The 105132-nt window shown below is 39.9% G+C and overlaps 1 protein-coding gene across 8 annotated transcripts; it reads right to left on the minus strand.

Moving 5' to 3' along the window:
- Positions 1-4924: 4924 nt before the first annotated feature.
- On the minus strand, positions 4925-77550 carry LOC112114756 (ELAV-like protein 2). 8 transcript variants are annotated; one of them, XM_026646370.1, is made up of 8 exons: positions 77465-77536; positions 74783-75026; positions 49686-49688; positions 42015-42118; positions 15249-15402; positions 12264-12489; positions 6829-6867; positions 4925-6329 (listed from the first exon to the last, which is right to left on the minus strand). In XM_026646370.1, exons 1-8 carry the CDS (start codon positions 77534-77536, stop codon positions 5999-6001), a joined length of 1173 nt encoding a protein of 390 aa, XP_026502155.1. In that variant the 3' UTR covers positions 4925-5998. The 8 variants fall into 8 exon arrangements, with proteins under 8 accessions (XP_026502155.1, XP_026502161.1, XP_026502158.1 ...); XM_026646376.1 differs by lacking the exon at positions 49686-49688 and having other exon boundaries at positions 4925-6326; positions 77440-77550; XM_026646373.1 differs by lacking the exon at positions 49686-49688 and having other exon boundaries at positions 4925-6326; positions 74783-75023.
- Between the last annotated feature and the right edge of the window lie 27582 nt (positions 77551-105132).

Consider the following 105132-nt stretch of genomic DNA (forward strand, 5'->3'; position numbering starts at 1 on the left):
ACAAATTGTCTTGGGAAAAAGCACAAGACCTCAGCAGATAAGTGATGTGCCTAAAGTTAAGCCTGTACTTATGTTTCATTAAAATAATTTAAACATAAGCATGTGCTTGTCTCAATGGGGGCTATATAATATTGTAATTGAAGTGGTAAAAAAAATCACTTCAGATTATAAACAGGCCAGACAAGCTAAATATAAATTTACGCATTCTTTTTAAGCCACACTGGTCTTGTCCTTGATAGAAACAAAACAAGTTTGGTCTTAATTCCCATCACAAACTGGAAAGTCAGTAAACTGTGATGCTGACTAAAGTTACATGAGACCACATCATTTATGTTCGGTTGTGAACTGATGTAATACAAATGAATTACAGAACTCCGTCGGGCCAGATTAAAATCAAATACAACTATAGAAAATTAATGAGTATCAGGGGGAAGGAGGGAAAGAGGACAGGAAGTCATGAAAAGTGGAAGTACCAGATACAAAAAAGGAAGTCAGTTACTTTCTATTCTCAGAGTAGTAGGCCACACTAACATAGAAGTTGTACTAATAGTTACCGGAAAAGCAGCAACAAGACCCCAGCAGGTTTGATAGTGTTAGACTAGACCTTAACAACGTTGTCAAAAATGAACGAATGCAAAAAGTTGCCATCTTGAAGTCATCAGTAATTTATATTTATTGGATTTTACACAGTTCCAACTCGTTACTGTTAGTAGTAATAAAATTCTAGTTATTTTTGGTAAACGCCATTCACTCTGAACGGAGAAAAAAAAAAATAGCACCTTACCATGTACTTTTAAGCACAAGTCCCAGGAAGGTGATGCCAGGAACAACTAAAATCTACGGAACAGAAGTAGAGTGGGAAACAGGACAAGTTATTCAGATTTGATTTATCCTAAGTGTAGGATTCATTCCATGCATTACCACAGTGCATCTGTCTACAGTGAACACTCCACATATGAAGCAGTGTGTTTTCATGATTAATCCTCTGTCAGCAGCCATGAAATATCACACTGGAAGCAGTCAGATGTCGTCTTGGTCATTCATTAAACAGACTGAAACAAACTATTATTTTTTCAAATGAGCTTAATAATGAGGAATTCAATGCAAAAATTAAGTTCTCTTGTAGTTCTGAGAGCTCTGTTTATTAGCAAGTTCCAGGTGATTTGTTTTATATTCTGGTATGGTTATTGGTCCAGCTACAAAGGTGCTACTATACAAGTCTGGCAAGGACAACAACTCAGACTGGAAATAAGTATACAATCTTAGCCCTGAAGGAGTTGGAACCTCATTTCTGGCAAGTGGCTTTAGTTCAGAACTTTATTTAGATTCTCTCTCATGATAGGCATAAAGTAAAACTGTAGCAATTTTATTGTTAAATGCCATTAGTCTATTGCTTTTCAACTCAACAGTGAAAGTGGTAACAAATGTTGTACATCAACTCACTATTTCTAAATATTCATAATCCATTTCAGAGCATAATCTAATATGAAAATCATGTCCCAAAAACACAGCTTAAAGATTCTGAACTTCTCCAGCACATTGGTGATAGAAGACAGCCTTCCATTCCTAGGTCATTTCAATCCCATAGCTGTTTGGCAGTCTATATGAAATGCATTTGTAGTCTCAATCCAGTTCCTAATAAACAGGCACCCACATTACAAGAAGTTACACTCAGTTAGCCATCTGAGAAAACAAATGCTTGCTTACCACTGGAAGCAGTTCTCTTCCAGACTAGAGCTTTGGCATAGAGATGGTAAGTTTGTCCCGCTGCTGGCAACTTGTGTTTCAAACATCTTCTATATAAGACTGCACATGTCAATCACCAGCACAGTTAATCTGCATTTCTTATAAGTACTAAATCCATTCTGTAAGTCTCCAAATGTTTTCCTGGATCTGACATTTTAATTGTAATTGTGATTTAATTTAAATTTTTCATATTGCAAATTAATGAACCAGGAAAGGATTTACCAGGTGTCTGCAACAGATAGTCTAGCATAAGGTGCTGAATATATACACAAACTATATTTGTCAGATATATTTAATAAATATTATACTTCAAAAGTTATTGCCCTCACAAAACAATTTTACCCACAAAACAATTTTTGCATCTCCCATCCTATTTCTCTTTTGAATACACAAAAGCTTACATCTGTTACAAAACCCATTTCTGTATAACCTCACATAGAACTTTTAAATTTGTTTAATCTAATTATTAACACCGCCAATCAGAAATACATTGCTGTGAACTTTTGAATCTGCGCTTCCCCAAACAAAACATTCTTCTGTAAAACTGCATTTATAACAACTGGCACAACTGGTTGTGTTCCCAATTGCAAACTTGCTTGTGTACATAGCCCTTTGAAATACAAGTATATAGTATTAAAACTGGTATTTGTGTAAATAGATTTCACATTATTTATGTATTAGTTTAACCTAAGCAATAGCTTCACTTAAAAATATTGGTTTGAGTGGAATATATAGAGAGTATTGAAGTTATCTTCCGATGAAAGCATGTAACTTGAAACCATAGGTTTTCCCTTTCCCCTAGTGTGAAGATTTGTCCCTGCTGGGACTTTAACTCAAAAAAGCAGCAACTCAACCACTTGAGGTTAAAAAAAAAAATTAAAAAAAAAAATCTTTATTTGCTGCCAGGCATAGAAGCTCTTGCATCCTTTTTTCAGGCCTCCAGCCACTAAAGGATGTGATTATTACATGAAAGTCAGTGTGTACACATTATTTTCGCTATAGCAGACTAAAGCTTTTTCTAGCACCATAGTTATGGATTAATGTACACAGACACCATCTATTAAGTACTAATATCTATATCTAACTCTTCCCCCCCCACACACACACACACTCAAGTAAACCCCACTTGAACACACAGAATATCAATCAAAGAAGCAGCACATTAAGAACTCACACCATATGGTTATGCATCTCAAACACAATGAGTGTAAGTGGAAAACCCAGGTGAAAGCAACTTCGGAATATAATATGAATAAGAACTGCAATGATAGGAAATTTCTGATGCTCTATTACAGATGTTGGATGTTCAGGGAATGGAAGTGAACAAAACCAGTGAGATTAGGAGAAACTCTTTATAAACAGACTAAGGGAAGAACTTTAATACTAATTGGGAACTGTCTCCACAACACATACACTAACAAGAAGAATGTTAGATTAATTAGAAATGTATAACCCTGGTTTTGGATACAGGGGACAAGAAGATTAATACTGTAAAATAAATCACTAAAATGACACTGCCTCTACATGATCAACTTAGTTTCTTTTCAGGGTTGCACTTATCCAATGTGTGCTTTTGAAATTACCTAGCTTAAATCTCTCAGCTTGCTACAAAAAAAAAAAAAAACCTCTATATATGGTTTTTACAGACTGGCTGAGTTCTGGCCTCATTTACACCAGCACAAGCTAAGAATAACTCCAGTAAAACCAATGGAGCGATTCTGGATTTACAGAGAGCAGTATTTGGCTCCACTGTTTTCACCCCTTGCTGAACAACCTGTCCACTAGAGGAAAACCTTTCACCCAATGAGAAAGCATAGCCATTAAAGCAGAGGAAAAAGTTAAAAAGATCTGCTCGTCAGACTGTCTTCCCTTCAACTTTGTTTATTGATGTACTGAACATGAAAAAGTACAAAGGATCCAAACACAAAAGAAAACATGTACAGCCTCTTAAATACTAAACAGAATATATTTTCTATTCCAACAGATGTGAAGTAATACTGTACAACTTCAAATAAATACCAGCCTTACATTTTATTAAGTGCTCTGATAAACACTGTAAAGTGAAGCCCAATTTACATGCCTTCTCATCAATGCCTTTGTTTGCTACAGTAGTATAGGAAAGAAGCATGTAGCTACTGTTTTCCCCATATTGGAAAGTTTTTATTTTCTAAAGTATATACAACTTTTAATGCAGAGGATTAGCTTCAACGATCTAAGTGCACCTAAGAATGAGAGAGTGCTCAGGAAGTCAATTGAGTTTTGAATAGCATTGAGTGGGTCAGCATGAAAACTCGCTTATTCACTTTAGCACGCGCTTCACAGTATATGTACTGTACTATACTGAAAAATTTATAACTACAGTCTAAAAGAAGAAGAACCAAAAGCAACTGCAAAGATAATGTACAACTATGTTATGCATAGCACATTGCTTGTTCTAAGGGGAAGCATATGAGCATCTCAGTTTATACAAAAAGCAGGACGTAACTATATAGTTGTCAGTGCATCCTGGTGAAGGCATTATAGCCCTCAGCTTTTTAAAAAATTTATTATAAGCTAGATGCTAATCAGAAAATATTTTGTATTTTTTCTTAAATTTCTTCAATACATGGTAAAGACTTTTATTTCCCCAAATAGTGATTTAAGCATCATACAAAGTTAAATTTAATAGTATACAGGTATTTATGATTTTTGTATGAAAAATGTAAGGAAATTTGTTCAAATCCTATGGTTATACTCATTTTTACCACAAACATATTTATAAACAAAAATGTAGCATCACCATAAACAGCTGAAGCTAGACTATCTACAGACAAAATTAGCAACAAATCTGATGCACTGTAAATTCAAGTCCTCAGGACAATGAAAATGAATAAGCAGACCTCAAGTAACAATGTTAATGCCATTTACAAAGGAAAAAACTCATACGAAAACATTCAAAATCTGAACATCACTTGGCAATGTAAGTCAAAAATAAACCAAAACCAAAATTAGCTGAAAGGTTCATAAACGCAAGGTCTTATTTACATTACACAAAGCTCAGGTGTTAGCCTTGAACGTAACTTTCAAAATACTTTCAATTATATCCAACTCAGACTGCTTTTGCTGATTTGCTGAAGTGCAAATCATGTGCAACGTCTTTTCTTAAGACAAAACAATTCTTCAAACAATACTGCAAGTACATCACTAAACACCATGAGCTCTATCTGAAGGGAATTCTTTAGGAAGAACAGATTTTTTTTTCCCCCATCTCTCGGTAATTTAAATTTCTTGCCTGCTCATATATTTTTTTTTTAAATTTTCATTTGTTTCAAAATCACAAATTAATGTGAGCCACCTATCACATAATAACCAGGATGATCAGAGATTTCACTGATGATTACAAAAATGAAACCAACAGTGTTTCCCATTGATTCTACTTCTTAATACAAAGGTCTCAAAAGTATTTCTACATCATAAATCTTTCTAAATTTTCCCCCAACCATTGCAAATTTCCTGGTAAGTTTTAAAAGCTCACTAGGTGTCATATGAAGAGATTTCTCAAAGTATTCAAGTCAAAATATTTGTTCCAGGACCAGTAAAAAGTTTCTCCAAATTTTTCTTTTTTATAAAAATAGATGCTTTTTTTAAACCCACATCAAAGAGGCTCTTATCTCTTTGGCAAGGTACTGCTTTACGAAAAGTTCTCCAGTATTCTTACAATAAGCTTTTATTATAATGTACCCCCCATCCCCAACCCAAATCATAATTACAAAATAAATACTGTTTATAACTTTATAAATAAAATGTAAACTTCAAAATACTTTTCTTGAACAGACAAAACAGCAATGCATTAAATGTAAATTAAACACAAAGCTAATCAGGAAAACACAACATAAAACAACCAAGTTAGGGATTACAACACAAAGCCTCAATATTTACTCACAGGTTCAAGGCAGTTATGTAAAAAGAAAAGAAACTTCTTCCCTTAGCTGAAACATTTTAAAAGGTCCACCTTCTTCAAAGAAGGCAATAGAATGCATTGTGACAGGTAAAAACCCTGTACCTCTTGTCCATATTCAAACATAAAAGATATTTAAGAAGTTTTAATTCAAATACTAGCAATAAAAAAATCTCACATATTCTTAGGATGCTAAGTAGTCATTTTATCCCCATTTCAACACTGACTTACAAAGACATTGACTAATGTATAAAGTTTCTCTTAACTTGCCTTTGTTGTATAGTTTTCATATATAAATGGATTGAGGATAACTCATTAGGCTTTGTGCGTTTTGTTTGTTTTAAAGGAGACCTGCAAGACTCTGTCCCCAAGACGGTATCCATTCAGGCTGGCTATTGCCATGGCTGCCTCATCATAGTTTGTCATAGTCACAAATCCAAAACCTTTGCACTTGTTTGTGTTAAAGTCACGGATGACCTTCACGTTGGTTACTGCTCCGAAGGGTCCAAACATTTGCCACAGAATGCTCTCATCTGCATCAGGTGCCAAATTGTACACAAAAATGCACCATCCTGTTCCTGCATGTCCAGGGATATTAATTCCGGCCAAACTGGTCATTCCATCAATGGTCATTGGTGAAAACCTACTAAACAATGTGGGAAACAAAGAATCAAGAATAAGAATAAAAGAGGGGCTGTTTACAGTCAGTTCCCCCCAAAGCTATTTTTTTAAGCAAACAGACTATTTACAGTTTGCATGAACATTCCAACCAAATTAAATTTAACATTGTAAATTACATTCAAAGTGTACAGAGATTATGCACAATACTGAATGGCACTACACAAGTGAGGAACAGTGTCTGGCTAGAAGAAATAAACATTTAAAAAAAGAAAAACCATGCCAAAAACTTATGAGGATTAATGATAAAAAAACTCAAGAGGAATTCCATGGAATAGATACAAGAGGTTTTCCCTTTAGTGAACGATGGACTGAAATGAAAACAGTTTCAGTTGAACATCTTGACATGCAAAAGGAACCCAACATAAACCTTAAGGGAAAAAATGGTATTTACAATACTCAAATACTTTCTCTAAAGAACTAGTTTGTTGGAAAGTTATTATCAACCTAATATGATTCTTTATTACCTCTTTACTCCATAAGCCATATTGAGCAGATTGTCCAACCTGCAAAACATTTAGCAAAGTATTCAGTCTCTGGATTTTTTCCTATTCTTCTAAGGAAACTCAGTATATTATTGCCAGTTTCCTTGAACTGTATTCCACAGAATGTGTCTGCGAAGTCTGAAAGCTGCTAAGAACTGTGACATACCTTACCATACATGACGGGGTTACTGCACACATGCTCACATTTCCATCAGGTAGTCATGTGTGGAAACAAGTTTCCAGTCTCCAGATTAGTATAAAAAGCAGTCACCAGTGACCACAAGCTCACTGGAGTTCTCCAGAAAAATCAGCTTTCATACAAGATTCAGCTCTTATTGAGTGACACTGATACTATGTTGATGGGGAGCATAGACGTACCCAGATCAGTGTATATTTCTCTATTATTGACAGTTAGGAGTAGACTTATCTCAAATTATAGAAATAAAAACATGAGACTATAGAACAATTTTAATTCCACTGTTCTTGTCTTACTGAAAATTTATTTCCAGCGTAGTAAGGCAGACTTGCCATTAGCTTTACAATTTTTCCCCAGAACTTGTTAAGTAGCGGTGTTAATTCCTTCTTGCCCAGCTGCAAATCTTTTGATAAGTGGAATGCAACAAAGGCGAGGATGCCAGAGCATCCTTGAAGATTTAAAACTTATGAATTAACATCTAACCATGTGTTTCTCAAACAGTGAGGCTCCATGGAGAGACTCCAACTTCCTTCTGGGAAAACTCATGCATGCCAAGGGGGGAAAAAAACCCAGAACATTCCCTCTCTTACTTTAGTGTTTAGGACTCTACAAAATATGAATTGCCTGTACATTCAGTAAAAAGGGAGTGGTTTATTTTATGCTGAGAGAGATGTTAAAAATCAGCCAAACGAGAAAAAAAAAAAAAAAAAAAGTACCTGTCCTAGTTCACATTAGGACATCCACCCACAGTGCTCTCTTTTTAATAAGACGACCAAAAGAGATGCTTATATTGGGAAGTGCCTGAATAATGCTTATACCTCAGGCAGAAAGGCAATAAAATGTTTTGTATCAACATCTCATTGAACACCTATTTAAAGGGAGGATGAAGGTAGGGAACTACCCTCAAAGGGCAAAATGGGATTTCCCCTCCCAATGTACATTCAATAATTTTTTTCTGAGACGGTCAATGAGCACCATTTATGAAGGTGTTTTGTGATGGGATCATATCGAATAGAACATGGACTGAGATCACCAAAGCTTGTCATGTCATGCTACTGAACAGTCAAATTGCAATGTTTCAGTGTCTACTCACTTGAGTTGACTGAACCTGTAATCTAAACGTGAAATCTCAATTAATCTAGAGTCATTTATTCCCGACACAGGGTATTGTATTTGAGCTGCCTTAAGAAAAAATGGGAGTCCCAAAGAAACCTACCCCATGAGTGCTGTTCCTGAATGGTAAGAAATCTGAAATACTGTCACGTATGTTATATAGTTTTCTGAAAACTTTAGAAAAATCAGTATACTCCAAGCTTCTTCACTGCAATACATGGAGCTATGATCTTCCTAGAATATATTAGTCAAACTACTTTTAAGAAAGATTATTACAGATGCAAAACTTTGTCCGTTTATTTTTATTTTTTTTTGGTAATAAAACCAACTTAATACAGCAGTTGAAGAGCAACAGCAGGCATCTCCTAGTAGGTATTATAATGGGAAAGAAAAGGAGGCTCGTTGCTTGCTGTAACTCAAAGCTAAGCTCAGAACTGAACAAATAAAACTAAATAATATTTTCTAACTATGAAGACTAGATCCAAGTTCCCTTCAAAATAATAAATTTCACTATTACGTCACCGCAGTTTGATTTCCTATTTCCAATTTTCAGTAACCCAGAAATTCTGATCATCAAACATTGCTATAATTTATATAGTTTTCTAAAGCACAAAATTAAACGAGTAGCATAATTAAAAAATTATTTTAATTTCAAACAAAGCTACAGCCACTTCTGGCGAGGATAGGCTTTTTAACATGCAATATGATAGAGAGTTTGTAGTTTTTTGCCCACTCAGTACTTACCCAAGAACCACTAGTCATGAACTAGCATTTTGTGATCATGCTTGCTTTAATTTATGACTGGTACACCAGTAAAACCAAAGGACACCACAATTAAGTACTTTATATTCATTAGTGTCCCTTCCCCACTTATATTTCCTGTACAATACACTTCTCCCACCCTTTTATCGTACTGTGAAGTGTTTTAAAATGAACTTACAAAACAACCAAGCCAAGTTTTCCAAACATGGGCACCTAAACAGTTTAAATTTCAGAAGCATTTGACACTCACCTCCTATGTATTTCTACTGAGAGCTGAAAGTGCTCAGCACATCTGAAACCCAGGCCAATTATTTGAGTGCCTTAAACTTAGGTACAAAAGTTTAAAAAACTGCTCTAAACCTTTAAAAAAAGTCAATATATTAAGGCCGAATTTTAAACTGATATTTAATGTTGATAGAATTTTTCTATGATAACTAAGTTAGGAACAAATTTAAGGTCAACCCTCAGTAGGCATCATCTCACTGAAGGAAAGAAATTTACCACATAAGGTCTGCTCTACATTAAGATGTTGTATTGGTATAACTACATAGGCTAAAAACATCACACCTTTTAGCCAATATATTGTTATAATTGTGTTCATACTAGGGGGCTGTATTATATGCATGAATAACCAGTATAAAGCTAGCTTATACCAGTGTAGCTTATTCTCCTTCCTGTGCAGGAATAAAGCCACACTGTTATAAGCACATTTATACCAGAATAACTGCATCCACCTGAGGGGGTTTGTCCCAGTATAGCTACACAGCTGTAGTTAGAGCAGTATTACTTGTTTGTGCAGACATGGCCGTAGTAAGAATTCATGCACTGGTGAGCTTGACTTAAACTGAGTTACAGGCTCTGGATTCTACAGTGCTCCAGACTGGAAATTCAGTGAGAGTTTCGGATTAAATTTAAAAACAAAGGGACAAGATTTTCAAGAGTGATTTTGGATGCCTTGTTTTCTGGGTACTCAACACAACAGTTCAGAAGGGCCTGATAAGACAATCAGTAGAACAGAATTTCCCTTGTGTTCTTCAATTTGAAAATTTAATTAAATTTTATGTTGGCCATACATTTTCAGGATACCACCAAATTATTTATCAAAACCCATGTAACTGCACAGCAGAAGCTATTTGAGGGAAGTTTGAGAGATATTGGGGATTATGGAACCAACATATTAGCTAGATGTTTCTCGTGAAGTAATCAACAAATGAAATAAGAAGAGCTTATATACTATAATTATGTCTGCTATACAAGCCATAAGATACATAGAATGGATGTAAAATTATGACAGTTTGAAAGTTAACACCCTATTGACAAGACAGCATGTTCAGGAGGAATGAGTCAGAAGGCCCCAAATTCTAACCCTGCCTCTGCCATTGATTCATTGTGTGGCCTTTAGCCAGTAATTTCACTTTTCTGCCTCACCTTCCCCACCTGTAAAAATGGGGAAGACCATACTTATCCAGCTAACTCAGAGCTTGTGAGATTCAATTAGTTAGTGTCTATAGAGTGTTTTGAACACAAAATATTACAAAAAATATTATGCCTTATTGTTGGGTTTGATAGGAATGAATATTTCCCTCACAGCAATTGTTTCAGGCTGCTTTCAGACACAAGCAGACATCACTGCATCTGTTTGCACTCTTTCTGCAACCATATCAACTAGGAAGAGTATTTTATATTAAACCTGCAAAATTATGTTCCAGGATATAAGAACAGGATAAATTCCATAGCTGTGGAACACATGGGGTCCTTTAGGGAATAGTAATAGCCGGCATTTCCCTATTATTCACATAACTAGATGAAAAGACTGGGACAGACACCATGATCACTATTCAAAAGCAAGGACTTACAGATACTACACGACTGGTATTAGAGATACTTCAGTTATAATGGCTATAATAAGAAAATAGACTTTTTAATGGAAACAACTATCTAAAATAGGAGTGACTTGGGACTTTGATGGCCAATCTTACCAGAAGGTGCTGAATGCCACAACAGAGGCCTGACAGAGGCCTTGACAGCAAGAGTTATTTACCTCTGTTTTCAGGTCCGCAAAACAACTCCCCCATGATCTTACTTCAGTACAGTGCATTCTGGGATGTGTCGTCTTAGCAGTGCAATTTCCACTCCTGCAGTCAGCACTGGAGCAGGCAGTCTGCATATGGAAAAAGGGCAAGTCTATTTTTATTCAATATTCAGCGGTTTTCTGCAGCTTAATAATCTTTTTATACCCTAGTTAAGGAAATCCACTGAATACTGAATTAAACCAGTTACCCTTTCCCCTAAGACAGACTGCCTGGTCAGCACTGGAGCATTACTGGGCAGGGGGGCACTTCATGTCACCAGCACTGAATGCCAAGAGGTTGTGGAGCTGTGTGACTGTAGTCGCTGGTGAGCTGCTTAGCAGAGATGTAAATAAACATTAAGAACGTCTGCCAAAAATGTGGTCTATGATGTTTGTTTGGGCATTCAGCCTTCTAGTGAGTGTGGCCAGCTTGCAGCTTTTGTAACTGTGTGCACACTTTTCAAGGAGATATCCGCTGATCCAGTTTTTACTTAGAGAGAACAGACTGTTTTTACTGTATATTTAAGCTTTTCAATGTTTAATGCATTCTAGTCACACACCCCAGGAAAATAAAAAAAGCAAAAATCACTGAAAGAAAAAAAAACCATCGGGTTTATGAATGTAGATAATACAGTATTTGTTTCACTCTTCTCACCATCTGTCCTTTTCGATACACTAAATATCACTGAGAAACATTTATGGCTGTAAACTCAAAAGCATGGGAAAAAAAGATGCACAAAAAAATACACACCACACAAGATATGTGGCAACATTAAGTGTAGGGTCAAACAAGGAGATATACGGCATGCAGAATTAAGATCTCTTAACTAGAAACAAAAAAGTAAGTGAAAGGTAGGATGGGGGGGTTGTGTTTTGGCTCTGGCACACCATATGGCCAAGGAGGAAGTTAAATTGTCTAAACCAACGTTAACTGAATTGACTTGCTTATGAAGTCAATAGTACTCTAAGAAATTAAAAGTAACTTTAAAAATCATGATTCTCTAGTGATGCCGGCTTGGGAAAAAAATATCCTGGCTTAACATTAAATGTTGCTAATTAAATAGTTTACTAGATATTTAGACTCTGGTCTGGTTAGATGACAGTGCTTTCTAAAACAAATTGTTCTGCACCATGCATTTGAAAGACTTTCAAAAATATGAAGTCTCTTATGAAGGGCGGGGAGGGAGCTCACTTCAGGAGGAAACTGAAATGGGTAGGCCCATGGGAATTCCAGAATTCAATGGTTCAGCCATAAACGTAACGTATTTGACTTACCTAAAGCGTTGAGCCTGCTGAGCTAGAGGTCCTGGATACCTTCTGTTTGGAGACTGATACAGCTGGGAAAGGATGGCCTGATTGGTTTTTTGGCTTGGATTGTTAGCAAACTTTACGGTGATTGGCTCTGTGGCACCTGGAGGCTTCTGCCCATTCAAACCTTTGATCGCTTCTTCTGCCTCAATCCGCTTGTCAAATCGGATGAATCCTACACCTCTTGATACCCCTGCATAGAGCAAAAGAAGCACACGTTGATTCATTAATTCAGGAGACTTGTAGAATGCCCAACATTAGGAAGATTAAATGTAAGTTTACAGGTTACTATAAACAAGGAACTTCCAGCAGCAGAGATTCAGTTCTGGTAACTAGTACAAAATGTGAGACTTTTCTAATCCTATCAATTACAAATACAACAGGCCACACAGTACATCTGAGGCCAGTTTGTATGCAAAGGAGATTGGGGAGGGGAAGGGAATTCTAGCTGTGACAGGATTCAAGCAGTTGGGGGGGGGGGGAATTCTGAAGTAATGTCAGTTGATTCCAGACCAGGGGTGGGAAAACTTTTTGGCCTGAGGGCCACATCGGGTTTCCAGAATTGTATGGAGGGCTGGTTAGGGGAGACTGTGCCTCCCCAAACAGCCAGGTGTGGCCTGGCCCCCGATCTAACCCCCCGCCCCGCTTCTCGCTCCCTGACAGCCCACCCCGGGACTCCTGCCCCATCCACCCCAACCCCCTGTTCCCTGTCCCCTGATCACCCCCGGAACCCCCACCCCACCCAATCCCCTCCCCTGGGACCCCTGCCTCATCCGACCACCCAGGGGTGCACTGGAGAAAGGATGCCTACAATAATTGTGCCATGTTCAAGACTGAAGTACAGATTCTGGGTTGCAACAATGGGAATTTCTGCTATTTTAATATTCAGTGTTCATGTTCCTATAAACTTGATGCATGATTTCAATATTTCACTGCACAGCATTTTATCTCCCTCAACAAAAGCCTATTTCCAGCTTTCCTTGTCTATAGATTATTTAAGATATATATTGGGGAAGGGAAGCGGCGAGATGGAAACATTTGGTGCGGGCAGGAAGCAAGGAGAGTACTAATAGTAAAAAGAGGGAAGGTCTAAGGAGCACATTAAACCTCAAACAAGTGGCTTAAAATGAATTTAGTTTACTTGGACAAATTAACGTGAATGGGAGGAAAACTGCAATTATTCATAGGCCTATTGCATTTTGTTTCATCAGTGAAAGGACAAGGAAAAGTTAGAAGTTTGCCCACAAGCTCTTTTTGAAATTATTTTTAAGGAAAAAAATATTCTATTAACAATGACAACTTAACATCAAAATGGCAAGGAACAAGAGTAAGGAAGTTTAAAGAGCTGAATGTCACAGGCTCAACTTTGCATTTCTTATCTGTCAGTTTGTGTCACAACATTATTATTTAGATCATTTTGAATCTAACTCTTCCCTTTACCTTTAGAATAGTGTGAAAAAAATACTTAAAAGGCTGCACAATACTTCTCTAGGATGAAAAACAGTTCTTACATTAATTCATATGAGAATGTGTATTTAGGGTCTTCTACCCACTGTATTTAGGGTGTACTACACACTATATATTTATAGATTTTACAAGTCTATTCACCTGTTTGTTTTGGTACCAGATCATACATGCTATTTGCACATGAATACTCATGAGAAATGTAATGAGTATTTAGTGGATTGTTTTTAGGGCTTGGGACTGGGAAACTGCATATTCTAATTCTGGCTCTACCACAAAATTGGTGTTTCACTTGGGCAGATTGCAACACGCAGTTTTTCCAGCTATAGAATACCTACATGCAATTGCTAACTAATTATCGATAAGTTTGCACAAACTATTAGACATAAAACATACTAAATTTGGTGTTAGAACTTTGTTGAAAGCATGAGTTTACTTTTCTTTTATAGCTAATTTTATATCCTGTTTAGAGAACAAATTAGAAAGGTCAAAAATGTTTCTTTCCCACAATTTTGTCAAACTACACTGACATTACAGTTGGAATTTCCATCCACCAAACTGACACTATGGGGGTCAATGGGATTAGAAAGGAAAAAAAAGACTTGAAATGGTCAGGGGAACGAAAGGGACTGAAAGGTTTTTGAGAGGAGAATCCTTCTCTATGCCCCAGCCCTTGTTGTACATTGTTTAAATACAGTCCGTGAAAACGTCTCCTTTTTTATTTGATATTCTGTGCCACCCTTTAAAGAACAACTTTGGTGTAGGCAGAAGATATACTACTTCCGAAATTCAAGTCAGCCAGTTGAACTGTCATGAGTATACAGAAAAATTACGCATACTATCCAAATCCGACTAGTAAAAAGATGCCATTGGACATTTTGTGCCATCCAGCCTGTATCGGAGGTACATGCTAAAAAAAGTATCTAACCTACCAGAGTTCCTAGTTTGCTTTTAGTCTGTGCTAGCACTGCTAAGGAGCTGATAAATTCTGTACGAAGGATCTCAAAGTTCATATTCTTCTTTGTGCCCACAGTAGACAATGCAACCTTGAAAACAGTCTTAACAGCAATTACCAGTTCGGGTCTTGTGTAATCCTAGCCTGAGAGAACTAGCTGTGCATTACTGCATAAAATTTTGCTTTTTATAAAAAGATTGTTTATTAGCATTTTATAAGGAGCATAGGGACCATTTTCACGCAGCAGCTTGGAAATGAAGATTATAGCAGCTGTAAATTTATTACAAGCCATGAAACAGGCTTCAAACCTGCACCTTCAGGGTAGAAATGACTCAGGCTGGCTCACTACACTCCACAATCTATTTTTGTCCATGCATATTTATGAACAATTCCAGCAGCAAATTGTATTTTCTGGCCCACATATACCTTTGATATGTTCTGGAGGCAAGTCTGCTGCCTTGGAAGGTGGAATATTTCACAACCTGCCAGTCTGAGAAAGTGAAAGAGGCAGTGCAGAGCAGCTGCCTACTTACCAGTGACTTGGTCAACTAGAATACGAGAAGTAATAATGCGTCCATATTGAGAAAAGAGCTGCTCCAGTTCCTTCTGGGTCATTGTTTTTGGAAGTCCACTGACGTACAAATTTGCATCTCTGATAGAAGCTGAACTTGGTCGCGCATAGGAAACCTTGGGAAAGGGAGGGTAATTTATTTTATTTTATTTTTAAAAAACTACTCAGACCATGACTGAAATGGGACAAAAAAAATTGCGCCTCCCACTTATTCAAGTGACTACAAGGTAATTACAAAAATACTGCTCAGTGAGCTAAAACTTATTTTCAAATGTTGCCTTAAGTGTCAAATAATCAAAAGAGCACCACAAGGCAAAGGAATAGGGTTTATTGAGTATCCCAGCCAGTTAAGTTGCAATTTAAAGCCGTATTCCAGAGTAAAGGAGAAGAGTTGTGTGTGTGAATAGACACTTAAGCCGGATGTTGGAATAAAAGTGCTCTTTTGACACTAGTTTAAGCCCTTTAGTGATAAGATTAAAACAGATAAATATCCTATCTATTTCTTTATCAGAAAAATCTGTTCTATTTTTATCCATTCAGTTCAATCTCCCTACACACTAAAAATGCAAGAATTAAAGTTGCTTTGAGTTCAATGCCATAGATGCCTTAAGAAAGGCAATCCAACACATTGGCAGCTTTGCTACTCCAGTATTGAAGGTGTTGCCCTGCTCCTCTTGCACATTTGTCTGACTCCCCCAAATAAAATACAATCATTCCTAAATGTCAGAACTAGATAAACAGGGCTAAAACTGCTAAATTTTATAACTCTATTTTTAAGAATAAGTAGCCAGGGTGGGCGTATACCATACTAGTTTTTTGCACATTTTGAAACAATGCTAGGGTCCCACAACCAAATCTGATAGTCTAAATTCTCCAGATTCTCTTGGACATCAGATATTGGGAAACTCTAGCCAGTTACTTTAAGAAGGGCTACTCAAGACACCTACTACAATGGGGATAAACATTTCTGCCAAGGTTTTCAGGACTATGGCCTAAAATCAGGCTCCTAAATCCTTAAGCCCTTAAAGAAGCAGCCTGATTTCCCAACATGCTAAGAATCCAGCACTCCCATTGAAATCAACATAGCTGAACTGTCACCTTTATTGCTAAAAATCACATTAAAATCAAAAGTCTGTACAAACAGGGCACGAGGGGCAGAATGTATCATTTGGCACCTTTCCATTTAGGGTGCCTAGAGAGGTTACATTTTATCAATCTGGATGTTCATTTCCTCCCCCCCACCCGTTATTTGACATTTATCCAATCCCCTCCCCCCCAAAAAACCAACTTTATTTCCATACAGCCCAGGATCTCTGTGACAAGACTACAAACACAGCTACTCATTAGGTATCATAAATCAATGATTTTTAAAGTGCCCACTAGGAGCTAGACTACAAGGGAGACTTTAAGTAACACTACCAGCACCTCAGTCAAGTGGAAGTAATTAAATAGTAGTCTCATTTTGGCATATAGAAAGCAGTCACATTTTGCCAGCTAGCTGGAACCAGCAGCAGTAAGCTTAACTTTTATTAAAATCAAAATAAAACATTTCACTGATACTTTGGTCAGTTACTATACCACCAAATGAAACAGTTTGTCCATTTGCATTGGTGAGGGCAAGCCTGCCAGCAGAAATTTAAAAGCAGATTTTGTTAAATTGTAGCATTAGCTTTCCATTCTTGTCACCCAATAACCTCCATAGTGATAAAAATCCCTATCGCAGTGGTTCTCAAACTTTTTTTCACGGTCCACTTGAAAACTGCGGAGGGTCTCGGCGGACCACTTAATGATCTTGCCAAATGTTTGTACCGCTAAGTATTGTAAAGCGCTTTGGATAAAAGCACTATATAAAAAAACTCCTTAATAATTAACTTTTTTTGTTCTACAAATAAAAGCACACAACTCATTTTAATATCAGTAGTCTACCTTTCGAATGCGATGGATGTGCCCTCTCCTCCCTGCCGCGACAGTCCCCAAGCTGGGGCTGGGAAGGAGGGCCGTCTCTCCACGGCAACCACAGCCCTGGAGCTGGGGAAAGTCACCTTTCTCTGGCCGCCGCAGCCCTGCATGTCCCAAATTCCCCCCACCCCCTCTTCTCACCCCACTGCCCCCTCCCACTTACCCCCTATTCTCCCCAAGGCCACCACATCACCTTACATGTGCGTCTTCTCCAGGCACCTAATTAGTGGAGCCACACCTGCATGGCTCTACTAATTAGGTGGGTGGCCCTTTATTTTCTCTTGTGCGGCTGCCCAGGCGTGCACCTTAGAGGGAACTATCCACGGACCACCTGAATGGAGCTCACGGATCACTGGTGGTCCATGGACCACAGTTTGAGAACCTCTGCCCTATCGTGTGTCCATGTAGGACTACTTTCAGGCATCTCCTACTGCACCGAGTATTTATTGCTAGACATTTCACATGGGGAAAATGTCTAGAATGTCTGTAGTCCTGTAACCTGTGCTAGTAAGCTAATCGAATGGCATCAAGGCTACAGTAGTAAAAATCGATTACGATCATGTCACAGTATTAGGTAAGGTAAGTTATCCACGGCATTGGTAGAAATTTTACCAAACCATTTTACAAATGTTTTAAACTAGACCAACACAAGAGCAGAGATGAGAAGGTAGGGTAACAGGCACTTCAAGCACAGGATGTTCATTTCACACATTGCAGAATTCTCGTTTCTTAACAGCCTCACATAGGGCAGATGAAAAATTTAAGAAGTTGCTATGGAAAGGCAAAATTTATTTCCTATCTGTAATTCTGTTCCCCTCCTATTGATTCACTAAGCAGTACAGGAGTCAACTTTATCCATTTTAGAGGAATGGAGGCATGTTTTTTATTTTGGGGTGAGAAGGACACGACTGAAGTATCGTATATACTCGATCATAAGCCGGTTAGTTTATAAGCCAATCCCCACCCCCTAAGATGGATAAGTAAAAATGGAAATTTTTTATAACCCATTCAGAAGCCAACCCTATAATTCAGGGGTCAGCAAACTATGGCTCCCCGGCCATTAAGATAAGCCACTGGTGATACAAGATGGTTTGTTTACCTTGAGTAGCCGCAGGCACGGAGGTAAACCTAAATAAACAAAGTGTCCTAGCGCCAGCTGCTAACCCTGACAGGCTGGGACAGCAACTGGTAGGGAAATTTGTTTGGGGGGAGAAGCTGGGAGTCAGGGGGAGTAACTCCTGTGACCACCCCCAACGTGACCCCACCACTAGCCCTGGACCCCCAAACTCTCCCCATCCCATCCCTTCCCACCTTATCTGGGGAGGGCCAAGGGAGGATGTCTCTGACCTGGCTGGAGCTGCTCCGGCAGGCTGGGCAGCGCAGCTGCAGCATGTTCCAGCGGGCTGGGCTGGGCGGCGCGGCCACAGCCTGCTCCAGCGCCCGGGCAGCACGGCCACAGCCTGCTCTGGGGAGGTAACACCGAGTGACCCAGGCATAAGCTACTACAGGGCTGACTTCTGGAGGCTGTAGAGAGGATGGAAGAATAGCTCATAGGGGACTCAACTGTTTCAATAATCTCAGGCCAGCAGGGAGCCAGGCAGATGGACCCCAAAGGAGTCCGAGCGGGAGTCCAGTTTACAGCCAAGGAGTAGGGGATTGAGTTGTCTAAGCTGGCCAGCCTGTAGAAGAGCACAATAGCCAAAGCTCAGAGAAGTAGGGGCAATGAATTGCTGAAGCTAGGTACAAGCTTCCTTTGCACATATTTGGGGGGTGAGAAAGAGGTGATGGCCTGGAACACATAATGGGATCCAAGACCCAGAGAGTGGGGACAGGCTGCCTGGAAAGCACTGCAAAAACAAAAAAATTGTGAGAAGCAAATCACTGTTGTAAACACACTGATGAATTTTACATCTATGAGAATTTTCAGCTGTGAATCCCAGCTCTGAGAACACATGGAGAGGGAGAATGGTAATGAAGGGCCTTTTGTGACTATAGAGTGAATTAACTTTGCTAAGGAATTCAGTCCCTTTGTGCTGAGGTGCACTCCTGGCCCCGAGTCAGTAATGGACTGACAAAAGGTACTATTAGCTGTGTTGCCTTATTGGGACACTTCAGCCCCAATTTGATGTTTCTCCTTTGTCACTAGATGAGGGAATCCCATGCTAAACTAAACATCTACAATACTAGGCATATACAGAGACGCTCTATCCAAAGTAGTGGCTCCATACCAAGTTTAAAATTACAGGTGAAAAACAAAGTTTTGCCTCTCGCCTGCATTGGATCCATTGCTCTAGACAGACACCAGCCCTCACAGGAAGTAGCAAGCAGTGACACATCCATACACAATGTAGGGAAAGAGTAATAAAATAGTCTAACACAAGATAAGTCACTACAAATAAAGGAAAGAGGTGACTATAGGTCAGATATCTCCCACCGAGAGGTTTCTACAAACCATAATTAGCCCAACATTTATAAATATGCTGTTAAGTCTATTCAATTAGCTTTGAATTCCAGATATTTCTACGTCTCTATAAATAGACATTCTTTAATTGTTTATCTACTGCCTGAACCATGGAGAATGACAACTCAATTTTGTACTGCTTAAAAAAATATATATATATGCATTGAAGACCAGGCAGCACTTTTGCACGTACAGTTAACAGCTGATATTTCTCCATCCAAGACACTGCACAGTGCCCCAATGTTTGTACTCAGATTTGTTTGTAGGATCTGGCGAAAAGCAGAATGGCATTATTGCTTCCAAAACAACAACAACAAAATCACTAATAGCAGCCCTAAGGCAATGGCCTCCCTGCTTGCGACCTCCTTGGTAATCCTGGGAGGGGATGTAACTTAGCGTCAGATGCTAGAACTGCCTTTGGCTGACACCCCTCTCTTCTCCCAACATCCTCAATTCACATTGTGCCATCAGGAGGCAACTAAGCTGCTGGCTACAGGAGTAGGTAGGGGGAGGAAAGGTAGGAATAAACACTGGGTGAATAGAAAGGGGGATTTCTAATGCTAACGGCATCTGTTTCAAGCCTACACTTCATGCTTTCCAAGTGTGAGCGAAAAAAATGGAGGTAAACTAGTTTAATAGGAGAAAGGAATCCCATACATACGGCTCAGAGAGAGGGAAGAGATCTGCTCTATGCCATGAAAGCAGACACACCAGGGAAGGTGTGGATATTTAGGCAACATGGCAGCAAGATGATTTTTCAATTAAAAAAATAAAACCAGGTCTGTCTCCATTCGACTGGATTGGGTAGAAATACACATTATTTCTGTGCAGCGCAGTGGTGCCAATTCAGAATAAGGTTCCTCCCCCATTCTTAAAGAAACAGGACCCTAGTTCTCTTTTCTCCTCCCTGCCAGCAAGGCAAAAACCACCACAAAGGAGTCATACACTATGACCCACAGGACAATATGCCCTGTTTGTTATGTATCTCAGATGCATTTTTTGTAACAAGAAAACCTATAGTTACATTTCTAAAAAGTACTTCCTCTTTCATTTATCCTTCCCTCATTCTCCTCACATTACAGTAGAAAACTACTAAGCATCTGCCAAAATATCTCTCTTTTTTTAAAACCAAACATTTAATAGTTTTCTTCTGTACCTTTTTGTCTGACAGAGGCCTGGTGTACTTTGTGGGGGACAGGAGGATCAATCTAAGTTAGGCAACTTCAGCTACGTGAATAACGTAGCTGAAGTCGACGTACTTAGATCTACTTACCGCGGTGTCTTCACCGCGGTAAGTCAACGGCTGATGCTCTTCCGTCGACTCCGCCTCTTCCCCTGGTGGAATACCGGAGTCGACGGGAGCGCGCTCAGCAGTCGATTTATCACGTCTAGTCTAGATGCGATAAATCAACCCCCGCTGGATCAATCGCTGCCCGTCGATCCAGCGGGCAATGTAGACAAACCCGGAGACTGACTGGTGAAAGCGTGTTCTTCCATGCTGAACTGGTGGACCAATACTTTTCTATTTGTGCTCTGTGGTTGAACCCTGGAGTACAGGTTTGGTTGGGGGGGGGGGGGGGAGGGGGGGGGGGAGGAAGGAGAGAGGGGGTGGACACAAATTTCAATCAAAACTCAAATTCACATAAACAAAACGGAAGTATCCTTTTCACTGGATTTAGCAGCACTAATGCAATCCCTTTCATATAAACTGGGAAAGAGTTGAATCGCATAGAGGTCTTGTTTTACCTGTAATTCTTACAAGTTGGCTTCACTGTAAAAGTGAAGAGCATTTGGGCCACAAACAGCTACCAAAACTAAAAAAACCAGAATGACATGCCCCCTTCATCTAACCACTTATTAACAGAAAGAAGCTACACAGGAGAGAGCAGCAGATAAATGCGATCCTATATCAGACTACTGACAGAAATAAGTGTTTAATGCTTCAAGTGTGCAACATTAGTTATCTATTCACAGAAGTCAAAGGAGTCATTTTAAGGGAAAAGAGAAAGAGTGTTAAAAAAAGGAAGGAAGGAAGGAACAGGAAGCTCAATTAGAATAGAAAATTCCTAGTAATATTATGTCGAACTGATAATATATGCTTAACAAAACTAGTGCTCCTAAAGAAAAATTCAAGACTGTCACAGAAAAAAGAAGGGACTGGTATCTACAGATAGTCCAACTCCATTGCAAGAGGCGCATTTGCTTACTTGGGATTGCTAATTAGTTTCTAAACCCTACTGACACACAAAATCCACTGAAATTGGTTGCTTACCTACAATATGGTAACTAAAGTACAGTGCCTCCTATTCCTTATTCCCACCCTGCATCTCTTCTCCAGGCTTTCGTTAGTACAGTAATTACTTAACTATGATTCTATATGCAGTCCATTCATGCAATCTATATGCATTGAATTAACAGCTAAAAAATTACTTTCACAGCTATTTCAACAGGTGAATATTTAATGGCTAAAGATCAAGGTTATGCAATGTCAAAACCACTCAGCATACAATCTAAGTTGAGAGGCAGCCAGAAAGCCTACAATTTTAATATTTAAAGATGATACACATAATACAACACTCAACACGCTGCTACTCTGGAGACACCAATTTAAAAACAGTTTTACTGGAATTTTCCATTATCCTACAAACTGCAGCGTAAACAGTGGCTCTTAGAAAAGCGGCTCTGAAACAGTGGCTAAGAAAAGACAGTGAAACTATGTATTTTTACCTACCTTTTTAAAATACTAACTATCTCCAAATCTCAGTGACCAATGAAGAGATTTATGCTTTTCTTAAAAATAATCCATTACTAGATTTTAGCTTTTTGTTCTCTTACTAACACAAATTACTGCTGAAAAAAGTGCGAAGAGAGAACATTGTCTTCACAAATAAAAAACTTCCATCAATTCCTTGGCACCAGTAATTAGTACAACATACATCTCAGTGCTGTGATAATCTATGACAAGTCCATATTTTTGGAGGGCGAGGGGGTGTAGGAAGAGTAGTTTATCACCTGAAGACACTTTTAGAAGTGTTTTTGAATCAACGGGGATTCCTTTTCACTTTTAAAACTTCCTTGCAATTTCACGTCTTTAAAATTGACACTCTTGGATATACATTTGTTATTTTAAATAAATTGCAACACCCCAGGATCCATCAGCCTGAAAACACAAATTGACTCCAAACTGAAATTTGTCATAGATGGTATCTGTTTAGGAATAATTGCCAATTGGCTTTGAAAATAGGGACAGGTACATGCTTTAGAGACTATGATGACAAGAAGCAGATTGTTCAAAACAGGGGTTGAGCATTTCTGCAAGCCACACAGATGTTTTATGAACTCCCCTTTCTATGCCAACGCAACAAAAGGCAAAGAAATATTCTTCAATATGGTTACACTGTGGTTTTCAAATGCTATTCTTATGACAGATTCTTTTGGTTCAGCTTAGGAGTACTTAACCGCTTGGATGCCAGGAGTCAAGAACTCTTCCTCTGGGACCTTACTACTAGTAATGAGATGCTGTAGCACTAAGCAGAGGAAATTCAAATCCCAATTGCCATTAGACAGTTTAATATTATCCTCAGAACCGGAAACGATGATGAAGTTTGCTGCAATTCCATTCTGAATGAGCAATTCTTCCCTGCCCCCGACCTGAACGTTGAAAGTTGCATTTTCCAGCATTCTATTTGCTTTAAGCCAGTGGTTTTCAACCTTTTTTCATTTGCAGACCCCTAAAAAAAAAAATTTTCAAATGGCGGTGCAGACCCCTTTGGAACTCTTAGTGTGCATACCCCCAGAAGTCCAGAACCACAGGTTGAAAACCACGGCTTTAAGCAGAAAATCTTCCACATATATGTATCAAGTTGCCTTGTTAAAACACATATTAACTTTGATGAATCTCAAGTCAGAAGAGCCAGTTCACGCTAGCATTTGTTTTAGCCAACAGTGCATAAACTGAAGACACAACAAATTAGATTTCCTTCTGTAAAGAGAGTTTAAACTCAACCTCTGCAAAACTAGTGTGTCATTTATTAAATGTTACTTAACACAGTTCCATCCTGGAGTGTAAATTAAATGAATACTAGACCCAAATCTACTATGTTCCAACACAGACCTTGCATTTACAGCCAGTGCTGCAGTGGATCATTTCCATCAAAATATGAACCAGAAGGATCTAGGACCAGTGCCATTTTTTAGGACTGTCTTGTTATTTTAGTTTGGTGCTCATTAAAGGTACCAGATTGACAAACACTGACAAATGGAGTGAAGGCTTCCCACACTTTCCCACCAATGTGTGGGTCAACTCTGACTTGACAAGGATCACCTCTGAGATTGAAGAGAACAGTTCTCATGTCCATTCAGTCTCAGCATAAAGACTTGGGCTGCAACTGTCAGCCAGCCATCAGATAGCAATGATTTGAACCAGATCAGGCTACACAGAGGTGAGCTGTCAACTATCCTTCCATCTGAGAAGAGACTATAGTATACATTGCTACCTGACTCTTTGGGGGTATTAGCCAAAAGCTCTAGGGTCAGGCTGAGACGGTGATTGCAAAATGTAGTGTATGTGGGTTATGTTGCAGTTGATATTTTGTTCAGTGCACCGTGTCACAAAAACAGGAATAACTTCGCCTAAACTGCTGTCTCTTGACACCTGGATCAGCAGCCATGTTACAAGGGTCACATGGGTCTTTGGTTCTCTTACCAAATTGTGCATGAGCAGGTCTAAGTGGAAAATTCAAGGTTGGTTGTGTTGCCAACCATAGCAGTTAGGAGAACCATGAGCTCTTAGACCAAGGCGGATATATTTGTACTACACTGGGCAAGTCCCTCTTCATTTTCTGTATTATACAGACCAGAAAAAAATTTGGATAAAGATGTGCCAGTTGTTCCTATCTCTGGTCTTTAAAGTGTTCCCAGCTGAAAACAGACCAATCAGTGTACAGTTTACAGAACACTGAGGTTATCCGGTGAAAGATCTAACAGCTAAAGGATCATTCCGCAGGGTGCAGAGTCTGTTTAACCCAACCGTCCTGAACACATGCAGCCTATTGCAACTCTAGATGAATGCCTACCCGCTGAAAGAGGTTTCCTGGTTTCTCCCTTTATTTAGTAACAGCATTGTAGCATCACTGCAGGAGATGTTTACACTGAAGAGGAAGCAAAGTTAGAGGCTGGCACTGATTTAAAAATCACTCTGTAGGCAGGATCTCAAGTGATACTCCTCTGAGGTCTCTGGTCACCCACTGGTAGAGGAAGTCCAGAACTACTCCTGGTATTAAGACTTTGTACTAAATCATGAAGTTTTCCATTGGCCATTTGGCGTGATTAATTTTTTTTTTTTTTTTTTTTTTTTAATATAAACGTTCCAGCATTATTCCAGAGACCCCAACTGAGAGCAGGCCTCATTCTCCTCCTAGGCAGGGTTCAGACAATCCCCACCTGAAGACCTCACAATCTAAAGGGACAAAGTGAGGAGAAAGCAAGTATTATCCCCATTTTACCAGTGGACAATTGAGGCTCAAAGGATTAAGTGACATGACTAAGGTCCAGCTGGAATTGTGGCAAAGCTGGAAAAGTACCCAGATTTCATGAGTCCCGGGTAGCTTAACTACAAGACCATTCTACATCTGTCCTGTATGGCATAATGGCAAGTGAAAGAAATGCTGTAATTCTCACATGCTAGTGTATCGGGGGGGGGGGGGGGGGGGGGGGGGGGGGGGGGGAGATTCAGACGCAGGTCAAAATCTCTAGAAATCTTAATGGAGTCTCAATTTTGGGATTGCTCTGTGAGCAAATCCTATGCATTGCGAAGGAAATCTGAACCTGCCTGGGGAAAGAAAAGGGTACCACATTGCAACATCTATGTATGGAAGAGAAAGATATAGATGAAAAGCAGCTGCTTCAAGGTAATCTTAGACAAGAGATGAGCCTAATGAGATGCACCTGCCAAGGACTAACCTCTCATCAAGCAAATCATCTCCATCCGGAAAGAAAACTACATCCCTCCCTACTGGATGTGAACAGACTACTGCAACTCATTCTACCTCTGGCTCAGATGGATACATGGAGGGGCTACAACCCACATAGAATGCAGTGATATCTCCTGGGAAGGACAGAGATGCAAGACATCACACCATTGCCACACACACACACGGCAGGCTGCTTAATTCCTTCCAGGAGTAAGTTAGCATCCTTCAATTGAATTCTAAGGATCTAACTTGACCATGGACTGTGCTATTTCAGTGACCCAACAAAAGAGCAGAGCTTGTCAGACAACTGTCAAGCCCTACAACATAGTGGTCAAGAAGTAGAGGTAGGTTCTATGCAGCAGAACCTCAACCAACATCTATAACGTCCTATTAGAGACTGAGTCAAAATCCCCAAAACCTATTGTGACAAAGCTTTGTCCTTGTCTCCGTGGGTCCTGCGTTTCCTGACGGATTTCACTAGCCTCAGAGGCTCACTGTGACCCTCCACTTTAGAGAGAGAGAGAGAGAAATCTCAGTCTACTGAGCCATTTTCATCATAAGCCAGCGAGCGAGGTGAGGAGAAGCTATTCTCCCTTGCACAGTCTCTGTCTCCCAGTCTCAGTGATTAATCAGGGGGCAAAGGGGGAGAGCCCGGGCCCGCCCTCTACTCCGGGCTCCAGCCCAGGGACCCTAATAGTATCAGCTATGGTAGCTGACCTTTTAGGAACAGGACAAGTACAATTCCCTGGGCTACTTCCCCACAGCAGCCCCCATTTCCTCAAGCTCCACTTCACCCTTGCCTCAGGGCCTCCTTCCTTGTGCTTAGTATGGTGTGTACAGCTCAGTCTCTCCAACAGCGCAACTTCTCACAGCTCCTGACATGCGCGCCCACCTGACTAACTGGGAGGCTTTTAACTAGTTTCAGCCAGCCCCTGATTGGCTTCAGGTGTCCCAATCAATCTAGCGTCCTCCCTGCCTTCTGGAAAGCTCTTAATTGGCCCCAAGTGTCTTTATTGACCTGGAGCCACTGCCATTTACTTATCCTGGTACCAGGGATTTGTTTAACCTGGGGCTAATACATCTATCTCCCATTACTTTTCTATAGCCATCTAGCCTTGCCCCATCACACAATCTGAAACAAAACAACTTTTGGTGCTGCATCTTCTACCATCACTACCACCACAAGAAAGCCAGTGCTTCCAGTTTCTCACAAGTAGTCCTCAACATCTATACCCGTATGTAACTGATGTCTGCTAAGCACCATGCCAGTTTCCTGCTCTTTGGAAGTCTGTGTCCTTCAGTTTCTATTTATGGTATCAATACAGTGGTGATTACAGTGCACGTCTAAATTCCTTGAAAGGAGGAATTATCCCTGCTTTCATCGTTCAGATAATTCTCCACCTGTGAGTAATTGTGAAGATCTCTGTTTCTTGTAACCAGAGAATGAATCCACATTCCCACATGACTTTCAGAGTTCTGAGGTTGCTAATGTCCTATGGCAATAGGTGTCCATGATGAGCACATAAAGAAGTTATAGGTAGGCTCCCAAAATACATACATACATACATACATGTAACTGACCAAGCAACCCTTGGTAACTCTTGGCATGTTCTTAAGAACCCAAATGGAAGGGCATTTTTTTGGGAAATTGCAGAAGATGCACCCTAGAAGCTGTCTGATGGAGATAGGCAGGTATGCTTAAGAGTTTGACACAAGTAAGTTCTTTGGATGAACGCGGACTAGAGTTGAGGTCAGCCTCTTCATAAAAAAAAAAAAATCTTGTAGTTTGATCTGTCAAGAACCTTTGAATCTAGTGCAACTTTGATCTCTCCAGTGGCTGGTCTGTGGACAACCTGGGATACAAGCCCAATATGACAACCCTATTTGTGTAAAAGTGGCTTCTTTGAAAAGGGAAGCCAATTTTCTTCTTGCTCCTGGAGGTAAAAAATGATTGGCTGTTCGGACTTTTAGTTTCACTTCCTTTATTTCTTCTGGTGGAGCATCCAATCCCAGGACCAGAATGACAGTCATGCTGCCACTGAAAAATGTCTCTTTCCAGGCAGTGTGCTGAGAGTTAACTGTTTCTGCAGTCATTGTTCCCCCTTCAAAGTGTGAGGACGAGTTGGAGAAATACACAGTGCACTTGCCTAGGGTTTTGATTTTCTTTTACTTCTTGAACTTTCTGGAGGATCTAGTGTCATTACCAGGCAGTTATTATAGGACAATAAGCTCTTTTAGGCACCTTCTGGGTCCCTTTTCCCAAGATTAACATTCCTTAATTTCTGCATTCACTAAAGTAATGGGAGTGGGCAATCTGACAAATATTGGCTGCTGCTTAAGTGAGCATGGTTGTGAAGGACAGAAGAGATGCCCATCTGCTTGTCAACTGTCAGTAACATTCAGGATAGAACCTCAGCGTGAACTTGTGGGAAAGGAGAATTTCTGGGCTTGAGTTCAGATGGTGGCAAGCGAAGGAGTTATCCTCTGTAAATTTGATTTAGGTTGAGCTTTCCTTTTCTGACTTGTTGTGATTTACTTACTCTAATCGGTAGTCAAAAGGCAGAGTTGACTACCTCTCCTGGGCAGTCCAGATCTACCAAGCTCAAGAAAGACAGGAAAATAAGGGTTCTTTCAAAAAGAGGACCCTACACAAAATACAAAATCAAATTAAATAGACACTTTCCTCTCTGAATGTGAACTAGTTTTTCCTCAATAAGTTGCTAAAATATTAGTTCAAAACCCTAGATATTTAGAGAACTCAACAAGTTAGTCAAGTTAATCTGATATATTTTTCAAGTTTCTTGGTACACTTTCTCTGTACAAACAAATATAAAGCTACTTTAGTTCCCCAGTGCTTTTAAATTTCATTTTTGTCTGAACGGAGGAGCCACCTCAAAACGCCCCTTCCAGAACGGTAGGTGAGGGCATGGTTACTTTTGAGAAGGGAGCAGAGATTAACCACCAACCCATTTATCCTGCCCCACTGATTCACCAAGTTTCTGGAATCAGTCTTTTCAGAAATAGGAAAGCTATTCTCTTCCTAGAACTAAACATTACAAGGAAAAATCCAAATAACCCAAAGAAAATGTACACTCACAGTGTTAAGGCTGAGAGAGAGAAAACCATGGGTGTGCTGACATGGGGGACAAGGAGGACAGAAGGGATACCATATATACTCCCAACATCTGACCACAAGACAACTTGCAGGAATGCGCCATACTTAAGCACATGCTCTATGCTTTTATTGTCACTGCAGCCATGCTAACATCATGTTTGAGCTGTTACCTGGTAGGATGTGAAATGTACTGAAGATAGTTCACCCCTCCCCCACTCGCCACCCTTTGAAAGAAACTTTTTTTTTTTTTTTTTTTTTAACTGAGTGGGGGGTTTCCTAACTGTTTTTAGATTAAAAGGTCTTAGAGATAAAGATGTGACAAGGTTCTGCTGAGGTTTGAAAAAATGTTACTAAGAAAAGCACTTCTCCTTATATATGAAATATCTATAGCCTCCTAAGAGCAAGAAAAAGTCATGGGCCTCTGCTCCACAGTAGACCAGGTCTGCCTAGAAACCTTACCCCAAAGGTTTCCTCACCCCAAAAGCATTTACCATATTAAAGCATCCATGACAGTCAAAATAACAGGGTCACCTTTACCAAATCCACTCTACGGAGTCAGTTTAGCTGTACTGGAGGTTTAGGGAGATGGCACTGAAGGCTCTACTGCTGGAATAATACGATAGTGTTGAATGGCCCCTGCTAAAATACACCACTACCTCGATATAACGTGACCCGATATAACATGAATTCGGATATAACACGGTAAAGCGGTGCTCCAGGGGGGCGGGGCTGCACACTCCGGTGGATCAAAGCACGTTCAATATAACGTGGTTTCACCTATAACACGGTAAGATTTTTTGGCTCCTGAGGACAGCATTATATCAAGGTAGAGGTATTATTAATATTGACTCAGTTGCGAGTTTTTTAAAAAAAGGGGTGCATCTGAATAAGCATGACTATTTCCTTTCTTTTTATGGAAGGACTATCATTTTTGTAGTAAGGAGTGACCAGATCAGTTGATTTCCTCTTGTATAATTTGGCTTGGCAGAATTTGATTTTCTTAAAATAATTTCAGCAAATAGCAATGTTTATTTTTAAGCATTTTTTTCTATTTACATTATCACACTTGCAGGAAATTATGGAGGAGCCAGACAATTATTCAATGACAGTAGATGGTGACAGTTTTAATTAACTTTTATAAAAGCTTTAACTTTGTATATTTTAACTTGTGATTTTGAAATTCAAAAAGTAAATATCCTTAAATCAAACTGTAGTAAGTTCTCAAGCCGCATTTTTCTTTGCTTATCTACAAATGTTGATCATCATCAGGGGAAATATTTTTTGTCTATGTGGTGAAATCAATGTTTAATAGAGGTAGTATTACTCACACTTTGGCATCGACTGAAATGGCTATGGTTGTATGGAAAAAATAAAGCAGTACTAATTAGACCTAGAGAAGGATAAAACAGCTTGGGATCAGGAAGAACAATTCCATCTAGGGAACAACCTTCCATTAAAAAAAAAAAAAAAACCTAATTTAATTGGCATTGAGAGAAACCAGAATGACCTGGTGTCCATCAGCTGAGGAGAAGACATCAATCTGGTAGTGTTTTGTTAAAGAATGTCCCGAGAATCAGCTTCCATCCTGCAAATTGTTACATGGTGTCCTGTCTTTTGACCCAGGAATTCAAGGTACTTCTCCCAAACCCTCAAGTCGACTGATATATTTCTTGGGGGGAAAGGGTGCCACCAGTTGAAGCAGACTCTTCAATTGGTAGTTTTAGGACACCTCTAGCATGGCAGTGAAATTCCACTCTTCCACCAGTTACTGTACTGTGGATCTTTGAAACAGTTTGAAGGGAACACACGGTGTATTTGTAAGGATGCAGTCAAGCTAGAATCAGAGAAATGAGGTCTGAATCTTAAACCCTTTTTGGAAGCCTTCAAACAAAAAGACAAAGATGTATTTAAGACACCAAATGGAAAGAATTAATGACACTGAAGACACACTTGTTAATCAGATTCTCAACTCTTTTGCATGTCCCAGTTTTTAAAACCAGAAAGCCATCAGGTCTTCAGAATAAGAATGCTGCTCTCAGCTCTTCCTCAGGTTTCAGGCAGTTAGATTACTTGTTGTCCAAGTGAAAGGACATCCTCTCCGTGCCTTTCCACCAAAGGAACTGGCATCAGTATTTAATTGAACAGTTAGAAGGTCTAGCAAACACTCAGGCCCATGAAGCAGTTTCTCCTCCCTTGGTGTTCACACCTCAACTGCTATCACAGCACCTCACCCTCCCTGATTGAACTAACCTCGTTATCTCCATATTGATTTATACCTGCCTCTGGAAATTTCCATTACTTGCATTTGATGAAGTGGGCATTCACCCACGAAAGCTTATGCTCCAATACTTCTGCTAGTCTTAAAGGTGCCACAGGACCCTCTGTTGCTTTTTACAGATTCAGACTAACACGGCTACCCCTCTGATACATATCAGGCCCATGAGAATTTCCTGTTTGGATGACCAGGTAAACTGATCAGAGACCAATGATTATGTGCAGAAAGAAGGACATGTCACAGACAAATTCCACATTTGAAGAAAAAAATCTGCAAATGGAAAAGATGCAAGCATAGCCCAGGAACAGCTGCCATACAAGTGACCATCATTCCTAGCAACAGAAGGCACAGAAAAGCAGATGCTGCAAGATATTGAGAGACCTCAATAAATATTGAGAGATCACCTCTGAGACTAAAGAGAAAGACTGAGAAAAAACTGTTAGTCTAGGAAATATTTCCCATGACATTATTCCCTAGGTTATCCTGAAGTGGGTTTTTGGATGTACTTTTTGTTATTCTAGAATAGAGCTTTTTCCACAGGATGATCATTTGATGACCTGTGCCACCTTGAGTGTGCATAAGATATTGAGTTTTCTGGACTGTGATGCCTTTCTTTAGTGGGCATTTTCTCTGGATACAGTCCAAGGATGTTTGGCCTTACACTTTCTTTTGGGAGAAGGAATCTCCAACAAAGGGAAAAAATAGATTTCCTTATTTATGCTCAATCACCTAGCTTAAGAGCTGCTAGAGAGATGCTGTCCCTGCTGTGAGGCAAGGTAGATTAATAGATTTTTAAAACCAGAAGGGACCATTATGATCATTTAACCTCCTTCACAATACTGGGCATACAAATTACCGGGTGAAATTCTACATCAATGCCAGCATTCTAACTCTGGATGAGCTAGAGAATATTCATTCAAAAAACATCTCAATTTAAAGACTTCAGTGATTAGGAATCCACCAATCCCCTGGTAATTTGTTCTGATGGTTAATTACCCTCACTTGAAATCTTGCATCTTATTTCCAGTCTGAATTTGTCTAGCTGCAGTTTCCAGCCACTGGATCTGGTTGTGCATTTTGCTGCTAGATAAAGGGCCCTCTACGTCATCTCCCCATGCAGGTACTCCTATGCCATGATCAAGTAACCTCTTGGGGGGGGGGGGGGGGGGGGGTTAAGCTTGGTGAAGTAGATTTCTAGGAGCAGCAGCAAACCCTGGCAATGAACTCAGGCTCACGCTCCAGCACTCTCTCTTAGATGGTCTGATACAAGGGGTTTGAGGGAGGGGCGGGCACTGGTACTACAACCCTCTTGTTTCCAGCCTGGGCTATTCCATAATTTGGGCAATTTACTCAAGAATTCTGATGGCAGCAGTCTTGATTGCCATGTAAACAAGCTGTGTAGGAAAACTGGAGATACTGCTGGGGGGAGCCAGCTCCATGAGGTCCTTCAGGAAGCACTCAGTATAGAACATTCTTCAGCCAAATAAGGAAGCTCACCAAGTTTCTTAAGTAAAGAGAGAGAAATTAAGTTTAGAAAATTAGGAGACAGAAGCGGTTCTCCCTGCTCAAAGCACTAAGCTGGGATCATGCACCACAGAAGTAAAGCAGGGGAACATTTAGAACAGGCAAGTACTGTAGAATGGCCAGCAGTTTGCACAGAATCCTATGCAAGGAGTTTGATAAATTACAAAACCCGGTGCACCCCAGAAAATATCAGTATGCAATTCAATTGCTGCAGGACAGTGGGACACTAGACCCCAGACTGGATGACTCCCTCCTCCCCGCCACCCAATCCAGACTGGAGCGGTACTGAAAAGAGGGAAACATTCCAGTTAAAGGCTGTGAACTCCCATCCTCTGAAGTCTTTCCCCACCCATGCCGCAAGGACCATGTCCCTGCTATTGTTGTCTTAATGTCTTGGTGCTGCTCTGAAAAGTGTTGAGCAAGTTTCCTTGGTGCTCTTAAAGCTGCAGAGAAAAAGAAAATGTCAAGATGCTTGCCCATTTCACACTGCGGTTACTGCCGCCAGTCGCTTACTAGATATGGATTTTTCCCCCCTTTTTACACAGTAGAACCTCAGAGTTCTGAATACCTTGAGAATGGAGGTTGTTAGTAACTCTGAAACATTTGTAACGCTGAACAAAACATTACGGTTGTTCTTTCAAAAGTTTACAACTGAATGTTAACTTAATACAGCTTTGAAACTTTACGCAGAAGAAAAAAATTCTGCTTCTAATCATCTTAATTTAAAAGAAACAAGAACAGAAACAGTTTCCTTACCTTGTCAATTTTTTTTAACCCCTTTATTTTCTTTGATAGTTTACGTTTACCACAATACCATGCTCTTTGCTTCCTCCCCCCCAGCCCTTCTTTTTTTGGGTCTCTGCTGTTGCCTGATTGCATACTTCCAGTTCCAAATGAGGTGTGTGGTTGACTGGTCAGTTCGTAACTCTGAGGTCTTGCCTATCTATCTCACTCAATACACTACTTCAGAGTCCTGCACAAGGCAAAACAGCATGTTCAATGTCAATTATATTTAACATTCCTCAGGAATGTTTTACAACTTATGAAAAGCATGCAATAAAAACCCTTATTGGGTTGATAAGAGATACCCAAAGTCAATATTTAATTAACATCCAAAAACTTGGACAGCCAGGAGTCCATTAAAGGTCAATCAACTTCACTCTCTTTCAAGAGTTTTACATTTTAAGAAGCACATCCATATTTTACTATAATAAAAAAGTTGAAACACCATCTCTTACGCAGAAAACAGAAATAATGGAGTTAAAGCTAATCTAGCCAAGTCCTCTTAGCCAAATCCAATTTAAGGATTTGTTTTTAGGGGGTAGGGAAGAGGAAGAGGGGTTGGTGTTATTGACACTATAGTAGTGAGGTTTTTGCTTTAAGTTGGTACAAGACTGCTGTGCAACATCAGGCATGTACAGAGGGTTTTTTTTTTAAATTAGTGATACTAGTCCACTTCATGACTGACTGGTTATTCATTCTATCATCTTGGTCTCCTGGTCAGAAAGGACTAACAGTTTTGCTGAGGTGGAGAGAGCTTCTCAGACAAGGAGAAACGTGCCCCTCAGTAATCCCCATAGGCTGTTAAGCAGCTGCACTGACTAGCTCCAAAGGGAATTCTACCTGGGAGGATAGAGACTGAGAAACAAAGGCTGTTAAATTGTGTATATTGCATATACAAGGACCTTTATAGTAAGAACTGTGGAACTGCCTAAGAAGAGTTTTTGCAAATTTTTAAAATTCAGTCTGACAAGCTGTTTTATTTTGCTCCAAGTGATTAGACATTGTGGAATAATCACATAGCTTTAGAAAAAAGCAAGCGTTTACAGAAAGCGACAAGATATGCATTCAAAACTAAGCCTTCCCTTCAAAATACTATAATACAATATGAAAAATGCCCAATTTAAGCTGGTTAAATAAAAAAAGTCACTCCTGACACTTAACACACAAGGTCTTCAGCTTAGAGCAAATTTTACCTGGGGATGAAAAAAAAGAGGAGGGGTTTAAAATGGAAATGCTGTCAAAGCTTTAACTATAGCATAGCAAAAAGACACTATAATTACCATTTATATAACTCCTGCAGAAATTTAAAGAAAAAAACACCTTTACCTTTGTTCCAAGATAAATTGTTCTACTGCTTCAGATCTGCAGAAGCACTTCACTTTATCTTGAGACTACAGTCCTGAGGTATTTAATTACCCTGTCAAGACCACTAAATGGTCTGGCACCATGCCCTTTCCCTCAATCTCTGTTGATTGATAGCATCAATAAAATTTACTTGCTTTAATTAAAGCTCCAAATAGGATCCCCTTTTGCCACTCGCTAGATCAATGTTCTTTAATACTGGAAGAACAAAATACAAAAGTGAGGAGGGTGTCTCTTCCTCACCTTCACAGTTCATTTGCCTCCAGTGTCCTAAAGGAGCTTTTACACAATAAATACATATCTCCCAGTTCTCTTGAGATGGTGGTTAATGGAAAAGATCACTATTAAAAGCTTATCTACCAAAGATTCCTTCCTGTTAATATACTTGCACAAAGATGAAAAAGTCAGACTCGCGAAGAGCAATGCGACTGGAAAATACCCCTCACTGCTACATACATTCAGCACTAGAAGTCAACCAAAGAAGTTAGTGGGTCTGTGTACTAGTCACATTCTTCATTGTATTAAATAAAATGCGTATCAACTGTGTTTAAAACATTGCCAGCAATGTTCTTGGGCAAGTAATAAATTATGGTACAACAGTTACTTTAAGATTATTACTGTTGCAAAACAGGATAATGGTTCACAACTAACCAAGTATTGCTACTGAATGAAATGAAGTGCACACCATTAAGTTACATAGCAAACTATTTCAAAAGGTGTGCATACCTGTAGTATGTTCTTCATCTCAAGTCTCTCTTTACTATAGAATATGTTATTTCTTGGCACTCAGATGAGAAAGTATTCTACAATGGTTTGCCCATTTTAGTTTCAATGTTGCATTACGTTATCATTCATTGTTGGACAGTTAGTAAGTGATAATACCAAAGGAAATCTTCACAACACAACACAAGCATGGCCAAGAAATTTGGAAAGTTAACTTTCTGCCAACTTCTGCATGAATGACACTCCATTTTAAGCCTGAGGATTTTTTTTAATATATGCAAGAGCTATGTAAGAGTGGGAAGAAAACCTACAGATTTAATACTTTTGATTAAATATTTCTTAAATCTATATTCCCCTGACAGGTGATAATTACTCTTGTAAACACTTTAATAGTCAATCAAAAAAACGTTTCTTGTAGGAATCATGTGAGAAAAGAAATGTTTAACCAGCCTTTGCCCAGGTAGAAATCAATTGCTAACTTGCAAAGAAGGGCAGAGGTCTGGAAGCTGTATTTGCTGACAAATGCTGTACACAAAGAAGCGCTTCAAACTGTTCTACTTGCTACTCACCTAGGATTAAGAAAATACATGTCTCAATGACAATGGTGACCTCAGAAAATACCACGCCTAGTCTTGCATTTAAGTGAACTCTGCCATCCAATCCATCTCACACTAAATGGTTAACCTTTCAATGGTATCTTGCATTTTAGCCCCAATTCCACCTGAATTGGCATGATGGGGAAAAAAACCAACTACTGGTCCCAGGGGTATTTCTGTGGGAAAGAGGTTCCCCCCGACAAGGACATCATCCAGGGATCAACTTTGCCCACCCCCACATCCAAGGGGTTCACCTCCTCCAAGCAGTGACAAGGTTAAGTTGGATTAGCAATTACAAGGGCAGAAGTGTTCTTTCCCCTTTCCCATCCATGACACCTTAAACTACAGCCAGTTTCATTTTTGGCATCAGGGAGGAACGTTGCCTGCTCTAGGCCGGAAACACAGCTCTGTGACAATTCACTAGGGTGAAAGAATTACGTTGTCTGCACCCTGCTTCATAGACAGGGCCTCTCCTCAGACTTTTTCACCCTAGACAGTTTACCTCAGGGATCTTGCAATTTGGTACGCTCTTCTAGGTAAACATGAAGATAAACTGTTCTTCAGCTTCTACCTTGGATCTAACAAACCCAGTAGAAGAAGCCACTGTTTCTTGATTTTTTTTTCCTGAAATGGAAATTCTGTTCCTGCAGACCAAATCAATCCAAGACATAACTTTCCCCATCTTTATTTTGCACCTGAACAAGTCTATCAGTTTTGGTCCATTAATACCTTCTACTGGCATCTTTTCAAAACTAATCAGCTTACATCCCTGGAAGGAGTAATCTTTCCCAACCAAAGAGTGAATACATATAAGCAAGTGGAACCAAGTGAAGGGCTGAGAACGAGAGGAGGGACTATACTGATCAGCTCAATCAAAGAAGTTAAAGATTTCCAGCTAGCTCATTTTCTATTCAAAGGCAATAACTCACGCAGCATTAAAAAGGTTCCAATAGCAGTGTCTCCCAAAACTGACTCAAAGATCACAAAACACCTTCAATAACACACCAAATTACAATTTAATGATCAAACTGTACTATTAGATTCATCTAAGACCTCAAGCTGTGATAAAAGTCCACGTACTTCGTAAGATCTACAACTGTCAACTATTTGAGGCAGGGATTATCTTTTTGTTCTGTGTGTAGTGCCTAGCAGAGTAGGTCTCTGATCCTGGATTGGGGCCTCTAAATGTTACCACAGTACAAATGTAGATTTTTCCTATTGCCAAAGGTCAAATGAGTAATTAAAAACGAGGGCAGCATAACACAAATTTATAAGCTGCTGTGATTACCAGACTAGGTCTGAAAACATGATTGGATGAATGAAAAAAAAAAAAACAATGCAAAATATTTTGCAAGTATTTTAATAAAATCATTCCTACATTTTTTTTTAATGTTAGAGAGTTAATTGCATTTGTAAAAGTGGCAGCCTGATTTTGCACATGTTGCAGTATGAGCAAATTTTCAAGCACATCTTCTGCTTTAAGAAAACAGTGTTGGTAGACTCTCCTAAAGATTACAGTATTAATGGCGGTTAGTGCTAGAAGTGGGAATGGAAACCACAAGTTGCAGATGCCCAATCCCGTGCTCAATCCATAGTACCATGTAGTAGGTACACTACTCTCCGAAATGGACTACTTTCACTTTCATGGTGAAAGTTGACAAGTGTTGATCATTTCACCAGACCTACCTCCAGGTAGACAATTTCAGACAAAAAAAAGGGGGGGGGGGAGCTTTTGCAAGTATTAAATATTCAGCAAAAAGAGCTGCTATTTCCATCTGTTTCGCAAATTCAAACTAGCCCATCGTGTCACAATAGTGTGTCCAGCTCTAATCGCAGCCTTATTTATGGGAGTCAAACAATGAGGGATAGCCCCATCCTTTCCCTTTGAAGGAAGTGTGTAAAAACTAAGAGCTATTTCCTAGCTGATGTGGAAACCAGCGATAGCTCGAAGGACCAGTTTGTCTGGGCTTGCTAATTTTAGCCAACTCAAAGGTGTTGATAGTAAGAGTACGATATACTAACAGGAATGGGATGAAGTCTTGATCTGCCACAAATAACTCTGGTATAAAACTTTACAGGACTGCTATGGTCCTAGCTTGGCCACTGCTTAGAGAGAACTGGTTTAAGATGACAAACCTCACCCACATGTGAATTCTGTACCAACACAAGCCTCTTTAAGACTAAACTCCATATCAATATGTACAGTAGATACGGAGCCTCGGCTGATCTAGTGACTCAGAAATCAAGACATAAGCTGCTTATCTTTGGTTGTCTGTTCTCAGCCGCGAATCTCATACAACAGCAGGTCCCTGACAAAAATCTTATGGGATACCTACCACTTTCAAGGAGAGTTAAGCAAATGTCCAATGTAGGCAAGTCTTGTTAGGAGATTGATCATTAAATATCCTTAGTTTTAGAAGTGACTCTGGAAAGAAATCAAATTTCCATGACTAATCATATTGGAGAGCCTGTAGCAATTCACTAATACCCTTCTCGGAACACCAAAGAGTAGGTCAGGGAAGAAAAGATTCTTTTCCCCCTCAAGCCCAGACATATAGCTATCACAGAACTTTGCTGTCTCCGAAGACAGCTCAAACCTTGCAAATCAGCATCTGAGCCGACCTAGGATGCAGGACTTCCAACAGATCCTTATGAACGTACAACACTCCTTTCTTGAGGCGAAATGCTGCCCCTGCTCCCCATTATGTGAAATTCCCACTGAAGTCAAGAAGAATAGAATTCAGCCCTTAATGGGAAAGATATGAGCAGCACTCAGACAGTTTGCAAAACTAAGGGGAAAAGGAAAAGTTAATTTCAGTGCAACAGAAAGTCTCAACATTTTGGCCTACTGAGTTGGACTGTGTTTATAAAAACACCTAGAGACGCGCCTTACAAATTTCAAAGAAAAGATCTCAAGCTTAATGATCAAGCCTAAATGTTTTTGTTTCTCTTAACTTCAGTATCCAGTTGTTGGCTACTTTTACTCAATGCTACCATTTGTTTAATCTAGCAGATAGATTGTATTGTATGAATGAGGGTGGGGGATGAGATACCAGTGTTCCATTTACTGCGTTTTTGCTCTTTCCCTCCTGGTGGTATCTCCTTTTCCATTGCTCTTCACTTGTTTGCCCAATGACTATCTGCAAGGTGAATGAGGATTCCATATACATTAGGGCTGTCAAGCGATTAACAAAATTAAAACGGCCATTAATCCCTATTAATCACAATATTAAATAATAATAGAATACCATTTATTTAAATTTTTTTGGATATTTCCTATATTTTCAAATACAGGCTTGGGGCCCAGAGCTCCGGGCTGGGGCTTCATGCCATTAATGTGTTAAAATTAATGCATTAATTTTGTTTTCAGTCACAGGTGTTAACTGTGATCGACAGCCCTAATATACATACATACTGAAGGAACTTACTGTTAACAACCTTGGGGGATCATTTTGATTTTGGATGTCTGGCTTGTGTCACCACATGTAACATCCCCTTCTGACTTGCAACCCAGCGAGGCAGTAGCAAGACAGACAACAGCATTCTATGCAGAACTGTTTCACTGGGGCAAGAGGTGTGCCACAAACCCCCAAAAAATGCACATTTAAAAAGTTCACAACATTGTCACACCACAAAAAAAGAAGTTCCTTTACTTCAGGGACACAATCCAGATTACCAAAAAGGAAAAGATCTTTAAAAATTTGCAAATTCCTTGAGAAATTAGTCCCTTCCTCCCCCCACCTGTCTTTTTGATCAGTTCAAGAAAAATCCTTTCAAGAGTCAAAACCTCTGCTAGAGGAACAAAGTTATGTCTTTCATGCTAAAGCATTCCTCAGACACAAATACATGTGTTTAACAGGATACAGAACAGCAGCATTCAATAAACATTTGCAGATCACTATTCATTTTAATAAATCTTATAGGTTAGAGAATACATACCCTGCCTTTTCCACCTTTTCCCAAGGAACAATCTCTTTGCCTCAAAAACCTTTTTAAATGTCCCAGATTCACTTTTACATTTAAGCCCTTTCACAAGCAAACTGTGTGTCCAAAGGAACAAGTCTGACCTCAGTAAAGGGCAGAACCGGCTACATTTGGTAACCGAGCTCTGAAGTCACTAACTAAAGCATCATGGTCTCTAACCTGAATGATAGTGAGCTGGATGACAGTTGCTTTTAGACACTATACAAAGACTAGAAGATAGTCAGCAAATACAAGGATGAACAATATTTTACTGACACAAAATATCCTTGAGAGATGAAACACTTCCTGACAACGGGGGGAGGGATAGCTCAGTGGTTTGAGCATTGGCCTGCTAAACCCAGGGTTGTGAGTTCAATCCTTGAGGGGGCCACTTAGGGATCTGGGGCAAAAATCAGTACTTGGTCCTGCTATTGAATGCAGGGGGCTGGACTCGATGACCTTTCAAGGTCCCTTCCAGTTCTAGGAGATAGGATATCTCCATATATTAAAATATTAACTTATCCTGTTTAACTTGTATTCCTTGGCTTCTAAAGCCCAAATACTCAGAAGATTAGCATCCTTCTGACTGAAATAATTCTATAGAGACTGAGCAAGTTAGGACAGAAGCTTAAAGGCCTAGAAAATATGACCGATGAGGAAAGACTGAAAAAACTAGGGTTGTTTAGTATGGAGAAGAGAAGGAGTAAGGGGGACCTGATAACAGTCTTCAAGTACATAAAAGGCTATTATAAAGAGAAGGGTGAAACTGTTCTCCTTATCCACTGAGGAGAGGATAAGAAGCAATGGGCTCAAATTGCAGCAAGAGAGACTTAGGTTAGACATTAAGAAAAACTACCCTTCGAAGTTAAGCACTGGAACAGGTCACATAAGGAGTTTGTGGAATCTCAGTAATTGGAGGTTTTTAAGAGCAGATTAGAAAAACACCTGTCAAGGATAAAAATAGGTAATTTAGTCCTGCCTCAGTGCAGGGCACTGGACTAGATAACCTACTGAGGTCCTTCCCGGCCTACATTTCTAAGATTCTATGAACATAAGTGCTCAAGAGGAGCCCTTGAACTTTAGGAATAAAAGGACAGCTAGCCTCATTCTTCTTCATTCTTGCCCCTAAGCTCTGAAGGCAGACAAGTGCCACTATAAACTGGTTTAGGTGATAACACTCTGGGAGGGGAAGATTGCTCCTCAAGATTACAATTTTACAGTTCTGTAAAGAACAGAAGTATTGTGGCTTGGCTTGCTTGATAGTATTTGGGGCAAAAACTGAATCCAAAACACAACTGGAGGCTGGCTATGAGTTGTTGGACTCTTAGGGTATGTCTACACTGCAGTTAAAACCCATGGCTGGCCCATGACAGCTGACTTGGGCTAATGGGGCCCGGGCAAAGAGGATGTTTAGTTGCAGTGTCAACATTCAGGCTCAGGCTGGAGCCCAGGCTCTGGGACCTCGCAAGCCTGAGTCAGGTGGCACGGGCCAGCCGCAGGTGTCTAATAGCAGTGATAGGGTTTTTCATACTCCTCTGGCCTTATTCATTTCAGCACATTTTATTTTAAACAGGTTTTCCCAGGGACACACCAGTGAGAAAGACTTCATAAGCAATATACATATTGCACAGAGGAAAAAACAGGGAAGTGGTACAATCTCTCCAAACAACAAAACCTTCCAGAAATACAGTATGCATATATTCTAATGAGGGAAACCTCAAAATCATGCCATTATGAGGATCCATTTCTTGGGTAAAATGTAAACAGGCATACATCTGTCATGGAAACAATTTGGCACACAGTCTAAGTAACTTCTGTTCATGTTAATGCACTAAGGGCACTAGTTTATAAATATTAAAAAAACCATTAGTTGTGTTGCCCGTATCAGAAAGCCTAAGCCACAGGTGGAAAGGTAAGAGAACATACTGTGGTGATTAATGTCACAAAACAGACTTCAATCTGTATTTTCCTCAAGCTAGAATTAGCACCACGTACTTTTATTGTTTTGGTTTGAAGCCTCAATCCGTTCAGCGTGTTGATAGCCTTTTCAGCATCCTTGGGGTCAATGTAGTTCACAAAGCCATAACCCAAGCTCTGTCCTGATTTGAGAGAGAAAAAGAGAAGAGAAAAAAAAAGAAAAACAAACAGTTAGTTCTGCAGTACTAGAATAACTGAACTAAGATATTTAAGACATACACCAATATACTGCACAAAAATACCCTGTATACGAGAAAGGGCTGCCTGACATACTGATTATTCAATAGCTTACTGCTCCTATCAGTGTTCTCAGACAGCATTAATGTTTATAACTGGCTCTCCTACCTTCCCACCGACTGCCCTAAGTTTAGTGCTGAAATCACAATACCCAGTTTAATTAAGAATTTGAAACATTCTTAGGAGAAATATGATCAGACTGAGAGGCAGGAGGAAATGTAGGAGCTGCTATAAGGTTAAAAGATAAATTAATACTGTGAATTTTGACATATCACCAACTTTCTCCTACGCTCAATTATGGAACAGTGATGAAATTCTTTGATAGCATTTAAAAGAATAAATGTTTCAAATGGATTAATAATTAGAAAATCCCAAATTCTGAACAAAAACCAAATGACTTGCAAAGTTATAAAAGCAACCTTTTTATAAAGCTAACCTCTTCTTCAGATATTTACTTAGTGTATGAGCTGTAGGTCTTTAAACTGGTATTGCACCACTTCAAGACTCATTTTAACCTATGTTCAAGCTACTCTACTGCATATAACTGAGCATAAGCTAAGGGTATCTTCATAAAAATGTGTGACAATTAGTTTTCTTTGGCATCTACGATGACTATTACACATGGGAAAGATGGGCTTTTCCTGAATTTTCAATAAGTTTTGGTTCACTGAACAGCCTAGTACTAACAATTGGATTGTATCCCATTATGTAGCTGTACAGGAGGAATTACAGATTACAAACTTTTTGAAACTTCAAATCCTACAATATACCACCATGAAAGTTAGTTGCCAGGACTGTAGCCTTTTTACTAAAGATTTTATCTATATGCATGCACACAAGTAACTATGAACAAGAAAAACCTTAACTAGCTTATTTTTAACAAAAATGTAACAAATAAGCATATTTTTCATCTTTAAAGAGCTTCACGAACCTAATTTTTCAACAAAGCTGTAAGGTAGCAGTTTCATTTTAGAGATAGGGAAATGAGGGTTAGACATCAAGGTAAAATATTTGACCTTTGGATCCCTAAAATTAGGCACCTGGACTTACATGTAGACACCTCGGTGGTGGTGCTGTCAAAAGGTGCTGGGTACCCAGAAGGCCCACTGACACAGGATTAGCCAAAAATACGAAAATAGCATTCCACTTTAAAATATTCTAAGATTTCACTTGATAGCAATATGAACACCTTAGAGATTAATATCATATTAGCGTACACGTGTCTGTATACAATTGACCAAAGAGCAGCAAAACATTCATGGTTCCTTACAAAAATCCTAATCATTTCAATGGGACAACCAAAGAATACCCACACAATTTTTAGTGACTTTTCTAAGAAAAATTCTCATTCTTCATAGTGCAGTTTAACAATGGTCCATCCAGTTAGCATTCTACCAATCTTTAGAAAGCCAGTCTTTTTGACAGACACAGAATATCTCTGAATACAGCACACTTAGCATTCTAATAGGCTCCTAAACATATAGGCTTAACAGCTGAAGAGCACTGTCTGTATTAATACAAAAGGTATTCCTGAAAACTAATTTCTTACCAAAGTGTTAGTCAGCCTCAACCAAAATAAATAAATAAAAATCCAGCTATTGATTGCATGCAGTGATTTGTTTATACATACACACAACCATCCTCAAAAGCAGTATTTTGTTATGGCCTCTGAGCAAATGCCAAGGCTAAATGTGAGACTTCATGTACATTATATGTGGATTTTATCAGGGGGTGGAAGGAGGGTTGAAAAGTTGAATTTCTTCTGTACTGATTGAGTGGAAAAAGCTGTTACAGGGTCCTTCCTCCCTCCCACCACAAACACTGTTTGTGAAAGTGTGTATATGAAACTGACATTCCTATTTGGAGGGCCCTACCAAATTCAGTCCATTCTGGTAAGTTTCACGGTCACAGGATTTTAAAAATCTGAAATTTGACACTAACTGCAGGTGTCCCAACCCAAAAGGGGGTCGTGGGCATGTGGGGAGCTTGCGGTATTGCCGCCATTACTTCTGCACTGCGGCTGGCCGCAGCACTGCCTTTAGAGCTAGGTGGCCGAAGAGCGGCAGCTGCTAGCCAGGCACCCAGGTCTGAAAGCAGCACCACCCCCAGCCGCAGCGCAGAAGTCAAGATATGATACTGCCATCCTGCTACCCTGCCTTCCACACTGCGGCTTGCGGTGGCGCTTCCTTCAGAACTGGTCTCCCAGCCATCAATTGTGGAGCTTCCTACAACCAGGAGGGGTTCCCAGAGGTGGCTCTGACCTGGCCCCAGGAGCAACCTGTCTTGGGGGAAAAGGAAGTCCCATCCCTCCCCAGCCTGGCCAAAGCTAGCAGCTGGATCCCCCACAGTAGGAGTCCCCAGCTGAGGTGCCACCACCTCCAAGTCCAGCGTTCGGGGTTAAAAAGGCCTTGGGTTGGCTGTCCGTGTTCGTGGGGGGTTGGCCACGGAGCCCTGGGCTGTTGCCCATGGCACCCACCCATAAGGCCAGCCCTGTCTCCCCCCTCCCCCCAAGTAATGACCCCCCATACCATGCCACCCTCACTTTTGCCGTGACACTGCCTTCAGAGCTGGATGGCTGGAGAGAGGGGGTCCAGCTCTGAAGGCAGCACAGAAGTAAGGGCGACAATACCACAACTCTCCCCCCTCCACACACACACACACGCCAGAGTTCACAGTCCGGGATGTGTTTTTCATGGCCGTGAATTTGGTAGGGCTCTACCTATTTGTATTACTGTAGCACCTAGAGGCCAAAGGAATGTCGCTGAGCTAGACTGTTGAAACAAGGAGCAAGAAAAGCCATCCCTCACCCAGAGAGGATTTTTTAGAAACAAGTAGGTGAAACAGACAAATGTCGGATGAGGTACCAGTAGGCCGGATACATTCTACATAAACAAACTAAGTCTCATTTCTCCATCTGCCTAGCCACAGAGTGGCTTAGACTATTGGGACAGGCATGTGAACAGATAATATAGAGTAGGTCTTGATACAGAGGACTGTACACTAAATGAACTTCAAAAGGTATGGTGGGGGCTGATTAGAAAGGATGGTGCGAAGCTGTGGTCCAGCTAATGCAATTCTAATTAGATAAGTGAATGAAAAAATAGTATTGTGAGGTTCTAACCTTCCATATAAAAATTTTCAGCTTACAAATTTAATTGCTACCCCCACAAACTTGAGATCTTATAGACAAGCCATGTAGAAAACAGATCCGTTGATTACTACTATGTAAAAATGAATCACTCTTTCCAGGTTCTTACCCACGAAAGCTTATGCTCCCAATACTTCTGTTAGTCTTAAAGGTGCCACAGGACTGTCTGTTGCTCTTTCCAGTTTGTGTATGTATAAGTCAGCAGCTTGCCAGCTTGAATGTGTGCAACAACCACATTTCGAAATAAAGGTAATACACTCAAGTTCAATATGCATCACACCAAAGAGTCCTTCACACCAGCTATGCTTGTCCAATTCATACTGACATAGTGTTACCCTCAAGGCAGCTTTGCTATGATGAATTGCAGCTGATCCTAACTCAAAAACTGACCTAATATCAAGAAGGCTGCTGTCCATAACAACCAATTCATTCCAAAACCCATCTGATAACTAAAAATAACCACCACACAGAGTTCATACAGTAGCCACTGCCAAAGAAGAATATTTAGTATTTAGACTCCCTCTCCTTGAGAGACTATTTATTGCATGCTACTCTCATATAGTATCATAATATAAGTGAAATTCCCTAGTCAGTGATTATAACAGACAGAGCCAGACCTCTGCTTACAACCTTCAGGAATGTTAGAAAGGAGGAGGCGAGGAACTGTTCGTGTGCCCTCCAAAAGTGGGAGAATTTTGGACACTTAAAAAAAAAGACAGCTTAACTTATTTTTAAACTGGCTGAAAAGATGGGATACTCAGAATGGGAGGGAGGGAGGAAATACTGTAGAAAATGAAAGTGAGCACATCCAACACTCTTTCAGGATTTTAAGGAACCCCTGAGAAGTGAAATACTTTTACTGTTACTTCGACAGGTTCATACTTCTATTAAATAGTGTCTAAACAAATGACAAGATTTTTCTATTAAACCTTTTAATAAAGGAAAATATACCTAATGTAATCAATTTGTTCTTTATTAAGAACAAGACAGTGAAAAGCAATGTATAAGCATTAATGAGTTTGCAGAACTACAGTCTAATTCCAAAAATAATCTTATCCAACAAAAAGGAAAAGCAAACAACCAACATACAGACAGGAATAACCATGCAAATGGATAACCACAAAAGAGTTACGCAATTACAAAATCAAGCTGTGCACAAATAAGCTGGTTAGCAAAAAAGTGAACAGTATGTGAAACCAGCAGTGAAAAAAATATATCTGAAACTGGAACCTGTAATATACACGTTGTTACCTAATGCCTCTCCCAAGTATAGCTAGGTTGGGCGTTCCAATGGCAAGTTTTACTTAGTACCGTAATCCAAATAATACAAAGTGCTTTCCACACCAAAGTGGAAGGACCACAGAGGAGCAGGTTTGGCTCTGTTCACATGGCAAAAGACAACCATGAGATTGCTTCCGGATGTCAAGTATCTCTCTAGAACTTCAAAACTGTTTTGTAAGTGTTTACTATTCATACTTCCATTAAAATAAAACTTCTGCAGAATACTGAAACTCAGAGGCCTAAAGCAAAATTAACGTGCACCAAATAAGGCAAGCCATAGCCAACATGGTTAGTCAAAGAGCAAACAATCAGTAAAAATCACCTTATTCACAGCCAGAACCACCATTTAACAGTGTGATTTTTACAGATACGAAACCCGGAGGGAGGGCTCCAGACCACTAAATATTCCAACTAAACCAGATTCACAGGAGTGGGTGCTATATTTATGGTGGCCTCAGAAGGCGATATCCACCAAGCTCTGTTCATCAGCTCATGATCACTTGTAGGAAGAACTACGTCACCCATCTGAAGTGCAAGCCTCCAAAGGGCAAGAGATACGTGGAGCTCATAGAGCCCTCACTCTCTGGACAGATGAGGAAGCGACATGCTCCTGGTGTCAAGCGTCATATGGCGGAATAATATCTGGATCTTCACCCCTCTGCCACTCCCATCATCACCTGGAGAAGTTCTTACCAGTGGAGTCTTAAAGGAGTAGCGTCAGAAGACTCACTTGCTTATGCATGTTTTATACTCCCTCTTCTATTTCCAGGAGCATGGATGCCAATTTCTCTGTCAGCCACTTGGCTCTTCCAAGAGTTATCAGCAGCATATAACAGAGGCACCTAAAAACACCTCAGTTCCATGTTGTTTGTGGTCAATCTGGATACAGAGGGAGGCAGTCTAAGGAATCCGTTACAAAGGCTGCTGCCAAAGACATCTTGTGCAGAAATGACTTCAGTTATTAGGTTCTTACTGACAGGTCCTTAGACAGTGAAACCATCCTGGTTAGAGGGTCAGATGTGAAGGACTGGCCTCAAAGGCCTACGAAGCTGCCTCACTTGCGGTAAAGTGGTTCATTCTACTCTCTGGTCACTCAGATCTTCAGGAAAAACTTCATTAAGTAGAGGACTTAAGACTTTTCTGCACAACAACTATGCAGTAACTTGGAAAAGATGATCCTCAACTAGCTGCAGATGTAGGCTATGCAAAGTAAGCAAAGCCACTATGAAACTCCCACAATCCAAGATCCCAGTGGTTTCTATCCCAAGAGAGAAAGGAGCTGAATTTCTAACCAAGTACCTTGCTGCATACTGAAGTTATATGTTACCATACAGATCTATTTGCCAGAGTCAAAATGTCACTTGTGCCCACCTCTTCCCATGTCCTTATGTGTAAAATCAAAGTCTTATGTAATGCTGTAATGTAATGTAATGCTGGCAAAAAAGGGGGATGCTTGCCTAACCTTCAATTTCTCAAACTACTGAGAATGAACATAACCGGAAGTTATGAGTGTTATTACTAGCCATGTGAGATAGTCTACTAATGGGTGATTTGGAACTCTTTTCCTTGAGTGACTGACAGATACAACTAAGGGCTTTTCTTTTTAAATGTATAGCACCATATACAAGATACCAACTCAGATTCTTTTCATTTTTAACCTTACACTGCAGTTATGTTTTCATATTTGATTTACAGCTGTAACTCTGACAAATGGAGTAACTGGTTATAACTACAAGCACCATACTACTTGATAGCAAGTGCTTGTGGTTTGCAGGACCACTGTAAAAATACTTTAAAAACTCGTGCTTTTAAAATGACCTTGAGGGCAGGGTAAAAAAAAAAAAAAAAAAAAAAAAGTCCCTTCAAAGTTGTCAAAATTTTGAAGTTTCAAGCAGCTCCAATTCCAGATTTGGCATCATACATACAGTATAAACACTTCATAATCAAAAGTTCAGTTAAAACAAGGAATTTTTTTTTTGAGCCAGCTGCTTGAAGGTTATGCTTCTCTTCCCCCACCTCTCAAAGGAAATTACTTGCTTAAGATCTCATAGAACTTTCCCAAATCAACCAAATAGGTAAGTTTCAGAGAGATTCAGTATCTATTGAGCCAGATTAAGTTGACTGCCTGTATAAAACAGAGAGACTTAAGTTCCAGCAGACAGTAATGCTTTTGAAGCATTATGGCTAGTATTTACAGATATTTGTCACTTCCCTAAGAGAGAAAAGTCAAGAGTTACAAGTGTTTACAGTGAGATGGTTTATGAAGTATGGCAATCTCGCTCTGAACTTTAACAGTCCACAATTCTGTGATAAACCTACACAGGTTACTGAAATCAGGAAGTCGTATCTCGCCCAATGCACACCATTCAGCTGCGGAGAAAGAGCAGTACAGCCCTGTATGCGACCTACAGTGTATATTGCTGACTAAAGCACAAGATCACAGACAGCTGGCTGGGTTTACTCAAATTGGTGCCACTTCTGCACAGTAGGATGCTTTTTCCTCTGCAGCTGCTGATACCCAACAGACATTCTGTTTTAGGGATGGAGAAAAGCAGATAGCCAGAACTAGGTGCCTCTTAAGCCAACCAACTACTGATTTGGTCCCTTTGCATTTTGAGTGTTTAATCTTCAAAATAAAAGGGTCACAAATCTGCATCCTTGTGAAGTGAGGCAAAGACTTAAACTACTCTCATGCTGAAGTGGTCCCTCTGCATCAGGGTTCAGACAGATGGGAGCAGCAGTGCGCAGGAGATCTGTTCATTGTGCCAATGTCATACTTATTCAGTTTGCTGCCTGTCGGCATGGGACTTTTCATGCACTCTAGGTGACTTGCATATTTTAAAAAAGACTTAAGAAAAGCCTATTCACTTGGGATTTTTTTTATTTTCAATTGTAGGTGCACATTTACGCGTATAATAGCGGTTATAAATAAAACTATCAGATATGAGTATGTGCAGTGGCAAACATCCATGAGATTCATTTTGCCATTTAAAAAAACCTAATCATATAGGGACCAACAGCACCTTCTGTGTTTTGGTAAGCACTTGTCACTTGGCATGAGTAAGGAGTCTCATTGCTTTCAGTAAGACCACTCACCTAAGGAAGTGCTTCCTCATCTTAAATAAGGGCTGTACAGCAAGCCATTAGAGACTCAGTCCCCAAGGAATGTCAAATTGCACTGCAACCTTTCAATTATGTAACTTCCATCTGGGAGCAATATACATATAACTTTACAAGTGATCAAACTAAATCCTTATACAACATAAGGAGAGGGAGTTCCTGCATTAGAGAGGGAAAGGGTCATTGTGGGTAGAGAAGAAATCTGACTCTTCCCCGGTTCGTCTTCCTTAGAAATGGAAAACCCACCCATACACAGAACTCTGAGCAGAAAGCTATTCTACAGCAATACATCTACCTTATTTTTTAAGAGGGCCTTATTTTTAAGGTGGGGCACTATGAAAGTTAGATGTTTTTTGTTCTCTGGGCCATGGTCTGTTAACTAAAACCTGGGAGAAGATTCATCTAACTTAAAAATGGAAAGCCCTAATGGCGAGGGGATCAGCAGAAAGACCTTCCACTGCACACAGAAGTGTGTCACTGAATTTAGAGAATCTAAGCGATGACTCCTAAGATTTGGCCTCTTCACCAACTACCATGAAACCAAAGGGCAGAGACTCAATCTGTCTTGCCTGGGAGGGAAATACACACGGATGTTCAACACCCCGGCCTCTGTTAGTCAAAGGCTGTATCAGCAGCAGCAACGGTTGTAACTGAGGAATTTGGACAAAATCAGCCAGACACTGAGTATCAAGTGATCTTTGATAGCAGCGCAGTGATGTCAGAGGGCTGAACTTAGAAATACCAGAATCGGTTTTGCTACGACGACATGTGGGAAAGCCAGTATTTGTTGTGACCTTCACGGAGGCCAATTAGGATTCCACTATAATGAAGGCTGAAACAAAGCAGAGTAATTCTACCCAGTGCAGTGAAACAGCATCCAATATATCCATTTAAGATTCGAGCAGACTTTAAATCATTTCCCACCTTGAGGGCTCATTTTAATTAATTACATTTTCACCATGTTTTATGGAACTAGTATTTATGACAGCCCATCTCAAGCACAAGCAGCTGAGATGTACTTTATAGAAGGGGCAGGTTAAAGTCGGGGGCGGGGGGAGGGAGAGAACACTGGGACTTGATTCTGTAGCCACAGACAGACAGAAGTGGGCCCTTGCTAAGTATTTAGCCTCAGAAAGATGAGGAACCTTAAAACTTCTTATGACTCCAAGGGGAGAATCCCGACATAAGGCTATTCATGTTTGCACAAAAGAGCCGATTTGTTTATGCTTTGAAATTGCTACTTCCGGTTTCATTGAGCCCACCCTATCACCTGACTAAAAAGGACCATTTTAATTTAATGTTGCCAAGGTATTTTTGATATTTCACTCAAAGCTTGAAAGTGGGGGGGGGAGGAAGGGAGGGGGAAAATCATTTGAGAAATTGATTTAGCAGAGTCAGATTGCATTTTTTAAAAAGCTATCACACAGCTATCTACTGAATAACGACCCATGAAAAGCCTATGCACATCAACCAAGTCAGCAGTTTAATCAAAAAAGGGGAGGATAAAGAATAGACAGTACTTAATGTTTCGGAAGTAGGAAGAAGACAGTGCAGTTTTTGCCCATGTCAGTAAGCAGCTGCAAATTAAGAACCAGTAACTTGGCTTATGGTACATAAACAACCGAAGAGTGGAGGGCTGGTGCTGTGGAAGGTATAATAATAATAATATTCAGCCTTGCGGTAACGTGCATTTGCAAGGGATCCACTATTCCACCTTGAGTGTGTAATGTGAAGGGTTTTTCTCCTTTTAAATCATGCAAGTCCGATTCTGTAGTTATGAAGAGAAATCCCCCAAATGAACTAGTTTTATCATGGCAAAGTTGTCTCATAAATGCTGATTATAAAGGAAACCTATTTAAGTACTGCAGACATGGCTACTGGAGACTCACAAGCCCTCCAGTAACCAATGGGGGAGGTTTCCCAGGGAGATGCCATCCACAGAGCAGTTTAGTAGTCAATGGTACAGGTGACACAAAGGAAGCATGTTGTCCATTCTTAAAATTCTCCCATTTAAACTAGAAGCAATATAGCTGAAGGTAGAATAAAGCATCGTGAACAGACAACAGCAAGCCATTTTCCTTTTCTCTTCTAGGGACAGAACTTAAAAGTTTTTCTATATAAATAATGGGACTCTAGGGAAGATCTCTACAAACTTAAACGTTAAATGATTCTTTGGCTGCTTTTGGCAAAAACTGCTTTCCCTGCTGGGGGTGACAGCTACATTGCTCTTGTAGATGCCATGCACCTTTTAATTATTTTTTTGAAAAGCTGGTAAAATAAAAAATGCTAGGCCCAGCCAGGGTGTTTTTTTTGGGGGGGGGGGGAGAAGAGAAGAGTGGAGGTGGGTTCATTTAAAAAAAAATTTAAAAACTCCCACATACCTGAAAGTGAGGAAATGAAGTAAACAGTTGTAAGATATATTTTCCTCATTGTTTAGCAACACCCAGATTTTATATGTTCGGCCCCAGCTAAATAAATCAGCAGAATGGTAACTGAAAACAAAATGTACTATTACACTGAACCGCACATGTATAGGACGCTCAGCTTTTACACCACCTAAGGCGGCGTTTCTCAAGTGCGGCCACCAGGGGCTTTTCTGGCATCCACAGCCTCCTGGGCTGTTTTTTTTGTGTGTGTGTGTGTGGGGGGGGGAGCCCCTCCCTGTTGCTCCTGGATGCACCGCCTTGGTGTTGATTGCTGGGGCTGCCTGCAATGGTTGGGCCCTGCCCCCCCGGAGACACCTGGGGCACAATGCTGGAGGACTAAGCAGCCGGTGAGATCCCCACGTTCCCAGGGTGGTGGGGTTCAGGCTTCAGCCCCGGGGTGGCAGGGCAGCAGGCTCTGGCCACAGGGCTTTGGGCTCCAGCACCCCAGTGCCTTCCCCCCACCCACCCCCATTGCCCTTGGCCTCCCCATCCAGGGCTTAATTTGTCCCTAGGCTTGACAGGACTGAGTAAATCTACTGTGAAAAGTGACTTTTATGCTTGTTAATATCACTTTTCACAACAGACTTACTAGCTAGCAATAAATAAATTACAATGATTTGGATGTGTATAGGTGCATATTTATTTGTTTATCCTAAAGCTAACTAAGTATTTTAGGAAGAAGTGTGAGAGCAGCCATCAGCAAGAGTTGGTGGCCGCACGCAGAGGCCAGCAAAAAATTTGTCCCGAGAACCCCTGATCTAAGGCATTTTCTGAATTACTGAGTGCTTGAAAGCAATTACTAACCAACTCACTTCACTTGACCATGGTTTATTTCTTCAGCAAAATGTTCCTGTGAAATGGGGGTGGGGAGGAAGACAATTTCAATTTATTACCATCTCATTACCCAAAGTGTTTAAAGCTTACAGAAAAAAGTAAAGATAGTATTCTTTTCAGGGTATTCATCTAAATATATTAGCCTCTAAAAGAGCCTTCATGCCACCTTTCTAAAACCTAGAAAATCTTTTCTTGAACCAAGGTATGTACTTACACTGGCCCGCACAGAACAAGCGCATCAGACAGACAACACCTACCTTAACATTGTGACTACTTCGTTTTCTAGAGTCTCCATCTGCCATTGTAAGATTGTCCCTATTATACATTTGCTAGAGTTTTGTCCTGTCAAGTTTTAAGTGTGCAAATCAACAGGGCACTGATTCCCTTGGGAGTTTATCCAATATATCTTACCTGAAGTTTTTTTCTCTGATATTCTCTCAATTCATACTAAATCCCAATTAACCCCTTTTAACTAAGCTGAATGCCACCTTTTCCATGGTTATTTATGTGCAAGTTTAATGGGCTCCTACAATTATATTTTAGAAACTCAAAATCAATAGTGTTTGCACCCTTCAAAATATCTGCAGGGTACTGCCCTCCCTTAGACCTCTACCCGCACTGATTCAGCCACTGATCAGCCCTTGGCATTTTTAAGCCACTGTATTCATGCAGACCTGTTCTAAGAGTTTCTAACCACCACTCATTTAAACCAGCACCTGTTGCTGCCACAAGCAGTAATACACAATGGGAGATTAAGAAAGTGGCACTGTAGCCAAGGCCAAAATCACTTGGACATGCTATACATATTTTGCTATTGAACTCTTCTTGAAAGAGAATCTCACCAGCCCCCTATCATTTTTATTGCTCATCTCTAAACTCCCTCCAATTTGTCAGGTTTTCCAGAAATGCAGTGCCCAGAACTTAACTCATTATGTCAGGGAAGCCACAACCCAACTGACTAGACAAATCCTACTCGTAAACCACTAACACTGAACAGGGCTGTCCCCACCCCCAGCCATATTGCACAGCAAACTGATGTCAACCATCTCCCGAGAGAGAGATTTGCAGGTTTCTTCACATAGAATCTGTTTCATAATGTCTCCTGCCAGGTGTTCCACTCCCCAGATGTAAATTTCTATTTTTTGCCTCTGATCTCATACCTATATTGGGATACATCTGACCCAATTTCTTCAGAGCAAGAGCACTTCAATGGGACCGTTAAGAATTCCCTGTAAGCTGCTACAGCAGATAAAGATGAGTGGCTGTGTGGTTATATATGTGCATACACACACACACACACACACACACACACACACACACACACACTTCTTGATATAGAAATTTGTCTTGCCTGTCAATTTTTCTTCTAAGACATGTCCACAGACCTTTATGGAAGGGTTGGATCCCTTCCTTGTAGTTTTTTGAGACAACTAGAACCATCAACCAGTGGCTGATCATGCAAGTAGATGTTCTAAAGCTAAGATTATTAACATAGCTACCATGTAACGTACCCACTAAATAGCTTCACACATACACACAGCTGAAAAAAGGATAGTTTAGGGATATGGTATATTGGTTTTCAAAGACCCAGAGTGATACAAAGAGCTTCAGGTCAGTGGCTATTTCTTTCTTGAATAAAAGAAAATTAACAAGAAAGTCTACCCTTTACTGGCACATCCACTGAACTCTTAACCGCATGGGAAACAGTCAGCCGCAATAGAGTATAAAACCACCCTTATTTTTATATATTATTTACAAACAATGAGTGGAAAGAAAGAGACTGGGCTATGACTGAGGGAAAATTAAGTAAAGAGGTATGCAATTACCACAGGATGGAGTACCCTTCTGCCAAAAGACATGAGCCCAGGAAAGTCCAGTTTATAAATGCATGATGAAGGTGTATGTTGGATCAGGGAGCTGCTGTACACAGTTCTGTTACTGAACATGTTTCAACCCAAGAACTAGCAGTTACTTGGAAGAAATATACCTAGAGGTCTTCCAAGGCATTTTATTCTCTACAGTCAGAATGTGTCATTTCCGACCCAGGTAAAGATCATGTTTCCATGAACTCTCTGCCCCCTATATCTGGATCAAATGCATAGGCCTAAGCATGTGTGTGAATTGCAGTATGTGTTGGTATAAATTTGATGGCTATGTTTAAGTACCATTTCTCTTTATTGCATCTTGAGAGAGAGGTCTGAAAGAAGGACAAATAAGTTAAAGCTTTAAGTGGGGCATCTGAAATAGTCTGGGATAGACTAATGTTTTCCACTGCTTTGACAAAGCATGCTACGTGAAGGGGATGTGACTGCAAACGTCTCTTGTCAAATCCATTCTGGAAACGGATGTCTGTCGAGTTCTACAAAGGAATTTCCTACACAAGGACTGAACAGTTTACATTTTGGAATTCATTAAGAAGAATCATCATTTAGCTACACTGAGTAATTAGCTCATGTTATGTCTAATCTGGAATTTCTAAACATTTCTATAAGACATACAAACCAAACAATTGAAAATTTAAGGTTACCACTTATTTCCTGAAAATCAGAAGGGGAAAAAAAAAAAGCTAAAAAAATTCAAATTGTTATAATTAACCAAGCTTTTAACCCCCTTTTTAAAAAGTATTTCGGTATTTTAAAAGCACAACTTTTTACTACACAAAAGTAAAGTAATGGCTTATGATTTTAAACTAGTTGCATGGTAGATTTGATTTAATACTTTCCTTTCGGGACTTGATTTCAGGATTTGATTTCTCCTAAAAGAGTTTGTGATCTCATTAACAGATAAAGCCTGTAGGAGAAGCAGGTCCGTCCTTTGGTGTTATCAGTGTCATCAATTCTTATAAGTAGGGTGACCAGATGTCCCGATTTTATAGGAACAGTCGGGATTTGGTTTTTTTTGTTTGTTTGTTTTTTTAAATGGGCTCCTATTATTCCCCACTCCATCCAGATTTTTCACACTTGCTATCTGGTCACTCTACTTATAAGAGACAGAATCCACAATGTCATTCCATTACAATGAGTTAAGACACTAACGGTCTTAAAAATGAAGTGAATTTTGTAGACGTTTTATTAATTTTAACTGTGTTCAAATACTGTACAGGTCCAGCTTCTAGAAGTGGATAGCTAACAAAAGACTGTCTGTTCTGGCATTGAGGAGGAGGAGGAGGGGAGAGGAAGAAAGTGTGACCTAACACACACACACACACACACACACACACACACACACACACACACACACACACACACACCTTTTATAGTGAAGCAACTCCAAAAAACCTATGCATCTAGAACCACCTTGTTTAATAACCAGACCAAAAAAAACTCATTATCTATTTAAAAACCTTACTTCTAACTTGAAGTAAAAGATTAGACCATTTCAGTAAAAACAAACATTCTGAAGACTGAAAAAATGAGAATATTCAAACTAATGAAACAAAACTAAAAAAAAAAAAATCACTATAGAACAAGATCAGCAAGAACTGAACCTAAAAAGCCTTTAAAAAAAAAAATGGAATTAAAAAAAATGATTAAATTTGGGGAGTTATTTTAAATTTTAATTTTTTTTTTTTTATTTTTAAAATTAAATTTTTTTTTTTTTTTTTAAATAGAGAATGAAAAAGCAGGAAGTCTAGGTCTGAAAAGCTGGAGTTTTTAGTTATAAAGAGAAGCAGCAAGTCTCAAATCAGTTAGAACACGGCTGCTTTTCCTCTAGCTTTGCAAGTTGTCTTTTCCAATAGAATTACTCCTTGAAGACCTGCCAGCCAGTCCCTGATTGAAGGCAGATATTCTGATCTCCAGTGAATATTAATGCATCTTTTTGCCATCAGTTATGCAATGTTTATTTTACATTGAAAATTTTACTTTTAATAAATATCAAGAAAAGCGAAGCAATTTGGAGCCAATGCTATTTTCCAGATAAAATACCGTGAGAAGGACAAGCCAAGAGCATATGAAGGCAAGCTACTACGTATAGTTTTGCATTTCTCTCAATACAGCATTAAAACCTTTAAAATAAAGTGTCAAAATATGAAAGTCTTCACAGTTAAGGATTCAACACTGACCTTGACTCTGTCCCCTCAGCTTTGCTTATGGTACACATATTGGTGAAAGAGCCACACTAATTGCAAAAAGACATTTACACAAAAACAGGACAGACATATAGTAATAGGGCTTTTTTTTTTTTAGCTGTAAGATTCTCTTGCTTACACTCATCTTTTGATCTAGGTCATCCATCAGGAGATCTCAGGCATGCCCTGTGCTAGGTATTAGGGAATTGTGGCCTGTATCTTCAAGGTGCACTTGGTAAAAACTTGACTGCTGGCTTCTGTGTGAAATGGTGTGCTCTCTGACCAGTATTCAGAGGGTGAATGGGTGGCATTAGGTAGGACAGATGGAGGATATCTGCCATGCAAGCCAAGGACTCTCCCGTTTTTTGTGTACCAGTCAGAAGGCTTTTCACTGGAAAAGAGTCTGTCACTCACAGCTCAAGTGACATAGTATTTGTGGGGCAAAGTTAAAGGTTGGGTGTGAAATTCCAGTGTTTACAATCTGATTTCACAAGAGGTTTACCCAAAAAGTGTTCATTTCCGGACTCAAATTTTATTTTATAAAACTTAAATGCTCTCATGCAGATATCAGCTCTCCATAGGCACCAGTGAGTGGTCATATGCGGCTGCTAGCTCACTGTTTTCACCTAGGACAGGTGAAAAGTCTTCTGTGGAAACTGTTTTGATGGACAGTGTGTGGCATTTGAATTATTTCAAGCAGTTTGCTGCTCCCTGTCAAGGAGTTGGTCTTGTTTATATGCACTATTCATGCAGCACCACAGAAACTCATTATCCTAATTTTAGTTATGTTGAAATTAATACTGTCCTGGCTCCCATGCAGTCTAGAAGAGTTTAGACTTCTGGCGTGGATTAATCCCGTGCTGGGATTGAAGTGAGCAAAGATTGAGAATATTCTGTCCTAGTCTAGTTCCTTATGGACCTTGACTACATAGTGAAACAAATCAAAAGCAGTTCATTCCACTTTGGAAGTCTGGCTAAAGCACATCTGACTTCACATATCCAAATAAAAAACTGGCAGTGTGGCATGCACACTTAAGACACTACTCTCCAACCTTAATTACTACCCCCTTCCTTTCCCACACAGACAGTAAGTCTTTCTATGCTTTCCCAGTCATCTCACCCAGCCTTCAACAAGCCCACCGAGTTTCCACTGAAAAATAAAATGGGAGTCATTTGCCACCCCAACGAAGTCTTCTTTTAATTTAATAATGCCCCTTTTAACAAGCTCAACTGTCTGCTGCTAATAATTTATACAGTTGTTAGAGCCAGCAATCATATCCTGAAGTCTATTATAATCACTCAAGTACATTTAAAGTAGTGGGTTCAGACACTCAAACTTCGTTTTTAACCCCATATGGTTTTCACCTCAGATATTTTGTTTCTAGCCTTCACCACTTTTGTTATGGTGCTGAAACTAACATTAGCCAGTTATGTCCACTAGATGCATAACTATTTGGGATATGAGCAGTTAGGCTGTGTAACCCCACAGCCAAGTTAATTTAGGTTCTTGCTAACACCTAAGACAGCTCTGTTAACGTACAAGGAGGAATAAAGTCTAGCTCACTCAGCCACGTTAGCTATGCAGTGCAAATAGTCAAAAGCAGAAAAGCATTTAATAAAGTCAGATACATACACAGAATACACAAAAGAAGTAGATACACTGAATGAAGCTATGCCATTTTTACATTTCAGATTAGAACCACACCATTTCTATCCAAACCCAGGGCAAAATGTGCATCTCCTGTGAGAAAATAAAATGACATAAGAACTTAAGAACGGCCGTACTGGGTCAGACCAAAGGTCCATCCAGCCCAGTATCCTGTCTACCGACAGTGGCCAATGCCAGGTGCCCCAGAGGAAGTGAACCTAATAGGTAATGATCAAGTGATCTCTCTCTGCCATCCATCTCCACCTCTGACAAACAGAGGCTAGGGACACCATTCCTTACCCATCCTGGCTAATAGCCACTAATGGACTTTAATGACGACAACTTTAGAGAGGCAACTTTTGTGACAAGTGTCATTATAGGAGTGGATTTCAAGATCATTACAACACAAGATGAATTTTCATATTACATCCCAAAAGCTGTGTAGTTTAAGAATATCCCAAAGTGGTGAACATTAGAAATGTAAGGTAGTCCAGATTAAATCATCAAGACCGGTAGTGGTTGACAGCATACAAGGACTGAGATTAACAGAGACCAACATTAAGTCTATAGAAACATTTAAACTTTCAATTTGAGATTTTAAGACATCTGACAGGCCGATTTTAATTTAATGTGAAACTTAATGAGCCCAGGACCCAAATTGTATATTTAAGTCAGGTTCTTTCCCCCACTCCCTTTCATAAATAATATGGGTAGAGTTATGTGCACATCAGCAACTTTTTCATCCTTCATTCCCACATGATATGGAGAATCATCTGGGATGCAGTATTAAAGACTTGTTCTGTATTTTACAAATTTAACAGAAAAAGGAAAACCAGATAGTAATTGGATAACTAGAAACATTTTTACAAATACAAATTTAAGGCACTGCAAAAAAAAAAAACCAACCTCAAGATATTTGGATGAACACAGCTGGACATGGACACAAAAGCAGAAACCCTTTCCACTAAATTCTTTCCTACAGAACGGTTTGTCAGCTGTTTAATACAGCTACACCAATAGCAAACTTGTTAGGACCCTACACAGCTAAAAGCTATTTCATTAGACTTCTAGCAAATATCTCCCCTTGAAAATGTACTCACCTTTGCGGACACGGGCTATTACTAATAAAATCCACATTATTACATCTCAAAGATGTACAAGTCAATAAGATTGCTAACCAACCCTAGGTAGACTGTATTGAAATAGAAACCTCATCTATTAAAACTGCATTACCTTGGAGCTTAATCTGACAGCATGACTATCTTGACAGACCAGCAATAGCCTATGCAAATCTGATCTTTGATTACTTTTCTCTTTTAAAAAAAATAAGCTGCAGAGTTAATACTTACACAGAAGGATCAGCTATGATCACTAGCTACACGCTGCAATAGAATATCTTTGCCCAAGACACTAGCAATGAGAACTCCTCAGACTAATGTGTCCGATTAATTTGTCCAAATGACAGGGACTTTTGGCGTGTATGTCAGGGGGTGGGAGAAGAGGGGCTTACAGGAGAGGAACAATGCTGGAATCCCTGAAAACTGCCAGTATTGCCAGAAGCAGGTTGACAATCTTTAGACTGTAGCCTCTTCCACACAGTCTCCATAAGTTACTGAGGCCATTCTGACAATACATTTACAATGTATTTCTTTTGCTTAAACCCTGAACTCTGCAAGAGTTAGTATTTCCCCAAAGAGTCAATGTATTTTGCATTGGTACTATGGAGGAACGCTAGAAGGAATGCAGACTGGCTTTTCTCCAGCACATTATACTCTGACATTTCCCTTATTTTATCTGGTATCTTTAAAAAATAAATAAAAACAAATAAATAAAAAAAAACCACGAACTAAAGAAACCATTTCCGGTGTAAGCAATACTGTAGTTATGAAATCACAATCACAGTACAAGATTTTATACAGGTGGTTACCTTTTGGGTTGTAGTGTTTCATGGAGAGCTCTGGAAATCTAAAATGCACCTTTTCTCACCTTCAAGTGTTCTACCCACAGCAGGCCCCAAAGTAGTAATACAGGATATTGGCCATCATAAGACTAAGCACTTATACAAATCAACATTTAGTTCCTGGCAAGCTGGGGTGTAAAGCTCCCCCTCATCAGCCTGCCGTGCAGCAAGCCTCCCTGTGGACCCTGATGCTGTGCACCAACCATTCCAAAGTGCGCTCAGGATCCGCAGTGACACTGTGGGGCAGGCTTATGTGGGGGAGCTTTACACGAACTAAATACAATCCATCAGATCACTCTTTCCAGGGAGGTGCGAAGTATGAGAATAACAAGTTCTGGTGATGAACTGCACAGCAGCATTTCAAAATATAAAGTTAATCCTTGGATAAAAAATCATACCAACATCTAGAAGAGTAGGAACTTTATTAAAACCACTACAGCATGCAAGACACCCTTTACAACAGCTTTGCGTCCAGGTACAGTACCAATTTATGCACTTGTTTCTGTATAAAAGAATGTAAACTTTTCTGTACTGATGGAACAGCCATAGGCCACTGGGTGATTCACACATTCTCAGAGGTAACTTATTGGTGGCTATTCCAATTCACAGGTCTACTTTTGCCAAGTCTTTGCCGCTGCAGATTATACTCACAAGCACCCTAGTTCTGTTTTTTAATGCTTCCTTGGCCTTTGTTTTAAACAAACATCTTAATCCTCCCCCCAAGCCCAAACTCCACAACCACAAGTGAATCAAGAGTATGGGAGAGATGTCTGAATTGATGAAATAAAAACCAATGTTAGTTATGAAAGGAATAATTTCCTACTTACCCAGATCTCTCATTTCCAGACAGCTCCCCCACAAGAGTGGAGAAAAATGCCCAGAATCATAAGATGGGAAAAGAGAAACTAAAATATTTCCAGAATTGTCATCTCAGTAGGTCTCCAACTCAAGGCCTTACAATCCAGTCAATCATGCTGATTAGGAAACAGGTAGAGACTTCCAAAGCCTGCCAACAAATATAGAGCAGCCTGCCAACAAATATAGAGCATGAGGAATCTCACTTCTTTGGCTCATAATGTAACCAAGATTCAGGACACTAACACTGTGTGAAAAAGGTTGAAACAGCTTGAGGCAGCAACCTCCAGTCATTGACTTTAGGAGCTTCATGTGAACACATCTTGGAAACGGTTTGCTGAAGCGAGCCTACAGATTTTTCCGAAAGCAAAGTCCTTTTATAGTGATCCTTGAGCCATTCTGCTATTTGTTTATGGAGACTCTGTGATGGGTTTTCATATGGCTATAGCCTAAGTGGAGGGCTAGAAGATTACAGTGCTGCCATTATTCAGTACTCTAGTAATACCTGGTAGCCCTTACATGGGAACCTCTCTCATCCTCGGAGAAACATTGGACTTTCAGTACAGAGAGCTGAATTTCAACTAAAGCTGAGGGGGTGAAGAGGTCATCTCTATATTCTATTGAGGAAAAATAAGTAAAAAATAGAGCCAAAGAGACTGCAGTTCATGCTTCCATGAGGATGGATGTTTGGGCTGAGCTCTTGTGGTTTTCCTAAACTGGTTAGAGCTTTTGAAGAGAAACAACAATTTCTGATTCAAACAAACAACCAAACTAGTTTTCTTACCAGCCCCAAGTCATACATGGTTCCAACCTACCACAAGCGTCTCTAGAGCCCTAGTAACTAGGCGCCATCAACAACTGGACAACAGATAATTGCACAGCCTGTCAGACATTTTGACTCCTGGACTTCAAGAAAAGACTAGAAAGATACTAGGCAGGACAATCTTCAAGACATTGTGTAGGAATCACCACTTCCCTACGAAAGAGGAGAGGAAAGGAAAAACGGCAAGAGGGCTGTCGTCTCACTCACCCTTTTAGCAGAAACTATAGCCACTAGAGAAGCTCTCAATAGACAGAGAAAGGAAGAGCAAGCGCAAGTTGGAACAATTTAGGAGGAAGGAGGAAACTAAGTGTCTATCTGAAGACTGCAAACGAGACACCGTCCAGAAGAATCACAAGGAGTGCAAATGGTGGATGGGTGGGAAAGAGGGAGACAAGAGTCTGACCAATAACCCAGGGCTATACATAAGACTAACAATAGAAGGTTGAACAAAACTAGCAGCCGACCACAAATGTTGTGTCTCACCTTTCCTGTTAAGGCAGACAGTAAAACATTGGTGTATGCCCCTCTTATGATACCAGGAATAAAATGACAAACAAATAAGTTTTTTTACTGGATAAAAATGGTACCTCTAAAATACTGGGCTTCTCAAACCACTAGTTTAGAGCTCGTATTTCTAGGTCAGAATGCAGAAGGGATCCCTGACTGAGATTTGGTATATGAGCAGAGAATGAGGTTGTCCCAAATGCATTAAGTCTGCAAAACAAGCCCACCCAGTCACTTCTTGAGCAATAAAAATTGCCTGAATTATGTTTATTCTTTGTCATTCTTCAAGTTTAGAAGAAACTTTAGAGGTTTGGAAGAAACATGGGTTCTCTGTAGCTAACAGTGTAAAGGTGCTCATATGGCTCCCTATGCTGCTGGTATCATTTGGGAATGTGTGTTGACTTCAACTAAGCTCTTCTACTATTGTGCACCACCATTTTCAGGCTAGATATCTGAATGCACTGAGGTCACAACGACCCTGGCTGAAGAAAGCTGACATTTCAAGCTGTGAATACATTCTACACTCATGCCAGGTAGCTGGCTCATAGATGCTGAAGATGTTCTGCCAAGAGTAAGAGAAGACTGACTTACTTCTTGATGAGGTGTCAATATACATCTTGTTTGCTGAAGCAGGCAGTGATTTAGAGGTTTGCACACTGCTATTTTGCAAGGAAATGATGGAACTCCCCTGTGTTTCAGAAGGTTGATGGAATTCAGTTTGAGAGTACTTTTTCCAAAGTCATCTTTGGGTTTCTTACAAATAAAGCAAATTGGATTCTCTTGGGAATGTGTGTGATGAGCAGCAATGGAGTCCAAACGAAAAAAAAAAATGATATTACGCAGATTCTCCTGCACAGTAGTCTCATGTCAACGTTTCTCCAGCTGTGGGACTGGATCCCCAGAGAGGTCATGCAGTTGGAATTACAATGTGAAGTTCTGTATATTTTCCTTTAGTGTGGAAAAAAATAGCTAATTATATGCAGAAAGCGGCTTCCAGAGGAACTGCAACGGGGCATTTCAGAGGATGCAATTATTTCCTGCTAAAATACAGCAAAATAACTATGGATACTCAGATGCAAACAAAGATTCAAGTCAGTACTTATCTAACAAGCACGATCCTTTTTGTTCCGAGACAAGCATGTGCTATAGTTGCAAAGAGGATACGCAAGACGGGACATTTCTTGTCAAACTGAATCTTGAACCAAATGGGTACGTGAACACAGGGGTGACTCCAACGAGCTTGGCATACTAGTTTCTAAACCATTTCCCCCAATAAGTATGCTGTATTTTATAGATTACATATTTACAACTACACTGGTTTCCATTTTATTTCCCTTACCAGAGATTTGTGATGCTTTTTTTTTCCAGTTTAATTGCTGCAATTATTGTTACAAGAAAAATCACAATCAATAGTAATACATTAGCTTTGCTTTGACATCTCAAGAAGCATCAAATGAGACTCACAAAAACCAAGAACAAGCAATTATTCAGATTGGGGGCGAAAAAATTTGTGCTGCTCTGTAGAAAGGAGAATCTCCCCTATAGTGCAACAGCCTTAGCTGTCTGAAACAGTTTGCTGAATCTGCTCCAGTGTTTTGAAATGTGTTAAATATGAGATCCAATGAGGCCATGAGTATTTAATAAGATGCACAAAAACATAGGGGCTCGTAATAGGGCTTCTCAAATCTTTTTATCCTATGCGGAGTTGAAATATTGACCATATGTTTATTCTACTCAGACAAACTCCATTAGAAAGCTATTTATTTTTATTGATTTGCATTATCATAGCACCTAGGAGCCCTAGTCAAGGACCTAAACATTTTGATGTGCTTTTTTATGGGTGGGAATCAGGTTCAGAAGAGGAAAGGAGAGAAATCTACAAAAATAGACAGCCAAACTCATGCGAGACCAAATATCAAATATTGAAAATTCAATATTTTTGTGCCATTCATGCCAGGGTTAGACACAGAATGCACTGACAAGCCAGTGTTGAATTTTTCCTTCTTCCACCACTGTACAAGTACAAGCCCCAAACAATGTATTAGAGATAAGCCCTTAGATTTAATGCTGAGTTCAACTCTTGGCTCCATATCACTTAATGTGATTACGAAGAATAAACTTTATTTTAAAATAAAATGTTGAATGCAAACCTCTTTAGGTTATGTAATAGTAGACACTGGTGTCTACTACGGTTAAAATTTCTCCATGTACATAATGGGAAAAAATGGTTACCCTACAGTAACTGCGGATCTTTTATGTGTGTTGTCCATATGTATGTAATTTCTGGTGACTTGCATACAGTGATCCCAAGCCCTGGAGTCTGTGGTTGGAGTCTATTGAAAACTGCTGTAAGACAATTCTGTCAGAGCTGGCATTTAATCTGGAGCCCTCTACGAAGGAGTAGCACTGGGTGAATGTGAGACAAATTCCAGGTAGCTGCTCTGCAAATCTCCAGAAGTGCAGTGCCCCTTAGCAAAGCTGCAGAGGCTGATTAAACTCTGCTGGAATAGATACTGATCTGCATAGGTTGGTCCAAGTGATCTATCAGATAGCAAGTTCTAACACTGTCTGAAACCCATTTTGTGTGTGGCTACAGGCTGACACTTCATTCCGTTTAGCAAAAGCCAGAAATATAGTCTAGCAGAATTCCTGAATGGTCTCAGTCTGTCCAAATGGTAAGAGACCTGACACATTCAAGGTATGGAGTTTATCTTCCGCTTCACTCGTATGAGGCTTAGGAAAGATGACTAGCAAGCTGAATGCTTGATTCAAGTAGCATTCAGTAATAGCTTTAAGCAAGAATTTTTAAGTAAATCCACTTATTTATGTCTGAATAATCAGTCATTTTAGCAAAATTTTCAGAAACCTTCATGGTTCATCACTGACTTGGAGCGCTCAACAGCTGACCTTCCAATGATCTGCTGCACACCATCCATCCATTTCCTGGCTGGTTATCCCCTGCTCCAATGAGACTCTACCACTACTTCTGTAACTTTCTCAAGGTTATTTCCATCTCTATGCCGAATGTGACCAAAGTACATTAAATCTGCATCTGTTGATTTCTGACATCAGGATCTGCTTCTCTCCAATATATCTAACAGGCATTCATCTTTTTCCCCTGTACAGGAGATATGCAAGAGGCTTCACTAGAATCATATTGCAAAAGTTTCAGTTGTCTTCCTGTCAGCAGCATTAAACTTCCCATGATTCTCATGCATAAATTGCTATGGAAAAAGTTAGGTTTTTCACCAATTGCACCTTTATATACGTCAAGAGGCCACAATTTTTACACTGTTGGAGGTCATATGTCCCATGAGCCTGACACACATCCTGACTGATGTCTTTCGCCAGGTTTGCAGTTGGTCTGAGACACTCAGAATGGTGAGGTACCTGTACAGTGGTAGCTACGCCTTTACTGCTGTATAGGCCAATACTCTTACCCCTCCCACCATTAATTCTATGCTTGAAGTAGGGCAAGAGTTGATTCCTTTGTTGATTCTGACCTCCACAGTGGCAAACCTTGAGCTATGGGAAAATATGGATCCCTTGTCTCCTTAGATCAACTGCCACAGCCACTAGTCACTTGAATATCCCCAGAGTCACGGAGAGTCTCAAGGGAAGCACTTTGGACTGATGAGACTTTGCCACCAGGAAAATGGCATATTTCCTGTGGGCCAGGTGAATTGTGATATGCAAATAGGCATCTTGTAAGTAGGAGAATCATGAACCAATCTTGAGGCGCCAAGGTAGGAATTACTGATGCTAGAGTCACCATGCTTTAAACAGCTATATTTGTTGAGTTGAAGATTCAGAATGCGATGCCAATCTGCTTTCTTCTTTGGGATTAGGAAATGAGTAGAATCCCCAGCTCTGAGCTCCACAGCTCTGAGCTACAGAAGGGAGTCCACTTCCTCTCTCAACACTCTTGAGAGGAGTCCATACCCTGCCCTGCATCAAGGAGAGACTGGAACTGGATGGAGTACCCTTTATCCAGTATCTCCAGGACCCACTTTTCAGAGGTTAAAAGGGTACAGCCCTCCTGATAAGATGGTTCCCAAACTGGGGTGTGTGGTGGGAAGGAGAGAATGCAGATCCTTGCCATGCCCAAGAAATTGAGGGCAACGTCTAAGGACACACATGCCACTATTTGCCTTTCTACCACTGAGTTTCTCCCTATGCTCCTATGGAAGACGCAATGAACTGACACTCAATCCCAGTTCAGGAAGTCATATTTAGCCTGGCAGTTCTACTTCGGTCGTTCAATATGCACATTTGTAAACTGGCTGCGGAATGTGTTTTTCATCCAGAAAGGTCAAGCATTTTCAGGACTTTGTCCCATGGCGTTGGCTTGGGCAGTCCCTGTTGTTTAGGCCTCTTGTGGATCAGTCACCCCGATACACACATTGGAGGACTTGAAAAACGCTAAAACCTCTTGGAAGAGGTATTATCTGTCTGATATGGGTGCTACAGAACCAGCTAGGGGACCTAACAGATTTTCATTTATTGGTACTGACAATCCACCTGGGTCAGAGCAGATTTACCTCTCCAGGAGTTTGTGCCATTTCCAGCAGAGTGTGCAGGAGAATTTCCAGGGTATCCACCATCTGCCATAAGAGTTCCTCAAAGATGCAGTAATCAGGCTGGGTTGGAACAGCCGGGTAGTCTGTTCATCCGGCAAAAATGAAGTCACCATAGAAATAGGTTGGTTCTCAGCTTCTTGCACATTATCCTGCTCAACATCTTAGTTTTGGAGGTGTGAACACTGAACTAATTGACCTTCCTGGAATATATGAAGGGAAGGAGACCTAGGTCTTGAGGCAGACCACGAGATACAGCCCTTCTGTATTCCACATGGGGCCCAAAACAAGCAAGTGCTGCAGGCCATGGGAAGTATCACAGGGTGTTGCTGTCAAGTGGCCTGATATTCTTATAGGGGTGTACCCTGGACTACCTAGCCAAGTAGCTCAGTTTGTAGAATAGTGAATGTGGCAAATACATGGGAGGAAATCTCCCGTCTTTTCAGATGCAGGAGGAGGAGGAGGAAAAAGTCTCTTCCATAGGTGGAGCCATTCCTTCAGGAGTTCTAGACAGTTCCAGAATATCTTGGATCAACAGTGAGGTATAAAAGATGTGGATGGTTCTGGAATGAACAGATTCTTACTGGAGGCCACAACAGCAACTGGCTTGTTTACCACCATTCAATCCCCTGTACTATGAACCTCATGGGTAATGAGAGCATCAGTTCTGAAGTTGTTTCTTCCACAACTGGAAGCATGATTGGCACCATAGAGGATGGTGTGTGGGACTCTGATGTCAGTGCTGGAAGTCTTATGTACCAGTGTCTTTCATTGCTGAATGCCGGGGCAGAGAGCTGAGACACTCATGGCACCATGGCAAGCACTTCAGTGCCAAGTGGGCCAGTACAAGGTTTTACAGTGCTGAGTGGCTTGAAGGCAGCATAGCAATATGGGTGAGGAGAAAAGCTTCTTTGAACAGCATTGAGGTTGTCTGGAGGCCCTGCAGTGCAGAAAAATCAGTGGGATCTGTTCTGGGCCTAAAACTGCCTCCTAGCTTTGATCTCCTCTGTACCAGTGAGCCATTTATGTTGCTAGTCACCCTAAGATTAGGGATCCTTCCTTCCTCTTTCCCCACAGGAGTGGGCTGAAGAGGGGAGGACATCCCTCCACTGACTCTGGACTCAACACTGAATGAGTCCTGTAGCACATGGTGAATCACCAGCACAACAGAGCATTCACTAAATGGTCTACGCCGGGTGGCAGTTTTCTCCCATCTAGGAACCAAAGAGGCCCTCACAGGTCTCTATGAGAAAGAGCTTCAGGCACTTTTGGGGGCCTTTTTCATAGAGCATGTGTGTGGTATATGTGCTTACCAAGGCTAAGAAAAGGTATTTTGAGTGTCATTGACGGGAATAACTGCCTTGTAGAATGGATAGGATTTGTATCCTGGAGACTCCAACAATTCCACATAAGAGTGGTCAAGTGGCAGGACACTTCGCAGACTTTAAGGGTGCTTCCTTTTTTTTGGGGGGGCCAAAGGGCTTAAAAGGTGAAATTTAACTGGACAATGTAACTACAACCCCAAATACAACCAATACGCAAGGCCACAACTGTGTAGTGCGGTTGGCGGTAAAAAGGAACCGAAATACAGTTGCAGACTCTCTGCTCTTTATACCCTTCGCTACAGAACGTCAGAGGGTATGCAGGGCACTGGCACAGCTCAAATGGACAGTGCTATTCAAAGAGATTCCTATCTCAGGCCCACAAAGTGGGACACTTGGACAATCATTAAAAACAGATACGTAACATGCCAATACAGACATTTGCTATTGCCTGATACTTTGCACACAAGATCTCCACTTAAGAATTTGAGATTTCTTTTTTAAAGAAACTATTATAGCAACACAATTTTAACAAGACGCACAGAGCAGAAATTGGTCATTCATAAAGTGTCCAACAGACAAGTGCTCTTTCAGCAATGGAGTTTGTAAAATGCTAGCTGCTGTAGCTCTGCGGCCTTTCGTTTTACTCAAGTGCCAGTTAAACAGCACCCGCTAAAGCAGAGTAACAACCATGACGTCTACACGGAGACGTTATGGTGAATATATGTGGATGTATGATTTAGCAGTAAGGAGCAGAAAAAAAAAATCCCAAAAGATACTGCTTATGCAGATTTTAAGCTTATATTTTCCCCCACTTGCACTCCTTTTCGCTTGCTCCCCCAAAATGCACAGGCCCTGCTAAATTCAATCAAGGATCAAAGAGCAATTTTAGCATCTTTTTCCCTACCCCCAAGGGACAATAAAAATTCACAAACTGATTGAGTTGAGACTGCGGGCTTGTCTACATGAGGATGTTAGTGAAGAGTAAGCTAGAGTGTGAATTTAAAGCACATTAGCTACTCCACACTAATTCCCTACATGAGCATTCTTAATTGTGCACTAGAAGTGCCTGTGTGTGGTTTTGCTCAGTATATTTTAAAGTAAGAGTGTCCCCACATAGCATTAATGAGGGATAGCAAGTGCGCTTTAAAATTTACACACTGGCTTATTCCACATTACCTTCCTCGTGTAGACAAGCCCTAAGTCTAATCTCACTCCATTATGCCTTTCATTGGTATTTTAAGGGTTTCCAAACTGTGGGCTCATCTGGGCTCTGTGACCCACACAACACAATTTGATGCTGACCAGTTGGTTTGGGACATACACAGGGCCTAATCTCAATCAGTCATGATAGACTTAAACATTACTACAAGCTGTGTGCCTCGAAGACCTGCCTATTTTTAAGACACTAAAGTCTCAAATTTTGCCCTGAAATTCCAGCCGTATAACCCCAATAAATTTAGTGTTTAACTTTGGCAGAGTTTAGCACTAGGTGAGCCCACCAAAACATTAATAGTCTTTCACCCTAATCCACGTATTTCTCGTAACAAATACCTTGTTCAATATTTTAACTATCTATAGTGGAATTCATATGAAGCTAGTATATAGCATAGCTGAAAAAAGCGGGGGTGGGTGGGTAGGAAACAGGTGGAGGTTACTAGCCAAGAAGAGGAGTACAACAGGACTGCAATAAATACTGTACCCCAAATGGAAGGCCGTTTGAAAACAAAATGTATTTTCACTCCTTTTCATTTTAGGTCCAAATGGCTTATGTGCAAAAAGTGTGGTTTTCACCAGTAAACCTACCAAGACCAAGATTATGTACTGTAAACTCAGGTTTAAAATGATTAATCTTATCTCCCCTTTCCGTGTTTGTTCTCTTCTTAAATAAGGGACTGCATTCCCCACTTTACACAGCCCCTCCCTTTCACTACTTGGGTACATCTGGTATATGGCTGCTGCCAATTCTCTCATGACATGCAAAGCAAGAATCATTAGCGCAGTAGTGAGGGACCGTCAGGATTCCTAACTGGGGACTCTGCCTACTTACTTGAATAGGAGGTCCATCCCACCACCCAGAGCAGCCTGCCTAGTTTACAGGGGAGTGAAGTTCCCATGCCTATGCAGGAACAGTAGTTTATAAATCAGGGTCCCCTGGATTCTGCAAATTCTATGGCTGAGAAATTTAAAACATTGTTTCTAGTCCATATACCAGTGGAGATCAGTGTTCCCTCTAATTTTTTATGTCCATGTGTGACATCACCTTCATATTGGTGCACATAAAATTCATGTGGTGAAGGTGGGGCCGAGGGGTTCGGAGTGGGGGAGGGGGCTCAGGACTGGTGCGAGGGTGCAGGCTGCCCCGTGGCTGCAGTAGGGAGAGAGAACTCCCCCCAGCAGCTTGGGGCCGGGGGAGAGGCATCTCTCCCCACCACAGCCCTAAGCCCCTGCGCGGGTCTTAATAGGCAGCTGCGCGGCCACGCAGCTTAGAGGGAACTAAGGTGGAGACAGCACTGAACTCAAGTGAGCATGCAGCAATCCATGCCTGTTTGAGTCTCTGCACAGAGCCTAAAGTAACTAAGATGTTAACAGCCCCATTCATCTTTCAGTGCTCCATGGACTCAGCCATTCTGTAGCTGTAGAATTTGGCATCTTTCCAATATACCACAAAACTCAGTATTTCTGACATGGAGTTTGTCAGCACCCAGCTGCAGCAAAATGACATTTACTATTTTCTTGCCCAGACCTTATTGCTGCCACATCTTGTCACAGACACAGACTTTAAGGTCAGAATGTACCATCATGATAATCTAGTTTGAGCTCCTGCACATTGCAGGCCACAGAACTTCACCCACCCAGTCCTGTGACAGACCCATAACCTCTGGGTGAGTTACTGAAGTTCTCAGATCATGACTTAAAGACTTCAAGTTACAGAGAATCCACCATTTACACTAGTTTAAACCTGCAAGTGACCCATGCCCATGCTGCTAAGGAAGGCAAACCCTCCTCCTCTCTTCCCACCCTCCCCTCCTCCCCGCCACCCCCACAGGGTATCTGCCAATCTGACCCAGGACAAATTTTTTCCTGACCCCAAATAGAGGTATCAGTTAGACCCTGAGTATGTTAGGCCAACCAGCCAGACACCTGAGAAAGAATTCTCTGTAGTAACTCAGAGCCCTCTCCATCTAGTGTCTCATCACCCGCCGATGGAGATATTTACTGCTAGCAGTCACAGATTGGCTACAGTGGCACGTAGCCAATCTCCTCCATAAACTTATTGAGTTCAGTCTTGAAGCCACTTAAAGTTTTTTTGCCCCCACTGATCCCCTTCCAGAACTTTATTCCTCTGATGATTAGAAACCTTCACCTAATTTCAAGCCTCATCTTGTTGCTCGCCAATTTATATCCTCAGGGATTCCCAGTAAGGAGGAGTTAATTGACTTCCAGTGCACATTCCCTGAACTTCCCCATGGAGCTAGGCAGCAGGAGGTCAAGGACCTAAATGTTAGACTCCAGCTTGCAGCCAGGGAGGAGTAATGGAGCTAGAATAGGCTGGCCAACTAGGCTGACTGCAGACAAGCAGCAGCAGCGGTGGCCCAAAATGATGAGCTGCTGAAACTCCCCTTTCCTGGAACACATGAAGGAGAAAGGGGAAGGAGTCAGGCCACCCGGAAAACACGGCAGGATCCAACACCGGGGAAATGGAACAAAGCTGCCTGGAGCACAAAGTGGAGAAAGTCATCCTCAAAAAGAGGACTGTTGACATTTATTTTTTAAAAAAAATTCAATTAGTATTTTGAACCTGAATCTTAGTGGCATGTATGTGGGGAGGAAGGAAGGGAATGCTGGATGATATTTCACAGCGCTAGACTAAATTAATGTTGCCATGGAATTGGGTGCATGGTGCAGATTAGTCATACAGATCACATGGGGTCTGTTATAGTCCATCAGTACTAGGCTGGAGAAAGGCAAGCCCAGCTGCAGTAGGGATGGTGGTCTAGGCAGATGCACAGGTAAGTGTGATGCTGGGAGAATCCTCTTTTCCTCAACAGCTCCTGGCTGGCTGCCAAGAACCACCAGTTCCCCACTCCAGCAGCAACTGTAGCACGGCTACTGTTGGGTAAAATGCCTGCAGAGATCCATGCCATTGGAACAGCATAATCAGGAAGGAGAGCATGCAAACAGTGCAAATGGCACCTGGCCAGTTCTCAGCAAAGGTGTGTGGATTCCTTTCCCATATGTTTTTGCTCATGGGCTACAGATGCCCTCTAGGCCTCAGCCTGACATCCCCATTTCCTACTGCAGTCACAGCTAGGTGTTCGTGTCCCTAAAGCTAACTTTCAGAATAAAACTGGTCTCTAAACTGGGACCTCTGCATTTCTACTCTACAATGCTCTTTCTACTCGGTTAGCTCTTAATTATTAGAGCTGGTTGGAAAAAAAAAAAAAAAAAATGGAGAAAGCTTGCCAAAAAAATTTGAATTCAGGCAAAAAAAAAAAAAAAAAAAAAAAAAAATAAAAAGAATTGATTTGCAAAATTTCTACCAGCTTTACTGATTACATGAGAGAAGCCTCCCCTCTCAAATAAAAAAAAAAGTCAGCAAATGGAGGTTGGGACCTTACAGAGAGTTCTCTTTAAAAACCACACAACATCCAAGACATCTTAAAAGCCCCATCTGTAAGTGTACTAGAAATATGTAACTGGGAAAAAATGATTTAGCTGGCAATCACTTTAAAAAGCTGGATGTGGAATACTCAAAAACCTTTAGGCAAACAAACAGGCAATTCCTTGAGAACCAGAAAGTTAGTTTTATACACATAAGGAACTTCATCTAAAAATGTCAACTCTAGCTAAAACTTTGCTACAGCCACTGACTATGCAATGCACTTTAAATACTTCTAATTTTGCATACATTTTGACAGCTGACAAAGAGAATGGGATGAGATCAAACGAACTTTGCAGTACAGCTCTTCGTTTTGTTATTTAAATATATGTATACACATCCACTCAGTCTGCTTAAAACAGGGGTTCTCAAACTGGGGGGTCACAAGATGATTACATGAGGGTCATGAGTTCTCAGCTCCATGGAGCTGACAGCCCTGAGTCCCCATTACATTAAGTTACCCCCCCATTTTTAATTTATATGGGGGGCACACTCAGAGGCTTGCTGTGTGAAAGGGGTCACCAATACAAAAGCTTTGAAAACCACTGACTTAAAAATACTCAGAAAGTTAATAACCAGGGGTATGGCTTTTAATGTCTTCATCCTGGAGACATGTGTGACCTGTGCAACAGAACTGTTCAACCTATGCTAAACAAAAAGTTAAATGAAAGAAATGCTCCATTCAGTCTTCAGTTCACATTATTTGTAACATCTCTCAGACAGAACATACAGATAACATGTATCAAGGAAGCTGCATTAAAAATATTGCCGTGCGAAGTTTTTTTCCCCCCACCCAAGAGACTGTAGCGAGTATGACTGAACAAGGATTCCATCCACCCTTTTCCCCACTGAAAAATAAGAAGCTTCAGATTTATTTAATTTATCTCATGCGGGGGGGGGGGGGGGGAGAGAGAGAGGAGAATTAAGTTGTGATGTTCCATCTGCCGGGCTTAGTGCAAACCAAAGTTCCAACTGAGTTAAATCAAAAATACCCCACAAGTCAGTGATGTACAGTTATCTATTCTTTTCACATCTCAATATCCTTTCCAAAGCCTTTAATGTCTAGCTCAGAGAGCATTCAAAGGCCCCGTTAGCATTTATATTGCTCATCTACCAACTTGGATGAAACGCAAATAAAAAGCATTTAAATTCTTCGTAAGTGAGACTATAGCACAGCTAATATCTTCAACCTAGCAACATACGTATCTGCTTCTTCCATCTGAATCCCATAATTCACAACAGCTGAATGTTATGCAAAATGCTGGTTTAAAGAGCATATTGCGTGTATGTGCATATGCAAAATTACAGTTCCAACATACCTGTTATTTTGTCTCTTACAAGCTTGCAGGACTCTATCTCCCCAATGCTTCCAAACAGACTCTTCAGCTCTTCTTGTGTCATGTTTTGAGGAAGGTAGTTGACTATTAAATTGGTCTTGCTGTCCTCTGTGTTCCCAGAGTCAACTGGCGATGAGCAGTTGTTGTTTATGGTGGTTGGACCATTGGCTGTGTTATTGCAAGTTGGTCCATTAGACAGTTGTGTTTCCATGGCAGCAATTACCTGCTAAAACAGAGAAAATAAGAACTGTCAGAATTCATATTTCACAATCTATTAGAGATTCCAGCCAAGAATTTAAAGACTTGTCACTATGCACAAGAGGTTATTTCCAGGCTTCCAATAATGCCTCTACAAAAAGGAATTTTTAATTGTGATGCAGTAAGATGTTTAGAAATGTAAAGGCAAATAAGGTTGGTGCTAAGATATTTATTAAGGGTGCTTCTAGAAAGCGTTGTCCAAAAAATTAACCACTGAAAAACTTAATTTTACTACACATAGAAGCAATCAGCCTTCCAAGTACAGGAATTATTATATCAACACATTTTAACCAGTTACTAAGCACTAACATTGTTAACAGTTTACAGCTGAGCACCAACAAAGTACAGGATGCACTTTAAAAACAAAAAACAAAAACAAAAAACAGCATGTACTCTTTTGGTTACTTTTCCAGTATTGAAAACAAGTTTAACAATATTTTAAGACTACTTCTGATGAACATTGGAAGAAAACAATTCATAATCCCTGATTTAAAGATGTTTAGAGAGAGAATGGAAATGTTGGGATGGAAACTGGAACTCTTCTTCCTTGATGATCTAAGGCCATTTTCTTCTGCACTTCTGTGGGTCAGTAATAACTTTTAAATAGCACTCAGCATTCCAATAGGCTGATACCTACAATCCCCCTTCTCCCTACCTCTCAGCTCCCCCCCAAAAATCAAAATACATGGCTTAGTACTTACTGTACTTATTTTACTCATAAATGAGTGATTATGGTACAGACTTTTATTTCACCCCAAATAACTGTATGGACAACTCACAGATGCAGAAGAGGTCATTAAAGAGTCAACGCTTGCCTAGATGATACCAGAGATCTATTCCAACTAAGTGGGATATCAGATATCCACTGCATGGTAACTATTGGCAAGACAACTTTTTAATGCAGCCATTGTATCCGAGACTTAACTGTTCTATCCATTTACAGAACTAGCTACACAGGACAGTTTCCAATTCTAAATACAATGTAAACGTTGGTCAGGTTTATTATCTAAAAATATAGGTTCCAACATTAAAACGACAACCCTAAGCACAAATTACAGAACACTTTCAGAAAGATAATTAGTGCTCAAATCTAACTTTTTGCTGGTTTCAAAGAGGACATGTCACACAAAAACCTTATTTAATAAATCTGCAGCTTAAGTAGCCAAATTCTCTTATGACATCAACTGTTTTCAAAGCCTGGAAATTTGATTTAAGTGAGTAAAAGTGTCTTCAAAGTAGGAGATTTAAAGCCCCGTGAAACAGTTGTGGTTCTGGTGCTTGTTTTTTGTTTTGTTTATTTAAAATAGGTTACAACTAGGACAACTCCTGTAGAAATACAGTCTTGCCCAAGAGGTGACATTTGGTGCAAAACTGAAAGCAGTAATTATGTATATTAAACATTTTTCCCATTTAAAAAAATGGACCCAGTTTTGTTGAACTGAGCTCCCACTAAAGCAGCAACATTTTCTTCCCTCCTGACAAACTCCTGTGGGTTAACCTGGTCCTGGCACTGTATTAAAACAAGCCTGTGTCAAAAGACAAGAAAGTAGCTGAGGCCAATTAAGACAAAATTACTATTCAAATGTTAGTATATCTGGCGGAGCCGGGTAAGCCACAAATGCTGCATTCCGACTGAAACTCACTGGGTTTGCGTTTAAATTTTGAAGTGTTCATTGATCGAAATTAGCAAGGACAACAAACAATCCTCACTTAATTGCACATTTTATTTTTATGTTCAGGAGGCAAGAATGAGATCCTAAGCCAACATTCAAGTGAACAGCTGCAGTAGCCTGGGTACACTGAAATTACAACATTTCTCAGCTATAGGACCATCTGCTCTGAATCAAGTGATACTAATATGTTATATTTTACAAATAACCCATATTCCATTGATAGGTTCAACAACTGTTCACAGAATATCAAGCAAGTCTTTGAGCAGTTACAGAGTAAGTATTTTTTCAGCCAGAAAAAAAAAATAGTTTTAAAGGTAATTTACAATTTTAAAACAACTTTTAGAGTAGGAATTGTAAATAACTTTAAAAAAATTAGTAACCAAAAAAATACAGTGTACAGGTTTTATAGATTACTGTAATTTAGTATTCAGACCATACCAAAACAGTTTTATTACAATTATACTCTTCAGTTATCCATTGGATATTTTAAATCAGTACAAAAAGCTATATTTGTAAACAGAAAGAAAATCAGTGCGGTTTAAATTTCTACAGATCACCATGTTTAAAAAAAAGTTATCGTAATACACTGTTCTGGGCCCTGACAAAATAGAGATACAAACTATGTTTAAACATGAAAGCATATACAGTAGAGATTTAAGTGTTTGGTATGGCCTCAGCACTATTTTAACACGTTAAAAAGTAGCCTACAGAATTTAAGAAAAATCCCACAGACCCCAGTCCAAGGCTCTGCTGCCCACGAACCACTTCTAAGCAGAGAAGCCACATCACACAGTCTGACTGCCATGTTAGTTTGGAGTTGCCGTCTGCAATATGGACACAAAAAGTACCGTATGTTAGATTAGCAAGATAATGCAACAAATCAGTTTGTACAAATTTACAGTAATTGTATTTATATTCCAAGCACGTCCATGCAGTGTGGTTTAATTGAATTTGAGGCAATTCCAATCTAATCTTTCCAAACTTGGTTAAAACATGTTTTTCTTACATGAATTGTGTTTGTTTTTTAAAACAGCCTAATTTAAAGGTAGTACAAACTAGTTACCTCTGCACCTAGCCTGGAAACTACCTTAAAACCACACCATGTCTAAAAGGAACCACACCACAACATGATTTTTTTTAAAAAAAATCCTGTAACAAGGAAGGGAGAAGGAGGGAAACAAATGAATCTAGTTTCAATTAGAATGTAAGGTGGTCACGTACCATTAAAAAAAACCAACAACGCTCCATTACACATCCATCCCACCCATGAAAGTCACAACACAAGACAACACCGTGCTCCGCTAGAATCCAGTCTACTCTTAACCCTGGAACTTCACGTTAAAAAAAAAGAGAGTTAAATTTATGTACAGAAGCTTTGCTGCTTCAGTTCAGCATGGATTTACTTACAATAGCCCTATTGGAACAGTATACTGTACATAGATAAAGAAGCAGAAGAGTCAGTCAGCATTTTTCAACTGGAATAATTGGACCAATAAATATGAATGTTAGAGGTAATGTTTGAATAAAGGGTATTATTGTCCCCAAGCAAACCAACCGAATTTTTTTAAATATGCAAATTGCAAAACCCAGCAGGATTTGAAATTAGCAATGCTAGGAAGCCACCGACACAGGTAATGGCCATTTACAACGTATTACAACTTGCCCAGACACTAAATACAGCCACAATCTTGGCATTAAACCAAAGCAGGAGACTGCTGCTTTTTTGCCACAATTTTGGCTGTGCTAATCTAGCCCAACTTCTTTACTCTATTCATATAGGAGGGAGGGATAGCTCAGTGGTTTGAGTATTGGCCTGCTAAACCCAGGGGTTTGAGTTCAATCCAGAGGGGGCCATTTACAGATCGCGGGGGGGGGGAAAATGGTCCTGCTAGTGAAGGCAGGGGACTGGACTTGATGACTTTTCAAGGTCCCTTCCAGTTCTATGAGATAGGTATATCTCTATATAAAAAAAATAAATCCAAAGATTGTTTGCCACAGCCATAAGCAATTCAGCTTTTGGAAGGCTGTTTTCTGCATAGAATTTAGAACACAAGGCTACTTAATTTAAGTAACCCATGATAGAGCAATTCTGATTTTCCTTTATTTCAGTTATAAAACTTAAAACAGTTTGCTTGAAAAGTTAAAGCTTATAGTCAGAGTTGTACCAGTAGTAAATATTTAATGTTCCAATTTAAAAGCAATACTTGTGTCTTCATATCAATTACAGGCTTAATAAATCTTTGAAGAGACCATTTGAGACATTGTCTCTAGTCTTATCTTAACCCAAAGAGGATAATACATAACTCAATCTACCATGCTGTAAATCCTACCCTACAATGACCCATTTGCAGACTGAAGGGCAAGTTAAAAGAATAGTCACCTACACAAGAAAAGCTCAGTGTAATTCTCAGTTGTTTTAAGCATACATGCTCCAGTTGGTCCGGACAAACCTGATCAAGTAGTCTTGAAGGATGTAGTTGTGTCATATCATCCTGATTTACAATAACTTGTATTCTAATGCACTGCAGTTCCAAAAAACTCACTAAGTTGACACAGTTGTGTCACAGAAGTAGGAAACTTTAGGATCTCGTCACTTCTAAAGATGACTTGACATGCAAAGAGTTTTACTTTGACCATAGGAAAAGGTGACATTTCGAGTGGTCCCTCTTCAGACGACTAGTTTTCTTAACAAATGCTTTCTCTGGTGGTAGAGACGCATTACATAAGCTTCCCACATGACTATCATTGGCCAATCCTTTATGCTAGCCAAGAATTGAATTACCAAAACAATTTCTCAAAGACAGATTTTGCTCTGCCACCTGTTTTACAATTTCACTCGTTACCACCAACCCTGTTATACAGACTGCTCCAAATCTCGAGTTTCCTGGAAGTAAAAGTCAAAATTAGCCTTTGCGAAGCCACCAACTTTAATGTATTTTTAAAAATACATTAAAGTTCTGGTTAGAGAAATGGCTTTTAGTTACATTTTATTGACTAATGATTTCCTCTCAGCTCTTCCATATCAACAACATAACATTTCTAATTAACACTCATTTTGAAGCCCACTAGACTTGAAGTTGACCATTTCTTTAACAACATTTATTTCAAGTTTTACCCCAGCCCCCGATTCCCCTTGGGAAAGGTCTTTGGTTTTCTATCATCTTCTATTGCTGGGTAAAAGACCCACAGAAACAGCAGAAACTAATTGATCAGGGGAAACCAATGATACAGACTATGCAGTGTTAGATGCACAAAGGAAACAAGAAAAAGGGACAAACACTGTCTTCTAAGTCTCTCCTAAATTATTCATAATCAGGCAGGGTGGATAATTTTTTTTAAATCAGACTTTAAATACTTTTTTTTTTTAAAATGAACCTATTTTAAATTAAATTTGAAGTTATGATCACCTATGCTAAAGGTACAAGTTTACTGTAACCTATTTAATTCATTTAAGTTAAATTAATATAGAATATTCATGCAGTCCAATTTGTTGTCAATGATTTAAAGACAAATGTCAGACCACTAGCCTGGTCAAAGTCACTAGCTAAGTACCAGGAACCAGACTTTGTTGAAGTGTGCTAACCCAACTTTTGACAGTAATAGCCTTGTGTGCAGGTGCAGAGAATATTTTCTTCATTTCAGTTTATTCAGCTTATTCAGTTCAATTAGTTCATTCAAAGCCGAGAAAGCAATTGAAAGTTGAAAAAGCATGGAAGTTTTTTCTCTTCCAATTTATGAATAAAAATTAGGTCTGACAGGTTGAGATCTATTAGTTCTAAAGTCCAGAAGGAATCAGTACAATTCACTTGTATTAAATTAAAAAAAAAAAAAAACCAATCTGTTTTAAAATGCAAACATATTTTGATAACTTTTTTTGAATGTATCCAGCACATTTAAGGTAGTTCTATTTAACTAAAACAATTTTGAAGTGTGTGTGCATTTTTAATTGAATTCCAATTTCCATCCAAATATAGCTTGACACGGTAACAAAAAATATCTAGTAAATAAGAAATGCATTCCTATTTTTTAACATAAGGATAATATAAGAATTAATATGAATGATTAGCTATAACTGTTTAAATAAGTATACATAGATACAGTGTGTCATCCTGATTTGCAAAAAAGAGTACCAAATTATTCTCAAAAGGCTGGTATAACCTCTCTCTTTACAGAAAATAAGTGCAAACGCAAAACAAGATTGAAATCAAGATTTTTAAATCAAGATTTCCTGCTCAGATTTAAACCATAATTAAAATTGGTGAATTACTGTACTTTAATTTGAAACAATCCACCCTGTAATCAGTTCCATTAAGGAAAAAAAAAAAAAAAAAAAAAAACCAACACACACTTGAGATCCTTCAAAAACAGATCCTAATATTGAGGACTTGGCTGAAACTCAATCGAGCTGATGCCAGTAGAATGAGACGTCCAACCGGAAGAGATGGCAAAGATATCAGTCCACAGGAGTTAGGATATTCAACCACCATTAGTAATCTGAATTTATAACTTTGGGAGTGGGAGGGGAGCTGTCTGGCTAGACCAACAGCCAACTCTACGTAATGTAGAAGCAATGGTCAAAAGGGTATTTTACAACTTGCCCCAGACAGATCGGTACAGGCTTTTCTTTTGAATACAGATTTTAAGATCATCTGTGCTGAAATAGGGCACCCTATCAACAATACGCAACACCTGTGCTTTAGGACCTGCACTAGTTAAACAGTGCTCCTCTGGAGGCACGTTTAGATACTGGATTTTTGACCTAGAAAATCCAAAATGGTCAGAGACCAACCTACCTGAAAGTGCACCTTTCACTCAGTGAGATGCTACCAGCCAGCCAAGACTACACTGGATTCTGCCTTGACATAGATAATGGGTGGCTGGTAGGATACTCTCCAGAATGACCCAGGAGATCTGAAAGCCGACCCACTCTTGGTCTTAAATAACCCAGATTCCTTGACCTTCAGGGCCCATTTGTTCCATCTGGCCTTTGAAGAGAGGTAGGGGGAATGGAGGCATAAACCAGTGTAAATATCCCCTTCTGGCTAACATTATACTGCATGGGAGAAGAGTGGACATGACTGCACTCCATTTTGTTTTGGATATATTAAGTGATTGGCACAGTGATCAGACCTTAAGTATGGGGCACTTACGTCCTTTTCAATTTGGATGAAATAAAATAAAAAAGGTAAATTTAAGCCCAGCTGGACAGCATCTCTTCCCTTCCGACTCATTTTAGACTACTACCATTGCCAACTATGGTGGTAGTCTAAAGGCAAAATATGGTCGTGAAAGTTTACTAGCATGGGCACAAGATCTGCTGGCATGCCCTTTGCTAGGGCTTTAAAAAAAAAAGGGGGGGGGGTAATTGTACTTGCAAAGTAGAGCAAAGTGCCTCGCACTAGATTTTCCTCAAGTTGTCAAATGTCTGTTAAAAAGTACAATTTTGTCTTGTGCTCTTCCTTCGTAAATCAGTCTTCGAGGATATTATTAAAAAGAAAGGAGCCCTTCACATCAATACTCAACTGAAGACAAATAGCGAAAGACAAATACTGGTCATTCTAATCCTTCAAAGCGCAGATAATCGAAAAAATATTTAATGGTGTTCTGAATCCTGGGTCCTTTGTGATGCTGCAGATGCGCAGCATTTATTTGTGCAGGTCTATGAAATCACTTAGAGAAACTGGATAGGATTTCAGGAATACTATGGGAAGGGTTCTTTTAAAAAATAAATAAAAAAAATAAGATTATTTGTGGATACAGGAACAGGGTAAGGTCCTCAGAACCAGAAGCCTTGACTTAAGTCATGGAAACAAGGGTTGGTAGTGAAGGAAAGACTAGGGCGGGGGGAGGGGGGAGCAGCGCAATTCCTTAAAAAAGGAAGGACCTCCCAAGATAGGCATGGTCCAATCATTCTCCATGCATCAGCAAACCTGCCTGGGAGGAAGTGACCCACTTGTGAGAGGTAATTCTGTCTGCTTAGCACATCTCATCAAGTATGTGGATGGCAGAGTATGACAACTACAGCAATATAAAGGTAGGTAGCCCTAGTATCAATCATGCTCAAAGGGAGGTTTGCTAGGAACTTAAATAAGGAAGAGTATCAAACTCATAGCTGGCACCCACTAATTCCAGTGAGGCAGAGTAATATAGGAGACAGCTCTTGTAAGTTTTATTGGGCTAAGTGCCTCATGTCCAGGATCTTTATGGTTGTTTCTTCAGGGCCCGAGGTAGAATGTCCTTATTCCCCACACACCGCCCCAACTATACAATAGGGAAAATTTACAATCTGTGTATAATAGCCTGTAGAAGAGAGGTAAGCATGTGTTATTTTTATTGTCACCCACATGTGCGGACCTCTTCACTAAACAAAAAATCTAGAAAGTATTTGGGCTCTTTAAAAATCAAGCACATTACACAAGCACAAACAAGGGGGGGGGACACGAAGGGAGGGAAAAGGTAAAAAAAGCTGCAGCTCAGTATGTGCTTGTTGCAAACCAAGTAAATCAATTTTTTCTTCATTTGTAGGTTTTGCTGCATAGATTGAGTTTTTAGGACGATCTGAATGGGTTAAAGGTGGTGGCTAGACAGACCGAGCATTCCAGGTGGGAGCCTAGAAGAAAATGAGACAGCAGACTACCAATGTAAAAGGTGGAAGAGTAGGGATTGTGCTTAGGTGAGCAGCTGAGTGACTCCGGGCCTTAAAACAAAGGACAAGTTTGACTACACACAGTAATGTGGGATGCTGTGACGAGGCTGATGATAGGGGGCAATGATTATTTTGGCTAAAGATTTTAGCCAGACAGAAAGCTGAAAGGTAACATAGGGAAGTTCTTGGGGAAAAAAGAGGAAACCTGCACAAAAGGGATCATAAAGGAAAGAAACATTTAAGATTTTGGGAGTTTCTCCACCTACAGAATTAAGAAGAACCCGCAAGTGCTATGGAACACTCAAAAGATGAATTGTGCTAAGTAGCGCAATACTAACACTGATTCTATGTATCGGTACCCGGGAAATATGCAAAATATTTAAGGCCACATCAACAAAAGAAAAGGAGGAAGAAAAGGATTTATAATCCCTAAGGCAAGCATCTGCAGGGAACCGTGAAGAGGGATACCAATAAAAGTTTCCATATATCCATGTAATAAGCTTTAGAAGTGAAGAAGAATCCTTGGCATCAGAAGACAAATGCAACTGACATTTCTAAAGCCCAGTGCATGATATACTCTAACTGCTCAAGAGCAAAGTTAAAAGGAGAGAAAGCACAATAAAGAAATCCTTAAATACTAACAAAATAAGCATGAAGATAGGAAATCCAGATTGGATATAACAACTTGATTTTATCACCCAGATGCCATCCAGAAACCATGAATACAAAACACAGAAGGACCAAGGAATAGAACTAATAGGTGATATCAGCAATCCTAACATAAACCTGAACTTCACTCTGGGATATTATGGTATCAATTTTTCTAAAATTATTGTTTCGCTAAACAGCCTATTTCTGAGCAAATACGAGGATAAAAACTGCTCAACAACCTTCCTATACATATTTCTGCAGCTCAATAGCCCTTTGTCCTAAATAACAGTACGACAAAGTTGGATATTCCCACAACGGAGGAGAGAAATGAGACCATACGAGAATGTAGAAAAAAGACACTGAACTTCAAGAAGGGAGATTGAAGTAAGCTAGAAACATATTCAATACTCATTTTTTCTAGTTCTTCATATCTGCATGGAGACTTGTGGGCTCAGCTATTGGAACTGCTTAATTCCCAAAAACAAGAAAGCATCTGGAAATTAAATGTGATCAAATGACATGGTATGAACTTTAAGCCAAAAAAGACTGAAACCCAGTACAAGTGATGTGAATGGGATAAAACATTCTCTTTCACCTGACAAAGTTTAAAGAAAGACATGAAAAATTTTGCCTTTGGCTATTCTTTAGAGTCAAGTAATAACTCAAGGACTCAAGTTGTGCACTTTTCCTTATTGGAGGGAAAATGACTGATATGAATAGGAATTTTGCCTGCACAAAAACTACAAGGCTGTGTAAGCAGGCAAGTCTGTGGGATCACCAAAGCTAAGGGGCATGGAAGTGAGATTCCACCCCCATCCCCATGAAGTTGGCTTTCTGAAATGATTCATTTGATAATCTGAACCTCTTGTTTGAATTTGCTAACCAACATGAACAGTCACTTGCTTCTAACATTATTTTCTAGCCCAAATAAACTATCGTTTTCAGGCTTCCTTCAGCTGGATTTTTCCTTGGATTTTAAAAGCATGATTTGTGATGGGGCGGGGGTAGAAAATGAACAGACCGTAAAGAATTGTCTGCTCTTTGTAACTCTAGATTAGTGTGTCATTGCAGAAATTTACAGAGTAAGCAAAGTCTTCTGTTCTTGCTCATCTAACAGTCTCAGTCTAGACAATGGCTTCTGAACATGGGTGCCCCCTTACTCCCCAATTTGGTATGGAAAGGCCTCTGCAAAGCAAGAGCACTCAGCTCCAGAGGGCCAAAAAGACCCCCATCTACAGAGACTGACCCCAAATATGTACAGAAACAAGGTGGGCGAGGTAATATTTTATTGGACCAACTTCTGTGACCCGAAGAAGAGCTCCGTGTAAGCTCAAAAGCTTGGTCACTCTCACCAACAGAAGTCAGTCCAAAGGAAGATATTACCTCACTCACCTTGTGTCTCTGATATCCTGGGACCAACACGGCTACAACACTGCATATACCAAACATATCATACTTTGTAAAAAGAGGTACGTATGCATGCAAGGAAGAACCACTGTCTTTTCCACTGAATCCATTTCCCCTTCAGCTAATAAGGTGGCCACCGTACTTGTAAAGTGTCCTGTGAATGCTATTAGGGAGAAGACTGGTGACTTTATATGTGGAAATACAGGATTTGATCCACCATAGAGGTGGTTCTGGAACTCTTTTCCAGGCCATAATTAAGATTTTTTTTTAAAAACATGGACAAGTACCATGCAAATAGAACTTAGACCTCTGGCCAAAGCCAAATTATGCCAAAAATCTAAGTTCTCCCCCACCCCACCCCCCACAGACTACAGGTCATCCTTCCATTTTGTAAAGACTACCCAAATTCTGTGCATCAACTCATCTTCCTGATTTGTGTGAAGAGTGGGGGTTAGAGGACTCTGGTTTCAGGTCCTCCCTCAGTGAATAGCTCAAGTGCCAGTTTCAGCTGCTCCTCAGACATTTCCTGAGGAGCCAGAGTGAAATGGCTGCAAACCTGGTCAGTTTCACTGTCTTCCCCCTCCCCTGCCACAAAGGTCCTAGTAGTAGAAGTGAAAACTGAGCAAAGCATCTTCAGTTCTCCCCTGGAGCTTGCAAAAACCTATGAGCAGCAGAAGATACATTAGAGTTGTCTGCAAACTCAGGGCAGCACCCTACTGGTTATACACACGGTTCACATTTAGAAGGTCACCTCTGCAAGAGTATTCTTTAAGATGCAGATGTAAGCACTATAAACTGAGTTTAATAGAAGTTTAGGTTTTGCAGAAGGCAATGGTATTCATGCAGTAAAGCTTCTTACATGCCACAGGTGAATAATTTTTTCAAGCCCTGATTCTGAAAAAACCAAGAATGAAGCAGCTGGAACTGCTAACAAAAATATGCAAAAAAAAATTACAAGTAAGCGACGCATAGGGCCACGAGAGAAAGTAGAGAAAGTGAGTCACAGGTGCCACAGACTCCAACTGTAACCAAATTATTATTTTAGACGGGAAGAACTGAAAACCTATTATTACTGGGACTTGAGTATTAAAGTTCCAAGACACCTTTGCTCAGTGGGTCAGCAATACAGACAAGTTACCTATCGTCACCTTGTTACAGGGGTCTCCTCCCTTGTAGGGTGAAGAAGTCAGAATGCGGGGGGGATGGGGGGGCAGGGATCTTGCCTTCTCCCAGTGGGAAAATGAGAAGCACTGTACCTAGGTAAACTACAATCCCTCAGGAATTGACAAGAAGGAAAAAAATTCTACATAACTACATAGACCCAGATTCGGATAGCTTTGTTGAAAACCAAAGTGGAAGCTAATGAAACCCAAGTACAGTACAAACCAATGGGGATGAGGCACCAAATCAACAAGTCCTTTAGTATTTGCATTGTTTCAAAAGAGGTTAGACAAACAAATCTAGTCCTGGAAAAAGGAAAAGGCATCCCTAACCTGCTACAACTAATTTCTAGCCCCAAGACAATTTCCCGTGACCACACACAGTACATAACCACTCAAATCCCTCGGCCTTCTCTCACCAAACTAAGAGTTGATTTCAGGACCTGAATGTCTGGATTTTACAAATACTATCCAGGAGGGAAGCAAATTCCTAAGCCAAGCAACCCTCACTAGTATCACTCTGCCAGCAGCCGCTTTCCCCTTTATACAGGGGAAAGATTAGCACAAGCAGCTAAAATGTTTTCCAGCTACCATACAGAAGAAAGTGAGGAAGATGGGAGTCAAAAAGCAGCCCTCCTGGTTACGAGACTTAGAAATAAGAGATTCCATTAGTCTGGGATTCAGATAAAATGGTTATTTCTTCCAATTGTTAACCCCACAAGATAAGCATACGGTCTTATCTGAGACAATTTACATCTAGCCCCTCCACCGTGCCCTAAACCCCATTAGGCATTGGGTAAGGCTGTCCACTTCCCTTACTAACGCCTTCACAATGCTTATGAAAGGTCTTCACTCTTGCTTAACAAATTGGAACTCCTATGAGTGTCCTCAGCAGAACGGATCTTCAGACAGAAAGGAGTTTAACCAGCTAAGAGCAGCACTATCAACTCTTAGTAGGATCTGCAGACATGGTTCAGCCTCAGGATTAATGATGCTGAAGACTGTGGACAGATCTGAAAGAAACAGCTTGGATAGGGTGACCAGACGTCCCGATAAAATCGGGACTGTCCCGTGTCCCGACCGAAGTATGGTCGGGACGCCATTTGTCCCGATATTTTGTTTCTGGCTTTAAAAAAAGCGCGCCCCCTGCGGTGGTCCCGCTATTTTCCACTTAGCATCTGGTCACCCTAAGCCTGGATACCAAGTCATTTGACATCAAGCAGGAGATTGGTCAAGCTATTGTTTAAAGTGTTTTTTTAAAATTTGCACAAATTTACTACTTTTAGAATACAGATGTTAAAAGGTTACATTCCAGATATGGGTATATTATAATAATGTTTTACTCAAAAAGGCCTCTTAGGAGGACCTCTAAAAACAATGGTTTTGGAAGTTAATATGATGCTATAGAAAGTATCCTTAAAAGTTAGTAAGCAAAAATGTAGACTATGGCCAGAGAATCCCCCACATGATAGACTGACAGCTATTGTTTGACTTATACCAACTTATTCCCTATGGTGTCAAGACAATATTACGTCTACTATTTTAACTTCTAAACCCATATCCTTTTCAGGAAGCCATTAGAAAGTTTGTGTATTTTTTTTTTTTTACTCTAAAAAGACATTTCAGGAGACACTCAGACTTAAGTTACTCTGCATTCATACATTATAAAGCGACAAATGCACCGTTGTAAACACCACTCTTAAATAAAGGGAGAATACAGACTATTTTCCCAAGAAAGTTATACTCAAGATAAATTCTTGGGTGCACCTGCACATGAAAGGATAAAGACAAGAGACTGGGTCTGAATGAATCCTTAGGCATGATTCTGTAGGCGATAGCTCCAATATACATTTCACAAAATATGATTTGATGGTAAGACATACATATTCATGAAGGGAAACTACACACAGAAGGAACAGGAGTACTTGTGGCACCTTAGAGACTAACAAATTTATTTGAGCATAAGTTTTCGTGGGCTACAGCCCACTTCTTCGGATGCTGTAGCCCACAAAAGCTTATGCTCTAATAAATTTGTTAGTCTCTAAGGTGCCACAAGTACTCCTGTTCTTTTTGCGGATACAGACTAACAGCTGCTACTCTGAAACCATACACACAGAAGATATGTTTAAACGTGAATTATTTGAGAAATTATAAAAGTACCACCAGAGACTAAACTGCACAAGGAAAATAGTGGATAAAAAGAGAATACATCTTCCAGTTTGACTATCAAAAAAAAGTGGCTAAAAAAATCAAGTTCTGAAATTCTGCAAAAAGCTATGTTTTGGGGAATGTCACAATAAGTATCTACAACATTTTTGGACCTACTATACAGTAGAACCTGAGTTACAGACACATCAAGAATGGAGATTGTTCGTAACTCTGAACAAAATGTTACGGTTGTTCTTTCAAAAGTTTACAACTGAACATTGCCTTAAAATAGCTTTGAAACTTTACTATGCAGAAGAAAAAATGCTGCTTTTAACCATTTTAATTTAAATGAAGCACAAACAGTTCCCTTACCTTGGAAAGTTTTTAAATATAAAAAATTCCCTTTAATAGTGTACATTTAACAGTACTTGCTTCACCTCACTCACCTCCACCACCACCCCCGCATCTCTGCTGCTGCCTGATTGTGTATTTTGGGTTCCAAATGAGATGTGTGGTTGACCTGTGAGTTCGTAACTCTGGTGTTTGTAACTGAGGTTCTACTGTACTTCTGAAAGCTCCTCTCCCACCCCCCAAGCGGATTTAAAGCTAAACTATTTCCACAGATGGAGAGGAAAATGTACAATGGTGGGGTGGGGGGAGGGAGATTAGAACCTGTGCTTCCACTCAAGCAGTATAAGAATCAGCAGCCAATTCTCAATTCAGAAAGAGAAATACTGATTTTTCTTTTCCCTTAGACATTCTGCTACTAAAGGTGAAACACAAAGTAAAGAGCATTGCTTTTGCCCTTTACTTTTTTTGATGTATGACAGATTCAAAATTCTCCCCTCCATGTAGCTTTCCAGCTTGCTTTATACATTTCAGATATTAAATTCATATGTTTCTCATTGGTAGAAGGCTTTGCAAAGATCTTTGGAATAAAGGATGTAACTTGAGCTGCAGCGTTTTCAGTCCCCAACTGGGGCAGAGGTACTGAAGACACTAATCAGCATTCTCTACCTTGTCCTTCATTTATGGAATGGGAGAGTTGCAGCTTGGTTTACAACCTCATGTAGCTTCTGCTCTCTCCTTCAAAGACCTTGTTCAAGATCAAGTAACGGGAGGAAAATGACAAATTATATTAGGATATTGTCTAGATAGGCCAGCCTCCTAATCCAGAATTCATTTTGACAGATGCCTCTTCCTCTGAAGCACCGGGCTCTGTCAAAAAACTCCACAATGGACAATTATGATAGGATAGGAAGTTGTGATAGGATAGGAAGTTCAGATACTTACTAATGCCCAGAAGCCCTTAGGAAAAAAAACAAACCAACCTCTTTGTTGTCACTGTGAACAGTCCAGTTATCCACATCTAGTCCTTTTAAAAATCCTACTAAACGCAACCTAAATGATCTTATGGCAATGAATTCCACAGGTTGATTAGATAATTATTTCCTTGTGTCAGTTTTAAATATTCTGTCTTAACTATATAGCTGATGTCCCTTGTTCTTGTATTATAAGTGTGCTTTTACTGGTATTTGTCTTGATATATCTTCACTATGCCATTTATTATGTTGTATAGCCCTATCATGTTCCCCCTTAGTCTCCTCTTTAAAGCAAAGAGTTCAGATCTTTTCCAGCTTTACCATGCCACTACCTTTGCCTATTCCTAAGTACCTATATGCCTTTGAGATAAGAGACCAGAAGTTAATAGTATCATGAATGCATACCACTGATTTTATATGGTGCCCTAATATATTTTCAGTATTGTCCTCTTTACACATCCTAATTCCTGTACTCTATTTAACCTTTGCTTCATATTGAACATGTATTTCATTGAACTCTCCACAATAAAAGCCCAGCGCTGAGTTGCTGCAGTTAGTTTAGAAGAAAGGGCAGGAATATAAAATATAACCCTCCACTTTCTTCTTATTGCACTGCCAGAGAATAGCACAACAGACAGCTATTAATCAGCTCTAGAGCAGAGATTTTCAAAAAATAGTTTAGAAGTTATGCTTCTAAATCTGTATTTTGGAGCTTAAATAAGTGGCCTAATTTTGAAGAGTACTGAACACCCAATAGCTCACTTTTTAAAAAGATGGCCTTATACAACTATTATCTGCAACAACATTGCTAAAGTTTGAGTTTTCAGGTTTAACCCTAACACCCGAAGTGCCCCCAACGCTACGGGGCTGCCATTTTACATAGGGTGTTTGGCCAATGGACAAATCAGCAAATCAAAGCCAAATCTGAATTTCTGTGCTGGCTGCAAACCAATATGTAAGTAAAGTGTCTCCCACTTGCCAAAATAAATAGCCACCGCTACCACAATAAGGGATTTCCTTAAACTCCTATTGCTGCTAGCAGAGCCCAAAATTGTACATAACTAACCTAAAAAAAAAAGTAACAGCATCCAATCTGAGTAAAGCAACATGACTGAAATGGCAATGAAGATGTGATTTAAGAATGTCAACTCACTAAGAATTAAGATGAAAAGGAGTATCTATCATATCTCTTAAGTAATCCGATTCTATAGAATCACCCCAAAAGACTTTTTAAATAAAAGAGCCAAAAAAACCCTCTGCCATTTCTATTGCTCTATTTCACTCAAATATTCTTAAAACAAGTTTATCACTGAAAGTTAAGATGGCCCACTTTCTAGAGTGATTCACTTGCTTGCTTCAAAGAAACTGATCACCAGCTATTGTCAAAGGAGTATTTCCTCCCAGCACCCAGAGCAAAGTATTACACAATAAGACACATTATGCAATGATTTTCAAAAGTGCTCAACATTGCCTGAACTTTGCTCCAATCGAAAACTTGAAGAGAACAGAGTTAGTCCAACACAGAATACGTTTAGAGAGCCAACCCTTTTGTCTTTCTCCATTGTACTTAGCTATGCTCAACAATGAAAAGCAGCCAGAAATCCTAGACAGTTAAACACCGTAAATTCCCTTCTTTAGAGACTGAGTTTTGCCCAAACACCTTTCTCCCAGCTCTTCAGACAAATTCACATTTCTCCCATATTGTGGCTGTACAAGATTTTTCCTACTCATACCACACTGTGCAAATACTATTGCTTACTCACTCTACAGTGAGAAAGTTGCCTCCCTATCCCACCCCCCATTTCCCCTACAGCTTTCTCTACAGGAACTAGGTTAAAAACATGTCTTAGATCTAAGACAAATGTATAGGTAAAACCGTCATCTACTAAGCTTGAGAATGACTGAAGTATTGTGTTGATGCTATTCAAACACTTCACCATGCTTATTCATCTTAGTACTGTGCCCTTGTTGGTCAACTTGGCAAATGCCTTCACAACTCTCCCAGATCCCAAACCGCAGATTAATCCTTAAATTCAGGATTTAGCATTCTTTATAACAGTTCACTAAAAGTTATGTTATCTGGGTTAGCACTCAGAGTCCTTCATACAGACTCAGGTCCCACTATGCTGAGCACTGTACTAACATTTAGCAATATGCTGTCTCTGCCCAAAGAATATTTCATGCAAAAAAGTACCCTTCCGATAAGGAGAAAGAGGTTGTTTGTATCCTAATCAGGCTTCATACCAATTTATCCATTCCATTCATAATCAAATGTTTCCACACAGCAACAAATGATCCTTTTCACACTATAAAAGCAGGCTCGAGTTTTTAAAAAAATTTACCTTAGTGCTTTACACCTCCCGGAGAAGACTATTTTGAGTTATCCAAGATTATGACTAATTAGTCCTACCATTTCTTATAAATGGTTTCAACTATCTTCCTAAACCCCACTTTGTTAATGCAAAGTTATCAAATCCTGTATGAGATGGAATGTTTTATACCTTCCTCTGAAAGAACTGGCACTAGTCATTGCTGGAGTCAGGTTCTCTTTGTCTGAAGTGACACTGCCTTGGACAGAGACTACCTGTAGTGATAAAAGTCGTGAATTTCTGCAACATGCACAAACAATTAAACTGAGACACTCATTTGCACAACCTGAAATAATTGCCTCACCATACATTGTTTTCTATTTCCCACAGTTTTAGACCTATCAGGTACATATCTAGCAGTTACAATAGTGTACCAGGACTCTAGGTTCTATTCCCATCTCTCCCACTAATGCAGCATGACCTTTAACAAGTCACTCTGTTTGTGCCCCTGTATCTCAGTTTTCCTGCCTTTATAATATGTTTTATAGGGTCTTTCATCAGAGTATTCTGGAGCAGAGTTAATTTCTCCTAACATGAATAAGCTCCCCTTAGTTATTACTCTCAATTCCCACATGTGCATTTTACCCTTCCATCTGCACTCTCGCAGCTCAAGAACCCTTCCATAAGACAGTGGAAGTAAGTGTGAAAGGGAACCCCATTAGTGGCCAAATGCAACATCCTGCTCCAGTCTTCAGTTTTAACGGGACCCAGTAGTGCTGCACAAATAGCACCTGCTCTTGGATTTAGAGGAGAAGAAGTGTCTCATGCTGGCTGACCGAAGAGAACCAATAACGATCCTCGAGGACCAAGTTGGGACATGTGGCTAAGCATCAACACAAAAAGTGAATCATACATTTTGATGTTCCCCTTTAACTGACAAAATGAGAATGCTTTTCTACACTTTAAAAAACCGCTACACCTATGGCTACCAAACATGCTCCTCCATTTGTAATACTGAATGCGTGTATGCTTACTGAAACCTTCATGCTCAAATGGAGACTTCTACAATTTCACCTGTCTTTTATGGTCACATGCTCAAATCCACGGTCGTTTGCACTGAACACTGACTTCATCAGCATTCTACCGAGCTTTGGCCACCATTACTGTAACTTACAACAATGAAAGAACCTCCTACAAATGGAGATTCTGCCAAACGTTATCTACTGTTCCTTGCCTGTGTTCCACCCTTCCTTATATATGGAAGTCAGGTTTGTTTACTAAGTACTCCTATTGGAAAGAACACAATTTAATAGTTTGTCTTAAATTTTGGTAACACAATGGAGGTCATCAAGTGCAGTTTTTAACCTCCTCCCTCCAAACCACATGCAAGATTGACATACTGGGAAATTGGACCTTTCTATCCACAGAACTGCTGCAATACAACACATGGGCTACCAAGGTAATCGTCTCACACAGCCATGTCCATGTCTCAAAAAACTATTCCAGAAGAACATCTCTAGGGATGACAACAGTCCTCTGTCCCCACTCATTCACTCCTTGGCTTGCTGGATGAGGCTGCCAGCTGTGATGTGCTCTGAACAGATAATCTTGAAAAAGGAAGACTATTGAGGGAGAAGAGAGACAGATGGGAACTTTATTTAAAAAAAACAAAAAAGCCTAGCTTCAACCCACTGACATACTGAAATAATGCGTACCCTCCCTCCCATTGCCTTCACCATCTCAAAGTACAGCTAGGAACTGGAATTTAAAAGTGAATGTGTCTCAGTGGTTTGTACTGTGAATCTCCCAGGCTACTGAAAAATGTATAAGGAACTTTGCCAATACTAAACTGTTGACATCATATCAGTAAGTTTGGCTATTACAAAAGCCAGGAAGCGTCGTATCAGAAAGAAGAAAGAAAGGGCATGCTCAGACAGGTAACAGATTGAGAAGTCACCAAGGAGAGGGGGGAGAGAAGAAAAGAGGGGGCAAAAATAGGGAATATTAAAAGACTTTGCTAGTAGGATATGAAAATTTGTATCATTAATGCTCTGCTTAATTACTATATCCTTTGATTGATTGGAACTACTGAGTGCAGAATATCTCAGATCAGAAACTTTCAAAAACATATTCTAACAGAGGGCATGAAATATGCCATGCTGGAGGTCTCTGGCCTACCTTATTGTAGAAGTCCTCCTTCTAAAAATAAACATTCTTATTTTCCCACCTATTGTAAATTTGCACTGGTAGAACAAAGTCAAGATACCATTTAGAACAGTAAGACTGCCAGCTGCTATTTGACACACATTCTATTCTATATCGGTATATCATTTTTCTGGGTCTTGAGAATCTTGTTTTGTTGGCGTTATATACAGCACATGGGAAGTTGAGTTTTTTCTTTTGTACAAGTATGTTTGACAGGGCCTTGTCTTTCTTCAAACTAGTCTGGAAGTTGATCTTGATTGCAAATTTGTTCCATTTTTCATAATGCGTGTACTTTAACCACAGATTGTTTGTAGTGTGGTAGCTGTATTGATCGCAGGACATTAGGGAGACAAGGTGGGGGAGGTAATATCTTGGAACAACTTCTGTTGGTGAAACAATTTTTCAAGCTATAAAAAAAATAAGAGCTCGAAAGCTTTCCTCTTTCACCAACAAAAGAAGTTACTCCTGTCATGCTGTCTGGAGTGGCTCACAACTGTGAGAGTCTACCTCAGGGCAGACAGTCAGAAAACAGGGCAGACACCCCAAACCGGTGGAATGTTCTAGAATTAAAAATTCACCAAGCCAGTAACAAATGTGAACTCCTGGATTACTCTACCAGCCTTACCATGGAGTCACAGACAGTCCCCCTTAGACTCTCCAGTCTATCTTGCCACCCAGCTAAGCTGGACTTTGTGATAAAAGATCAACCCTCCCCGCCCCGCCTCCCCCTCCAAAAAAAAACACAACACCCTAGTCCGGTTTCTCCTAGTCCCAAGAGACCCGTCACTTACCCCATATCAACTGGTACTCTAGAATTGACTGCCAGCATTGTCTGATCTATAGTAAGCTAACTAAATGTTTATTACCTAAGACACGGAAATGAGTTATTGAGAGGTTAAAGAAGTAAAGTATATGTACAGGTGAATCAGTTTATAATTCCAAACGGTGGCAGTGATGTAATAAACTACCAGTTTCCCAAAAGGTTTTCGGGGTACACATATTGTTTCTGGGGATCTCTGCTTTGCATCTGGTACACTTCCCCTGTAAGAGTCCAAACAGTCCAGAGATCCAGGATCTTTCCTTGAATTCATACCTATAGCTTCTGACAGAAAACAAATTGACAGTGTCACTACCCACATGGGCTTTTCCTTTGATGCCGGAGCGAGGAATGCATTATGAATCTTTGACTTCTGTTCATTACACACAATGACAACTTGCTTTGTATTTAGCATTTTTCTGTTGAAGTTCATTTGCATTCCACAAGGAATCTCTCTCATTTGATGGGCTATTTAGTTGCAGGGGTATACACAATGTAAATGCTACTACATTATAATAGGATATGGATAAATGAGAACAATTCAAGTAACATCTCACTAGTTTTAATGAAGTTTAAACGAAGTTATACTTATACACTTATACTTTTAAGTATGACTTTGATCTGTACTAATATCAAAGTAACATGGCCTGGGGCTCCAGCATCACAACCTCACCCACCTGTAACACACGTATCAATTGTAAGACTGTGCCAACATATGGGAATAAGAGTCTTATGAGTAGCTGCTAGGAAATGTAATAAGTGTATCACTCTATGGTTTTTAAGGGTATTGTGGTGTTTCCTAGAACAAACTGAATCAAATTGTGTAGAAGGGATTCTGTCAGCAATTTGTGCTTTTTAAGTGGTACAAAATACCTTAGCATGTAACACCAGACACAGCAACACAAACTGCTACACATGTGTAAAGAGGCTTGTGTAGTATTGGTTGCTATGGGAACCACAATTTCTTCACTTACGTGTGTTTAAAAGCACAGTCATTAATAGACCATTAGTGAAGCTGGATTTTCTGGGAGGAGATGGGACTTATTTAGGGGGTGGGGGGGAACCAACTACAAAAACCAAAACAGAGTAAGTGCAGCTGAAAATGTATGCAGTCACGAGCACGCATCACAAGCGAAGTTAGCAGGAAGAAACCTAAAATCTTTGTAAAATTAAGGGGGAAGTGGGGGGGGGGGGGGAGAACACAACCAAAATCATCAGGATCTTCAGAACTAAGCTGAAGAGTTTCACAGGGTTGAATCGTTGAGCGTCCAGCCTACACAGAAGCAGAGCTGCAAAAGAGCTCCAAGCAGGATTTCCACTTCAGGCAGGAAGCAAAATAAGGAAGTAAGATGCTAATGTCAGAGTAAAAAGAATGAAGGATAACCCATGCCAGGCATACGTTTTGGTATTTTAAACCAACTGGAGGACAGTGGTCACACATGTACAGCATGTCAACACTTCTATGGAGAAGTTACCTGTAAGAGAAGCCCTGTAAGACTATGCCTGGGCTGGACAGTTTTCATGAGTCCAGTCACCCAGCCTTGCATAAATGGACAGTGAAATGGTTTTGCTCTCCATAAGCAGCATAGCTCATGATTAACATGATTTGATATTTCCAACTAGTTCTTTCATAACTGCAAAGAGCGAGTTACTGAAAGCACACTACCAGAACTTGGGTTAGAGATCAGACTATTCCATTAAACCTCCTCAGAGGCATCTTCTCACAACTAACATTTGTAAGCCACTATACGGATTTACACTGAGGGGGTAAGGAATTTGAAAACAGAGCCAGAAGAGAGGATCCTAGACATGCAGATGCATACTGAAGGAAAACAATTTACAGGCAACACAAAATGGCCTTGATTTTCCATGGAACTACATACAATCAAGATCAGATTCGTGTTTTTGAATATTAAAAAAAAAAATGCACTATATTCATCTCAGTGAAAATAAGTGTTCAAGATCTGCTGACAGATTTTGACCACAACTCATCTAACTGAGGAAGTAGCTGGAAGGGTAGACTGGTCCCAGATACGAGAGGTTTCTCAGTAGCAGAAGTCGCCACAGCATGGATGCAAACATTACTAGCATCCTGAAAAACGAGAGTCTAGGATGCAGCCAGAATGATCATCACTCAGTCAGCATATTCTCATCAGCTGCTTTGCACAAGCTGTGTACTGAGAAACTGAGATCATCACTTCCTAAGCTTTTGAGTCCTAATGAAGTTTTAAAGCTGGAATAAGAAACTTCAAGAGTATTATTTTTGTTGTCGGCACTATTTCCATTTGCCAGGTAAAGTCTTCCTGATGCGTGAGTGGCAGATCCTTTGAGTTCAACTGGCAGAGATGTACAAGCAAGCCTACTACTTCTGATAGACTACAAAGGTCCTCCAAAAGCTGCTTTGTTGGATTACATATGTAAGCTAATTCCAGTTTACTGCAGCCATTACTGATGGACCGCAAGAAGGAGAGAGAGAGACAGACAGAGACTTAATGCCAATCAAAAGCAACCCACAGCTCAGAAGCTAGTATATATTATCTGGACAACACTAAAGTTCAGAAGCTGAATCCTTTCCAATATTTGGGAGTATCTTTTGTGAAGGGCTGAAACCAGAACCAAACATAGTATTCCAGTAACAGTCTCAAAGCCACAAAGGGTATGTCTACACTGCAACATCTACACCACAATTAAACAGCCCCATAGCCCAAGCCCTGCAAGCCCAAGTCAGCTGGCATGGGCCAGCCACAGATATCTAACTGTAGCGTAGACATACCTAAAGAGGTAATATCACTTCCCTATCCTACTTGATCTCAGGATGGACGTATTTAAAAATCAAGGTTTCCTCCTTGATTTAAGTCTCATTTTGCATTTGCACTTTATCACCATAAGGAGAAGTTCATTTTCATTCGTTGTGATAAGCACTAACATGTTAATTTGCAACTAAAGCATTTACATGGAATTTGGTATATTTTGCTAGCCAAGAAGGATACAGTGTATTTATACATATTTAGATTAGCAATTATATAGCTAAACATACATTTATTCAAGTTGTAATTCTTTTAAATTGTTAAAATATGCAAATGACATTTCTTATTTACTAGGTAATTTCTTACACATAATTTGCATCAAACTGCATTTGCATGGAAATTGGAATTCAATTCTAAGTGTACAAAAATAGCCTTTTAAAATTATTAGTCAAATAAGACTACCTTAAATGTGCTGGATGCATAAAGAAAAAAAAGTTTATAAAAATAAATGAAAAACATAACACTAATTAAAGAAAGGAAATATTCACTGTTAGTGAATTCAGATTATTTCTGGTCACCATGAGCCAGATTTTTCAAAGATATTTAGGTGCCTAAATGCAGGTGTGTGCCTACTGGGTTTTCAAAAATGCCTAAGCAGGTTAGGTGCCTAAATTCCACTGAAATTAATGGGAGTGGAAATCAATAGGAGTAGGAACTGTTGAAAATCCCAGTAGTCACCTGCAATTGTAGGTGCCTAAATACCGTTGAAAAATCTGGCCCCACATCATTCAAATTGTTAGAATTAGTGATTAAAAACCAGGTGGGAGAGGATGAGATCTTCTAAGTGGAAGAGAAAAACAAACTCTCCCGATTTTTTTCCAAATTACCAGTCAGCTTCTCAACTCTGAAAGAATTAGTCCAAATGAAGAAAATATTCTCTCTGCAGCCACGAAAATGAAACCAAGAGTAATTAAAGCAAAATCTTTTCTGCTCAACAGAAAGTACTGACATTGGATTAAATGCTAGTATTGACATTTTTCCAATTGTAAAAAAAACCTGAAAATACAGAAATTAATTAAGTGCCTGACATTGTGACATTTATAAATCTTGAGTTGGCTGCAAAAAAGTTAGATGTTTTTCCCCCAATTCTGTATTAACTTTAAAAAAAGCAGCTCCCTTTAACTTATTACAATCTGATAGATTAATGTTGAATCATTTAGCTATTAAAATCAGAGTTAGGCTTTAACACAGGTGGTCATAATTTCAATTTTAATACTAAACAGATTTAAGTGAAAAACATTAATTTATTGTTTTAGAATAATTTTTAAACCACTCTGCTTGATATTCCATATTAAATATACCCAACGGTTGCGTTCAATCTTTTAGCTACAGCACTGAGGCATACAAATCATCCCGTTAACCCTTAAATACTGACAGAACATTAGCTTTTTCAATGTTTCTGAAATTTCCTCAGCATTCCATAATTATCAAAAATCAACATTAATGCAGAGACTTCCTTGGCCTACTGGCAATAGATTTTTCTTCACTTATCTGTAGCTTCCCTACACTGAAGTTTATATTTGTCTGTAAAATGGTGCTTCAAGGGATGCAGCCAACACACGGAAAGTAACTTTCTTTCATTAGTTTTAAGCAATATTTAAGTCACAAAAATGGAAAGTCGTGGGGAAAGAATTACTTCCCTCTACCCCCCATGTTAACTCTGTACATTTGATAATATTTAGGGTATGCAAATTAAACCGTTTCATTCTTGCTTATCCGTACGGTCTCATGTTCTGTCAGTTTGCTTTTGTTTTCTGGACAGTCCACTTGCTTTTTACATTAAGGTTCTCAAAGATCACCTGGAATTGGATAAAGCCTTCCTTTAAAATAAACATTTAAATGATAGCACAATCTTTTTAATAGTGTCATCAGAAACTTGCATTGAATTTTACCAAACCCAAAGAACTCAAGTTGGCATCCTCATTTCAAACTTCCAGTGTCATCATCTAGACACAACCCCCCCCCCCACCCCCCAAAAAGCAAGACTTTTGGGAATTGGAAGTCAAGTCACACACCACATGGAAATACAGCTATGACATCACTCAGAACATTAACAGGGCCATTGAACAGGGTCAACCAAATACCTAAATTCTTAAGAATTTTTTTAAATTACTCAAGTAACTATGTTTACTGAAGTGAGAAGATGGGGGGGGGGAAAAAATCAAACCTAATTTCTCAATTTGCTTTTTCAAACAAAACGCTGAACACCAAAATATTTTGCACGCATTCAATTAACACAGACTTCTCTTCTATTAAACAAACAGTTTTAGAAGGTCCCAGGCCAAGTCTTGTGTAAGTAATCTTAGCAATAATTTGCACCTGGGGAAGATTCATCTACTGAAAACAGGTCCCCTACACATTTCTTTTATAAAACTGAAGTCAACAGGAGTTGCAGGAACATAGCCCAACAGGACAACTGAACACCTGAGCTGTAACAGAACCTACGGTAGAAGGGAAGAGAAGTCAAGAATTTCTGATCATTTGCTTACAGGAACTTGAGCTGCAAGTGGCTCAGTCTGCCAGCTAAATCAGAAATCCATTTGGTATATACTAATTTTCTTATACAAGCCTCTGATTTTTCTAGCACATTACAAGCTGTTAACTATAATTAGAGGATAATGGCACAGTTGCGGTGTTTTACTATACAATCCACTACATAAGTGGATTAGCTACAAGGCTGAAGGTATTATCAGGGCTCTTGTAGGAATCTCTAAAAAAAGATGCAAGAATCTTGAGGTGGAGAGTTTTGCATTTAGTGAGGCAGGTGACAGAAAGCAGTATCATCAGCGTTCTATTGATAGGCCACAAAGAATAAGTGGTAAAGTGATTCAGCTGGTTGAGAGGGTCCACTCAAAATGTAATTGAAGAAAGTGGCATCAATTATTTTGTAAACCTATTGTAACTGAATTACTTGACCCAGAAACCTGTACCAGTATGTTTTGACCTAGTATAGTTATCAATCCACTTGAGTAGTCTACTCTTTATACATGGTTCCATCCAATTTTCAACAGAATTCTGAATGACTGAGCAATACAGAGGCTGTCATTAATTACAGTAGGCTCAATGCAAAGGAGAGATTTTCTTCTCTCCCCCTCTCCTCCAATCAAACTTTAACCTAAAACCTTGGTGGCTTGAGTATAAAGATGTGCTGTGCTGCAGCTCCCAAGTAGAAGTAGATGCAAGTGCTAGCGCTATTATAGAATTTACTAACAATGCCTCATGGGGGGCATCTCAAATCATCAAGCTTATCCAGTTCACTTAAGCAGACATCCTAGTATGTAACATTCATTTTATGGTGAAGTTCTGTGACCTACATTACCAAGTTTTTAAACCAAGTATAAAATTTACCATTTTCACTAGCAATGTTTACAAGCTAGCAATTGCAAAAGAGAAAGGTGTTAGATACCAAAATAAACACACACAGCTTCTGGCAAGAATTTTCTTAAGTTAACTCTTATCTAAAGATCACGGGCTATTTATACACATGCAAGCTTCATTATGGAAAGGAGAATTCCAAGAGTCTGGCTTGGGGAATACACATAGAAATGAAAGGTTCCATATGCCACTAAGCCCCAAGTTTGAAAATAGTAACCTTTTACAGTGACTAGTGACCTGGTCTATAACTGTAGGACAGCCTGTATAAATTGAGTTGGTGGCCTTCCACTAGGGGGGGAGAAGGGGGTGAAGGGAAAGAAAGGAGACTTCCAAAGGCTCAGCCATGAAACTAGGATAAAACACTTTGAATTCCAACAGAGATTGTGTCCTGGAATCATCCTCTGCCGTGTCCAGGCCCCCACTTGAGATGGCCTAAAACTCTGCCGGGGGCTGTAGGTGTCCAAGGACAAACTGACCAGTAAAGGTGGAGGAAAAAATGAATTGCTGCAATGAAAAACCAGCAACAGCAGGAGGTTGCTTCTGCTGCTTTATAGTGCAAAGAAGCAGGAAGTGATTTGGGGAGATAAAAGGGGTGGTAATGTAGATTTAGGGTTAAAAAGGAAGCCAGAATTGAAGGCTCATTGGCCACTTACTTGCTTCTGAAGAGAGATTTGGCCATTCATCTACCATCGGTGGCAACCAAGGCAAAGAAGGATCATTTTATAACCTTTGGAAATCCGGAGGATCGTAAAATAATCCCTTGTTCAATGAATGCATCCAGTTTTCATGCACATTGTCTCTTTGAATATTTTTGGCATAGCTAGGAAAGGGGTAAGAGTGAGGCGATATTAAAGTTTTCAGATATCTGGCTGCAATTTCACAAATCTGTTCAAGGGAGTAAGAAACCATATAGTACATAATCAAAGTTGGGGTGGGGGGGTGAAAGCCACACTGGATGGGATGCCCACTTCTTCACTACTGCCTAATACTCTTGCATCAGCTTGAGAAGTTAGTCAAGAAGTTAGTTACTCAATGGAATCCCAATGTTCTCTACTATAGGGCGCAAGAAGCCATATCCAATTGAAATTACCTAGTTTGACAAACCAAACCAAACCGCCAAGAGACTATGGATTTCTCCAGGTGAGGACAAGGTATACATTCACCCAAATACATGAAAGCCTGGCAAATCTGAAACCATGTCAGTACAGAGCAGCTGCAAGTCAATGGGTTTTAGTCCACAACTCCATGCCCTCTTAACACAAGAGGAACAGTGTGTTCTCTATTTGTAATTACCACTGTTATTCTAGCTATTGAAACTTCACAAGGCTTCAATACTTACTCACTGATGGGCTATATAAGGATAGTAGATAAAGAGACTACGTGTGCTGCAACACTAACTCCCATGAAATCCAACCACATCTTCAGCATCACACACCCAGCCATTCTATGTGCAGAGATTTGGTACTTATCTTTTCTTCTGCCCTTTCTTGTGCGCCACGGAAAGGTAACTGGCAGCCTCCTCTTCGTCCCACCATCAAAAGACAGTGCCAGGTAAAATCTTTCCACCACTATTCCCCTCCCACTCCAACTTCAAAATGGTCTCAAATACACTATTTTTCAAGCTTCCATTATTGAAGCACATATAGAAACAAGTGATTTTGTGTAAGATAAAAATCTTAAGGAAGTTCTAAGAAAACTGGACATCCAAAACTAACATTTAGAGCAGTCTATTAGTAGGTGTTTTGAAGTACAGTTCCATCTCATCTTCTGAAGTCCAGAAAGGCTTGATAAGTGCTCTTCTAGATTTTTAGAGTACAGAAAGTGAAGGATACTTCTGTTAGAAGTCTTTCCCTCCACACCACTCTTCAAAACCTGCTGAAAGAAGGGAGGACTGACTGACTTTCACTGGCTATAGCAAGCCAAATGCCTTTTCACTAAATGCAGATGTTTCGTTTCAGTTGAACCACAATAATACATTTATCATCTAAAGATAACAGTATTACTCCAACCCAAAGAATCACTGTTCCAAGTTTTGTGCTCATCCCCCTGCTTCTGTGGCAGAGAGGACACGTAGCTCTTTCACTAAATTCCACCATGCTCTACTGTTGGCCATGCCTCAGAGGGCACTGCGCTTGGCAACGTTTACCTTATGCATTTGTGAAATACCAAAGTACAGATGTAAGTGTTTAGTCAGTAAAATGCTGAAAAGCAGTATTCATACCATTCCTATTTGCATGTATTCTTGCTAGTTTAATAGTAGAATAAGAATCCTACCGCTGTAATCCCATTTCTGTTCTACTCTACCACCCCATAAGCCTGGTGATTTTCTACCGGAAAACCTCTACCTTAAGAGTAGTGTCCACACCTCAAATTTATAGGAGAAATACTAGTTCTACAGTTTTATGATCTAAGTGCAGGATTTATTTATTTTTTGGAAGCCATTTTGAAAGCCAAAGGCAGTAGCCTTTTTTGGAACTGAAAGTTATTAAAAAAACAAAAGCAGCAGCTTGTGGCTAGAACATGACTTCAGGTTAATAGGTTTTACACTATGTTTAAGATTCAGTCTGACAACCCATTTTATTTTTTGATATTGCTGAAAAACACCCTACAGCACTAGACATCTTATGACCAGAGGAATGAGGACCAGCCTCATCAAGCAGGCTTCTCTTAGCTAGTTTTACCTACTTATTGCCCAACACAGAACCTTACCTGGTACTGATTTGAGAGAGATGCTTTCTATTCTAACATTATAGCCTTTACAAGTTTCCCCACCCTCCTTTGTCCTCTGTCTGCATATTCTTCGTAAAGATGAAGATTAATCTTCAGAATAGTTACACTCTTAGTTAGGTGACCACTAAATTCTTCCAAGTCATTGTTTACTTTTATTCTTATCCCATAAGCAGAACATTTTTCAGCCTAGTAGTATTTCCCATTCAAGAACGAGCCTTCAGGTGTTTAACACAGAATTTGGTACACCAGAGGATTTAACTAGCTCATTTTGTAGTACGACACCCTGCATTTGAACAGAATTTATCAACACAGCCAACAGCATTTTACTTCCTTTGCTGCCCAGACAAAATAAAGCTTCATCTTTTCTAAAGTACCCCAAAAACAGTTTACTGAAATCAGCTTCTAGAGTAACTTTTCATTTAGTAGATATTCCCTTGCCGCTCTACAAGCTTCCATTTACAATGAACTACGTTTTGCCATCCATTAGCTCAGACAGTGTTGATAAAGGAGGGCTTGAATTACACTACATTTCCTCCCCCACCCCATTATAGTCTGCTCACATGAGCACCATTGCCTGCGAACTACCAACTCTTACTTTCGAGAACATATGAATCATTTTGTTATATTTGTAACAAGTACACAAAGTAGAAAATACTAACGTCTCTGCAGCATATAAAACATGCTATTTCTACATATTTAGCAAGATGCCTTTTATTCCATTTTCTAGTCAGTGTGCCAGCTCAACTTCAGGTCTGTGCATATTACACACCAGAGTCTCAATACAGGTCAGAAGTATTGAGAATCTGGCACAGCAAAAGTCCCCC

Source organism: Terrapene carolina, unplaced genomic scaffold, assembly GCF_002925995.2.
Source record: "Terrapene carolina triunguis isolate 2854851 unplaced genomic scaffold, T_m_triunguis-2.0 Scaffold35022, whole genome shotgun sequence".
In the NCBI taxonomy this organism is placed as follows: Eukaryota; Metazoa; Chordata; order Testudines; family Emydidae; genus Terrapene; species Terrapene triunguis.

Coding starts and splice junctions, on each gene's coding strand:
- LOC112114756 (XM_026646376.1), bottom strand. CDS start 77,517: ATGTGGCTTCTCTGCTTAGAAGTGGTTCGTGGGCAGCAGAGCCTTGGA. Junction 75,027..77,439: donor TGGGATTTTTCTTAAATTCT/GTAGGCTACTTT, acceptor TCTCTGTTTTAG/CAGGTAATTGCTGCCATGGA. Junction 6,327..6,828: donor ATGGCTTATGGAGTAAAGAG/GTAATAAAGAAT, acceptor ATTGTTTAGTAG/GTTTTCACCAATGACCATTG.